The sequence below is a fragment of the Sorex araneus genome, chromosome 2 (genome assembly GCF_027595985.1).
Source record: "Sorex araneus isolate mSorAra2 chromosome 2, mSorAra2.pri, whole genome shotgun sequence".
Taxonomy (NCBI): Eukaryota; Metazoa; Chordata; class Mammalia; order Eulipotyphla; family Soricidae; genus Sorex; species Sorex araneus.
Genome location: NC_073303.1, coordinates 269,837,469 through 269,981,647, shown reverse-complemented (window position 1 = coordinate 269,981,647; position 144,179 = coordinate 269,837,469).

Here is a 144,179-nt window from a genome sequence, read left to right as displayed (position 1 = left end):
CAACGAAATGGTGTGTCAGATTTCAGAATGGAGGACATTGTGAACGACATATACATCCTTTGGAATTTGGTATGTGGGCAGGTGGACATGACTGTCAAAGAGATCCGAATAGAAGTCGTGAATAATCCTCTCCATTGCCTTTCTGGAAGATGTGATAGATCCATCAGGACATTGGAAGGCAGTCAGTCTTGTCTTGTAGTTGGCGAAGGATAGGCAAGCATTGGGAATACTTTTCCTGGCTTCTGCTGCACTGGCCAACAATGCTGCTCTTCTCTCTTTGAGGTCTTCCTTTATCACATCTCTGCACAGCTTTGTGAGCTCAGATGTTAGCTTGTGGTTGCCTAAAGCTTGCGCCAAACCACGTTGACGAATGAGCTCAAGAGTTTCCGAAGACAGGCGTCTGTTTGTGGGTTTCTCACTCTTGGCATTCTTCGCACAGTTATGGAGGTGCTGAATCAGTCGAGCGTTTTCCTGGTAGATGTTGTCAAAGACAGCATCTTCCCACATTGCTGCAATAGTGCCAGAGTTCCCAGTTTGTGGTCATTCTGGGAGTTGCCTTCTTAGACTTAAATTTTGCAGATATTTCTCCCCACTCTGTGAAGTAGAATTTTGCAGAAGAAGATGGTGGTCCGATCCCGTTTGGAATTTTGGGACAACAGTGACATTGGCAGGCAAAACCTCCGATTGAATATGATGTGGTCAATTTCATTGTGGAACTGTCCACTGGGAGACTCCCATGTCCAGCTTTTAGATTTGGCCTTCTGGAACTGTGAGTTACCATGGATGGTTTTGGTCAACATGATGAATTCAGACAGTCTCTCACCCTGATCATTCCATTCTAGGTCATGGCTCCCAATGTGGAGTTCTTCAGGCGACCTTCTCGGACCTATCTTGGCATTAAAATCACCAACAATGATCTTGTAGAAGGTGTGGTCTTCTTTATAGAACTTCTCCAGTTCCATGTAGAACTTCTCAATTTCTTCTTCATCATAGTTGGAAGTTGGTGCGTAGACGATGAAGATAGAAACTGCAGGCAGTGAGCCACATCTATTCAAACATAATTGTCCAATTCGGGTTGTTAGGCATTCGAATGAATCAGTGCTCATGGCCAAGTTTGTGTTGACAAGGACACCAACGCCACTGATGCCTCTGTTGTCACATGTTCCGAGGAACAGTTCTTCTCTAGTGTTGAAAATGGTGTGATGTGATTGATGTCTTCTCATTTTGGTCAGAGCAATGATGTTGTAATTGATCTTCTGTGCTTGCACCATCAAGTCCTCATTGGATGCTTCTGATGCCAGTGTACCTGCCACTGCCATGCTCTAGGCTGCTCTCCAGACACTTGGGCTGAACCTCAAGCATGAGTGAAGCCCCGCAAAACCAGGTTCAAGGAGACCTGGAAACTACAACCTCTGTCTGCCTCCTCTAATCTTAGGCATCTGAGGGAGGGGTCAAACCCAGATGCCCCACACTACCCAAGCCAGGTAAATACCTCACTATAGATATAGATATAGATATGGATATGGATAGATTAGATATAGATATAGATATGGATATGGATAGATTAGATATAGATATGGATATAGATATAGATATGGATATGGATATAGATATGGATATGGATAGATTAGATATGGATATGGATATGGATATAGATATAGATATAGATAATGTGTGGATAATACCCAAAGATAGTAGAAACAAGGACCAGGAGGATTGGTCCTTGGTAGGAAGCATGTCACCAAGGAGGCAGTAGATGCTGTTAGAACAGAGAAAGGAACCACTATGACAATGATAGTTGGGATAGTTGGAACTGACCAGCCTGGACACAAACTAAGTGATAAAAGGAGATAAAATGATGTATGATACCGTTTCAATAACAGTATAGGAAAACCAATGTGCCTGAGAGGAAAGTAAGAGACAGAGAAAGAAAGAAGAAAAGTGTTTGCTATGGGTGGGGGGAAGGGAGGGGACTTGAGAGGGAAACTGGAGACATTGGTGGTGGGTAATGTGCACTGGTGAAGGGACGGGTGTTGAAACATTGTATGACTTAAACTCAATCATGAACTTCGTAAAGGTATATCTCATAATGATGATTCAATTAAAAATACATATATACATACATATGTATATATGTATACAGAGAAAGGACTGGAATGATAACACAGCACATAGGGCATTTGTCTTGTATGTGGCTGACCCAGGTTTTATTCCTCCATCTCTCTTGGAGAGCCCGGCACGCTACCGAGAGTATCCTGCCCGCAAGGCAGAGCCTGACAAGCTCCCCGTGGCATATTGGATATGCCAGAAACAGTAACAACAAATCTTACAATGGAGACGTTACTGGTGCCTGCTCGAGCAAATCGATGAGCAAAGGTATGACAGTGAGAGTGATACAGAGAAAAAAAAAAACCTGAATTTTGGGTCACATAATGACCAAATATAATTGACTGTTCTCAGTTTTCACAATGGAAAAATTATCATTATGTAAAGCATACTGTGGTTAAGAGAAAGACAGGGCGAGGGTGTGAAACTTTTATTGTGACTTTATAGCTGTCATTATTTACTCTGTGAAGTGTGTTCTCTTTTATTAGTTTAAGCAAATGAACTGTGACACATTCGTAATTATCATAGCTAATTGACCCTCTTACACTTGTATAGTTCTGAGCATAAGCACAAATCTTGACTTACAAATGTCATTTCCATATTTTCGTTTGTGAAAAACAATACAGCTACCTTACACTTGCTATTTTCTGTCTTGACAAGACTGAGTTTGCTGTTCATATATTTTAACAGGAGTGTCTCTGTGATTTGTTATTGTGTACAGCTTCCCGCTCTAGAGTGTCAGTCTCTCTCTAAAAAAAAACATAAGATAGGATACTCTGAGCTTATCATTTTTTTTTGACCTGGGACTAATTGTGTTTCAGATCACCAGAACTCTCCACAGTACTTCACTATAAGGTCATGATAGAACTGATTTTATATTTACAGCTTATTTATGTGGTCATTTTGTTTGGGAGCCACAGTGAGCAATGCTTAGGGCTTACTCCTTGCTCTGAGCTAAGGTGTCGCTTCTGGAGACCATCTGTGGAGACTGTACCTGGGTCAGCTGTGTGCAAGCAAACACCCTAGCTGCTACACTGTCCCTTTGGTCTCTATATTTACCGTAGACAAGTGCCATATTGCCTTATTCTTCCCTATATTCATCTTGAAATTCTCTCTCACTTCCTCTTTCTCATTCTCTTGCTCACACATAATACTATTTCTTTCTCTCTGGCATGCACACACACATTGCATAAAACTAGTTTCTTTAATACAGTTAAAAATGTAGTCAGCCAGTTTCAGGTTTTGGGAAAATCTATCCTGTTTTTAATCATTTTGTGATTTTTTTTAGCAGATATTTCCCAAGTTCCACTGGCAAATGAGCTGAACTTTGTTAAGGTTTAAATCCAACTCACCTCCCTCAGTTCTAGGAAAAATAATATCAATTTATGTATCTGAACTACAGAACTGTACTTTAAAAAACTTGTTTCTGGAACACAGTGATAGAAAAGAAAATAGTTTAAAGTCTTATTTAACCCCATTGGTTAAGTCTAGACTTGCCTATTCTATTATGCTGCTAAATGAGATATATTTCCCTTCATATTCAATTTGCCAATCACACTTGTCTCAGTATGACAATGAAGATAAATGATAACTTTGGGTAATGAGTTAATTGGTAATTTGCTCATCCATCTCCATATTGTGTTCTTTTCCCATCTTGTTTATTCCTATTTTTCATGTCTCAAGATGGGGAAGTAAATTTAGAATAGATGTCACCCTTGAAATTCCCAAGGAGCTTATAAAAAAAAAACAGTTTCTACTGGTAATAGAACTGGATTTCAGTTAGAAGTGAGTGGGGAGAAGTAAGAAGACATGAAACAAAACCCATCAAAGTGATAGGTAATGCTCCAATACTGAAATAGTCTGAAATAAGAGTGGAGGCCATAGGAACAGAAATCATTTTGCAGAGAGGGAATTTCTCTCATTTTGAGCCTTCCACCCACTGTGGGAAGGCTCACACTGTTAGTTTTGTTCTCTAAATTTCACAGTACAGCTGAGAGTCTCAAATCCAAGCAAGGACCCCATGCTAGCCAATTAGAGAAGAAAACCTGGGAACTAAGAGATAATAGAGCAGGTAGACACCTGCTTTGCTTGCAACCAACCCTTATTCTTGGGGACCTCATAGGGCCTCTCAAGCCCTGTGATCTCAGCACAGAGTGAGGAATAAGCCCTGACCACAGTTGGATGTGCCCCCTGCCAAAAAAATGAATAAGAAGAAAAACCACTTTATTGAAGGGCATTACAGCATCAATTGACATGCAAAAGATCCAGATCGCCTATTCTGGTAATGTGGGCACAGCCAGATGCCACCCAGCCCCCTTCCTGTACTCAGAGCAGGGCTGTCTAACAGGATAATGGGGATATCAGGTGTGAGAGTCCACCCACAGAAGCTGTTTTTAGGCAGAGCCTCTTCCTTCTGATGCAGTTTTTTTCCAAACAAAGTTCTTTAGAAGTTCTGTTTCCTGGGCAGAGCCTAGATTGGGTGCCTGTTTCCTGGGTTCATCAAAGCTGAGAAAATGAGCTTCTAGCTCCTTCCTCAGGCACAGGAGACTTAGTAGCACTGTCATTCCATTGTTCATTGTTCATCAATTTGCTCGAGTGGGCACCAGTAACGTCTCCATTGTGAGACTCCATTGTTGTTACTGTTTTTGGCATATCGAATACACAGGAGCTTGCCAGGCTCTGCTGTGCGGGCGGGATACTGTTGGTAGCTTGCCAGGCTCTCCGAGAGGGGCAGAAGAATCGAACTCAGGTCGGCCCTACCTGTGGTGGACTGGAGTGATAGAAAGGACTAGACTGAATGGAACTTAGTATTATAAACATCTTAAATGTGGGGTGGAGAAGGGAACGCCAAGTAGAGGATGTTGGGAGGATCCATTCGGGTTGAAAGATGCGTGCCAAAAGTAGACTATAGGCTGAAAAGAATGGCCACTCAATACCTCCATTGCAACTACAACACCCAAAAGGAGAGAGAACAAAAGGGAATGCCCTGCCGCAGAGGCAGGGTGGGTTGGTGGGGGGTGGCTGGGGGTGGTGGGAGGGATACTGGGATCATTGGTGAAGGAGAATGGGCACTGGTGGGGGGATGGGTAAACAATCACTGTATGACTGAAATGCAAACACCAAAGTCCATAAATTTGTAGCTGTACCTCATGGTGATTCACTAATAAAAAAAAATTAAAAATGGGGTGGAGGTATATGGAAAAACTTCTAGGGCAACAAAGTTTGATATTGATATGGTTTTTTTTCTCATCTATCCTCAGTTGTCATTCATTAGTATTTTTGCTGTTTATTTGATTTTTTGGTTTATTGTAGTCAAGAGAATGTGTTTTAGAGTAATGTTGACTTGTTGACTCTTACCTCACATCATCAAGACCATCTTCCCAGGCCCCTGTGTCACCTCTAGTCCACCTACTTTCCCCCTAGTGTGCTTTTATGGAGAAAGGTGACCCCACAGAACTTGCTATTTCTCTTCTTTGAGTAAAAACAACCCACTCCAGGAATACACTGACTTCCTGTAAAGGCTGAAGCCTAAAGTCCAAATTTCTGTACTGCATCAAGTCCAAGATACTTAGGTAATGGCCCTCTCTGCCTCCCGAAGTCTGACCTTCGTACTCTTTCACAAAAGTGTTAGAAAATCTTCAAAGTTTTGCCTTGTCTAAAATCGTGCAGAAAATTTTAGGATAAGGAAAATGTGCTCAAGGGGCTGGAGCGATAGCACAGCGGGGAGGGCGTTTGTCTTGCACCCGGCTGACCCGGGTTCGATTCCCTGCATCCCATATGGTCCCCTGAGCACCACCAGGAGTAATTCCTGATTTCAGAGCCTGGAGTAACCCCTGTGCATTGCTAGGTGTGACCCAAAAAGAAAAAAATGCTCTCAAATATATAATAGATGAAGAGGCCACAGAATGAATAAACATGTTTAGATATTTGAGTTGTAATTTTTGCCCATTATCATAAGAGTGTAATGTCTGTAGAAAATGTTCTATGTCCTATCAGGGAGCAAAACATCTGCTCTCCCCAAATAAGTCTTTCACAAAAGGCCGTGTTCCCAGAAGGTGCCTGGGAGGTTGAGTAGAGATAGTCTTTGACAAACACATTTGCATAGAAATGTTTCTCACTGCATCCCAGTGATCACATCTGCTTATTTCTTTTCCTTGGAGATAGTAGGATCGGATCAGCCTTTGTTTTCTTGTTTATTCCCTGGTAATCTCCCTAACTGAGCTTTACCTCTCTCCAGGACACTTTTTGTTTTAATGAAGCATTTGAACTGAGCTTTGAGCCTTGTGGGCTTTCCTTGGTCTTCCTGGCCCTTTCTTTTCCAGGAGGTAGGAATGCCATTGAGAATTTTGCTGTTGACTTTTCATGGCATTCTCTCAAATGCTCCTTTGAGCAGACATTGAAGAACTCAGAGCGTTATGGGATGACTTTGTCGGCCCGGACATCTCCATTTACTTAACCTGAGACATCATTTCACCCAGAGCTTTTACCTGGGACCAGAATCCTAACACTAATCCCACATCAAATGAAACCTTAGTGGTCTTGCCCTTAGAAATAAATGTAATGTGTCAGTTTTGGCTTCTCGATGAAATTGGGGTTTTATCACACTGTTGATACTTTCATCTTCAAACCAAAGGGACCTCTCTGCTGTGGTGTTTGGGAGGGGGTCCGGGACCAATTTTGATCTGCTGAGGTGCTGAGGCTACTGGCCATGTTTGTTGGTGATGCTTGGAGGTCACTAAAACCACAGTTGTGGTATGTGGGAACCAAAAGGTATTGGGGATCAGACTCTAGCCCTTGGGAAATAGTTGTTCCCTCACTGCTAGCTTATGTGAGGTGGGGAAGAGAGAGGTGATCACTTTCTCCAGATCCACCTCTGCCACCCTGGGAAGGGCTGGGAAGGTTAGGAGTGATAGAGATTGCAATGAGGCCCTGTGTGGCATGGACCTTAAGTCCTTCCAGCCCCACTAGGTGACTGTCACGTGCGCCTGACATCTGCTTGGTCTCTCATCACGGAGTTGATCCCCACTACCCAATTTCTCGGATGGACTTAGGCTGGAGTGAGGAATAGCCCTTGGCAGGAAAGGAAAGTCAGTCCTAGGCCTTACCCAGGGTTTTCAGGGTCTTTGTCCTGTCTCACAGAAAAGAATTTCAGGAGTAGACAATTAGTGACATGACAACAGATTTTATTTGCAGGGTTTTGGAAGCCACAGGAGAGAAAATAAAGGGAGAGTGAATAAAATGCTCGAATGAGAACATGGACTTCTCCAGAGGCAGAGAAAGGACCGGTACCCATCTCAAGAGGGGAGATGCAGATGACACATGTGCTAGGGCACCGTATGTGCTCAGCCATGTGGACATAAGCAGCACACAGACTTGGGCAGCATATGTGCACCCTTCCTTCATTCAAGGTGGCTTTTATAGGTTTACTCCAACCTGCCCTCACGTGTGGCTTCTACCTATGTAAAAGTCCACTGCTAGGCTAGTTGCCAAGACGATGATGTTGGGAGGGGTCGGAGGTCTTTGAAATTTCTTTACTGGCCATGGTTTCTGCTGGACCTTCTCCTAGAGGGGCATTCAGCCTGTTCTGGATCTGTTGGCACCAGGTGAAGGTATTATTAGACCTTAGTTCCTGAGCAGAAAATGTGGGTTCTGATGCCTTAGGTAGTTTTACTACTTCCCAGGAATTCCATTGCCACATGGGCCTTTCCTATCTAACTGCCTACAACACTTGCACAGACAAGGCATGTGCTTTAATGCTTCCGCCATCTCCATAGCTCTGAGCTGTTCTTCACTTCTGTGGTCAATATCCTAATAGGTGTTGACAACTCACCTTCCTCTTTCATGGTCCAGAGGAAGCATTTTTCCCATCATTTTGGCAGTTTTGTTGGGAACGTATGACTTTTGTTTGGTTACTATAACAGGGGTAGAAGTAGCATTAGTTGTTTTCTGAAATGGCCCTTCAAAAGATCTAGTTCAAACCTGCAGCTTTCTCTCTGCCTCTGCTGTGGTGTAGTAGGGCAAATACTTTAGTTGCTGTTCATATCAGATGGGTAATACACCCTGATCTGCATTGTTTTGAAATGATTGGCTATATAATACATCATTTTTAGTATCCCTAAATATTTGACTTTTTCAAATTCTTGACTTTTTTAAACTTAAATAAATTTAAGCATAATTTCTTATCTTATTCTTTTTAATGGTACTAGTTCTTTTAATCCATCAGAGCACAGAAGCTAAAATAGGAAACAGAGGTTTTTAAAAAATAATTAATTAATTAATTAACGTTTATTGAATCATCATGAAATACACAGTTGCAAAGTGTTTTATGCTTGGTTTTCAAGTATAGAATGTTCCAGCACCCGTATCTTCCCCACTGTACATTTTCCACCACCAATGTCCACATTTTCCTTACCACCCACTTCTCCCCAGCCTGCCTCTGTAGCAGACACTTTTCCTCTCTCTCTCTCTCTCTCTCTCTCTCTCTCTCTCTCTCTCTCTCTCTCCCACTCTCTCTCTCTCTTTTGGAGCATTATGGTTTGCAATACAGGTACTGAAAGTTTATCTTGCTAACTACCACACCTATGTGTATTTGCTACCCCCAACCCCTGGTGATTGCTCCATCACTGATGCTGTGAGGCTGGAATGGGGACAGAGCTTGAAATAAACAGTGACTGATTACCAACCAGCCTGGGCCCTGTTTCCTCCTTCGTTTGCCCATGACTATTGAGTGGATGGGGTGGGGAGGCGGCTGTTGACCCCTGAATTCATGTGTTGAGCTTCCACACTTATTGAACTCACAAACCCTGGCTCTGTGAGTAATTTCGTGCCAGCTCTTTTTGTGAAAAATCATGAAACCAACATGTCAGAGTTTCTAGCACCTGTCATGTGACAAGTGTAGCTAATTTAGACTAATGTCAGAAAAAAAGAGTCTGAACAACATGTTTTGAAGGTTCTACTGGAATTAGTAAAGACACATGCAGTGAGGATTTGAAAATATCACAGATATTCTCCAATTAAAACATTTTCTCCCCAGTAGATTCTAAGGATAATGAATATTTCTAAACATCAGGGAGTTGGGTTTAAAAATAAACAGTCACTCTTCAGGTGAAGATTCCTTGAAATCAGTGTGTGTTCTCTTTCCCACCTGCCCTCCCTTGGCCACCTAATGCTTCAACTTGAAATTTCATTTTTAAAATGACATTGCCTTTCATCCGAAACTGTCATCATTTAATACCAGGTCATGCATCTTGGATCTGCCATCTAAGCTATACTTCCCTCCTATACCTGATGTAGAACAAGTGACATTCAACTAAGTTGCCTAATTGTGGTCAATTTGGACATACATATACATCCCTGAAGTCATTCCTGCAGTCAGGACAGTAAACATGTGTGGTGCTCAGGAGCTGCTCCTGGCTTTGTGCCCAGGAGACCAGATATTGCCAGCAATGGTACCTGGGCATTCAGCAAGCTAATGTCAGCCTGTTAAACCCTCTCTCTCTCCAGCCCAGGTAATGAAGGTATTGAACATTTCTATCACCATTCCAGACTTTTCCATGTTCCTAGTACTCAATTATTCCTTCTTTCCGTCTTCAGAAACTGCCCTTATGATGCTATGAAATTCTGTTTTCTAGAATGTTTTGTATCCATACCTTATATTAGTCCTTCACAAAGTGGTTGGTACCCTGGGGTGAGAGTGCTAGAACAATCCAGAGACAATAGTAGCCTCAGATGTAATAGGGGGACACTTTCAGTTTCTTTGTCCCAGAAAGATATGAGGGATGGGATGGTAGGCACTGAGCAATTTATTTCAGTGAAAGGGGAAGGTAGACCAAATAAATTTGAGCAGCTACTCTTTTTGTTTGCTTGCTAAACTTGATATGCCTATTTGGAGATACATGATCTGTTGCCTACTAATTTTGGGGGGTTTGGGGGTCATACCTGGAAGTGGTCAGGGTTGCCTCCTGGTTCTGAACTAATGGTGAATTCAGGGGATAAGATGGGGTACTGTTCAACTTGTCCCCAACTATTTGCTGTAAATGGCCTGCTCATTCTTCTTTCTCTCAATTTGAAAGATATTAAATTTGTTAATCTGTTCGTTTTCTGGATTGCTTCCAATGTGTGGTTATTATAACTAAAGCTGCCCTAAATATTTCTGTAGATGTGTTTATGTGGGTATTGTTTCGTTTCTTTTTGGTCATAACTGAGGAATAGGATACTGTCAGGGGACTCTTATTTTCTCCATGTTTTTTGTAAACATTGGATAAATCACACAGATGTGAGGCTTATGGGTTAATGATACAGAATATATTTTCTTTTCATTCATAAATCATCTTTTGCTAGTTTTGATCAATTTCTTTTACCGCCTTCAAATGGGATTGTTCATGGATCTGTGGGACACTCAGACTTCCTGAAAGAGTCTCTTGTCTAAGATAGTCAACAGCATGATAGAGGCAAGTGGGGTCGAATGTGCTTAGACACTTCAAATTTATTGAATAACAACTAAGTCCAATACACGTAAATATGCAAACCCAACTAAGAGCATTCATATAACTAATACAACATTCCAAATTGTATCCTCACCTCAGCTGACTGAAGCCACAGCCCAGGCTCTCTTAATGTGACGTGTCTTAGGTGAGCTCTAGAGTCCCAGCTCATAGTTGTCCAGCCCACCTGATGTGAAGTTGTCAACTGCTCCATCTCCTGGACAGGTTGGAGACAATTCGGACAGAATCCACCCCAGTCTCAGGCGTACTGGGGACGAGGAGGAGATTCAAAGTTTCATGCCAATTCCCAAGTACTTTGGAGACAGGGAGGAGATCCAGAGGTTCTGTCCGAGTCTGACTGGAGCTGTCCGAGGCCTGTCATTTAAGAGTCCGTTGTCTAATCATTTTGTAGTGCCAGTAATCAAATTAGCCAATCAGAGCTCAAGGCGGAAAGCATCTGCCCAAACATTGATTACCAGATGTCTCAGGTCCTGGTCCACTTCTGATCGTCAGTGGCCATGTATGTGGGTAACTGACTGACCTTGCAGGCACCATGATGCTTTTCTAAACACGCAGTTGCTCCTGCTCACTATATATATATATATATATATATATATATATATATATATATATGTTCATAACACATATCAACATGGCAAATACTCTTCACCAGTGTGCGGGCACAATAGACTCATAAGTCCAGACTTTGCTCTCATTCAGCTTCATTCTTAAAGTCTAAAAAAAGAGATGCATTTTAGGCAATGTGGTTCGAATAGTGTATAGATATTGATGTGCAAAATTACTGTACCCCAGCGCCATCAAAATGCTCATGACCCTTCACCACTGTCACCTCTGGTCTTCTCCTCATCCTCCTGCAACTGTTGGGAATCAGTGTTGTCATCCAAAGCCAAGGACTGGTCATTGCTTCATATTCTCTACTTCTTATTTTTTTCTATCTCTATTCCACAGATGAGTGAGATCATCCAGTATTTGTTTTTCTCCCTCTAATGCTGCTTATAGTCCTGCCTTTCCATCCATGCTTTAGCAAACTGGAAAATTTCATCTTTCCTTACAGCTGCACAATAATCCATTGTTTCTGGACACCACAGCTCCTTTGTCGTCTCCTTTGTGTTTGGACATTCAGGTTGTTTCTTCATCCTGACTATTGTACTAAGTGCTGCAATGTATCAATAATTTTAGCACATCTTCTTTAAGCATCAGAATGGCTTTCACTTTACATGGAGAATAAAATCCATCTCACCCACCTTCTCTGAAAGGCTTTCCTGAGTCTGAATTCTGTCATTATCCAGAGTCTCATTTCCCAACATGTTCTTCTCATTGTCTGTCTCTTTCACCCCTTTCTCCTGGCCATACCTGACATAGGTACATGACGTTCCTGCCATTGGAACACGCAACAGAGCTTCCCATGCACCTTCTACATGGTTGTAGCTTTTCTCTGATAGTTGTCCTTTGTTCCTCTGGATTACAGGCTTTGATCCTAGTGATACAGAGCAAGGCTCTGAGCTAGTGAAGGCTCCTGGGAGCTCATCTGTCTCACGGGCTTATCTGTGGCCTGTAGGTCTTTGTTCTTCTCGGGTCCCAGTTGAACACTGACTGCTTTATCTGCAGGTCAGTTTGCCTGTTGCTTAACAAAGGGATGAGGAGGGATCCATGGCCTGAATTTCAGAACTCAGCCACCCAATTGCCAGTCTCTTCTCTGCTTTTTGCTCACCATTCATTCTTGGATGGGAGAAAGAAAAACATAAAACTTGCTCCCACCTCCACGCAGATCCTGGCAAGCTCCCCGTGGCATATTCAATATGCCAAAAACAGTAACAACAAGTCTCACAATGGAGATATTACTGGTGCCTGCTCGAGCAAATCAGTGAGCAATGGGATGACAGTGACAGTAACAGTGCTCCCACCTCCAGCACAATTCTTTCTTCTGCATAATTTCAGCTGTGGGTTCTGATCATCTTTGTCTGCTGTCAGCCCGACAGTTTCTGAATTCTCTAATTTGTGAATCCTTCACAGTGATTAGTCAGGGCTTCACACTCCGAATTTGATGTACTTTTGAGATTGAAGTTTTTCTTTCAGAGGATGAAGGGCAGGAGAGAAGATGCAGCTTTCTGTATCATAGCTGTGTTACTTCATCTTGCAATTTAACAGTTTCAAAGGGGGAATGGATGAATTTAGCAATGACATGCACTAATATGTATTACATTGTTGGATTAATAAGAAGCTACCAGGCTCTCAGTGGACAGACTCTAGGTGTTTGGGTGCTTATATTTTATGATCGCTAATTTCTAGTTCTTCAATATGTGTAGATTGTGAAAAAGTCCACTGAAGCAAATCCAATTTAAATGCATTCGATACCTTTTTCCTTTCCTTCAAGCCTCTTTTTTTGTAGTAATGAAAATGGTGGATATAAACTTAAATCTCTTTGCTCTTTACCTGCCAATGACAAGGAGACGCAAGGAAAAAGTGATAAATCTATGCTTAGAGAACGGCAGTAAAATGAAACCATTCAGCCGTTTAGCTTATATTACCAAGTGTAAACTATGGTCCCTTCGTAAATATCGACCTAATGCATTTTAGTACACATGATGAATGTGTCTAATCATTCACTTTGATAGCACTGTTGACAAATATTTTTTATGAGGAATGCATTAAATTGAGTAAATTGAGTAAGAAACATCTTTTTTTTGGTTTAAGGTATGTGCATAATGATTAAATACATAAGTGAAATGGCTAGAGATGGTGAATCATATCAGTGGGATAAAGGTTGAAATGCCTTTCCAATGAAAATATAGAAAAGTGTATATATTAAATTTAATTGCAAGTAGCTCTATATGTATCTAGCTTATTATGGAATAATAGACATGAGATAGAGGGCAAGTCTAAAAAGCATTTATGCTAAAAGTACTATTTCAAGATATGACTTTTTAGAACTTTGCATTGAACAGTATTGGATTGCAAATTTATTATTTTTATCTATTTAATTTTTTGTTTATTAACTAGTTTTAGTAAAATCTGATGTTCATCAAGAGAAAACAGGAAAGAAAAGAATTTTAAAAGTACTCAAAGTTTCTCAATTGTTTAAACAACACAAATATTCGTATGTTTTATTTTGAGTTTCTTTTCTAGATACATGGTGTTTTTTGTCTCTCATTTTCTTCATTATTAATGGCATCGATTCAAAGCACTAAATTTTACACTGTAGCACTGTAGCACTGTCTTCCCATTGTTCATCGAATTGCTCAAGTGGGCACCAGTAACATCTCCATTGTGAGATTTGTTGTTATTGTTTTTGGCATATCAAATACGCCACGAGTAGCTTACAGTCTCTGCCACGTGGATGGGATACTCTTGGTATCTTGCCTTACTCTCTGAGATGGACAGAGGAATCGATTTTGGGTTGGCTGTGTGCAAGGCAAATGCCCTACCCACCGTGCTATTGCTCCAGTCCAAAAAAAGAAAAACATTACAATGAACTCTAATTGTGTAGTTTTAGTTTTTTATTTTTGAGTAATTGTGTGGGTCCTAAAAGTTATTCCTATAATGAAAGATGACACATATAATCAGACAGGTTACTTTTATAATTGTTTAGTCAATTAGTGGCTCAATTTCTCTTATAAGTAATAGTGTATCAAATTCCATCATGCACAATTTTTTAAGATGGTGATTCTTCTCAGGACTTTTAACCAGGCAACTGTTTTGAACGGAGCAAAATAAAAACATTTACTACGGCGAATTTCCTATTGTTGAGACTAATTTCTCATTAACTTGTAGATTATGAACTACTCTTTGTCTAACATCATGAATGTATCTTTTTGTATTCTCAAATGTAATTTTGATGGTACACAAATGAAACACCAACTACTAGTAATTTTTGACCACACACTATAAAAATATCATTTGAGATGCTGATGTTCAGAACGACAAAGTCAAAGTTTAGTTAGATAGGTGAGGCAACTCTGACAATTCTTGGTTTGGCATTGTGTCTGATGTTGAAAATTTTGTTCTTGTGTTTATTCTCAACATTAAAATGATACACTATGTACATAATAATGTTTAATTAACTTGATATTCATAATCCAGTCAGAGAGAGGCTGAGGCTTATGTTCAAATTTGTATCAGTTGACTTTATTTTCTTCTAATTTTATTTTCAATTTAAGACATCATGGCTTACAAAGTCATTCATAATAGAAATTGAGGTGTACACTGTTCCCATATGGATCTTACCATTGTGTGAGATCCGTCCACCAATGCCCCCAGGTTTTCCCCTACCCCACGCCAATCTCCTTTGTGAGCACATTTTATTTTTTTTTTGTTTTTTTTAATTTATTTTATTGAATCACCAAGTGGGAAGTTACAAAGTTCTCAGGCTTATATCTCAGTTATACAATGCTCAAACACCCATCTCTTCACCAGCGCCCATATTCCACCACCAATAAAAACAAAAACAAAAACAAAAACAAAACCAGTATACATCCCACCACTCACCCCCCAACAACCCCCCCAGGCGTGACTGATAATTTCACTTCCTTTTCTCTTTACCTTGATTACATTCCAGATTTCAACACACAACTCACTATTGTTGTTGGAGTTTCAAAACAGACTCACTATTTTTGTTGGAATTTATCCCCCAAGAATACAGCTCTATTAACAAGGAAATATTTGATAATAAGTTTTCCACTGATGAGAATGAAGAGATAAAAAGTGGCGCGGCTGCTACTGCGGCCGCGCGGTTTACAATTTCTGTATTATAGTAATTAAGTCCACGGAGATTTAAGTTGGAAAATGAATCATTTCCCTTCCTGGAACAGCATGTAGCAAAAGCTTAGTTCACAGTCTCCATACATGGTTGCAAGCACTTGCTGGAACCCCAAATCCTAAAGCTGTCTCTGGTTCCTGCTCGTTCCACATCCACCGGCTGTGCAAAGGCATGGCCACCTGAGTGAGCACATTTTAAAGATTTTAGGTCTACTACTTGGCGCTGTGGTTGACACATGTGTGTATATCTCATCTCTATACCACTGTAAGGTGCCCTTGACCCCTGTTCTGTTCTTCCATCTACCTCTTTTTTACACCCTAAATTTATTTTCTTCTCTGTTCCCATTTCTATAATCTAGGGATCAGGGTAATCTATGTATCCTCTCTTGGATACTTTGATTTTTTTGTACAAATATCCTATATATTTAATATAAGTAAGAGCGTCTGCTATTTTACCTTCTTCTGACTTACTTCACTTATCCTCGAGTTCCATCCAAGTGGCAACATGATTCTTAGCCACTGAACTCATGTGTCACACACGCTCCACTCATGAACTCACAACCAGCCTATGGTGTAGTCTTCCACATCTTATTTTTATTTTCCTTCCTGATCTTTGCCTCTATATGTTGACTTTCTTATACTATGCATGAGTTTTTCAGCTGTCTATGAGACTATTTAGCAAATTCTTATTTGCAGTAGATAAATAATAAATTGCATTGTTGTTTTAAACTTGTTTGATGACATACCTATAGGGGAAAAGTCTACAAAGTTAGCGTACTGTTTATTATAATAGAAAGGGTTTGTTAAAATAGACTGGTAAGGAAGGAAATTGTTTAGGAATATTGATTGTTTAGGGTCATATAACTTTATGCTTATAAAACCCCAAAATTCAAATATTCTCTGGCTTTGATTAAGCTTGATTGGTTACATTCAGTCCTTAAAATGACTTGGAATGTTGTTAATACTATAAATGAATCTTGAGAGGTTGATATATATCCCAAAGTGTACCTACATATGAAGGGATTGCGTTATTTTATACCAACATACATTTTATTCTAAAGCAAGATAATCTGAGTTTTAAAATCCTGTACCTTTAGCCCAATTTTAGTTCCATCCTTATCCTCACCGAATTTCAAACTTAAGAAGACTAGGTAGTATTCTATTTATTCAGCTTTGCTCTTGGGCAAATTCTCAATTTGAAAGGGCGTCTGTTATCTTTTCTATAAAACCTTGTACCTAGATGGGATGAGTTCAGATGGCACTTCCTTTTTTTAAAAGTTCTTCCTCCCTGAGAGATTACAAAAAAGATAAGGCACTTCCTGTCATGTGACTGCGTCCACCCAGTGATGGAATGGCAGCACCGTACGCGGACCTCCTCCCCCAAGTACCCTATGAGTGACTCCTGAGCTCAGAGACAGTACCTGGTGTGGGTCCCCCAAACAACAGCAACAACAACAAAAAGTTAAAGATCTTGTTTGTTTTCTCAGGGTTTAAAAATATTCCACCTGTGGAAGATAATGTTTTGGGTGTGGGATTCAGAGAGAGATGAAGCACTGGTCTTCCATATGGCTGCTTCAGTTGCAACGACCCAGTTTTATCCCTGGTACTATGTATGGTCCCTTGTGCATCACGAGGACTGACCCCTGAGCACTTATTTGGGAGTAATCCTTGAGTACCACTGGTGTGCCCCTCCCCAACCAAACAAATATTTCACATGTATTCAAAAATTATTGATATGTATTAATATAATAAATAAATATTTGCGTTTTCTCTTTTTTTTACTTGTCTTTTTTTTTTTTTTTAGTTTTTGGGTCAGACCCAGGGATGGATGAACAGGGGTTACTCCTGGCTTTGCACTCAGGAATTTCTCCTGGCAGTGCTGGGGACCATATGGGATGCTGGGAATTGAACCCGGGTGGGCCGCAAGCAAGGCTAACACCCTACCGGCTGTGCTATAGCTCCAGCCCCTTTATTTGTCTTCTTTGGTGATGATGATGCTAGCTATGGCAGGCACACCTGTCAGTACTCACAGGAAGCCTAGGTCCCTCCTGGTGGTGGGTTGGCACCATCTGGTGCTGGGGATTCAACCCAGAGCTTCACACTTGGAAATCATGAAAGGTATCAATGGAGCTACTTTATCCAATTTTTTTTAGGGGGGAGCTTTAGGGGTGAACTACGTGTAGCTCTGCTTAGGAGTCACTTCTGGGGGTGCTGAGAGAAGCAGCATTGGGGTTCAAATCAGGGCCAGCTGCTTATACCACTATAGTACACGGCCAACTCCTGTCCTATCTCTCCTGCACCACAGCATATTTTATAAGGTAGCTCTTTGCTGTTAATGTCGTTAAAATGAATGAGTGTTTAATTCTATCTTTATCTTACCCAGTTGTTGTTTTATAAAAGGAATATAAACATTAACATTTACGAATAAGATGGAATAAGTCACATCGCTAGGACACAAAGTTTTAAGAAGACCAAGTAGGGGCTGGAACGGTAGCACAGCAGGTAAGGCGTTTGCCTTGCAAGCGGCCTACCGGGTTCGATTCCCAGCATCCCATATGGTTCCCTGAGCACCGCCAGAGGTGATTCCTGAGTGCAGAGCCAGGAGTAACCCCTGTGCATCGCCAGGTGTGACCCAAAAAGCAAAAAAAAAAAAAAAAAAAAAGAAGAAGACAGAGTAGGTAAGGTGTGAACTTGAATCAATCTCTCTTTTACTCTATATAGGATTTTGTCTTCTGTTATGGTAAACATTTAAACATTAAACATTTAAACATGATAAACATATCAGTCACAAGCTATTTGGTTACACTGTATGATCCCCCTTGACATTGCAATTGTAAATATAAGCACACGCATGGGTATCACTTTTAAAAAGTACTTCTGCATTTGCTGACATTATGAAGAATTATTTTTCTTGTTTTAATTACAAATAGTACTTTTAATTTCTTCTAGTGATTTTAATTAGTCATATTGAATTGCTGTACTTAGGGACTAATGTAATATAGTGAGTCTGTGAATTTAGAATTTGCAGTCATGGATATAAATTTATTATATTGATTCAGCAAAATTACTTTCCAATGTCTCAGAACATTTTATAATACTACTGTAGTATGTCAGATGATTGTTATAGTGGAAATTTTTGGTTAGGTAAAATTTTGATGATATGAAAATTAAGGAATCGTGCCGCCATGTTATAATTGACATTGGAAGTTAGAACTAAGTATAAAAGACAAATCAAGACTGAATAATGTTTTATAGATAATTTTATAATTTTCTTAAGTAGCAATGTGCTTACTAGATAAAAGCTTAGATTTTCAAATTGGGCAGATATAGGTTGAATCCCATTTTAACTTTACTGTACATCTCTTATCCATACTGTTAATGCTTTTGAAATTACAAAAATGAAAAAATAATTTAAAGATGAACAAATAATTAAAACCAATAAAACATAGTTATGAAAAATTAAAAAAATGAAAAACTAATGAAGCACAATGAAATTAATTCTACCTCACCTCAAAACAAATTGCATTAGGTATATAGATTAAAGAATGCATGATAAATAGCAAATGATTAATATTTTATAGCTGTTATGAGATTACTGTTACTTCTAGTGTTTGGGTTCCTGAACACACAGAGGATTTAATTTATTCTACTCCTGCTGAATTTCCTTAAAACTTGAAGCTAATTTCTTCGCAGAGAGTTTACCAGAATAAAAACTCTTTACAAGGGCATTTTTATTAGAAATGGGGAGGAACAAAGGAGAATCACGATTCAATTGCTAAAATCTCTTCCAGCACATCCTAGACAGCATTCTGTTCAAAGGAAGAAACAAGTCACTGCAAAGGATGCTGATGATGTCTGGATCTTAAATTAGCTGCTAAGTCTTATCTTCTGGCAGAGCCTGGACTCACAGTTAACCCCCAAACATTCATTTTGCTGCTCTTACTAAGTGACCATTATGCATTATTTGTTATTAAATTGTCACACGATGAGATGATCTCCATTTATCAGCCATCGTCAACAAACATGACCATCTGCTAAACAGAGTATTTCTCTTCCTTTGGCAAGAGAATTTGTACGTGTGTTTAGATGTATCCTTACTTCGAAGATTATTAAGAAGAATTCATATCACAATAATCCCTCATGTCCATTTGTCCTTATTTTCCCTTGAGTGCAAGTTCCATATCTGAACTTCTAAAATTTCAATTTTATTTATGTCTTGAGACCCACCTAATTTTAAATGTGTTTCCAGTAAGAGAAATTGCAAGGCCTTCAAGAGGGCTCTGACTTCCTAAACGCTCATTTCTTAGTGACCAAACACCTACTATGCATAAGAATAACCAAAGGGGGGCTGGAGCAATAGTACAGCGGGGAGGGTGTTTGCCTTGCAGGTGGCCGACCTGGGTTTGATTCCCAGCATTCCATATAGTCCTCTAAGAACCACCATTGGTGATTCCTGAGTGCAGAGCCAGGAGTAACCCCTGTGCATTGACGGGTGTGATCCAAAAAGCAAAAAAGCAAAAAAAAAAAAAAAAAAAAAAAGAATAGCCTAAGAATTCAACAGGCTTTCTGTTAAAGCTCTAAACTTTTATAAGTTATTTTCCAATAGCACTTGTAATTATGGCTACTCCTGATACAGGGAACCTACAACTTAGAATTATGACCTACAGATTATTTGAGGTAGCCTCTATTAAAAGCCTTTGTGTTTTAGGTAATGTTATAATAGTGTTCATTTTTATGATTCTGTTATATAGAATGACTTCATCTTCACCAAAATGTTTAAGACCCTCCACCACTGTCCCTATGTCCCCTCTAGTCTTACTCTTTCTTTCTGCATTAGCTCCCTCCTTCCATTGCTTTGTAATGTGCTTTGTAATCAAAGCTCATGCATTTGTCAACATTCCCTTGTTTTATTTCTCTGTATGCACAGATGACTGAGACCATCCACTCTCTGTCCTCCTCCCTCTGCATTATTTCACTTAACATGATGCTCTTCAGTATCTTTCAAGTTATAATAAACTGAAAAATTTTACTCTTCTAGCTGCATAGTATTCTATTGTGTATACGTGCCATAGCTTCTGAATCTATGCAGCTCTCATTAGATGTTTTGGGTTATTTTTGCCATTTTTCATTCATTATTTTATAAGATGCTATGTTGTGTTGCAAAGCTTAGCTGCCTCTAACCAATTTGTATAGTTTAGAATAGCCTCAGCTGTTGTTTGAGAATTCTTTTATTATTCTATCAAATCTGACTAAAAACCTTTCAGGATAGAGGAGTTTTGATGGAGGGTTTTTCATTCAATACTTCCTATTTATTCCTGATTGCATTCCCTTTTATTCCTGATTTCAGAGGTTCGCTTAAATCTTATGGTCTTTCCCCCAATAGTGAGTCTGTTTTGATTTTGAAATATATGATGTTTATCTCTCTAGTTCTTTCCATTTTAAATACACTGTGTCTTCACTTTATTCTGTTTGGCTCATTCCCTGATCTCAAAGTCCTTGCTCTGTGTTTATATTGATGTGCCATGAATAAAACTGTTGCAAGGAGGGGCTGGAGCGATAGCACAGCGGGTAGGGCGTTTGTCTTGCACGCGGCCGACCCGGGTTCTAATCCCAGCATCCCATATGGTTCCCTGAGCACCGCCAGGGGTAATTCCTGAGTGAAGAGCCAGGAGTAACCCCTGTGCATCGCTGGGTATGACCAAAAACAAAACAAATACTGTAGCAAGGTAGTTTGAAAAGTTTGTCTGCAAATATAAATTAATAAAAATTAGAAAATTGATAAGTGTAAATGAAAAAATGTATATTAAAAAGTTAAAAACTTGTTCTACCACACTTAGAAGCTTAAAGAAGCAGAACTAAATGAAAACATATCATTCTAAATTAGATTTTTAATAGATATTTCTAACTTCTTTCAGAGTCACTTTGAGGAAAATTTACTGTAGTCTCTTCATGATACAATTGCTTCAACAATAGACTGCATAATTAAGATAACTATTTTACTGGATAGAATGCTATAAAGCCTGTAAAGAAATTAAAGTATTTCACACATGCTTAGCAGTATGTGTATGTTCTTATTATCATTATTTATGTTCAAATTATATATGTAGTGTAGTTTAACTTAGACCCACGGTTCATAAAAAATTGTTGTCCAAATAATTTGCACAATGATGAGTATACTGTAATATAGTTTGAAGCATCACAAGGATAAAATTACTTTGCGTTTATAAGTTTTCAAATACCATCCAATGTTTATTTCTGGTATATCCTAGGTTAACTTTTTAAATGAAAGTATTAGTTGTTTTATTATTTAAAAGGAAAATCAGATTTGAGGCTCGGGAGAGATAGTAAAATGCTTAAGGTGCTTTATTTGCACATATCTGACCTCACTTCAATTGCCAGCATTGCATGTGGTCCCTTGAGCATCAGTGGAGGTGATCCTTGAGCACAGACCCAGGAGTAAGACCTGGGCACAGCCAGATATGGTCTGAGCTTCCCAACTTCCCCAAATTCAATTCCTAGATTGGACCTCCCAAAACATAGATACTTGATGTTTGTAAACTTGATTCAAATTTTCTAAACTAAATCCATACCATCTAAATGGAATTTTCATTCACCACTGTAATATTTATTACAATTTTTTCTTAATATAAAATAACACCACAAATTATATCCAAGTTTTTTTAAAACCTTATCCAAGATGAAAAACAGAAGAGTTCAAACTCTAAAAATTTTCACTCACAATTACTTTATCCAAGTACGAAAGTTCTTCTTTAGCATATTATATATTTTTAAAAATGGAGTCCCTGTGCCTATTTTTTATACATGGAGTGTTGTTATATGCATATGTCTAGGATATATGTGAAATAATAATTTCATTTGATAGAAATAATTAATCTAGACAACATATTATTTTTATCATAGCCTCATATCCCAAGTATATTATATAATGAAATGTAGAATTTTATAGTTTCAAAAGGGTATCCAAATGCTGTGATTGTCCTCAAGGAAAGATTAAACAATGCTAAAAATAGGCCAGATTTGCAAAGTAAGCGTGGGAAAGATGTAGATAATTAAATCTTCAGCCTCGGGCATAAGAAAGCTACCTCCGGGGAAGAAGAAAAATAAGCCACGTCCTCCCTGCAGTTTTCACTCTATCATCAAAAATAAAATCCGCAGATGACTGGGGATATTGTTCAAGGGAGTGGAGCATAGTCTCTGCATGTTGGAGACCTGGGCTGGGTCGCAGGCAATGTATGGTCCCCGAAACACCTCCTCTGGGATGGCCCCCAAGGAACACTGAGTGTTACCTGCTCCCCAAATAACCAACACTAATTTTAGCAACAATATGGAAGAATATAGTTATATCCAAATATATATGCATATGCAAATAGTGTTTACACAAATGGTATGTTTAGAGGTATTTACAGTACCTTTCTAGTGTGTGTGTCCTTAAAATATGTAGTGTGAGTGTGTTTGCGTGTGTGTGTGTGTGTGTGTGTGTGAGTGTGAGTGTATTTAGCATAAGCTTTGTTCATGCTACAACAAACGGAAGTCTCCTTCCTCTTTCTAATCAAATAGCACAGCTGGTAGGGCATTTGCCTTGCACGGGTTTGGCCGACCCAGGTTCAATTCCTCCGCCCCTCTCGGAGAGCCCAGCAAGCTACCGAGAGTATCCCCCCACATGGCAGAGCCTGACAAGCTCCCCGTGGCATATTCGATATGCCAAAAACAGTAGCAACAAGCCTCACAATGGAGATGTTACTGGTGCGTGCTCGAGCAATTCGATGAACAACGGGATGACAGTGCTAGACGGTACCATCTGATATATGTATATGTATGTATGTATATATATATATATACATATAAATATACATATGTGTGTGAGAGAGAGAATACCGTATTGATTAGATAAAGAAAGGAGACTTCCTTTTATATATATGTGTGTGTGTCCATATTGAATAATTATTGAAAAGATATATAAAAAATCATCAGTAACTCTCAGGCAAACTCATTTGCCAGTCCTCATTGCTAGCGCCTCTCGCCTGCCTCAGTACCTGTTGTTGAGAGGGTGTGTCCTGTGTAAAAATAAAAAGAAAGAGAAGGGGCGCGCAGGCGGCGAGGCAGGCGAAGGAAGGAAGAAGGCCAAACTGGTTGCTCGATCGGTTTATTTCATGTCCATCTCCATTCTCCTCTGATTCTCCTCCTGCTTCTTTCTCCCCCATCCTACTTCATTCTCTCTCTCTCTGCCTCTCTTCCGGCTCTCTGTCTCTCTCTCGATCTGTGGATCTGGCCCCCATGGATCTGGCCCCGTGGATCTGGCCCGTGGATTTGGCTCCCATCGATCTGGCCCCCAACCCACTCTTACAGCCTAGTTAAATCTCCACAGCATGAGGGGGTTGGGGCATACACCTAGGTGTGGTCAACAATAGGGTAAGGTTCTTTTCCCTCAGGGGATGCTTCTCCTAGGACTTAATTCTCTATCAGCAGGAGGATCCACCCAAGGGCAGAGTCCCATGAATGTGTTTCTCTTCTCCTCAGCCAGCAAACATATAAGAATTCATAATATTAATTATTTTGTATGGACACAATAAGAGATGCATTAAAGCTTATAGAATTGCTCTCCTGGGGCCATCTCAATCTCAGACTACAGTGCTCAGGCCAGATCAGTCTTTCCTATCCCTGGCAGGGTCCCAGTCTCATAATTACTATTGGATCATGACAGCATTTGTCTATGATCAAGCTCTTAACTTATAGTTAAGAATTAGGCACTTTGGCCAGGCCCATCTCGATGCCAGGGTAGCACATAACTCACCGCTTGCCCTGGATCCTTCCCGTCCCACGTCGGGGACCCTACTTTGGGGTGCTAGGAACTGAGGGCAACTGAGGCTTAAGTGGAGAAAGCAGATGCCCAGGAGGGAATATCGAGGCCAATTAAGTCTGAAGTTATAAAAACATAATATTGTCTTCTTGTGTCTATACAAAAAAGACATAGCTTTAAAGTAAATTATTCAAAAGGCATAAAGAGGAGAGAAAGGCAATGTTATAATATTCAGTGTCCTAGGAAGTTCTGACCTTACCAATTAACAGAGTTTGATTAAGGGAAGAGCAGATAAACTGGTAGAATTGGTTACAGATAAACAAAAGAATGGGAGTGACTCGGGAGCACTTTGATGGGTGTGACTGATAAACCTAAGCTCCTAGTGGCAAGGGGGAAAGGACAAACCAATGATATCCAACAGTGTCCCAGCCTCAGTCCGTGGTTGGCCAGCTGTAAGCTCTGAGAGGATTTAGCTTGAGAGATCTTTTTCAAGTTGACCTTATCATAGCTGCTGTATTCTATTTTTGAAATTTTTTTACCTCTCAAATACTTCAGACTTTTTCAGAAAACAGAAAAAACAAGAAAATTCGATTTATACATCCAATGATCTTGATATCCAGGCCAGATAGACTTATCACAAGTAAAGCAAACAGCAGTTAGAATATTTGGAATAGAGCAAGAAAATCAGTATTAAAAGGCTGGAGAGATAGTACAGTGGGTAAGGCAAGCCAACATGGGTATACTTTCAGACACTACATTTAGCACCACCCACCCCCCTACTGTCTTGAGGAGTGATCCCAGAGAATAGAGCCAACAATCAGCCTTTAGCATGGTAGGTTGTGGCCAAACCTTCCTCTCACCCACAGACACCAGATCACCATTAAAGTTTTAGTATGCCCAATCAGCAGCACATAACTAGAATTACACATCATGACAGAATATATCCCTGGAACCTATTTAGTTTTGATTTGGGGGCCACAGTCTTGGTACTCATGGGTTACTCCTGTTTCTGTGCTCAGGGATCGGTCCTTTTGGGCTCAGGGAACCATCTGGAGTACTGGAGATCAAATCCAGGTTGGCTTCTTGTAAAGCAAATGTCCTACCTGCTCTACCAGTGCTCTTCCCCTCTGTGCTGCATCTTATTTTGAATTAATGTTTGAAAGTCAACCAGTTTCATAGAACAAAACTAAATATAGCATGGTATTTGTGGTATTTGTAATACAGAGAAGAAAATCTTTTGATAAAATTTAACATAAATTTTTGATAAAATTTCACAGTGAACTTTAAATAGGAAGAAACTTTACAAACCAGATAAAGTACTCCATGAAAATATTAATTATTAAATTGCATTTCATTCTTTAAGAAAACTTGTTTTCCTATTATAAGGAAAGAAATCAAGGGTACTGGATCTAGTCACTTCCATGAGAATCTGTTGTATTAGTATCCAGTTAGTTGTACTAGGAGAGGCACTAGCCAGTACAATTGAGCAAGCAAAGGGAATGAAATGTATTCTGTTTGGTATTTGAAAAAAAATGAATAAAATTAAAAAATTCCAGATGAATAGAGTTTGTACATTGTGTACATTCTTTAAGATTTGGGGAAAAATTATGTTTAGTGCATTAGCTACAGAAGAGAAAAAAAAACACAACACATATATTTGTACTCACCAGAGTAAGTCAAGATTAACATTTTGGCAGTGTAGTATTCTGCTGGGTTCTTTAACAAAATGCCATGGTTTATTGTCCCCCCCCCCAGTTTATTTGCTTTAGTTATTCCTATTCCACATAGGATTCAAACCATGCAATAATTTTCTGTTCACTTCCCAAATTATTTGACTTGGAGTAATCTCATACCTTCCACCCCCACCATCCCCACCCCTGCTCTGCTTCCAGCCTGCCCTCTTGACAGGCACCTTTCTAAGTCTGGTGGTTGAAGTTTGGGTCTCTTGACTTTGGTGTTACTGACCCCGTAGTTTGGATATTTGGCTCTGTCATTCTTTAACACCACCTTTGCTCCTTACTCCCCTGACCTAGCACCCATTGCTGCACATCCATCTCTTCTTCTCCTCAACTCCCCCCCAAGCCCTCCCCCCAACCCTCCCCACACACTCTGTTTCTTTCTCCTCTCCATACTCTGGGACTAAGGTTGATTTGGGCATCCTCCCCATCCCCCACTTAAAACTTTGCATTCCTTCATCTAGTTATTCCAGCTACCACATGTAAGTGATATCATTCTGTGTTTATTCTTCATATATATATACACACCGCATCCTTATGACCCACTTGTCTGTTGTTGGGCATATAGATTGATTCCAAATCTTAGCTGCAGTGAATAATTGTGTGCATGTATTCTTTTGAATTAATGTTTTTCTGTCCTGGGGTTATACAAAACCAAAAGCGGAATTTCTGGGTTATATCGGAGCTCAATTCTGAGTGCACTGAGTACTTTCTATACTGTTTTCCATAGGGGTTGAGCCAGAAAAATTCCCACAAGCAGTGGATAGAGTTCTTTCTTACCACATCCCTGCCATCAGAGATTAGTACCAGTATTTCTGATATGTGCCATTCTCACTGATGTAAGATGATATCTCATTGTTGTCTTGGGATAAAAATAAGTGATAATTCTTTTTTGAGGGAACTTCTTTTCATTTCTTCTCCCGATTTTTTTATGTGGTTGGAGGTTTTTTTCCTTATATAATTCTATTAGTGTCTTCTATATCCTGGATATTAATCCCTTATCAGATGGGTATTGGGTAAATATTCTTTCCCATTCTGTAGGCTCTTTCCATATTTTGGTCACTGTTTCTTTTGAATTGCAGAAGCTTCTTATTCCTCAAAAAAGTAATACAAATGGCCAAAAGGCACATGAAAAAATGCTCCACATTGCTAGTCAACAAGGAGATGAAAATTAAAACAAGAATGAGATATCATCTCACACCACAGAGACTGGCACCCATTCAAAAGAACAAAAGCAACCAGTGCTGGTGTGGATGTGGGCAAAATGGAGGCCCTTTCACTGTTGGTGGGAATGCCGACTAGTCCAGCCTTTCTGGAAAACAGTATGGACAGTCCTTCAAAAACTAGAAATTGAGCTTCCATATGACCCTCAATAGTACTTCTGAGAATATATCCCAAGAATGCGAAAAATCACAGTAGAAATTACATCTGTACCTATATGTTCATTGCAGCACTATTCACAATAGCCAAAATATGGAAACAACCCAAATGCCCTAGAAGAGATGACTGGTTAAAGAAACTTGGTACATCTACACAATGGAATATTATGCAGCTGTTAAAAGAGATGAAGTCATGAAATTTGTCTATAAATGGATAGACATGAAGAGTATCATGCTAAGTGAAATGAGTCAGAAAAAGAGGGACAGACATAGAAGGGCTGAACTCATTTGTGGAATATTGAATAATATCACACATGGCTGACACCCAAGGACAGTAGATACAAGGGCCAGGAGGATTGCCCCATAGCTGAAAGCCTGCTTCATGAGCGGAAAGGAGAAGGCAGATGGAATAGAGAAGGGATAGCTATGAAAATGATGGCTGGAGCAATCAGCAGGGATGGGAGATGTGTGCCGAAAGTAGGTAATTGACCAAACATGATGACTCCCTGTGTCTGTGTTGCAAGATATAATGCCCAAAAGTAGAGAGAGAGTATGGAGAATATTGTCTGCCATGGAGGCAGAGGGAGGGTGGGAAATGGGGGGTATCCTGGGGATATTGGTGGTGTGGAATGTGCACTGGTGGAGGGATAGGTGTTTGATCATTGTGTGATTGTAACCCAAATGTGAAAGCTTGTAATTATCTCACAATGATTCAATAAAATGCTTAAAAATTAAATAAAATAAAACAGAATTTAAAAAAAAGTGATAATGAGAAGTTTTAATGTGTCTTTGGACATTTGTTCATCTTTCTTAGAGAAGTTTCTGCTCATTTTCTCTCTCCATTTTTTCTGAGGTTTTTAGGATTTTTTTTGTTCTTTGTACTTTATGGATCGTGGTTATCAACCCTTTAATATTTTGAATGTAAATATTTTCTTTCACTGAGTTAGTTTGTGTTTAGTATCAGCTCGTGTTTCTTTTGCCATATAGAAACTTTTGAGTTTGCATTAATATACAAATCTTAGCTTCATTCCTATATACAAATAATGAGTCAGAGAAGAAAGAGGCCATAGAGTCTATCCCATTTAAACTAGTGACCAGGAACATCAAGACCTAGAAATTAACTTAATAAAAGATGTGAGAGGCCTATACTATGAAATCTTCAAAACACTCAAGAAAGAAATTGAATATCTTAGGAAATGGAAAAATATTCCATGCTCATGTATTGGAAGAATCAATACTGTCAATATGATGATCTTTTTACCTAAAGTACCATATAGATTCAATACAATATCTATTCAAATTCAGATGACATTCTTCAAGGACTTAGAATAGTCAATTATAATGTTTGTGTGGATTCTTAAAACCCTGCGTAGCCAAAACAATAATGAAAAACAAGAAAATGGGAGGCATCTCACTACCTAATATTGAATCTATACTATAAAAGTATAGTATAGTGTTTTATAGTATAGATTTAAAATTAGGTTTTATTGTATAGATTTAAAATTAGATTTTAGCATTATTAATCAAATCAGAATGGTACTGGAATAAAGAATGACTCTCTGACCAATAGTTCAAAACAGAATATCCAAGGATAAACCCCCATATATATGGTCAGGTCATCTTTGACAAAGGATCTGAGAGCATGAAATGGAATTGATAGTCTCTTCAACAGATGGTGTTCATAAAATTTCATGCAAGAAAATAAAGATGGATTCATATCTCAGACCTTATACAAAAGTCAACTCAAAGTGGATCAAAGACCTTGAGGTTCTACCTGAATCTCTAAAATGCATTGAGTAAAGTAAAACCGAATGCTCCAAAATCTAGACCTCAAAGGAGTCTTCAAGAATTGAATGACATTGACAAAGACTAAAGCCTCAAAACTAATATTTAGAAGAGATTTTTAGCACTTTAAGACTGATTTTCAGTGTCATTTCTATAAAATATATAATCAATTTCTATAGTTTTTGTCATTTTAGTCATTTCCAAAAATTTTTTAGAATGGGAATGATTAGAACTACACAAGACACTTGGATTGCCAAATTGTTATTCAGAAATATTTTATTATGTCAACCATTAGTGTTTTGTATTGCTAATGTGATCATACTATATCCAGCACTATAAGTCAATTCCTAATAAAGTAAATATATAAAATTATGTTTTTCCTATTTAGTTTTGATGTTATGAGACTATAGTGTAAAATGTGCTTGATACATGTACATTTTAATCTTTTTATGTGAAATAATAGATGTAGGAATAATTTGTAAAGTTAAAATATCATAAAGTTAATATTCACATAAGTAGCAGTCTGATGAATAAAGAGAAATCATAATTCTTCCCATAGAATCAACCATGATTCTTTCTTTATGACATAAAAACAAGCGAACTGGCAACTGTGTTAACTTTTTCTAATTTTCTATTTTTTAACTTTTTAATTTTGATATGCAAAAAACTTAATGTTTCATTTATTATACTTCGAATGGAACTCAAAAAACTGGGATTGTGGTATTAGTCTTTTATGCTTTCACTCCTTTAATAATTATTATGCTTGTGGAATTCATTTATGTCATATTACCTAAGTTTATTTGAATTTTCATGCATAATTCTATAATATACATATATCATATTCATTTCTACTTTTGATGGATATCTTCCACCAAGATACTTTGGTCTACATATTTATCATTTTTCTCCTATTAGTATGTTACCTTTTAGACATTCATTAGATATTAAGGGAATTACAATATTTTTCTGTAGTAAACATTGCATACACATGTATTAGCTACTTAGCAAACTTTGATCTTTAATGAAAACCAGGAAGTCATTTATCTATTTTTCTTGTTTATTACTAAAAACCTCTTGTATAAATTAAAATATGTATTTGTTGTATGTGACGCTAATATCTTCTTCTGTGTGACTTATATTTTCTATCTGATTTTTTTAGTATTAGATCAGCTATGTAAGATATTTTCTCTTAAATGCAACATTTACTATCTTCTCATAAAATATACTGCATCAAGAAGTTTTTTATATAAAATTGGAAAAGTCGAAGTTAAAAAACTCATATAAAATAACTTATTTAAGAAAGTTGTTTACATATTATATAGCAACTTAAAGCCCTAATTCATTGGCATAACTTTGGCATGCTTCATTTTTTTTTTCTAATTGGGAGTGGGAGACAAGGTTGCACTTATGAGCAGAAGAAGATGATTGGAGATTTTTCGTTGAAACTCTTTCTCAGGCAGTAGGACACACTGAGGTAAGCTGACTACCTCATTTGTGCTGCACTTCCATGGAAGAATAAACCGTTCAGTTATGTTGACACCCCTGCTGTATAATCAATGCAATCCATAATGAGCACCGACAGCAGTGTAAATATCACACTGCAACACACGTCAGGGAAAACAATTCTTTAAAAAAAACACCCATTTTCTCTAATGTGTTTCTATAGGAACTGAAATTGGATGTCAGCCTGATGCCTGTAAATAGATTATTTTTGAATCTGAAGGTCTATGCTAGAAGGAACCATTAGTTTCCAATTCTGAACAAATCATGCTGGATCATGAATAGTGGTTGGGTGATAAATGGATCTAGTTATAGTATTTTGGAGTCAAAAAGCTAGTGGAGCAGCAGTCATGATCAAGTTTGTAATTAAGCTTCTCTTTATTCACACACATGAGGTGAAGAAGTTATTTTTGTTGTCAGTCAAGAACATGGACCTGAATTGACTCATTTATTCATTCATGAGCAAACATTAATGAATGCCTGCTCTTTGAACTCTTCACAGTTTGGAAGAACTCCAAAAACACCTGTTATTGTCATTGAGTACCTCTGAGTTTATTCCAAACATACCTCTATGCCAGACAAATGTATAAGTGTTTGTACTTTCTGATGAGGATTTCTCTAAATGGATCTAGGAGAATGACAGGAATCGAATCAACCGTTTTAAGGTTTTGATGAATTTATAAAATGAAGTTTGGGGCTGGAGCGATAGCACAACAGATAGGGATAGGGCATTTTCCTTGCACGCGGCCGACCCGGGTTCGATCCCCATTATCCCATATGGTCCCCTGAGCACCGCCAGGAGTAATTCCTGAGTACAAAGGCAGGAGTAACCCCTGTGCATTGTCGGTTGTGACCCAAAAAGCCAAAAAAAAGGAGTTAATGTGGGCTTCATTCTGAAAAGTAAATATGCAACACTTTCATTCTAATAAAAGCTATCTACCTTAAAAATCGATCGGGAAAGATAGATGGAAGGACTGTCTTACACATTTTGAAGCAGACTAGTCAAGGGTTTAAAGCTTATCAAAAACACCCATTTCTTGAGTCAGAAAGAGAGAGACAGACATAGAAAGATTGCACTCATCTGTGATATGTAGAATAACAGAGTGGGAGACTAACACTCAAGAATTGTAGAAATAAGTACCAGGAGGTTGACTCCATGGTTTGGAGGCTGGCCTCACATTCTGGGGAAAGGGCAACTCAGAGAAGGGATCACCAACTATAATGTAGTCGAAGGCCATGCAGGGGAAGGGTGCTGCTGGCTGAATGAGGGCTAGAGACTGAGCACAGTGGCCACTCAACACCTTTATTGCAAACCACAACAGCTAATTAGAGAGAGAGAACAGAAGGGAATGTCCTGCCACAGTGGCAGGGTGGGGTAGGGGGAGATGGGTCTGGGGAGGGCAGGAGGGATGCTGGGTTTACTGGTGGTGGAGAATGGGCACTGGTGAAGGGATGGGTTCTCGAACCTTGTATGAGGGAAACATGAGCACAAAATTGTATAAATCTGTAACTATACCCTCACGGTGATTCACTAATTAAAAATAAAAAAAAATAAAAGCAAAATGAATAAATACAAAAAAATACATATTAGGCATTGAATAAATATTTTCAGTTGTTGAAAAAAAACAAAAACAAACAAAAAAAAACACCCATTTCTAGGGTGGGAAACTTGTTACTTAATATTTTCACAACATAACTATACTCCTGATCTGAAATATATTTTATATGAACCTTGCTGTAGCAGTACTACTAGCAACAAGAGTTCTAAAGGTCAGTCAGTAGCAAAAAGTAAAGCATATCAAAAGACCCTGGAAACAACCTGTGTTGTTTCCCTACAAATGTTAACCCTACAATTCCACTTCCTGGTAACTAGTCCCAAGACACAAAAACATTTATTCAGAAGGACATTTGCATGCCATTGTTCATCGCAGCACTTAGCACTGTAGCTAGAATATGGAATCAACCCAAGTGTGCAATGATGAATGTGTGTACAATGAAGGTGTGATCTACCTCTACATTCTATTCTATTCTACTCTATTCTATTCTATGTAAAGGAATACTGTGCAGTCACAGGAATGATGAAATCATACAACTTGCTGCAATTTGGATGGAACTGGAGGATCTCACATTTAGTGAAGAAGGCCAGAAGAAGGTGGTCAAATACTGGATGATTTCATTTATCTGCGGTTTATAAACTAACAGGAATGCAAGGCATCCAATGTGAGCAAATCCATGGCCCTAGATTATAGAAACAAAAAGGGTAGGGAAGGAGAGAAATGGTGGGCTGATGTTAAGATTGGCAGGAGATAACAGCAAGGGTCAGAAATCTTGGATACACACGTGGCGAGAGACACCTTCTAAGACTCCCAACTCAGAGGTATGATTTTTGCAGTTTTGTGGCTCATAAGAGATCATGGGAAGCAGGTGTTACCAGCACACCTCGGCCCAGATAAGATCTGGAGCTGCTGAATGCGAAACAGACCCTCTGCTCCTAAAGACTATGATCCAAGAGGTCTTCTAACCCATTTTGTCACCCAGAGCAGCTTCTTACAGAAATGCACCTAGACTGTGAACCGAGTTAACATATCAGAAATCCAAAACCGTGCGAGCTCATAGAGTCTTCATTCTCAGCAATGAAAAGAAATTATTAAATGATGCCTTTTCAGCAGGCCTGATTGTTGGGGGAAAATTCCAAACAATAATAGTGAGTTCTCTATTGAAATATTGAATGTATTCAAAGCATAGAGAGAATAAAGTGAAGATCATTAGCTACTTAGGTGGGGGCTGGGTGGGAGGGGGGTATTTTGGGGTTCTTGGTGGTGGAACATGTACACTGGTGAAGGGATGGGGGATCAATCATTATATGACTGAGACTTAAACCTGGAAGCTTTGTATTTTTTTTCACAGTGATTCAATAAAATAAAAACTTAAAAAAAGGAAATCTTGGATACATTAATATATATACATGTGTGTATAAATATAAATATATATGCATATATCAACATATATGTCACAGAGGGATTAATAATGAAGCATGGGTCCCATACTACAATAATTAATCTTAAAAATCTAAGTGTTAGGGGCTGGAGCAATAGCAGAGAAGGTAGGGCATTTGCCATGCATGTGGCCGACCGGGGTTCGATTCCTAGCATCCCATATGGTCCCCTGAGCACCGCCAGGGGTGTTTCCTGAGTGCAGAGCCAGGAGTAACCCCTGTGCATTGCCAGATGTGACCCAAAAAGCAAAAAAAAAAACCACACTTAAGTGTTAAAGAGGGGGTGAATGGAGGGATTTTGCCCCTGGTTGTGGGATAGGCGTTGACACACTCTATTACTGAAACTCTTTTGTGTACAATTATAAACCACAGTGTCTAAATAAAAAAAATACTTGACAAAAATAAATATGAAACTTGAAAAATAGTACAATAGGTAAGGTACTTGTCTTATACATGCCTGACCTGGATTTGATCCCTGGGTCCCTGGGTCCCATGATCCTGCCTGGATTAGCCCCTTGAAGGCAGTGCCAGGAGTCAGACATGAGAATTGCTGTATGCTTCCCCCATCTCTCCCCAAATTCAGTATTATCAGAATCCAATACATTAATTTCACATCAGGTAGTTACAATTGATTTAAATTTATTGCTAAGGTTGTTTATGTTAGGTATTAAGAGAATGGTTTTCAATCCTGATACTGCTATTATGTACCTTATCATATTACTGGTTTGCAAAGATTATTCTATAAAAGAATATATGAGAGGCAACCCTTGTGTTTGGCGAGCCTCAAGACAAAGATTAGGTATCATTACTTGTGAAATGCAAGACCTTGTAAAAGTCCCTCGCAATGGGGGCTCTGCAACATACTTATGATAAATCTATATTTTCAAACTTGTTTATAAGATCCTAAGACTGTAGAGACAGATTTGATTTGCACTAAAATTTCTAAATTTATGATATTAAATTAGTAAGGATTTGTTTCTTGTGCCTTAGCAAACCAATTGTTGGCCAACATTTAGTTACTTTTAAATTATCCAAAGTCTTTCTTTAAATTCTTACTTGACTAATGTGACTTGTTCTGACCCAGTGAGTCCCTAGTGAAATTCAGTAAAGTGCAATATTAATGAGAAGGTCAGGTGACATTGGAGATAAATTTTGAAGTCACTGCTTTACTCAGAGGTTAGGAATGGTCAGTTGAGCAATGCTGATAAATCCATTTATGAAGGCATCCTGTAAATTCTGCAATTACATATTTGTTGGTGGCAACTTATAACATTGTAAAATGTTGACCTATAGGTCGAGTAGTTGACAGCAATATCAACTCATTTAGAAAGCTATTTAAAATTAAGATGAACTCAACTCTAGCACTTTCCTTGAATGCAAATGATGAACAAAGGCCTAATGTATAAAAGTTGATTTGCTAAAAATGTTTGTCAACCACACAACTAAACTGTACTGCTTCCCCATCTTGGCTTCTATAGTTGACCAACCAACATATCTTGGTTGGATTGCTGAACTATTCCCCCAACTTTTTTATTATCATGTTTTTGTGCTTTTGTCTTGTATAGTAATTCATTTATTATTAGTCTCCTGTTCCCCCAGTAGACTACCAGCTTCACTGAAGTAGAAGACATTGCCTCATAGTGAAAAGTTGTGTGCCTAACATTTATAAAAATGCCTATTCATAGTAAGTAATTCATGATTTTGAATAAATGCGTTTCTGCCAATATTATTGAATGATTGAGTAAAATTTTTATGATTCTCTGAAGGCTGGTCTAGCAATGAAATGAACATCAGATAGAGGTGTTGGAGAAAACCAAAATTTAATTGTTTTATGTATGGATGGTCGACAGCCATGCATAGAATATAGATTCTTTTTTTAAAAATTGAATCACTGTGAGATGCAGTTACAAAGCTTTCATGATTGATTTTCAATCACACAATGATCGAACACCCACCCCTCCAAAAGTGTACATTTTCTACCACCAACGCACCAACGCACCCCTGCCTCTATGGCAGATAATTTCCTTCTCTCTCTCTCTCTCTCTCTCTCATTTTGGGAATTATTATTTGCAATCCAGATACTGAGAGGCCATCATATTTGGTCCTTTATCTAAAGAAAGAAGTAATGTTGAGGTCTTTAATCCATTTTGATCTGACTTTCGTGCATGGTGTCAGGTCGAGTTCTAAGCCCATTTTTTTGCATGTGGTTGTCCAGTTGTGCCAGCACCATTTGTTAAAGAGACTTTCCTTGCTCCACTTCACATCTCTTGCTCCCTTATCAAAGATTAGATGGTCATACATTTGGGGTTGTATGTAGGGATATTCCAACCTGTTCCATTGGTCTGAGGCTCTGCCTTTGTTCCAGTACCATGCTGTTTTGATTATTACCTCTTTGTAGTAAAGTTTTAGTTTGGGGAGGGTGATGCCTCCCATCATCTTTTTCCCAAGAATTGTTTTAGCAATCCATGGGTGTTTGTTGTTCCATATGAATTTCAGGATTGCTTGATCCATTTCTTTGAAGAATGTCATGGGTATCCTTATAGGGATCACGTTGAATCTGTACAATGCTTTTGGGAGTATTGCCATTTTGACAATGTTTATTCTCCCTATCCATGAACAGGGGATATGTTTCCATTTCCTCATGTCCTCTTTTATTTCATGGAGTGGCATCTTGTAGTTTTCTTTGTACAGGTCTTTTACTTCCTTAGTTAATCTGATTCTGAGGTACCATAAGGTACATTGAAGACAAGGTGGGCACAACCCTTCACGACATTGAAGCTAATGGTTTCTTCAAAGATTACATGCAACAGACCAACCAAGAGGAAACAGAGATTTAAAAAAATGGGACTATATTAAACTAAGAAGCTTCTGCACTGCAAAAGATACAGTGACCAGAATACAAATACAGTCTACAGAATGGGAAAGGATATTCACCCAATACCTATTTGATAAGGGGTTGATATCAAGGGTATATAAGGACTGGTTTAACTCCACAAGAAGAAAACATCCAACCCCATCAGAAAATGGGGCGAAGAAATGAACAGAAACTTTCCCCAGGAAGAAATACAAATGGCCAAAAGGCACATGAAAAAGTGCTCTACATCACTAATTATCAGGGAGATGCAGATCAAAGCAAACATGAGATACCACCTCACATCCAAAAGAACAAAAGCAACCGCTGTTGGCGTGGATGTGAGGTGAAAGGGACCCTCCTACACTGCTGGCGGGAATGCCGACTGGTTCAGCCCTTTTGGAAAACAATATGGACGCTTCTCAAAAAATTAGAAATTGAGCTCCTGTTTGACCCAGCAATATCACTACTGGGAATATACCCCGAAGAAGCAAAAAAGTATAGTCGAAATGACATCTGCAATTATATGTTCATCGCAGCACTGTTTACAGTAGCCAGAATCTGGAAAAAACCCAAGTGCCCGAGAACAGATGACTGGTTAAAGAAACTCTGGTACATCTATACAATGGAATACTTTGCAGCTGTTAGAAAAAATGAAGTCATGAACTTTGCATATAAGTGGATCAACATGGAAAGTATCATGCTAAGTGAAATGAGTCAGAGAGACAGACATAGAGAGATTGCACTCATCTGTGGAATATAAAATAACAGAATAGGAGGCTAATATCCAATAATAGTGGAAATAAGTACCAGTAGGTTGGCTCCATGGCTTGGAAGCCAGTCTCACATGCTGGGGAAAAAAACAGCTCAGATAGAGAAGGGAACACCAAGTAAAATGTGATTGGAGATCCCGCCCGGGGAAGGGAGATGCGTGCTGAAAGTAGACTAGAGACTGAACACAATGGACACTCGATACCCCTATTGCAAACCACAATACCCAATTGGAGAGAGAAAGAGATCAAAAGGGAATGCCCTGCCACAGAGGCAGGGTGGGGTGGGGGGGAGATGGGATGGGGGGGGAGGGATTCTGGGTTTATTGGTGGTAGAGAATGGGCACTGGTGGAGGGATGTGTTTGTGAACATTGTATGAGAGAAAAACAAGTTCTAAAGTGTGTGAATCTGTATCTATACACTCATAGTGATTCACTAATTAAAGAATAAAATAAATTTAAAAAGTAAAATAAAAAAATAAAGAAAGAAGTGAGAGAGGAGGTATAACATGATGAGAAGATAATTTATGTCACAGAAACGATCTAATCTGAAGCCAAATATGTGTCTCACCACACAGAAAGGATTCTTCTTCGATAGAAAAATTGCCTAATAGCCTTAATTCTGGGTAATGTCCACAATTCTAATTTTTCTAAGTAAAGGGAGTAATCAGAGATTTTTATGAGGCCCTTACATCTCACTTGACCTTAACTTAATATATCCCCGATGCCAATGTGACATGTCTCAGAAAAGCCCGACCCAGACATCCTAAGACATAGCCTTCATCTGACCTCTTGTTCTTGCATCAGCTCCGTCTGTACTCCCACTCCCAACCCCAGACTCACCCTCTCCTTTGATTCCTGACAGGCATCAGATTATCCTATCCTGCTAGACTTTCTGATTGGGATATAAACACCTTCTTCAAGAAAATAAAAAAGCATTTCCACCACAAGTTTTGGGTCCAAGTGCAAGAGATAACTGCCTAAATCACCAGCCAATCTAGTCCCTTCATCCCAGGTACAGAAAAAGGGAGCAACAGTGAATGTCTAGATAACAAGCTGGCCTTGACATCCCCTCTCAAGTTGAAGTTTGGGCTAATTTATCAGCTTATAAACTGGTTCCTATCACTTGAGGTTAAAGTACAAGTTTTAAAAAATGCTGGATTATTTCTATAGCTGTAACCTTCTGGTGGAAAGCAATCAGAAAGTAATCTGTAGCATCGAAGCCATGCTAATTCTCTGTTTTATTCCCTTCCTGATGGGGTACACGTTTGCAGCCCTCATTGTTGAGACTCAGCTGAGCTTGTTTTACCCAGAGGACTGTCCAGAACTTGGAATTGTTTATTCAAGGGAGGATTTCCCACATCTTGTTAATTTGTGTAGTAAGAAGCATGAAGGGTACAAGCTCTCTGGCAATTTGCCCAATGTTCTAAGGGAACAGACTCACTTTTATCGTATTATCTAGAAGGCAAATAAGAAGACTAAATAGAGAAGAATCTGAGGATAGTTTTCTTGCATATGCTAATCAAGGACCTATCTTAAGGGTTACTAAAATTTCTTGACATCTGCACACATGATTGTCTAAATAAAGGTGTTCTTTACAAGTTCTCCTTATAACTTGATGGGTATTCAAGATAATATTGCAAGAAACAAGGGACACATGTCAGTTGTAGTTCACTATAGATTGATGTGACTTTCCAAGTTATTACTCTTTGGGGTAACTTAAGGCAGCATAAAACTGTCTCAGTCCTTCACTGTCACTTTTATCTTAAAAAAGAAAACAATAGACTCAGTGATTTCTTGCTTAATTTCCTTGATACGGCCAGGCATTAATTACCTTTTCATAATTGCAGCAGAAATTACCTCTACTTTTACTAAGAAAGTTGTAATTTAAAGACAAAATTTTATCACGAAGAAGTATAATGTTTGCGGGGCTGGAACAATAGCACAGCGGATAGGGCATTTGCCTTGCACATGGTCGACCCGGGTTCGATTCCCAGCATCTCATATGGTCCCCTGAGCACCGCCAGGGGTAATTCCTGAGTGAAGATCCAGGAGTAACCCCTGTACATCACCCGGTGTGACCCAAAAAAGCAAAAAGGAGAAGAAGAGAAGAAGAAGAAGAAGAAGAAGAAGAAGAAGAAGAAGAAGAAGAAGAAGAAGAAGAAGAAGAAGAAGAAGAAGAAGAAGAAGAAGAAGAAGAAGAAGAAGAAGAAGAAGAAGAAGAAGAAGAAGAAAGAAGAAGAAGAAGAAGAAGAAGAAGAAGAAGGAGAAGGAGAAGGAGAAGGAGAAGGAGAAGGAGAAGGAGAAGGAGAAGAAGAGGAGAAGGAGAAGAAGAAGGAAGAAGAAGAAGAATGTTTGAAACCTAAGAAGTTTAGCTGTGAGAAGTTTAAGTAACGTGTCATTTTATAGTATTCTACTTGTATTGTAGTATTCTATAGTATTCTAATTATGATGAAATGTACTGAACAAATATCATAAATTACGTGTCTTCAGAAGATATGTTTTGTTCTGATCTACAGCTCAGCTTAACCTCAGAAGAGATTGAGAATTTGGATATACAATCTTTGAGACTGCTTAGTTACATTTGAATTTCGGAGAAATTTATTTTTAAGAATATATTCAGAATATGTTTTGGGCATAAATATATCCAACATTTTCTTTAATTTTCCATTACAGTTTCACCTGAAAACTCTACCGCACAGGTATATGTTCTTTTCAATTCCTAAACTCTTGAGTTTTTGTTCTGCAGTTAACTGAGTTTTATTAGCTTTCCTGTTACCTACCATTTAGATATTAACTTTATGTACTTAAAAATCATATAGGATTTGTTCCCACATTTTTAATTCTCCTAAAATATTGTTGATTCAATTCACCTGCTTTTCCCCCTCTTCTTGTCAATGTGCTCAAAAAGTGTGCACATTTTATTTTTTCTTTTTACTGTCCTTTTGTTGGAAATTTTAGATAAAGTAATGAGTAATGGTATATATACAAAAGATATATACCACATGACAGGTTTCACTTGATAGTGATTGTTTAAAATCTTTGAGAGTTTCCAAGTTATGTCCTCATCATAATATTTTGCATTTTAAAATATTAATTGTATAGAATGTATAAACAAAGTGACATGACATTACACTATGGTACAATATTTCTCTTCTTATGAACTGTAAAAGAAATAAATCTTGTTAAAATGAATTTTTGTTTTCACATCTGATCTAAAGAATGGTTAAATGTTTTGAATTATGAAATGGTTTTAATTGTACATGACTATATCATGTGCATATACAGAAAACAGAAATAATTTTAGTATTTAAGCTTCTTGTCACTGAAACAACAATACAATTAGTAGTTTCAAATCCTAGACAATAAAGTCTGGATTGATTTCACATTTCCAAAGAGATCTTTAACAGCTAAAATAGGTTTTTGTGTATTTACACCTAGTAAACTCAAATATACACAAGCATTTTTAGTAAATTAAATGAAAAGATTGTTTTATTTGCCATAAGGAGACATTACTGTAAATGTTCCAGAAGATAAATGAAGAGAATTGAAATAGAGAACAAGAGAGAGCATTTGTTAAATCAAAATTGAAGGCAGCAGGCAGCAAATTGGATTTTCTTTTACAATAACATGCAGTTCACCTCTATCGCTGTTACAAATATTATAATATATACCTTATGACATCATATATTTCATCTATTGGTGTTGTTGAAGTTTTAAGAATAGCATAGTCTTTGTTGTTGCTGTACCACAAATCACTGTTAAGTATGAAAACACCATTTCCTTAAGGACATGCTTTTCCACAGAGAAAATATACTCCATCAATTGCCATTATAGATAGAGAATGAATTACACTCTCAGTCCTCAACCCAGGTTCAAAATGGGCTTGGGATTGTGCTGTTGAACTTGCTAGAGGTTCTAATCACTCCTTAGGGCCTGGTGGTTCTCAGCAGCAAGAGAAGACTCAGTTTAGCTTCTTTATTGTATTTCTTCCCATTGCCAAGGAATAAAATAAATATAAAAATGAGGAAAAGGAATAAAAACGGTTTAGCAAATCACAGAAAGTATCTCGCATGTAATGTTGAATGATGCATCATAATTAAGAAATCACTTTCCCCTGGAATTGAATATGATTTTTCTCATAATTGATTTTTAATAGAGAGATGGTAACTCATTTCTGATCTGTGATTGAAAATAGATAATTTTCCATCTCCTTTGTAACAGAAAAAATGTTAGTTTCCCTAGTACCCAGGATCTTAGGCACATCGAGGTATTTTATAGCAAAAGTTGAGGCTAAAATCTAAAAGCACAAATGTGTAAGGGGTTATTTAACCTTAGAAAGAAGGAGCACGGTATGTTTGCTGAGTGTCTACTATCTCCAAAGTCTAACATGCTAGTATTTGATATTATTTTATGTAACTTTCACAACTCTAAATATTTTATTTTTGCTATTGTTTTCCAGAACATAAAAGTGAGTTTTAGAGAAGTGAGTTAGTTTTTATGAGGTATAACAGGAAGTGCTGCATAAGGCATTCTACCTCAGACAGACTGATTCAAAATCCATTTTGACCACTGTAATTCATGGTAGAGAACATGATTCAAACAATCACGTGCTCATTTTTCTTAAAAAAGACAAGTACCTTTATGTACTTAAATACTTATATGCTGGTAATTAATGTTGTTATCTTATACTTATCTGAATACATTTTATGATTACTTTCAATCATTATTAAATTAATATATTTTAAATGATAATATTTAGAGATTACACTTATTTATTGGGAAGCTAAATAATAATCTGGAGTAAATAGATGATAGGTAGATAAATAGGTAGGCATATGGAAAAGAGATATAGAAATAGATGATAAGGATAGAGCTAGAGATAGTGAGAAAGAAAGAAGAGCAAGAACAAGAGATACAGACATTTATGGTGATTGCTATAGGACTGAGAGGACAGATGTGTCCATGAAATGAAATGGTCCATATGGAGCCTTTTCCAGAGACTTCAGTAGTGATTTAAATTATGTTATAGCATTAATTACTTTTAGTATTGCTTTTGAGGAGGACTGCATTTTATGACTCAACATAAGGAGATGCAGATTTATGAGAGAAATGTTTAGAGTGCATTAGATCTAAGCGTGATTATGGATGTCAAGAACACAGGAATGGAATCATCAACCGGCCTTCATGAAGATTGCAATTTAGCCAGGCAGGGACAAAAGAAACAGTCCTGCAAGTAGTCCTTAAAGAGGCCTGTAGTTTTTTATCAGCTTACGGAAAAAGAAATATTATGTTCTAAGTGAAGATGATAAAAGTGAAGGTTAGTTTAGGTTAAGGACAAAAATAGTATATTGAGGGAATAACATATAAGCACAGATTTGAAAGAGTATCAAGAGCATTTAGAATGTTCTGGGAAGTAGAATTGGTATGTGAGAAATTCTCTGAGACCCAGTAGAAGGCAAGTAGAGGTGGATGGTAATAAATAAGGATGGTAATAAACAGGCAGTCAAAAACATATGGCTGCCTGTGTGGGTACCAACCAAAACCTAGAATTTATATATCCTCAGACCTTCCTCCTCCATCTATGTTGCGATGAGCTTCTCTGCATTCGAGAAAGATAACATTGAACACTCCTTGGCCTCTGGCCTCATAAAACAGCCAATAGTATGACTGCATACAGTAGCACAGAGCCAGTGAGATATGATGTGAAGACAAGGTATAGACAGAGATTGAGACTGAACCAAAGATAATCATGTCACAGAGGTGGGGCTCTGGTGAGAATGCAAATTAAGAATGTTTTTCTATTGAAAAAAATCTAGATGTGGTGCAGAGTTACTTTCTTTTGCTAGAGGAACAAAAGCAACACGACCACCAATAGTGGAGAGCCTTTAAATGGGTGACAACAGGAAGGCCATGGAATCACGTGAAGGTTTTAGGTGAATGATTATGTTGGAAAGAAACTCTGGAGAAAAGGTGGTACCATAAGGCTGGCTGTGAGGATACTCTGGATCAGGAGAATGTGATGACATGTTGGGATAGGGTAGAAGCAATGGAAGGAGGTAAGAGGTGAGAAATAATTGGGGGCAAGTATCTCAGTGTACTTGTTTCTTTTCATGTATGTAGGGCTGTATTAGACTGTGTATACAAATGTCTAATTAGGTCTTCCACATGTCAACTGTTGATTAAAGGTGGAACCGGAAAGAAAATGGGACGCACAAGGGTGTTGCTGTGAAGACATCCAGATGAACATGACACTTTGGGAGATGTACTCGTGGGCATTTTATTTCATTTGACTTGACTTGACTTTAGAGGAATTCTATTAAGCTTGTCTTGACAATTCGAAACAGAGAAAGGAAAGCATCCTTTGAATGACAGAGGGGATGTAATTCTAAGAGTTGACTTCTTCAGCATACAAGTCATTAAAAATTGAGGAGGTTTCTCTTAGTGGGGCAGTGGTTTAATTGTTTTCATTGACCAGAAGGAGGCATAAATGTGTGCGTGCTTATGACAAGAGAAACATGCAGAAGATAGTGTTGTTTTATTTCTGTGAATTCCTGAGCAGGGTCACTCATAAACTGAGTGGGGCACAAGTAGTATCTCTGGTAAAATTATGAGATAATAACTGCAAAATACATAGTTTGGAATGAGGGGGGATACATTTGCTAGTAGTGTAGAATTGGGGAGTACTATGCTGATGTCCTCATTAACGAACCTAAGCATACTGCAAATAAAGCCAGGGAAGTGACGGATCCTAGATTCAAAACTTGGCCTGTCTTCCTCCAAAGACTGCTCTTCAACTGTCTTATGTTGCACAATTACTTTCCATAAAGGCAAGAGTTAAACCTTTGTAGAAGGATTGGCTATGCCAATTCTTGAGGGCCCCCACCCATCAGGGAACTGGACCTTATTTGGAAGTCCTACTCTTGTCTGCATTATCTAATCCACCTTCATCCTCTGCTCTCCATTAAACAGGTGGGAAATACAAAGCTGGTTGTCAGAAGTGTCTTATGATACACAAGGAAGACAAACGAATAGCACAGAGGGCGGCGGGGTAAATTCTTAAAAAGACTGATCCCCCCTCGGGCCTGGACTTCCTCTGTGCCTGGGTCAGGAACTCAGACAACCCCCCACACTGAGTTCAAAACAACCATGCTTTGAAGCTGTGTATCTTGACGAACATTTCTTTCTTTTTTTCACAGGCTTACAGGGATGAAATCTGTTGGCTGACAGGCAACCTGCCCTTTCAAACCTCCTCAAGGACCCCTGGGATTTGGCAGCCATCTGGAATTTGCTGTCACACTGTGACTTCCCCAGGTTTGTTTAACTTTTCATCTCTTCAGTCACTTCTTTTATTATTTTCTCTCTGCATAATTTTTGCATTTCAGAGTCCCTTTATTTCAAACAGTGGACTGAAATTGCTCAAGTTAATCACAAAATAGGACTCTGGGAAAAACTCAAGGTCTTAAAAGTCCCTTCCTCACATTCAAAAACCTGTTTAGTTCTTTAGTTTTACTTGAGCAGAGTTGTTGCACACAAATCAAACCTTGCTGTCTACAAGAATGCGGTAGATATATAGAGGAGGGTTCAGAATTCATTGTCAGCAGCCAAATATTTTTAACTCGCTTAATTTCTGGATCCAAGATTTCAGTAGCTTTTGCAACAGGGAAACTTTTTTGGGGGGAAGTGGTGGCTATATCCTCAAACTACAACCTCAGAGCAGTCACTTCAGTTTTTCTGACCCCCAAAGAGTGCTAAGTTTTGGTGGGGAAAAGAGGAAGGGCAAAGTTATAAAAACCTTTGTCACCTTGCTGAGGACAATCAAAACAAAGACCTCCACTCAACTGTTCATCTGATTTAAGCCATTTGTTGTGTCTAGGAAATGTGTTTGTTCTTCTGTAAGATATGCCACTCTGTTCGCTCAATGTCCCATTCCTTCTCCAACTCCTTTGAATAACTTTCCTTTATCAGGACAGAGAACAACCCAACAGTGGCATGGGGCTTTATTACTCTCCTGTTCATGTGTTCCCAATGATTCCACTATCTGCTACATTTTCTTGTGTATCTACAATGCACTGAGCCACAAAGAGCCATGTATAAATATTAAAAAGTAAAAGCGGAAATTGGAGAGACAGTATAGTGGGCAGCACATGCACCTTGCATGTGCTTGACCCAGGTTTGATCCCAGGATCTTATATCACTACCCATCCTATAGCCTAGACCTCTACAAGAAGTAATTATTTAGTGCAGAACCAGGATTGACCCCTGAGCATCATCAGGTGTGGCCAAAGCACACACCCCCAACCCCAAAACACCTAAATAAGTAAATGAAAATAAGATTAAAAATAAGAGGGAATTGGATATATAACTTCCAATTCCCCTTCCAAGTAAATCAGTCCCCATGCCTAAAAGTGTATTAAAAGCTATAGCCAGGCAAGTAACAGAATCTAGGATCTCAAAGATTCTGGATCAAGTGACATAAATCAAATTGCTAACATCTTCATGACCTGTTCCTCTCTTTGACCTGGCAGAGGGTGTGACAGACACCCCTAAAAGGTCTTATGGTATTGACTACAGTTAACAATAACCAAATAAATGAATAAATAAATTAAGCCATGGCACCACCTCCTGGAAAAGAAAAAGAGGCAATTATTAATTACTAGGTTGCAAGTAAACAGTAGAACACAGTGAGCAGATTTTAGAATTTTTTTCAGCACCTTGAGATTTCAAGTCATGTTATAATACAAGGAGAGAATGTTTTCTCTCCAGAAAACCAGATGTAAAGGTATGGGAAAATGTGATGTAATTGTAATGTAAAAAATTCAAATTTGCTGCTACATGGGTGGATTTGGGGAATAACATGCTGGGTGAAGTTAGTCAGAAAGGAGAGGGATACACAGAATGATTTACTTTATATGTGGGATATAAAGAAACATAGCAAAGAAAGAAGAAATTCCCAAAGGCAACAGCAACTGACAACTGGTCTCGAGTAGGAATCCTATCCCTGTAGGGGATGGCGCCAGTCCACAGGGACAATGGTGGAGAGAAGTGGCAGAGTGTGGTCCTGGAATGCATAAAACCCTCCCATTTACATATGGTAATTTTTTAAAAAAAGGCAGAAAACAACTTCCACATGGTCAGAGTGATAGTACAGAGGTAGAGAGCTTACCTTGTATACAGCCCATCCGGGTTTGATCCCCAGCACGAAATAGGTCAGCTCCCATCATGAATGACACCTGAGTGCAGAGGCAGTCATAAGCCCTGAACACTACAGATGTGACTCCAAAACAAAACAAAAATACCTCCCACAAAGAAACTCAGAGAGACAAGAGAGTCTGAACTGTAATTCGCTGAGTCCAGTGATGATATTAATGATAAGGTATACTTTTCGAGGAGCTCATTATAGATAAGCAACTGATATATTCAGGATGTGAAGAATTTAATTAATAGGATCAAGAGTGTTACAGAAAGCACGGGAAGCAGATCAATTGGAGGAATAAATGAGAAAGTTCAAATAAAAATCCCACAAATAACCAGATGAAAGAAATACTAAAAGACAAATTGTTTACGAATCTGAGGAAACACTTTGAGAGTTATATGACTCCAGTAAGAAAGGTAAGATGAAGATAATTGAAGCAAAGTGAAGGAATTAAGAAGCGAAGGAATGAAGAGGAAATTGTGAGTTTAGTCAAAGAAAGAAAAACCAAAGACTTCCTTGGTCTGATGAAGGAACTGAATATACAGGTCAATGAAAGTAACAGAAGATCCCCTGGTCTACGTACAAAGACTGACATTAGTGTCATAAGAGAAACTCTGTTGGCCAGAAGAGAGTTGGAATGATACTCAAATATTGAAAAATAAAACTGGCCTATCAAGAATACCCTACCCACTAAGGCTAGACTTTACATATGAAGGGAAAAAATCAAAGATTTCCAGTGAAAACAAAAGTGAAGATATTGGCTATCACTTCATCTCCCTATCAGAAATGTTGAAAGCAGCTCTTCTAACTTAATTTATTTAAAGACTGTTCCAGGAGTGGAGAGATAATATTGGGGTTAAAGTACTTGCCTGGTAAATGCAGAAGATCCCAGTTTGATCCCCAGCATAATAGATGGTTCCCCCAGGCACTTCCAGAAGTGATCTTTGAGCACTGAGACTAGAATAATCCCTGAAAATGGCCAGGTTATGTCCCAAAATTTCAAAAATCAAGAATGCAGCAAAAACTTATGGAATCAGAATCAAAATATTGCAGCTCAAGCTCAGAATAGGACATCCAACAATAGGTTGTAGAAAAAAGTTTAATCGGAAAGAAACAATAAAATAAGGTAGACATCCCTAACTTGCCATACAGTATGAGGATATTTTATGATAAAATTATTAAAGGGAAAAATAGAAAAGATGGAAACTTGGCTGGAGAGATAATACAGTGGGTAGGGTGCTTAGCCTTGCATATCACAGAGCAAAGAGCCAGGAGGAAGCTTTGAGCACAGCTGTGTGTGGCCCCTGTGCCCTGCAAATAAACAAAAATATGATGGGAATTACATAGGCAAAGAAAGGTAGGATGGCATCACTTGTAGAGAGATTATTTGAAATATGACACATTCTTTTCAGAGAGCCTTGCAAGCTACCAAGAGTCTCTCACCCGCATGGCAGAGCCTGGCAAACTACTCATGGCACATTCAATATGCCAAAAACAGCAACAACAAGTTGGACAATGGAGATGTTACTGGTGCCCGCTCGAGCAAATAGATGAGCAGCGGGATGACAGTGACAGTGACAGTGATGACACATTCTATACATTCTTTGTTGGATTGCAAAACTGGTACAATAATTACTGCAAGCTGGATCTTTCTAAAAACAAGTCTAAGGGTAAGAATACATAGGATCTATGAATATGAAATATAAATACTCATTTCACTTCTAGGTGGCACTTGAAAATTCACAGGTGAATGGTTAAAAATGTGTGTTATATACACAATATCTTATTACTCTGCTAAAAATTAATAAAATCTTGCTATTTATGACAACATGGGTAGACTTTGTGTGGATTGTCTTATGTGAAATTAGAATGGAAGAAGGAAAGCACCGTATGATTTTAACTACATGTAGAAGACAGTAATTTAAAACAAAGAAACACAGCAAGCTAAAGCAATCTTACAATAAGAGTAAAATAGTGATTATCTGAAGGGAAGATTGAAAGGTAGGTAATCAACCCACCATAAACCCAGTTAGGATTGAAGTGGTCATTGCAGAGTGGAGGAGAGAAATGAGATTGTGGGTGATAATCACTATGCATTATAGGGATGTCAGCTTAGAATATTGTACACCTGAACCTGAATGTTATAAACCAATTCATCAAATATCTGTTGCTTGTCCATTATAGTTAGATCTGAATACATTTGAAGTACATCAATGGAAAAATACAATTTTATAGATGCTAGAACAGAGGCAAATACAGTACCATAGAACTGACACAGAAATCAAGTCATCCAGCTTGATTAATCAGAGGAGGCTTCTCTCCAGGATATACAGTCTTAGTAGAGATTCAAAGGATAAACGTAAATTTTATATAGTTTTATTCCTCTGTCCCTCTCGGAGAGCCCAGCAAGCCACTGAGTGTATCCCACCCGCATGGCAGAGCCTGGCAAGCTACCCGTGGAGTATTCAATATGCCAAAAACAGTAACAACAAGTCTCACAATGGAGACATTACTGGTGCCCGCTCGAGTAAATCAACGAACAACAGGACGACAGTGCTACAGTGCTAAGAAGGAGTTGGCAGAGGGGAAAAGGCCCAGAGACATGAGAGTATACGGACTCTGGGAATAAAATGCCAAAACCTTATGGAACTGCCGGAATGTGAGACTGAGCTAATAGGCAAAGACTGTTCTGCAAAGAAATGGTTTGCCATGCTAAGTAATTGACAGTCATTTTAAACAATCAGACCCATCAGAGGAATTCAGGGCGGAAGTGATATGAATCACATCTTCGCGATTTTCCATAATGAAATCAATTTAAGTGATTTAGCCTTTCCCCAGGCTGCCTGCTTAAGGACAGAGAAGTGAATGGGCTCCCCGGATCCCACCCGGCCCTGCATCTGAGGCCCTGCACCCGCTGTGATCCTGATCAACCCAGAAGGGGTGGACTTTTTCTCTCACTGCTCTTTATCCAGACAGGATAGAAACTTTCCCTAAGAAGAATTTCTTTGACTGTCAGAATTTCTCTTTTCTTTCTGCTTCAAGCATCAAAAGGATCAGGGCAATCACTTCCTCAAACATCTGACAACAGCTATTAAATGGCATTTCTAGTTCAGAGAAACAGACTCCGTTACTTTTGATTTTGTAATTTTTGTTTTGGAGTCACGACCTTCCTCCTGGCTCTGTGCTCAGGGACCACATCTGGCATGCACAGGGATCGTATGTGCTGTTGGGGCTCTACCACAGAGAGGACATGGTAGGTGCGATGTGTGAAAGGTTTGTGCTCAAAATCCAAATTTGTATGTTGAAACTCTGATCCCCAATCCTCTCTCTCTCTCTCTTTTGCTCTGTGTGTAGGGTGCTCCTAAACAGTGCTCATGGGCCCTGGGAACAACTGGAAGCAATATTTGGCCAAATAGGTCAATGATTCAGTGCAGGATGTAGGGCTGCTTGTGCCCTTCATCATCACCAGAGCGACCCTAGCCATGCGCAGGACCTTCTAAGGCCACCCTCAGTGATGCTCAGTGATGCTCAGGGCAGTCTAAGGCTCCACCTAGTGGTACCCAGGAGACTATATGATGCTCATGATCAATCTAGGTCATGCGCCATAACCCCTGCACTATCTTCCCGCTCTCTATGTGATTTCATTCTAGTGGACAAGGGACTCTCGGGAAGCGATTAGGTCCCAGTGAGGTATTGACTTTGCAAATATAAATTAAAGACAGATTATCTCTCCGCCATCTGAAGATAAAGCAAGAAGGTGGAGGTCTGTATACCAGGAAAGGGGGCAGTCTCCGGAATTCCTGACCAGATGCCAGTATTATGAGAAAGCGATCAGTTTTTGGTTTAATTTACATAGTCTAAGTACTTTGCTCCAGCACTCGTAATTGATGACGGCAGTGGGTAAGAGTCCAGCAGCATCTCCACGTCATATTATAACAGACAAAGGGGAGTTGTGATAGCGGAGTTAGGAAGACTGCCATTCAAACTAGGAAAATGGTCCTAAGTATTCTAAGTGCACCGAGTATAATCATAAGGTACAGGAAAAGGCAAGGGAAGCAGGGTGGTGCTATGTGAGGACTTACATTGCTCTTGGTGGAGTTCAGGCTCTAAGAACTGGGTCACCAACCAAGAGATGCCAACCACCTCTAGAAATCTAGAAAAGTCAAGGAGACAAAGAAAATGTGCCCCTAAAAATGTAAAAATGAGTGTTCTTGACTCATTCAAGTCAGTGAGGTAGGTGTGTATTGACTCTAAATATACTGTGCCACTGTAGCACTGTCACCAGGTTGTTCTTAGATTTGCTCAAGCGGGCACCAGTAACATCTCCATTGTGAGACTTGTTGTTACTGTTTTTGGCATATAGAATATGCCATGGGAAGCTTGCCAGGCTCTGCCGTGCAGGTAGGATACTCTCAGTAGTTTGCTGGGCTCTCCGAGAGGGATGGAGGAATAGAACCCAGGTTGGCCACGTGCAAGGCAAACGCCCTACCCACTGTGCTATAGCTCTTAATATACAGGACTATGAAAATGAAATTTTTGTTTTGTTTAGTAAATTTTAAACAAGAATTTGTTGTAACAAAAGAAAACTAACAAATATCACGCTCTCTATGCTAAGGGATCACTCCTGGTGGGTCTTGAGGGCACCATATGGGGTGTCAGGGATTGAACCCACCTTGGCCATGTGCAGGGCAAGCTCCCTACACGCTGTGCTATGGCCCCATCCTGAAAATTTATTTCTCTCTCATCTTCTGCAGGAGTGGAAAGCATCACTAGCATTTTGTTCTCTTTGGTCATTGTTAAGTTGGTTTTCTGCTTTGTTGTATTTAATAATGGGGGCAAAACATCCCTCCCTCCCCTTGCCCATGGCTTTTCTTTCACACTTGGCCATTTAGTTTTGACATCTTTGCCATATTTCTTTTACATTTAGTAAGAATTATGAGTTAAATCACTTCTAAAGGGAAAATTTTCCTGTTATCCAAGATGAATTTCTTCAGTCCCTTTTCTCCCCGGAATTGTCCACTTGTCCGAGCATTAGAATGGAAGGACTTTTGCACTTGTGGTAACAACTATATCCAAGGATTCATTCTATTGATCATGGTTCTGCCAAGACCCATGAAAGTATCTTTCATTTCTTATTCACTATATTATCATCTCCCTTAGCATGTGTTTTAAAATTGTACAGTGTGTATTTCTTCAAGACACAAGCATCTCTATAGTACTGTCTCATGTGGAACTCCCCTAATAATATTTTAATGCTTTTTTCTGATGTTTCTTTTATTTGCCCCTTTAATATGTGCATCTTTTATCTGTAACTACTTTGCAAATCTCACATAGTCTTTGAGGAAGTGTTCACCAGTGCTCTCATTAGGAACTCTGCATTAAGAACGAGATTCCAAATATGTTACTGGTTCTGGGGGCCTCTGGTGAGCCACCCCACCCTGACACCTGGGTCATAGTCATTTTCCTCTTGCTACTAATTACCCTCTTGACTCCAGTAACACTTAAGACATCTGTCTTTTGAAATCTTCTCATCAAAAGCAACTAGACTTCATTTCTTTCTCTCTTTCATATCTGTCTACTCTTGTTCTCTTAAGACCTCAGTCCTTCTCCTCAGCAATTTTCTCTCTTACATTTTAACAAGCTTGTTCTCCTTTATAATTAGCTCATGTCCACACCGCTTCACACTCCTGTTTTGAAGACCATATGAAAGAAGCATGTTTATCAGAGCAAATTTGATTATTCCTCAATTTCATAGGAAAATTTGATTTACAGAGAGCTGACCAGGCTCATATGTTTTCAGTACTCTGCATAGTTTTTGGCTGGAAATCATTTCAGAATGAGTTTTTTTTACTGTACCCAAGAAGATGCATGTCCCATCATAACCAGGATTTGTGATCTTTTCCTTTTTTTAAAAAAAAGTTGTGCCATTGTAGGTATGACTCATTAAAAGGTCTAAACAAAGTCTAAACAAAGTCTAAACAAAGGGTAGATTTATGTGACTATGCCATTAGTGCGTTTAAAGCCAAGCGAGATCCATACTGTAGATTCAGAATATCTAGCCATGAGTCAGCTGCATGAGCTTTATAGTTTAGTTCACACTTTACTTCCCTCACTTGGCCATAAGTAGAGTTAAAATAGAAGTAAGTAAGATATTAATGTGTATGTTTAATACACTGGAGCTATAGCACAGCAGGTAGGGATTTGTCTTGCGCATGGCCGACCTGGGTTCAATTCCTCTGTCCCTCTCGGAGAGCCCTGCAAGCTACTGAGATATCTCACCCACACGGCAGAGCCTGGAAAACTACCCCTGGTGTATTCGATATGCCAAAAATAGTAACAACAAATCTCACAATGGAGAGGTTAATGGTGCCCACGTAAGCAAATCGATGAACAATGGGACGACAGTGCTACAGTGCTACTTATCGAAACACTTTTATAGAGGAACAAATCTAGTAAATTCATATCACCTTCAATTTCAAGACTTAAATCAGATGGAATTAGGAACGGGTGCAGTCCTAATCCCCTGCCTGTCTGAGCCAGTTGGCAGTTGGACTGCAGAGATAGTACATCAGGCGAGGTGCTTGTCTTGCATGCAGCCAGTGTGGGTTAGATTTCTGGTACCACAGATGGTCCCTAATGATTATTTAAGAATAGGACACCTCTGAGAGAATCTTAGAACACTGAGGTGAAACTGAAACAGCCCCACACTCACCCTGGTGGCCAAGACATGTCACATTAGAAGGGTTAGAGATGTGGCTCTCTGATGAGTGCTTCACCCCTGCCCCAGATATTCAAGCAACCCGAGAGGTCTCCTCTGAATCACTGGTCTTCCCGTGGGAACAAGAAGACCAAAGAAACAACCAGCTTTCTGTTGTCAGCACTCTGGGTGGTTTGGCGGGGAACCCTCCGCTGAGTTTATACCATGTGTCTGCAGGAGAGGATGTAGGAACCCACCTTTGACAATCTATCTGTACAGCAGTGGGGAGGGGCTTGCAGCACCAGTGCATGGAGTCTCAGACTAAGATGCCTCAGCAAAAGCATCATGCTGCATGAAGATTACTAGTCCAAAATAAATGGGTCAGATACACGTAGCCATGGACCGGAAAGCTCACTGAAAACATGGCAGAGTCATCTGGGCAAGAGATGATGTGGGCCAGTTCTTAAAATAATATGGAACTCAGGGAGCGAATTTGGGAGTCATTAAGTAAACAGAATCCATAGAACCTAAGCAGCTGAGACATCTCATAGCATTGAGCCCTACTGTAATTGAATTCTTTCATGTCCTACGCCCCTCACCAGACCAGATGCTTTGTGATAGCAAGGGGGCAGATAGGTTCCAGAAGACAGTTTTGTCTGGATGAGATTTTAAAATGAGTCTATGTCTGTCAAATCAGCTTAAAAGGTAGAAAGAAGGCACCTGTGGCAAGAGTACTTAATGTTTGGGGATTGTATCTTTTTTCATGATAAGCTCCAAAATAGAATCCTTATTATCCTGATCACTAGTTGTCCGTTGTTGGAATTGGAAAGGAAATTATGGAAATCTATAATTTTTAAGATTATTTTGTAGAGCAAACATACTTTTCAGTGGGGCATTGTGTGTATGTGTGTGTGTGTATGTTTGTCTTTTGTAGTGGTTCCTGGAATTAAAGTGAGATAGAAAATTTAGTATCCATTACACTGTTCCTCAGTGAATGAACAGTAAAACTGAAAGACAGTAAGAGGGTATTAGTGAAGAATCCTTGGTCCGTAGAGTACTTGAAATACAGATTGACAGTACTAGAAAGAAGGTTATCAAAGAAATGGAAATTTCATCTAAAGTGGAAAAGGCAATCCTATGCAAGTAACACCCAATGTTATAGCATATTGCCGTAACATACGGTTTTGGAAGTAGAGTTAGAAGTTAGGTCATTTCCAAGGAAAGTTTCTCCTCTGTGTTCTACTATATATCTTTGTTCAGATAACATTCTAAAATAGCCACAGGCATTATTACCAATGATTGAAAGTCCATGAATAAACAAACATTTTGTTTCTAAGATTAGCAAAAATGGCTAGAGATAGTAAGAGTTGCAAGACATAGAAAAGTGAAGAAATGGAGAGACAATGGGGTTCACTTACCCAATTATTTTTGTCTCATATCTAATGATAGTCAGTGTCAAGCGTGTTTTAGCTCGGAGAGGCCCCATGACAGAGACGGAGTCTCTTTCAGCCAGCAAATGAATTGGCTTCATTGGGATGTGTCAAAATGTGCTTTTTCTAAATGCTTTTTAAAAACTGGTTCGTTAACTTGTTTTTGGAAATTGTATGCTGAGTGATGTGATATCAGTGACAGAACAGCTCACTTGGCACATTAGTGGATCATCTGGGAAAGCTGACTTGTCTGAAATGAGATGCTTTTCATTCAGTGATCTTCAGGGTTCAGTACTTGAGTGTGTGTGTGCGTGTGTGTGTGTCTATGTCTGTGTGTGTGCACCCACACATATTTGCACGCATATTGTTTTGAATTCTTCGAATATCTTGAGTCATTGATGCCCTTTCTTCTCATTCACGATATTTTGATACAGTATTATTGACAGTCTATAGGAGATGATGGAGCAAGGGTGATATCACTAACAGCACTTCCTTGGCTGTCAGGGCAGGCAGATGACTTGATGGTATCACCACCGTAACTAAGGATTCTTTATTACTTAACTCACAAGTGGCTCATCTAAATTGCATCAGAATAATTTGGGGGATGATTGAAAATTTGATTCAAAATTAGTCAAAAGAGTGCTGTCATCTGGATGTTTTTCCCTCCAAAGTTTCTTTGTTGATATCCCATGGCTACTTGTCCTGGAAGGGAGCATAACATAGGCCCCCAGAGACATGCCATCCGACTCTGTGACAGGCTGTTCCACTCCAATGCCCCAGAGGTGGGTGGGTGAGAGCCCTCCCCGGTCCAAGGGACCAGGCCACAGCAGCCAAAAAACTCTACAAGTCAACCGCTGCCACACTCAAGGCAGCTCCCCACACACTCAGGCCGAGTCTCACATATGAGTGAACATATTCCTGGACCATGTGGCCGCTTTCACTGCCGCATGACACATCATAAAACACTCCCTACACATTCTACATAATTAAAACACCACATTTGGTGGAGTTCAAATAGTAGGCAACAAATCATAGAGATAAATATATCTATATATGCATATATACATATTTTCATATATATATATATATATATATATATATATATATATATATATACACCAAGGCTCACATCACTCAAACTTTAACAACATGTTAGTGATATCCGGTAGGATGTCTTAATAGTTCCTGCCAAAATAGAACAATCAATCTTCACACAGTTTCCTATATGAACACTGTTTTGTAAGCATGTTCAGCAGTTCTTCATAAGAGACAATACAAAATATATTATTTTTTTGTGTTTTGGGACAGGGATTGGGGCTTGGGATGGAAACATCCCGAATTTGGTGGTGGAAAGGTGAAATGTCGGTGGGATGGGTGTTTGAGTATTAAATGTAATCAAATATTATGGACTAATTTATACAAAAAAAAATTAAAAATTCTTTGTTGAAATCCTGAGCCCCAAAGTGGTAGGGTCGAGATGAAGGGCTTTGGGTAGGCAATGAGGTGGGGAGGGCAAAGTGAGAAGAGTCGCTTTGTGCCCCTGACCGAGTCTCTCAGGAGACACAGTGAGGACGCAATGGCTAACCGGGAGTTCTGCAGCCACTGACTGTGAGCCTTGGCTTCTAGTCTCTGGGGATTTGTAAAATAATCTGCACTCATCTGTGGAGTATAAAATAACATCACGTGAGGCTGACACCCAAGGACAATAGATACAAGGGCCGGGGGATTGCCCCAAAGCTGGCAGCCTGCTTCATGAGCGGAGGGGAGAAGGCAGATGGAATAGAGAAGGGATCACTAAGAAAACGATGGCTGGAGGAAACAGTTGGGATGGGAGATGTGTGCCGAAACTAGATAATGGACCAAACATGATGACCTCTCAGTGTTTGTTTTGCAAGCTATAATGCCCAAAAGTAGAGAGAGAGTATGGGGAATATTTTCTGCCATAGAGGCAGGGGGAGGGTGGGAAAGGGGGGTATACTGGGGGTATTGGTGGTGGGGAATGTGCACTGGTAGAGAGATGGGTGTTTGATCATTGTGAGATTGTAACCCGAACATGAAAGTTTATAACTATCTCACAGTGATCCAATAAATTTTTTTTAAAAATAGGGCTGGAGCGATAGTACAGAGGGTAGGGCGTTTGCCTTGCACACGGCCAACCCAGGTTCGATTCCCAGGATCCCATTTGGTCCCCTGAGCACCACTAGGAGTTAATTCCTGAGTGCATGAGCGAGGAGTAACCCCTGTGCATTGCCAGGTGTGACCCAAAAAGCCAATCATCATCATCATCATCATCATCATCATCATCATCATCATCATCATCATCATCATCATCATCATCATCATCTGTTTCTGAAAACACTCCTGTACTTGCTGTAATCCTTTTTGAATATGTCACTCAACTCTACCTAAACAGCTACTCCAAGTAAATTCAGTCCTTAATACACTATGTATTATACAGATGACATAATAGGGACTTAGCAAATAGTGTGTGCAGGATAATTAGCTTTGAATAAAATTATGCTGCGTGTGACTTCTACTGGGAAGACCTTTTCCATTGGTAAAAGCTCAGCAGAATTTAGCGGCATTCTGCTTCTGTCTGGTGTCCTCACAGGCCCCCATCCTGTGTCACAGGAATTCATTCTGTCCCACCACCACCCTCACTTTGTAAGTCGCCACTCCTAGGATCTGGGAGTTCAGTCAACTTTGTACTTCAGTCAGTGACAGGCTGGCTCTGAGTTGAATTTTTCAGCTTTTCTTTCTCGCGGCAATGGGAGATAAAATGTGTCTCATTGGGCTCACACAGATCTGAGGTCATTAATGTGGAGGGTGACTGGGAGTCCAAATGCTCACGCTCAAGTTTACTTGCATCCTGTCATCATATACTAGTTTACTCAAAGGCATTTGAAAACTATCACATACACAACCAACTCTCTCCTTGCTTGTCACAGTGACTAACACAAAGCAGCCAATATGGATCTTTTTGATTTCTACTGACAGAAAATGCCCTGCATTAACAATTCGCCCATTATTAATAGAAGATAGAGAAATATCTAAGTATATGTTTAAAATAATCAGAAGAGACCGTGAAGTGCATAAATCCAGAACAAATTCAGAAAACTCCCCTGAAACTCCAGCAACAGGAATATTGTTGGCAACCAAAATTAGTATAAATAGTAGTTCTCTAGAGAAAGCTAAACAGTAGAACTCATAAGAGACACAGTATGGATATTAGACATTATCAATAGAAATACAAAATATAGACGGCTGTAGAGTTTTGCATTCCACTTGTAGTTCTATAACACATATAGACTACGTATACATGTGAGTCCATGTATATAAATCAAATAAGAACTGGCTCTCACACACATCATTCTGGAAAGCCAGCCCTTCCACAGCCTGCCATCTGCAAGCAGGAGCCGCAGGGGAGGTCACTGGTGAGTCCTGCCTGGGTCTGAAAGCCAGGGAGCAGATGGTCCCAATCCAAGGACAAGAAAGGAGCAAAGTCCCAGTTCAATCAAGCCAGCAACCTTCCCCTGTCTTTCTGTTCTAATTAGATCTGTAATTATTGGCTGATTCCCATTCATCCTGGGAGAAGTAAGCAGTGAATGCCCAGGTATAAAAGCAAATCTCATTCATCCATACTCAGACACACACAGAGAAAAGGTTTTAGCTGGGCACCCCAGGGTAAAGAGAGGGGATCGGCAGGGTGATACCATTTTACAAAAACTCTTCAGTGCCACCCTCAAGAACATCATGCAGCGACTAGGATGGGAAGGAATTGGAAGGAATGGGAGTGAAGATAGACGGTCAGCAACTACACCACCTCCGCTTCGCTGATGACATTGTTCTAATAACACCAAACATTAGCCAAGTGGTACAAATGCTGGCCGACTTCGACCGAGAGTGTGGAAAGTTTGAATTGCAGCTGAATCTCAGCAAAACAATGTTCATAAAAAATGAACCAATCCCTGATGTTCCATTTGCTCTCAACAGAATGAACATCTCTGAATGCAGTAGCTATGTGTACCTGGGTCGAAAACTCAACATGAGGAATGACTTGGCACCAGAACTGCGCAGGAGGAAGAGAGCAGCGTGGAACGCCTTCAAGAGCATTGAAGAAATGGTTAAGAGGATGAAGAACCTCCAGCTCTTGGCACATCTTTTTTGACTCCACCATTCTTCCTGCACTAACATACGCCTCAGAGACCTAGGCCCTATGCAAACAGGATGAGAACACTATTCAGGTATCCCAAAAAGGAATTGAAAGAGCTGTGCTTGGAGTATCATGTTTCACTCAAGTGAGAGAAGTAATCTGGAGTTCTGACCTCTGTCAAAGGTGTGCCCCACAGCTTGGAAACTGGCCTCACACTCTGGGGGAAAAGGTAGCTGAGATAGAGAAGGGAACACCTAGTAGAGGATGTTGGGAGGACCCATTTGGGTTGGAAGATGCGAACTGAAAGTAGACTATAGATCGCACATGAAGGCCACTCAATACCTCTATTGCAAATTACAACACCCAAAAGGAGAGAGAACAAAAGGGAATGCCCTGCTGCAGAGACAGGGTGGGGTGATGGGGGATGGGGCGGGGGTGGTGAGAGGGATACTGGGATCATTGGTGGAGGAGAATGGGCACTGGTGGAGGGATGGGTAAATGATCACTGTATGACTGAAATGTAAACACAAAAGTTCATAAGTTTGTAACTGTATATCACAGTGATTCTCTTATAAGAAATTTAAAAAAAAATCAGGGACACTGTCTCGTTTGCCAAGCTGTCAAAAATCAGATGGGCCGGACACATAATGCAATTCAGAGACGACCGCTGGACTAGAGGTGTAATCGACTGGATTCCACGGGATGTTAAAAGACCGCGTGGCCGCCCACCAACGAGATGGTCAGACTTCTTCTTCAAAACCCGGAATGAATGGTTTGAGGCTCTTTCTGTCTCTGGAGCCAGCAGATATCATTCGGCTACACTAGCACGTGACAGGGACAAATGGAGATGGTACTGGTGCCCGCTCAAGCAAATCGAAGATCAACGGGATAACAAGGGATACAAGTGAAGTGATACCCCAGGGTGTATATGATTAACCAGCAGAACAGTTTTATTTTATTGGGAGGCTGGGGAGTGTTAGGTCATAGTTGATGGTGCTCAAGTTCTATGTCTGGTTCTGTGTTCAGGACTATCCAGGGAATCTTGTTTTGTGGGGGATCGAATCTGGACCTCCAGCTTGCAAAAGGCAAAGGATGGGTTTGCCCTGCAGTGCCTTCTCTCTGCCCCGCCTCCCCCAGACAGTGTATTTCATTCAAGATCAATATGCATAACTTCTGTCTGCATTTTAGAATGTAGTTTTTAACATTGTGAAAAATTTTGCCATCTTGTTTAAGGCTTTTTATTTTTTTCGGTTTGAATCTACCTTCGTATCAAATCTGAACACTCTGTTTGCTTTTTCGTGTGGTTAATCTTTATGCAATCAGTCATTTTCCAGCCCATTTGAATCCCAGCATTTTAAGTGTGACTCTTACATGTAGTATAGACTGGGATTTTGTTTTATGAGTCAATTTAAACCTTTTTTTGAACTAAGCAGGTTAAAAATTCATTCCTGTTTGTGACTATGAATGTTCTGTCTGACCTAAGTTCTGTCACATTCGCATTTAATATGTGTTCTATTCATATTATTTATATTTCAGTGTTTCATTTTTCTGTTTGCTTAGCATTTTTCTCTCTTAGAAGATTTTTCTTTCTGTTTTCTTATACAATATTAATTATGTTGCTTGTTTATTCTTTGGGACCTGACAGTACTTGGTAGCTACTCCCAGTTCAGTGCTCAGGAGTCACTCCCAGTGTTGTTCACGACTGTGTTAGAACCCAGGGCTCACAAAAGCAGAGCCTGTGCTCCAGACCTTTGTGCCGTCTTCCGGGGTATCCTATGTCCATGTTTACTTTTATACTGATGCTGTTTGTTGACCATTAAACCACAGGTTTTCTTTTCTTTTGCTTGTTTTGGAGCCACACCCAGCAAGTGCTCAGGGATTACTCCTGGCTCTGTGCTCCAGGATCCCTCCTGAAGATGCTTTCACACTCAGTGCCACGGACTGAACAGGGGTTGGCTACTTGTAAGGCAACTTACCCACTGTTCTATCTCTCCTGCCTCAAACCACAATTTTTTCTTAACCTTTACTTTCTAAAGGCTTTGAAAGGTAGCCATTCATGATGCACTAGAGCCAATTCATCTTTCACTTTCTCCTCTTATGCTTTCTTGCCCCATTTTATTAGGTACACTATTTCCTCTATCAAAATTAAGTTTTGAGTATTATCAATGTGGTAAAATCACTTCTTAATATTTTGGTGTGTGTGAGTGTGTGTATGAATCTCACAGTGAGACACTACTAGCTTTGGTGCTGGGCTAGAGCTTGGGGTCTCAGACATGCCAACATTTGCTCCTGTATTTTTAACAGTATTCCAATTTTTTATGAAACAAAATTAAACATAAAAATATCTTTTTTTTTTGCATTGTTTCTTGCCTTCTTTGGCTTTGGGGAGTTTTGCCCCGCAGTAGACTTTTTGGAGACTTTTTTGAACCCTTTTGTAATTTAATTAATTAATTTAAAAATTTATTTATTTTTGCTTTTTGGATCATACCTGGCAATGCACAGTGGTTACTCCTGCTTTGCACTCAGGCATTACTCCTGGCAGTGCTCAGGGGACCATAAAGGATGCTGGGGATTGAACCTGGGTCAGCTGCATGCAAGGCAAATGCCCTACCTGCTGTACTATTGCTACAGCCCCTATTTATTAATTTTTTTATTGAATCACTGTCAGATACAGTTACAAAGTTTTCATGTTTGCATTTCAGTCATACAGTGATTGAACACCCATCCCCCCACCAGTGCACATTCTCCACCACCAATGTCCCCAGTATCCCACCCCCATCACAAACCTCCCCCTCCCTCTATGGGGCAGATAATTTCCCCCATAATCTCTCCCTATTTGGGGGCATTATGGTTTGCATAATAGATACTGAGAGGCCATCACATTTGGTCTTTTATCTACTTTCAGCACACGTCTACCATCCCGAACGATCCCTCCAACCATCATTGACTTAGTGATCCCTTCCCCATCCCAGCTGCCTTCTCCCCCAGCTCATGAGGCAGGCTTCCAACTGTAGCACTGTAGCACTGTGGCATTTTGCTATCACTCCATTCCAGGCTATGGAGCAATTTTCCTGGCCCAGTCTCTACTGTCCTTGGGTATCAGTCTCATGTTACGTGACTTCATATTCCACAAATGAGTGCAGTCATTCAATGTCTGTCCCGCTCTTTCTGACTCATTTCACTTAGCATGATACTCTCCAGGACCATCCACATAATAGCAAATTTCATGACTCTGGCACAATAACAGCTGTTTGACAGTGCCCTGCAAAGGTGAGGGTGGCTGCTCAGCCTGCACTCTGTTTTTTAAGTTTTACTGTGTTTTTTTAACTTTTATGTAAAGTTTGCACCACATGACTTTAGAGCACATGTTTTTCAAGGTGTAATCTGGTCTCTGATTCTTCTGTATTTGTCACTTATACTTTATCTCTTTGCCTGAAGTTGATTCAATTTCTTCTTTCCTATCAAAATAATTTTTACACTAATGTTTAACTCAGAGTCACTTACTTTTGCTCAGTCTCCCCTGAGAACCAATGAGCTCATCCAAAATGGAGATCCATAAGTGTCTTTGACTTAGAGAAATTTTTCTGTTATTAGTCTTCTGGTTATTGTTTCTATGGCATTATTTTGACTTTATGAGTCACCACATTGCCTTCCTTTCCAGCTCTTTCCTTTTAAATCTCCAGTATTTTATTGTCATTTCCCAGTGCTTCTTATCCCTTTATTAAGTGTTTATCCAAATCTACTCTTCTTCAGAGTCTTGTGATTGTGTATTTGGGCCTGATATGATTTTGTTACTCTGTAAATATTACTTGCCAAAGTTTACTCAACTTTTGCTGTGATTTGTCCCAATTGTTGCCCATTGATTTTTTTACTTCTAAATTAAATCTTTTTATTAATATCTCAAATTCTCAAATGTCAACAAATCAGTAGTGTGAAAAATTTAGTTTTCATAAAAATTCAACCAAGATATTCCTTCTAGATGCCTGTGAGCAAAATGATGTAAATGGTTCAGACGTATCAGTGTGTTGCTGAAGTGGAGAATAAAGTAAGTAGGATTGCTCAGGTGCAAAGAATGTTTCTGTGTCAATTGGACAATGTGACCAAATTGTAGGAAGTTGCTGACCAGCCTGTATTCTCCTCATCCATCTTTTTTTTTTTTTAAATTATAGTCTTGCAAACACTGGCATTCCTCATATTAGAAAAATGTATGGATATGATGGGTGATATAGAACTATTCATTATGTATAATTTTATCTCCCATATAATTACTTATGTTTTTTCCATTAAAAAATAATTTTTATTTTCACTCTTTTCACCTTGCTATCATGTGTTTACATCCTTTTAAATCTTATCGTTTTAAAATGCCTTTTTATGGTTGGAAGAAATTTCTTAGAAATTCATAATAATCCTCTGTTGTGCCAGTTGACAGATTCCCTCATTCTATATGTCTTTTGCTTTTACTTTACTTGTATTTTTGTGATAAATGAATTTGAAATATGCAAATTTTAAAAAAGGTTTCCATATCTGATATTTATTTGATTGTTTGTATGTTTGGGTGCAAGACTGCACAAAGACTTAACTGTGGGTCATAAGCATAGAATTCTACTTTTTGTTTGTCTGTTTGGGGACCTCAAGGTAACCCAATTGTCTTAGGGGCACTGTGAAGCCAGTGATTTAACCCGTCCTCTGTCTGCAAAGCAAGTGCTCAGTCCTCTGAACTATCACTCCAGAATTCTAAAAAAAAAAAAAAGAAAGAAAGAAAAAGAAAAAAATTCTTATTTTGCTTTTCTTTTTTTTTTAAGAAGTAAAAATTTTATTTATTTTTTTAATTTTAATTAATTAATTTATTTTTAATTCGTGAATCACACTGAGGGCACATTTACAGATTTATACACTTTTGTGCTTATGCTTCCCTCATACAAAGTTCGGGAACCCATCCCTTCACCAGTGCCGATTCTCCACCACCAGTAAACCCAGCATCCCTCCCACCCTCCCCGATCCCATCTCCCCCCACCCCACCCTGCCACTGTGGCAGGGCATTCCCTTCTGTTCTCTCTCTCTAATTAGCTGTTGTGGTTTGCAATAAAGGTGTTGAGTGGCCACTGTGCTCAGTCTCTAGCCCTCATTCAGCCCGCAACTCCCTTCCCCCATATGGCCTTCGACTACATTATAGTTGGTGATCCCTTCTCTGAGTTGCCCTTTCCCGAGAATGTGAGGCCAGCCTCCAAGCCATGGAGTCAACCTCCTAGTACTTATTTCTACAATTCTTGGGTGTTAGTCTCCCACTCTGTTATTCTATATACCCTAGATGAGTGCAATCTTTCTATGTCTGTCTCTCTATTTCTGACTCATTTCACTCAGCATGAAACTTTTCATGCCCATCCACTTAAATACAAAATTCGTGACCTCCTTTTTTCTGACAGCTGCATAGTATTCCATTGTATAGATGTACCAAAGTTTCCTCAGCCAGTCATCCGTTCTAGAGCATTCGGGTTTTTTCCAGATTCTGGCTATTGTAAATAGTGCTGCGATGAACATACATGTGCAGATGTTGTTTCGATTATACTTTTTTGCCTCTCTGGGATATATTCCCAGCAGTGGTATTGCTGGTTCAAATGGGAGCTCAACCTCTAATTTTTTGAGAGTCGTCCATATTGTTTTCCAGAAGGGCTGAACCAGTCGGCATTCCCACCAGCAGTGTAGAAGGGTCCCTTTCTCCCCACATCCTCTCCAACAGTGGTTGCTTTTGTTCTTTTGGATGTGTGCTAGTCTCTGTGGTGTGAGGTGGTATCTCGTGGTTGTTTTGATCTGCATCTCTCTGATGATTAGTGATGTAGAGCACTTTTTCATGTGCCTTTTGGCCATTCGATTTCTTCCTTGGTAAAGTTTCTGTTCATTTCTTTGCCCCAAATTTTGCTTTTCTTATAGAAGTATTTAGTCAAGTAAATAAAGTGCCCATGTTAAAAAAGAGTGGTCTAAGCTTTCCTATTTTCTTCTTTTAATTTCTAAATAGATACAAAAATTCTCCAAAACTCTTCACAGAGCCTTGATCAGAAAGTTCCTATAAAATCTGCCACTTTTTCTGAACCCTCCCTTTGCTTCTCTGATTAATTAATAACATTTGAAACACGCTGAGAGCTTCCATTAGATTCTGTTTATAATTTGGGTGCCAAATTATCTTCTATCTTTGCCAATATAATTTTAATACCCTCGTTCCTTTACTGAATAAATAACAGATGTTTCAATACTGAGCTTGCTGAGATTTGGATTAAGTCACACTTATTGAATACTCACCTATTTTTGAATTATTTTTTTATTACAGCTTAGGTATTTACAATGGTGTTGACGTTTATGGTACTGATATATGAAATCATCATCCCCCCCCCCCGACCACCGCTGAAGTGCCCAAGACCCTCCATTACTCTTCCTACATCCCTTTTAGACTGTTTCCTTTCCTCATTGTCACTCCCTATACTACTCAGTAACTGGTTTTCTAATTCAAGGGTCTGTCATTCTCTTTTATTATTCTACTGTCTTTTGCTTTGCATCTGAAAATCTTCAGTCCTGGTAAACAAAGCCCCCTTGTTCTGAAAAACAAGACTTGTTTTCCCCTTCTTTTAGTTTCTAACTAATAGTGTGATGCTTGAGTGATAGACGATATTTTCAGAAAATCTCACACAGTTCTACAGCTTGGGAATGCAGACTTATTTCCCATCAGCAAATCAAATTAGTGTCATTAAGTACTTGAAAATTTCTGGGAAAAGGAGTGACAAATGAAATTTATGATGGCCAGGCAATATATGGAAAGATGACTAGTGGAGTTCAACCGTATTATCCATTATATTTAAAGTGACATAGTGCATGTATCAAGCTAAATGCTGCATTTGTGTGGCAGGAAAGATGACAAAATAGTCATTAAAGCTCTGAATAAAATTTCCTTAGTTAAGGAGCATATATGTCTGGTTCTGCCCTAAATTTAGAATATTAATATTTTTAAGATGTGTCAATTTTCCATCTTGAGAAAGTAAGTTACTGTCAAATTAACTCAAAGATATTCCTTTATTGAAATGAGAAGTTGCAATTTTGGCCACATTTATTGATATATGAGAATCTTCAAATTAGGGGGATGTAATTTATTACCAATAAGACATTGATTAAATCATATATTCATATGTAGTTTATGTTGCCTATCACTTATTAAAAAATGACAAACTAGCCTATGCAAAACTATGTTCTTTATGACACAGTTCACCGTGGATGTCTGACTTTCATTATGACAAATAGTTCACAGTTAATATTTTATGTGTGTACAATGAACTACCAATTACAGATAAATATTTTTCTTGTTATTGCCCTAGATATTTTATTGGTACAGGATGGCTAACAACCACTGATATTAGTGGCTTTTAAGACACATTTTATTGAGAAGCTGGAGAGGTAGTTCAGCGGGGGAATGCACTCGATTTTCACATACTGGTTTCAAGTCCAACACCACATGTGACCCTGGAGCCCCACCTGGGATGACCCCGCGCACAGAGCTAGGAGTTAGTCTGGGTAGAGATCTTTTTTGTGGGGTGAGGCCTCCCAAACCAAACCAAACGGAAACATTTAATTGAAACATAATATAAGCTAACATGAAATACTACGTTTTCACTATATTTCTATTTATTCTGTTTATTCTATAATCTATTATCTATTTATTATATTTCTGTTTATTATACAAATCCTGATTTTCTTCAAGGTAACCTACTGGTGTGTCCAAAAAATCCCAGACTTTGTGAAAATGGAAAAGAACCCGTAGAGTGAAATGTTCTCAGGATACATTTTGCAGCTAAGAAGCATCAAGGGGAGAGTGAAAGATGATGCTTAATACCACTAGTATCTCAGATTCTGCTGCTGCTTCTGCCCGTGCTCATTTTCAACACTTTCTCTTTTCCATTAACTGATTAGGCCCTATCTGTTCTTACCCTGTTTGACAAATTCCCAATTTTCCCCTCTTTATGCTTTTCTTTGCCCTAAATTATTTTGTCTACTGTACAGTATATGTCATTATTTAATTTCTCACATTTGATGCCCATAGGTGCCTCTTATTTTTAACTGCCCTCTTGATTGAACTAAAAATGATTTCCTCTTAAATCAGTTAGCCATTGAAAACATTTTCTATTCATCCCACCTCCAGCCCCCACCACAAAGTTCTATCATTTGCATTTGTTGAATGCTATCTATGTTAAATGTTTTAGATTTATATTAATTTCTCTTTGCTTTTTAAAAATTAATCTTGGTGGGTGGCTCACAAGGCAGTGTGCAGAATTTACTCCTGGCTCTGGGCTCAGGGATCACTCCTTGTGGTACCTGGGCAACCATAGGGGGTGTCAGGGATTGGACTGGGGTTATCTGTATCCAAAAAAAGCCCCTTCACATCTGCTCTGTCCCTCCAGCCTCTCTTTGCTCTATTTTATTACAGGTTACTAGTAATCAAGTCTTATGAAATAATTCAGTAGAGTAAGTGAACTAATATAAAATATGCCAAGTACTTGCTGAGAAGTATTAAAAAATCCTCATTGTTGTGGCCCTGATTATAACTTTGATTCTAATGCTGATTCATTTGCTTTATACTTTATTCCTGTGTTTATAAGGTGCTGCTTATCAAATAACCTTCCAGAGGCAAGACAGTTGTGCATTTTCAGCTTCTAAACACTCTGATTCTCATCACTGAAAACCTCAGGGCTCAGATCTCATTTGTCTTTAGTGAATAATTAAAACTCCTGGAAACTTCTAGATTGCATAATCAATCTCAGTAGACTCCCTGCCAATTTATTTCAGAGAAAAAATTTAATTGCAATTATTTTTCAATCCAGTGGCAATAAAATATACAACCATTTAAAAATTCTGCCTTTCTGAGTGAAATTTACTTACACATATTCAAGAGCACAATTTGATGGATTTTGAGATCCAGTTTTGCGCCCTCACCCTAATCAAGATATAGGGCATACATATCATTTCAGGATTCCTTTTGATAATTTAGCATTGGACTTTTCTGCCGTCCCTCCTTAGCTCTACAGCCTCTAACCTGCTCTCTCTCACTACAAGTGTGTTTGGAATTTCATAAAACAGAACCATATTTTAGGCAGTCTTTTGTCTCGAGTTCCCTTTGCTCAAATTGAAGCAGTTAAAATATTTGTGGTGGCGTGAGTCTATCACTGGTTCCTTCCAATCACTAAGTAGCATCATGAGTGTTCTGTAGTGTGTGTCTCCAAATCGTTACTGGTCAGCTGGACTGTGTCCACTGTTTGGTCATGAAGAATCAGGTTGTAAGGCTAAACAGGTGGTTCAGAGGAACAGGGTACCTGCTTTGTGTTGGACTCCAATTTTGAGCCCGGTACCACCTGGTACCCAAAGCACCAATGCACAAGATGCCCCCATTTCATTTATAATATTACTGGCCTCCAGAAACACCTCATACAATTGGGTGTGGCCCCAATGGCACCAATCATGGGACTGTCAGGCGTGGGCCTTGCTGGAGAGAGGTAAACGAAGAGGAGAGGCCAAAGGAGCAGAAGGAGGACTAGGGTCATTCTTGCATCTTTCTATTTCTAATTGTCTTTTGCTGACTTTTTCCACTTCTAGTTCTACTATTTTTCCTGTTGTTGATACAGGACAGTGTGCTTTTGGAAAGAGAAGTTCTTTTGTTACTGTTCTTGCTTTCTACTTCTCCTCAAACTGGTACCATGGTTTGATTCCAGCACAGTACAAACTTGCTTCTCTCATCACTAACATTTTTGCATCTTTCATTCCTCCTCCATTTGTTGATAGGCATTAATCTAGAAGGAAATGTGCCATTTTAACTTCCATTGATGCCTTCGGTCATTGAAGTCGTAATGTCAGAATGGACTCATATTAATTTGAGTTTTGTTTCTGTTCCACAATTACCATTTTTTTCACTCAAGTTGTTTCAGTTCTGGTACCTGATCCTGTTTTTCCTGTCCAATTTTTCAAGAAATTTATTTTTTCTTCCTGGTAATAATATACATTGCAATTGTACCATGTATTTTCTCTGCTCGAATCAGCACTTTCGCCCTAAGAGTCCTGTTATTTACTGGCATTTGAACTTAGTACTTATTACTGCTGAACTGTTATAGCCTTCTCAACAGAAGTATGATATTTTTGCTTGTAATCTAACCTATGCATTATCACTCAATTTTATGATCATCTATCTACCTTACCTACCTTTCACTTTTTGTAAAAACTTTGAGATGAGCTGAGTTGCCCAATTATAACAATATCATAGATTTACTCCAACTTCTATTTTGTATACAATGCTTCTTCACCAAGAAAACTTAAGTGTATTATTTCCAACATGCCAATATGTCAATTTACACATATTCATAATATAGAAGTAGACTGCTCACTCTTGTCTTTGTGAGAAACAGATTTACAAATGTGATAATATGGATTTCAACCTTATTTCATTTAGACCAATTAATTCAAATATTACATTATTTCCCTGATTCTCCATCTTTGTAAATCTTTAATTGATGGTATATATCTAATTTTGGTTTCTTTTATATTTTGGTAATTTTAATTAGTTATTTGTACTTGAACTGGAGTGATAGCACAGCGGGTAGGGTCTTTGCCTTGCACACGGCCAACCCGGATTTGATTCCTCCATCCCTCTTGGAGAGCCTGGCAAGCTACCGAGAGTATCCCGCCCACACAGCAGAGCTTGGCAAGCTACCCGTGGCACATTTGATATGCCAAAAACAGTAACAAGTCTCACAATGAAGACGTTACTGGTGCTCACTCAAGTAAATCGATGAACAACAGTGCTACAGTGCTATTTGTACTTGGGGATATGTGAGAACTATTTGGTGGTTCAAAGCCAAGTGATACAAAACAATACGCTCATAGAAAATATTGCTTTTTTTCTAACTTTACCACCATACCTCCCCTATCCACTATTTTCACATCTTGTAGGTAAGTAGCCTTTGACTTACATACATGCTCTCTGTAATTCCTTTATAGATTTTGCATCTCCATTTCCATCTATTCCATTTATTTATAAATTACATAGATAATAAAATGCCCTGATCTCTTAATAATAGAACAACTAACCATTTGTCTTCCTTACCTTAAATTGTACATAGATGGCTCAGATGGCTAAGCTCTCCAAAATGGTTGATTAATTTTTTTTTCAATTTACCAAATGTATAAAAAAAGCAGAGAGAAATTGGAGCTTTCTTTTGCTTCTGTTATTAATAAATTAATTACCCCCTAAAATATAAGCTTTATTACATACATTTCTTAAATGTGTATATGTATTATATTCAATTTTAAGTATACAGATTTAATATATGCAAAACAATATCCATCTTATTTCTTCTTGATTCCCAAGGGAAGACAATAAGCTAGACAAATTCTTGAAATATGTTCACTGTATTTTCAGGTACAAGGATATCTGCAAAACAGGACAAGCATGAAGAGAAAAGAGGTGTCTGGTTGAACAGATGAAATTGCTATGCATCATTAAAAACACATGAAGCATAAAGTATAGTAACATTTTGTCAGGAGGATTCAGTGAGCCTCAAAAATGTCTATTGGTTTAGAAGATCCCATCGATTTCTAAGTTCCCATAAATTACTATGTTTCAAATTTTTCTTTAAAAAAGCCAACCTGATATCAAAATTTTGTTGCTTTACACATCCTCTACGTTCATGAACCTAAAGACAAACAAAAACAACAATAAGAATTGGCAAAATGACCATGGCAGTATTTATTCTGGGTCTGAGAAGGTGGTAGTCATGTGGTTATTGCTCTCAATTATTCATCGCTTCCTTTCAAACAGGTATACCCATAAGAAATATTTTTGCAAATTAAGTGATGACTCAGAAAATATACTACATCAGCTTGTTTCTCTCACCATCTGGGATGTACTTGTTGAAATAATGAGATGACACTTTCTTGTCTTCTCTCATTCTGGACTCTTGTCATGCAAACATTGTAAACGAGTGACGTGATACACAATTATGGCAGTGCAAATGCTGCAATAATGCAAACAAATGCTGTACTGCAAGCATTGCAAACAAATGGCCTGATGCTCTAGTCCTTGTTCTCCCCACCCCCAAAACATACATACTTGCCCAACTGCTTCATGCACACCAACATACTCATTAATCGTTACCTACACTGACTTTCTATTGGGGGGTGCCGGGCTGCGGTGATATTCAGGTTTCAGGTATTACTAGTGGTTCTGCGCTCAGGGGTCACTTCTGGTGGTTTCAGGGGACCAGCTGGGGTGCTGGAGGTTAAATCTGCAATCTCTGACAGCCGCACCGAGAGCGGGAGCCTTATTCCTCTCTTATCGCTCCTGCCCCAATATTTTGTTTTTCCTTGTTTGTTTTGGGGTCAGTGGTTCTCCGGACTCACTCCTGGCTCTGTGCTCAGAGATCCCTCCTGGTGGTGCTCAGGGTACCTTAGGATGGGGTGCTGAGGATCAAACCAGGCTCGGTCATGTGCAAGGCCAGCGCCTACCCACTGTAATAACTCGTACCTTGATTTTCTAGGTATGAGTTCACAATCTTGGGCAGCTTTATTTGTTTATTTGGGGCCCCCAGAGCAGTGCTCAGGAGACTCACTGGCCCAGCCCAGAGATTCTCAAGCTGACCTGCTAACTTCAGGGACGGTGTGAAGCCAGAAGTAGAACCAGGTCTTCTGCATGCACGGTGGGTACCCCTGTGCCGTCTCTGTGACCCTCCAGCCCCTGGCTTTATTTTAGGTCCAGAGAGGTTGTGCTAGCATGTTGTTATACCTGCCATGTCTCTCGTCTTTCTTTCTCAAACCAAAAATAAAATCTTTTGAATTAATACAAATATGTGAAATTTTAATAAAATCAGGGGCAATGCTAATGATTGAACTTCTTAAGTTCTAAATCACCACACATCTAATGAGGATTCCTGATTTAACACCTTCCTAAACTCAGACAGGCAGCTGTGACCTATTTTCCATTCTTTTACTCCTATAAAATTTCTAATGAACATTTATCATGCTCAATAAGAGACAAAAATTTTTCAGAATTTTCAAAATATTGGTGCACAAAATGACACACTGTTAATAAATACACCAGGGATAAAAATAAATCAGCAAAGAAAAATTAAGAAGCATTTTCCATATTTATTAATTTAAAAAAAGTTTCAGCACCATGACTTATGATGCTGTCAGTGGTAGGGTGGTTTTTTTTTTTCCTTTTTCGGTCACAACCGGTGATGCACAGGGGTTACTCCTGGCTTTGCATCCCTGGCGGTGCTCGGGGGATCATATGGGATGCTGGGAATAGAACCCAGATTGGCCACATGCAAGGCAAACGCCCTACCCGCTGTGCTATTGCTCCAGCCCCTGTCAGTGGTAAGGTTTTATGGGTACGAGCCAGATCTCCCAGCAGTGTGCCCCTTTCCTCTCCCACCCTGGGGTCACTTTGTTCTCTTCATCCTATCTCTCACCCCAAGCTCAGTTCTGCATCCAGTGCTCAGGTCCTGCTGCATTTGTTATCTCCTTACTCCATCCCCTTCTATCCCACACATGAGAGAGACCTTCCTGTGTCTGTCGCTCTCTTTCTGGCTTACTACACTCAGGCTCAGCTTGATATTCTGCTACTCCATCCACAGCGACACATCCCATGACTTTGTCCTCACTTCGAGTGGAACAGCAGGAGGGATCAAAGTTTCCCGCAGTATTGGAGTCACGTTTGCTCCTTGCAGGCTTGACACACCTATTCCTCCCTCTATACTTCAGGATCCCTGCACCAGGGTTCCATGTCTCTTTCCCTTCTCACCTCCCCTAACTGCCTCAGTTTCCAGCTCTACAGACCATAGTTCAGAATCTGTTTCCACTGGGGCCAGTCTAATCCTTTGTTTTGCTTCATTTTTTACTCCACATATACATGAGATCGAGTGTGTATCTTTGATTTTCTGACTCACTTCACTTAGCATGACATCCAAGTTGCAGCATACTTCAAAATCCCGTCTTCTCATGCAGTGGGGCAGTACTCCATGGTGTATATAGTCCACTGTTTCTTTATTCACTCAACTGTTTGGGGGCACTTGGACTGTTTCCAGTTTTGAGCTAATGACAGTAATGCAGCGATGAGAGTAAGTGTGCACATGTTATTTTGCATCATTTTTGTGTTCTTTGTTTGGATTGAGGCCTAGGAATAAAATTGCTGTATCATATGGAAATAGCATGTGTGATGATATGAGAAGTCTCCGAAATATTTTCCAAACAGGTTGAATTATGTAACGTTTCTACCAACAATTAATGAGCTCATTTTTAATCGTATCCTTGCTAACGCTTACAGTCTCTGGTCTTTTTGATGTAGACCATTCTTGCTGATGTGAGGTGTTATCACAGAGTCTCAGATCAGTGGAATAGAATTGAGATCCCAGAACTAAACCCTCATTTGTATGGACAATTACTATATAACACAGTGGTTCAATATATGTAGTGAGTCAAGTAGACTCTCTTCAAAAAAGGTGCTGGGAAAATTAGGTAGCCTCATGAAAGGGGAAAAAATGAATTAGACCCCCTATATTACATCATATACAAAGGTTAATTAAAAATAATTTTATTGCAAATCTTAAAAAAAATTTAGAAAAATAGAACTCTCCAAGAATATGTTTTGTTTTTTTTTGCCACACCCAGCTGTTCTCAGGATTTATTCCTGATTCTTCCCTCAGGAATCAATTCTGGCAGAACTTGGGGGTCCAGATGGGGTACATGGGATTGAATCTGGGATGACCATGTGCAGGGTGAACCCCCTACAAACTGTTCTATTGATCTGGCTCCTCTCCAAGATTTTTACAGAATAAGAATTTAAATACAAGGGCTATAAATGTGGCTCAAGTAGTATAACACATGTTTTGCATGTTTGAGGGACTTGGTACCCATATGACCTCTGTAACTGGGAATTAACCTCATAATAATTGAAAAAAATAAAAAGAAATATTACATGTGGATGATGTCTTTGGAGCAGTCTGTAGAGAGAATTTTGATAAATTAAAGCTTCTTCTAAGAAGATATCAAATCATTGGTGTCAGTGCCAACATTAGCAAGTGGAAGGAAAAATCAATTTAAGTAGAGAGAAAGCAACAATATTTGATTGAACAGAAGGCAGTAAAAGAGAAAACAGGAAAATCTACAGCAGAAAAACCCATGACTCTCCAAGTTATTTCCTTAACACAACAGATGAAATCAATAAAGCTCCAACGAGACTGATTGTAAGAAAGAGAAGTGACACTCTAGGTCCTGATCAGAAATCAGAGTAAACAACTTACGAAGACTTTACATGTACGTTAAAGACAACAGTGCAACGGAACATCTTTATGCCAACAAATGTGCCAATTTTCCTGAAATGAGCCAAGCTCCAAACTCCTGAAGTTCAAGAAAAAACTATAAACATATGAGCAGTGTCATATATTAAAGGTGATTTGTATTTAAATACTTCCCATATGATGGTTGGAGAGATAGTTCAGGGATCAAGGCAGGTACCCCTCAGACAGCCAATTCCAGTTCAACCACTAATAACTCAAATGACCTTTGAGCACCCCTTGAGCACAGAATCTGGAGTCAACCCTGAGCACCACTGTTCATGGACCAACTTCCCAAAAATAAACAAAAGCGGGCATTATAAAAATTTAAAATATATTATCAATTTGTATATCTTCCAATATTTATTTTGCCGTATTCCTAATAACTTTTCATGCTTTCTGCGTTTTGTTGACAATTTTCCCAGCATTTCTTAATATTTTATAAGTACTAGGGTTAATTTTATTCATCTCAGTTTCATCAATCTGTAATTGCAATGTACCTCTGCATTCAATAAAAAATATGTATATTTATACATAGTGCTAAATATCATTTCTCATAAAATGTGGTATTTATCTTCTTTCTTGCAATTTCTCATACAGTTTACTCCCATTAACACCAAAAAGCAATTTTAGCAAAGGCACTTCTCTATAATACTAATTCAAGTAACATTTAAAATGATTCTCTCCATTCTATCTCATCTTTGTAATTTGCAAAGATGTATATACATTGTCATTGAAAAATGTGTGATTTATATCTCTGTACATTCTTAGTTTTCCAGTTCATTAACAATTTTTTATTACACAATTTTCAACAGCACTTCTTTTTTGCTGGCCAATGAATAATATTTATGTCTTTACATTGAGAGAGAGACAGAGAGAGAGAAAGAAAGGAGAGGGCAGAGAGAGACACAGAGAGAGAGAGAGAGAGAGAGAGAGAGAGAGAGAACATGCATAGACAACACTACTTTTAGTTTCATGTTGAAATGTTTTGGAAAGAAATTAATAAAAAATTTTTCTCAGCTTATTTTTTATTTTTTGGGGCCACTCACAGCAATACTCAGGTGTTACCCCACTCCTGGTTCTACAGTCAGGAATTACTCTTGGCACTGCTCAGCTGACCGTATGGGATGCTGGGGATTGAACCCCCATGTCAGGCACGTGCCAGCAAGTATCCTACATATTGTACTATTGCTCTGGCCTCTGAAATTTTCTTATTCTGTGCTTAATCACAATCAATAACAATCACAATATCCTGTTAATCACAAATTTCTCGGGCGGGCTCAGTAACATCTCATTTCATCCTTTCCCTGAGATCTTAGAAGTCTATCTCGACTCGGCCTCCCAACGATGTCGCACTGGGGGCTCTTCAGGGTCAGGGGAATGAGATCCAGCTTGTTACTGGATTTTGCATATGAATTCACCATGGGAAGCTTGCAAGGCTATACTATGTGGGCAGGAAACTCTCAGAAGCTTGCCAGTTTCTCCCAGAGGGAGAAGCAGGCTACATGATCTCAAGCGGCCTCCTGCTTCTGAGAGCTTGCTTTTAAGTCTCTCTGGATGTTGGCCGTTGATGGGATTACACACACCTGGGTTCCTCTGCCGGTACATTCATGCATGGGGCCTGTCCAAACATATAGAGAGGAGCCTCCAGCATGGCTGTAGCTAGGTTCCGGTGGTCTTTGGCCGCCTGGAGCTCTGCTCAGTGTGGGGAGGGAAGCTGGAGCCCAACCCCTCTGAGGGGCCCCGGGGAAGACAGTCAGGCGTGCAGGCAAGAGACTCTCAGAATACATAATAAAAAAGCACAGGATACATAAATTTATTTAAAAAATTTTAAATCCATTTAAAATCATGCATTTTAGATATTTAAATTTCACTGTCACTGTCACGTCATCCTGTTGTTCATCAATTTACTTGAGTGGGCACCAGTGACATCTCTATTCCTCCCAGCCCTGAGATTGTAGCAGACTCTCCTTACTCGTCTTTCCCAAAGATTGGAGGCCCTTTCACAGTCAGGGGAATGAGGCCTATTGTTACTGTTTCTGGCATATCAAATACGCCACTGGTAGCTTGCCAGCCTCTGCCTGTGCAGGCGGGATACTCTCGGTAGCTTGTGAGACTCTCCGAGAGGTATGTGTGTGTGTGTGTGTGTGTGTGTGTGTGTGTGTATACATATATATACAAATATATGAATATATATGTATTACTCTCTATGATTTGTAAATTTCTATTATATATTTATATATAAATCATATATATATTTGATTATGAGCCACATCCAAATATGCACAGGACTTATTTCTAACTGTGATCAGTGATCACTCCTGGTAGTACTAGAGGACCTAAGTGGTGTGTCAAATCAAATTCAAGTTGGCAATACTAAAGCAGGCACATTACTACTACTGCACTTCTCTGGTTCTATTTCTTTATATCATAAAAGACAAAACATTATATATATGTATCACTATATCCCTGTATCACTGCCATCCCGTTCCTCATCAATTTGCTCGAGTGGGCACCAGTAATGTCTCCATTACTGGTCCAAGTCCATTGTGAGACCTATTGTTACTGTTTATGGTGTATAGAATATGCCACGAGTAACTTGCCAGGCTCTGCCATGCGGGCAGGATACTCTTGATAGCTTTCCAGGCTCTCCAAGAGGGCCAGAGGAATCGAACCCGGGTCGTCCACGTGCAAGGCAAATGCTCTACCTGCTGTACTATTGCTCCAGCCCTTATATAAAAATATAGATATATATAAAATATAAAAAACTATTATATATAGTATTTATATATAAAATACTATACACATACATACATATAATTACATTAGGGAATTACTAGTGCTTCGCTATTTTGAAATTATATTAGCTTTTGAGTATTTTATATCTGAATAGCTTATATAATATGTAATCATCCTGAGATAAATATTCTTAAATCTGTTGCCTAGGCACAGACTAAATTTATTACTGTTGTAAATAAATCTGAAGGGTCAAACTCTTCACTTGGCCACTAGTCCTAGAACGTATATGCCCTTATAAAAATAAAATTAAATAAGGAAATATAGTATTTTTCAGATAATCCTGGTATTACATATATGTATGTAAACGATTTAAATCTACAAATTGCAAGAAATGTGAAGAAGCAGGAGATAGAATGCACAATACGTAGATGGAATGGAGAAGTGAATTCCTCAAAAATTCCCAATGTTGGGCTAGCATAAAAGAACATTTAAAGATGTATATATTCTTGGGGATGGAGTGATAGTGTCACGGGCAGGGCGCTTGCCTTGCATGTGGCTAGCCAGGGTTCGATCTCTACCACTCTTTGTGGTCTCCCAAGACCACTAGGGCAGTCTTTGAGCACAGACTCAGGAGCAATCCCTGAGCACTGCCAGGTGTGATCCCCAAACAAACAATAAAAAGAATTCTATATTCAAAATTTTAATGGGAAAGATGAAAAAAATGAAATAAAAATAGGAAATTATCAGCAATAAAATGAGTTTTAAGAACAAAATATATTCTATAATTGAAAATAATTTTCCATACAAAATTAAATAATTGAATAACAAAAACCACTGAGCTAGAAATAGATCACTTGAAATTGACAACATGAAAGAAATAAATTATTTATTTATTATAACCAATTTATTAAGAAATAAAATAATATTAACTAATAAAAATAATATAAAATAAGTTGAAGAAGTAGCATTGAGTCTTAGATGAAAATAAAACTTGGGTAACATGTTACATAAAAAAAATGAATAAGTGTGGCTGGAGAGAAAGCACAGAGGTCAGACTCTTGCCTTGCAGGTGACCAGCCCAGCCAGGGTAGATTGGACATCCCATGTGCTCTTTTGAGCACAGAGGCAAGATTAAAGCCTGAGAACCTCTGGGTATGACCCCAAAAACAAGAAAGAAAAAGAAGGAAGGAGGAAGAGAGAGAAAGTACCTAATATAGAATTTACTCTAAGGTTCCATTTGTTTGAAGTGCATAGGCAGGAATAGATTCGTTTTGGTGATATAAATTAGAATAGAATTTTTCTTGTCGAGTGAGGAATGATTGAAACGGAACAGAAGGAAGTGTGGGGAAGAGCCGGGTCCTAGCGCTACTGGAGAATACTGATGTCCCAGGGGTGCCCTGAAAGTTGTTGGGTCAGCTCCAAGATGTGCATATTTCACCACAGTTAATGAATAAATTGGAGAACCCTGTCTGGCACGAACAGGGGGACAGAGACGATTCAAGTGAAGGGAATGGCAGATGTTTACGGGGGTGCACTCCCGGACCCAACTCTATGAACCTCTGATGAGGCTGGGGTAGTAGGGTGCCCTGGGAGAGGCTGAGCGGGCTTTTAAGTTGTCTAGGGCTGCACAGGGGAGGAGGGGACAAAGGCCAGTTGGACCTGTTGTGTGCTTGGCCTGGCCTGTGATCCGGAGAGGGTAGGAGTGAGGAAGCATGGAACGCAACCTGGGGCTCCTGTCACCAGGTGGGTCAAAAGTCCTGTCTTCCAGCACGCCAGGGGACGCTCCTCTCTGATTCCGGGAGTGTCACTATTGCATCCACTGGCCGCCATTCTGCCCTGAGCAGACCTCACAGTAATGACATCTCTCTACAAAGAGTTTCAGCCATTCTTATATATTTAAGTCACTTGCTTACTATTACGGGACTCGAATCTTGTTTCTAATATCATGTATATACACCTGTGTACACATATTCATAAAAATATACCCATGCCTATAGCCTTTTCCCCAAATTAAAAAATTCCTGTTTAGTACCCCTGGCTTAGAGCAGTTGAGACTTCTGTCAGTGAGAAGTAGCTGTTTGTTGTATTTCTTGATAATGTTCTTGAGAATGAATGAAATTTTCAAGTGAGTTAAATATAGATAAAGAAGTTAGAAAGTAGAGTCTGTAGGGGTTAAGCATAAAGAGGATGGAGACCAAGAGCAGAGATTATTCATGAGCGATTAAATATGCATGAGGTACCAGAGGTATTAAATAACAGGATACATTAAATATACATGAGACATATGAAGCACTCATTATTTATGAGGTCTTAATTCAGCCACCCATTGGTGACACCCATTTTGGTCTGACAGTTCTATGCCTCAGGAAATCTCTGCCTGTTCCGTGAGTTAATTAGGGAGCCCGAGCTATTAGCCTGCAAGCCTGTCCCTGTATCTCTGATAAAGCAAGAGAGAATCATTTGCCCTGGGCGGTTCCCTCACCAGGCTCCCTCACTTGAATTTCAGTTGAGTAACCAGACGTGCTGGGGAAAGGCAGAGCGACAGCAACTCAGCATTCCGCACCAGCGATCACGCTTGCTCTTCATTATTCTGAGTGTGTCAACACACCGCATTTTATTGTGCTGGCTTCTTGTGATGTGTATTAAATGTGTTAAATCACCCTGGCACTGGAGAGGTAGGGGGGGCTGGGTGGGTTGGGTGCTTACCTGGCACATAATGACCAGGGAGTCAGCCCACATATGCTTCTACCAGGACCCCCCATAGTGATTCCTGAGCACAGAGCAGGAAATAAATGGCCAGGAGTGGCCCCCAAACCAGAAATAAATACGCACATAAATACATAAATATAATAACTAATCATTGTGGATCAAAAATTTTTATTTGACCTGTACCCCTCCTCTAACTTACTTTAATTTGATGCTGTCCACCGTGCAGAAATGCTTCCCTGTTAGTTTACTAGGATTATGGCATCAAGGTTTTTCCCCCTCCAGCAGGAGGCCAGACCCAGATAGTCTGTTCAGCTACTGTTGACTTGGTGGGTAGGTAATGGAACCAACTCTGCTTTGCAGTGAATTGTATATCACAAGTTTCGCATCTTCACAGCATTTGGTCAGCCTATGTAGATAGGTATATAAATGTTTCCAGGAAATGTGGGAAATGTACACCGGTGAAGGCATGAGTGTTGGAGCACTGTATGCCTGAAACCCAATTAAGGACAACTTTGCAACTGTGTATCTCATGGTAATTCAATTTAAAAAGCAAACAAAAAAACAAAGGATTAAACGCCAAATACACATTGAAAACAAACATTAGTTGCTAAGGAACGTGTCTAAAAGTGGTATGTGTGTGTGCATGCATATGTATGTTGTATGTGTATGTCTGTGTCTTTGTGTGTATGTATATGCACGCATGTGTGTACATGTGTGTCTATTTGTGTCTGTGTGTGTCTGTGTGTCTGTGTGTCTGTGTGTATGTGTGTGCTTGTGTGTGTATGTGTGTGTTTCTGAGTGTGTGTCCTGTGTGTATATGTGTCTGTTTGAGTGTGCAAGTGTGTATATGTGTATGCTTGTGTATGTGTGTGTCTATTTGTGTCTGTGTGTATGCATGTATGTGTGTGTATGTGTCTGTGTGTGTATGTGTGTCTGTGTGTGTGTGTGTGTATAGTGCTTCTTACTGGGTCTTGCTTGTCCGGGTCCACAATGTTCCCATGATGTTAAAGTCACACGCGGAGATGTTTTCGTAGGCTCTGGAACAAGGCCATGTTCCTGAGAAGTAGTGAGATGCTCCTGAGTGTGTCAGAGCTGGCCCCACCCAATCCGTTTCCCCCGTTGCTGCTGAGCTCATGCTGAGAGCTGGAGGCCCCTGGGCATCTCTCCAAGGGGCCAATCATTAGGGGCTAAACTAGCCATCAGCATCGGTGGCCAGTCCACGACCTTGGCCTCCTGAGGAGCATGGAGAACACAGATTTCTGTAAATTTCAGAAGCCGGGTCAAAGCAGGATGGGATGCAGTTTCATTTCCCCATCTGGGGGTTGTTGGAATAACCGGAAGTCCCCCGTGGACAGCTGAGTCAGGGTCTGCTACCTGATCTTCTGGGAGCGTTGTGGAGGGTTCGAGCGAGCTCTCTGATGCTCAGCCTCTCCCCGCCCTTCTGCGTGTCTGATGTTACTCGACAGACGCCCTTTCCAGTCCCCTCCTCCATCTCCACCGCAGATTTGGTAACTGCTTGCCTGAAGCAAGACTTTCTGTTTCCCATCTTATTCTTCATAATCTTCCCTGGGAATGTAAATATTTCCTGTTAGTAATGCAAACTGCAAACAAATATGAATGTAAGAAAATAGCAATTGAACAGTGGAATGACAACTGCTATCTAGGGATGATCTCAGGAAAAATGTTTTTTACGTTAAAAATTTATTTTATGTGTTTTTGGTTTGGGGGCCACGCCAGCACTGCTAAGGGGATACTCCTGAATCTGTGCTCAGAGATCACGTCTGTTGGGGCTCAGGGAACCACCTATGCCAGGAATCACACTCGGGGCAGCCGTGTGCAAGGTGGGCACCCTACCTGCTATATGATCCCACTGGATACCACCATAACAATTTGGACCTGACCTCATCCATTTACAAAGAAAAATACTTTGCCCCATATTTTGAGTTTTTCGAATCTTTTTTTTTCAAATTTGGTTTTAATTTTATTAAACTTACACATTTATGTATTATTTTGGAAATATATACTATATCTATCTATAAAACACTGTCATATTAAAGATAAATATGATGAATAATTTGTTATTATAACAATTTATACTATTCATTCATCACTGTATCACTGTATCACACAACAATTTATACTGTATCATTCATCACTGTATCACTGTATCACTGTCATCCCGTTGCTCATCGATTTGCTCGAGCGGGCACCAGTAACGTCTCCATTGTGAGTCTTGTTGTTACTATTTTCGGCATATAGAATACACCATGGGTAGCTTGCTGGGCTCTCCGAGAGGGGCGGAGGAATCAAACTCAGGTCATCTGCGTGCAAGGCAAACCCCCTACCCACTGTGCTTTTGCTGCAACCCATATCAATCGTAGTGTGATTTATTTTATAATACATATTTACTTAAACTAATTCAGTGATATATTTTACTTTAAGCATAAATTTCCTCTCTGTAATATGTAAATGACTCAAATTATTTTACTTAGCTTTCCCATAATATTTTACTTTATTATCAATTCTAAGACTGATAAACTCTGGTTTGTCAGCAATAAATTATTTCATTAATTTTGTCTCAATTTTAAAGTTAATGTTTATTAAAAAATGTAATAGAGATGCAAGCAGTCCTCATTATATATATTTTTAATATATATATATATATATATTTTGCTTTTGGGGTCACACCTGGTGATGCACAGGAGTTAATCCTGGCTCTGCACTCAGGAATTTCTCCTGGGGGTGCTCAGGGGACTATATGGGATGCTGGGATTCGAACCTGGGTTGGCCATGTGCAAGGCAAATGCCCCAACCACTATGCTATTGCTCCAGCCCCAATTTTTAAAATATCTTGTCTGGCTTTGGGTCCATACATTGCTTAGAACTTATTCCTGGTTCTGAGATCAAAGGTCACTCCTGGTGGTGCTCAGGGACCATATAAGGTGCCAGGGATTAAATAGGGATCACTTGTGTGCAAGACAAACACCCTTTACATCTCTCAGGAACTCATCATGCATTTTTTCAGGAGGTTATTTTGAAAATTTATCTTTGCAGAATTCTGTTCTGAATATATAAAGACAAATATTTAATATGCTTCATAGATATGTGTGGTCATATGTACTTTGGAGAGATGAATATGCACAATCAAGTACTGCGTGCCACTGAATTATTCACTTTAAATGCTGCATTTTAATGTTGTGTGAAATTCAATTAAATCATAGGAATAAAGCGCATTAGTACACAGACAAAAATAGAGAGGGATTACATCAGAACTACCAGTTGTTCAGGAAGGATCCTCTGACCTCACGCCAAGGTACTCGACTTTGAATATGGAAAATAAGACTTGGGTTTCCAAAAAAAGAACTAGAAATGCATCAGAGCCTCAGAGGCTGAAAAGGGGGGTCTTCTCATCCCCAGGTGACAGAAGAGCTCCAAGGGCTTAACCCTGGGGGCTTAGTGTCTTCCATGACATGGCAGTTACGTGCACCTGTCACGTTGTTGTTTTGATTCATCAGGGATGTCCGGGGTTTCCTTTTTTGATTCTGCCCATTCAACATGCTGGAAACTCCTCTGCCTGACCTCTCCGACACTGCAGCTCCGCGTTTCAGTGCAGACACAGCGCCGTGCATAGAGCACGGGTGGTTTCTTCTTCATGATGCCCTCTAAGAAAATGGTATTTACCCCCTTCAAAAGCCCTGAAGACCCACGTTCAGATCTTATGGGTCAGAACTGTACAACATATTTTTTTTTCGCTTTTTGGGTCACACCCGGCGATGCACAGGGGTTACTCCTGGCTCTGCACTCAGGAATTACCCCTGGCTGTGCTCAGGGGACCATATGGGATACTGGGATTTGAACCCGGGTCGGCCGTGTGCAAGGCAAACGCCCTACCCGCTGTGCTATCTCTCCAGCCCCAACATATTTTTGAACTAATCCCCATGATCGTTTAGACCAGAAGTGATAGATCAGAAAGACCCAGGGACACTGAGATGGTAACAGGATGCTTTTGCTGGGCATGGGGAGTAATTGGGATTAATGAAAGAAATTATTTTAGTTTAGTTAGTGGAGAATTGCTATAAGGGTGCTGTCTAGGATAACATAAAATACATATATGGTATATGCAATATAGATGAATGAAACAGCAGTTGTCTTCACATGATAATGTTCTTATATATCCATGTCTGCAGTATACTATAGTGAAATGATTAATTAAAATTCATGCAAATCTGGGGGCTAGATGTTGCTATAAAAACAGGTTTCATTTCATTGGTACATTTCTAAAAAGAGTCCGTCCCCACGGCCAGAATTCTTCACCTCTTTAGCCTCCCTCTTTCTAGCATGCAGAAAATGAGATTGTATTCCCAGTTACTTTTAAAGATACTAAAGCATCCGTGCTTCCTATCAATAAAATTACCTATGACAACTCAGCATCTTCATCACATTTTCACTTTTTATTGTTTTTTGCCTTATAGTGTTAGGCTTCTAGTATACAGACTAAATGAAATGAATTATTATGAATTTCAATGTATGATGATATCAATTTATCTTTACTATTAAGCATGAACGAAGTACTGTAAGAAAATGGAAAGACAGAGAGAGAAAGATGGGGGGACGGTGAGAGGGAGAGGGAGAGAGAGAGGAGAGAGATTTCAGGGGTTAAGAAACCTACCAATCCAGGTTTGAATCGCAGTACCATCCAAGATGCCCTGGGCAGCACCAAGAGTCATTCATGCACAGAGCAGGGCCTAAGTACTGGGCACGTACTGGTTGTAGCAAAACCCTCCCAACCCTCCAACCCCCCACCAAAAAAAAAAAGTCCTGAAACAAACACAGAATCAATATAAATAAGCCCAATGGTAACATTTATTATTCCCCATATTAGGGAATTTATTTAGTTGCATTAGTTAGTCAACTAGAAAAATGCCCAGTTTAAGTGATAAAGCAAATTATACATTTAACTTTAACTCATACAAAGAAAATCAATACAACGAGTAATTAACTGCAATTATTTTCCTTTAATAGAAATTTTGCTAATTAATATGTGGACAAAGCATTACGTTTTTCTGTAATTTTCCTCTGCCATCTGTCTTTTCTCTCCCCTTATTTAGCAGCGTGTAGCAGTGGGTGATCCACACAGAAAAATGGCCTGCCTCTCGCTCCATTAATCTGCATGACTTTGTATACCCAGAAGCAAATTAATTTTATTTGGTAGTTATAAAGTTTCCATGAAAACAGGCTTGGCTTTGTGATGAGGTCCTTGTGAGAATTTGTCACAGCACAGCACCCCAAAAAGAAGAGGGTACTCGTGGGTACTTAAAAATCCAACTTTGCAAATAACATGTGACACAGCTCCTGTGCTGATGTGCAGTTTCCTGTCCTCAAAGGAAACTGCATAAACGATCCACATTAGGACCTACATGACACAGCAACACCGGTGAGATGCTCAATGTTTCTGAAAGGACGCTCAGGGCATGTTCCTCTTTGGTGGGAAAAATAGAGAAAACCTTTTTATTGGAAGGTGTGTGGGGGGAGAGTGTCCTTCAAAGCTGTGATGGGAGTCTACTCCCAGCAGCGTTTGGATTCCTGATCACGACAACTGTTCAGTAATCAGACTGGACAAGGGGACCACCAGGGCCATACTCGGGGCCAAACTCTTGAATTTAACCCCTGGGACCGCACAGTTCAATCCCTGAACTCTGAGTGATCCCGGTGTGGCCCCAGAAAAAGTTGTCAAGAAAGAGAAATGGACTAAACGTCTTACAAAGGATTGACTGTGATAGGAAGTCAGGGCTTCTCACTCATCCTTGCCACCGGATGCCCAATTATAGTCCTTGATAGGTGAAACAGCTGCCCTAGGATTAAAGATTAATTAAGTTTGATAACTGTCAGAGCTGACACTCTTGAACAATGGGAAGCTCCCTCCTTTTTCCAAAGAATCTTTCAAAGAATCAGGGTCCCTCCTTAATATCCGCTGTGTTTTTATCTACTGACATATGATTTATCTATATTTCATATATAATTTATCTCCATGATTAAACCGCAAGAATCTGTCCATTCCTCTAGCTATCTAGCTGCCCATCTGTTCATCCCTCTTCCTTCTCACTTATCTATTTCAAGAACAATATTGATTGCATTCTGGGCCATACTGCCACATGAAGACTAAAAAGTAATATTTAAATGACAATATCTTGTTATTGAGCTTGCACAATATGAAGGAAGCTAAAGAAATTATCTTCTGCTCTCTCATGGAAAAAAAAACTGTTATAAAATGAAATGATGGGTCACTGTGAAATGGTATATTTTCATCATTGCCCACCTTTATCAGGGTCTTGATTTCTTTTAAGTCAAAACAAAAATACCTTTGGATTATTTAGGAACTTTGAGAAAATGAACATTTCTGAGAGCTACACTGCACGTCAAGAGTTTGGAAAGTACTCTGTGTATTTGACTTCTTTAAATACAGACCAAAGTGCTCTGGGAACTTGGCGCCAAGATAAACCGTGCCTTGGCCTGGCTAGATGGGTCCCGCCAGTGGTGTTATTCCACTTGGGCCACCGCTGGCAGCACCAGAATCAAACTTAGCTATGAGCACTTGAGCTATGTACTTGCCCATGTCTCGGTTTCCAAAATAAGGAAAATTCTTTTGACCACTGGGCACCGGGGCTGGGTCACACGTGGCTGTGCTCCTGGTGAGTGCTCAGGGCTCACTTCTGGCAGGGCACAGGCTAACCACACCCCTACACAGGTGTGGGAGCGGTGCACGGGACTTCACCCTCAGACTCATCCCTGGAAGAGGCTCTTCCTGTGGCTCAGACACTCCCTGCATCCTGCTGATGAGTCTTTTCTGAGTTGCAGTAGGTGAGGGTGGGTCATGTCAGAGCGCTGAAACCTGTTCACGAGTCCTGAGGGGTGTGGGTGGAGACAAATCCGGGTGGGGTATGCACTCATCTCCCCGTTTTGGAAATGTTCCTATCACCACCGCTTTTGTCTTCCCACCAGGACAGTTCTAGCCAGTTGGGCTGTCCAAGCTCTACTGGAGACAAATTGTGTGGAGAGACAGAAATGTAGCAGATGCTCGGGTCCAAAGAGGGACAGAAACTTAGCAGATGCTCAGGTCCAAGCAGAGACATTTCCAGATGACGCAGGCCTGCCGCTGTGCTCCAGACACCACTCACTGAGCCGGTGGTGTTTGTGTCTGGATTCCTTAACGAGGCTTTGATTTGGTTTCACTGCAGAGGAGAGCAAGTGCATGTTTGGGGACTAGCAGGGGATGTGGGGATAGACATCGAGGCACCCAGTCCTCCCTCTGTTTGTTCACGTCTCCTGGTATTCTCCAGGGAGACACGAGGGCTGGTGCTGCAGAAACAGATGCCAGGCAGAGTGGCACAACTATATTTTTTCCCCATTTTGAAATGATTGAATGCTATTTGGGAGTAGCTGTCTTGAGTCTCTCGAAGCCCAAGGCTCAAGAAATCTACCTGCAACTGAATTCCTGCACCCACCATAGGGAGCAGCTAGACTGCCTGTGTCAAACTGCTGACGGCATGGGGCTGTTCACACAGCAGGACAAACCTGCTTGGTCTCCCTGATGCAAGCAACTTTCACTGAAAAATAAAAAATACAATTTCAAATAAATTACAATGCAGGCCCCCTTTCCTTGGGGCAGTGAATCACAAACCGGCCTTGGACAGGCAGAAAGAAAGAGACAAAATTCAAATTTCAGAAAATATTTTAAACTTGAGCTTAAAGATCAAGGGACAAAACATAATATGCAAATGAAGCTTAATGAAGGACTAAGTGATAACTTAATATTGAGTGTATCAGATGCAGAACAGATCGAAGGAAAAGTAGAAGGATTCTTATTTTGGGGGAGTCCACACCAAGCTACACTCAGGGCTTCTGGGGAAACATATGGGCTGCCAGCGACTGATATTTAATATGATATTTAATCTTAGTTGGAGTCCTGGAGATGGTAATTAGTAAACCAATGTCATATTTTACATTTTTTGTTAGCAAAAATTACAAATATTTTCAGTGTTGGTAAGAGGATGTAGATATTCAATTAATATTCATCGAGATTACCATATGCCTGGCACACAGGATATAGCTATAAAGAACACAAAAATCCCTATCCTCATTAAGTTAATGCAATTATAATTACATTAGATAGTTTTTAGAAGGTGAAAAGAGTTATGAAGAAAAGTAACATGAGAGGAAGTGAAGGAACTACCCTGGGCAAAATGACAAGATAGATTTTCATGAGGCCAAGGTGATGGGCCAATAATACATTGCTTTGCTATTCAGAAAAGTTGCTGTTTACTAAGGAAACTTATATCAAGAGCTGAAGGTACTTTTCTTGGTCAAATGTTAACCTTTGTTTTATTTAGGAACTCCACTTGAGAGGTGAAGTCAGATGGAGAGATAAGGAAAAATTTGGCTACAAGCATTGAATTCCAAACTTTAAGATCTGACTTGATCATGTCAACTTTCTGACTTAATGGTTATCTTTAAAAAGATCAAATAAGAGTTTTGAATTTATGAAACAGAATCAGAGATGTGGCTCAAAAGACCGTCATTCCTGATTTATATCCAGATACCCTGGATTTGATCCCAAACACCCATGATCACCGGAACCCTGCCAAGAGTGACTGTCACTACGAAACCCCCTGCCCATCTTTAGGAAAGAATTCAATGTACACAAAGAATGTCACATCGCTAAAGTACTGTGGTATCTAAACATGGTTATACAAATTAAAATTATAGCTGTCACAGATACACAGACAGAAACACACAAGGGCATATTTACATGGTACAGCGTGTTTCAGAATAAACTTTATACAAGATAGACATATTTTCATATATCATTTCTTGCAAAATGTATTCAAAGCTGACAACCATAACTGACTTAGGGATTTAGACTTTAAAAGGCAATTAAAACTGGATTTTTTATTGTAACTGTTCCACATTTTACTTTATATCAGGCATATTCGGTTACAATATTGTTCAAGATAGGATTACATAAACTCAGTGTTCCAACTCACCATCCATCAAGGGTGCCCCCAACCTATATCCCCTCTTCTCCCCAGGCCCCCCGCCATGGTAGGCTCAGTTCTATAGACCAATTTTGAGGCTCTGATGCCTCGGGCCATTTCTTATGCCATCACTGTATCTCTTGATATTCCACACATGAGGGGGGTCATTGTATGCATGTTCTACACTGAGGTACTTCACTCAACATAATACCCTCCATTCCATCCTTGCAGCAGCAAATTGGATGTTTTCATTTTCTCATCACTAACTAGTAGTTCACTGTGTATTTATCCCGCCATTTCTGCAACCAGTCATCTCTTCTGGGTTGTTTCTCTGTTTGAATATTTCTATATTCAACTTGGGTTGTTTCTCTATTCTGGCTACTGGAAATAGTGCCACAGTGGCATAGGAGCACAAAGGTCTTATTTTTAAGAGCACTTTTGGTCCCTTGTGGGTCAATGTCAAGATGTGGAATTGCTGGATATATGGAAGCTCAATTGTCTGGGTTATTGTTTATTTTGCACTGCAGAAGCTTCCTCCTTTGTAATCCTATTTGTTTATCTTTGCTCCTGTTTGCAAGGTCAATGGCATTGTATCATTAAAGATGCCTATAGATATATTTCTATTTGCAAACATAATTTTTTAAATTCCCATTCATAATTGATTCATAAAAGTCAAATACTTGGGAATAATCCTAGAAAAGACGTGGAAGACATATAATGAAATAATGTATCACTATACAAGACTGATAGAAGACACAAGGAGATGAAAACGCATCCACTGCTCATGTATTGGAAGGATTATTATTGTCAAAACCACAAACCTACTGAAGCCCTATGCAAATTATATAGACATTTCATATAAAAAATGCCTTGACTTTTTTGAAAACATAGACTAAATATTTCATATATTATGTGTATATATATGAATTTACAATATGGGTATTCACATGCACCCACACAAACAAATGCCACCTGAATATTCCAAGCAATCTTCAGAATAAAAGAAAATTGGAAGCTTCCCTTTCTCAATTTTAAAAGGCAATTCTAAATTTTTAACAAATTTATTCTTAGAATTTTTTCAACTTTGAGGAAAATGTAATGATTCAGGTAATACTTTTAATATTCCAAATAAAAAATTATGATGGCTACATTAAATATGATCTCTTGTATTATGGGAGAAAAGTTGAATTAAGAAAATCTAGCTTTAGAGGCTGGAGCAATAGCACAGCCAGTAGGGCGTTTGCTTGCATGTGGCCGACCCAGGTTCGATTCCCAGCATCCCATATGGTCCCCTGAGCAACACCAGGAGTAATTCCTGAGTGCAGAGCCAGGTGTAACCCCTGTACATCGCCAAGTGTGACCCAAAAAGAAAAAAAAGAAAGAAAATCTAGCTTTAAAAAAACAAATCAGTAAATATGTTTTTCATATTGTGTTACTGTAACCTCATAGAACAGCAAGAAAGGTAGAAGTGGCTGGGCATAAATTTGTCACAAAGTGGCTGCTTTTGTCCCCTGTCAACTTCACTTGGTTCCTGGTTGCTTTGTTTTCAACCCAGGTAGCGTTCCATGGCTCATCAGACACAGTGAACATCTGTTCCTCAAGGGGAGAGAATCCTACCGAGATTGCACTACAGTTTGCTGACAAATACTTCATGCAATACATCTTAGGTACTGTCTCCGCTGTGACACGAGTTATTTTTCAGGACCCTTCTGAGTTTTTCTATTTTTTTTTCATTCTATAACCCTCATTAACCTTTAAGGGTCCAATAGGTGAGATGCAAATGGAAATTTGGAAAACAATATAGATAATTTGATCTTTCTAAGACAGATTCTGGTCTTTTCAGTTGAAATTGCTATTACTATTTATTTGCTTTTGTTTTGAAGAATTTGACATGTTTGTTTAAATTTATAGATGTATTGATATGTTGACCTTTAATATATAAATGACATATAAATTCTAAATGGACACTGATACCTACTGCAAAGTTCTTTAGATCACATAACCTTTATGTGCACTAAATTACTTTTCTTCTCTACAAAGTAGACACAAATGTCAAGCAAGAAGCGAACCTCTCTTTAAAACCATCTAGAACTTAACTGATAAGGAAATTTAGAAAAATTAGAGATTAGGTGTATACTTAAGGAAATTGATGATCTTCAAGTTTGTGAGTTTGCTGGTAATTGCCCAGCAAGTTTTCAGCAGTGGAACATTTCAGACTACCTAAACTTGCGTGTCCTAATTTTTTCTCTAGTCTGTTGAGCAGAAAGTAATCTCATCTTACGAGCTAACGCTGATATGTGACTTAAATGAAAGGTAGAATTTCTTCTCAAGCAGGTTAGTTGGAAATGCTGTTTGTCAAAAATTGTGGTTATCGGGGGCTGGAGCGATAGTACAGCGGGTAGGGCGTTTGCCTTGCACGCGGCCGACCCAGGTTCGAATCCCAGCATCCCATATGGTCCCCTGAGCACCGCCAGGAGTAATTCCTGAGTGTAGAACCAGGAGTAACCCCTGTGCATCGCCAGGTGTGACCTAAAAAGCAAAAAAAAAAAAAAAATTGTGGTTATTTATCCTGTGGTCCTGTTTTTATGTTTTAGATTGTTGTGTGGGCTAGAGGTTAAAGGTCCATCCCAAGGGTGCCGAGGACAGGAGGACGTGCCACAGCAGAGACTCAACCCAGGGTCTGGCCTGTCCTCTGCCCCTTGAGCTGCATCCAAGTCTCTCCTTTATCCTTCTAGACCAGGGTGCCTGTCATGGTTCCTTACTGTAGCTGTGACCGCCACAGGTGATGGTGTGTGATTTGTATCCATCTGACTCTCCATGTAGAGTGTGCGCATGGGTTTCTGCATCACTCCTGCCTGCCTCAGCTAGCATGGATGCCAAAGAGAGAGTCTGTGTGAAGTCAGGTCCCCAGTCTGCCCACAAATCATATTTTTCCTTTTAAGGATTAATGTTGATTTTGTTAGGCCCTGTAGAAGTGGGGATGATTTTAGCCTATTCCAACCTCTCCTGAGCATAAAAAAAGTTTTCTCCCTTCACATATCTGCACTGGATGAACAATAAAGTGACCATTTTTGGCACCAGTCTCATCTAACATGCATGGCAATCCTACAGGTGTGAGAGTTTGTTCATGCAGCTTGTATTACTTGTATCACTTGTCCTCCCATTGATCTTCGATTTGCTCGAGCGGGCGCCAATAATGTCACCATTTTTCCCTGTCACATTAGTGCAGCCCAATGATGTCTGCTTTCTCCAGGAAAAGGAAGAGCCTCAAATCCTTTATTCAGGGATATGATGAAGAAATCTGACCAAATAGCTAGTGGGTGGCAACGCGGTCTTCTGAAGTCCCGTGGAATACAGTCAGTAACAGCTCTAGTCAAGCAGTCATCTCTGAATCACATTACATGACCGGCCCATCTGATTTTTGGTGCCTTGGCAAACTAGACAGCATCCCTGATTCTTGACCATTGACGGAGGTCAGAACTCCAGATTCCTTCTCTCACTTGAGTGAGATGTGATACTCCTAGTATAGCTCTTTCGATTCCTCTTTGGGATACCCGAATAACATTCACATCCTGTTTGTGTAGGGCCCAGGTCTCTGAGGCATATGTTAGTGCAAGAAGAATGGTGGAATCGAAAAGATGTGCCTGGAGTTCGGAGTCATGTAGATATCAATGACTATCTACATCGATAGTCAGATGGATACAAATGGTTCTTCATACTCTTAACCACTTCCTTGACACTCGTGAAGGCATTCCATGCTATTCTCTTCCTCCTGCACAGTTCTGGCACCAACTCATTCCTCATGTTGATTTCTCGACCCAGGTACACATAGCTGCTGCATTCAGAGATGTTCATTCCATTGAGAGCAAATGGAGCTTCAGGGACTAGTTCATTTTTCATGAGCATCATCTTGTTGAGATTCAGCTGCATTGCAACCTTTCCATACTTGTGGTCGAAGTTGGCCAGCATTTGTGCTGCTTGGCCAATGTTTGGTGTTATGACAACGATGTCATCAGCGAAGCGGATGTGTAATTGCCGACTGTCTATCTTCACTCCCATTCCTTTCCATTCCAGTTGTCGCATGATGTTCTCAAGGGTGGCACTTAAGAGTTTCGGTGAATTGTATCACCCTGCCACACCCCTCTCTTTACATAAATGTTCACTTCCTTGTAGAATGGTGAGATTCTGGTGATGAATCCATAATACAGGATTTTGATATACTGAGTTTGAATGCCCTATTTGGCTAGGGCTTTGATGACCACTTCAGTGTCAATAGAATCGAAGGCATTCTTTAAGGGCATGAACATTAGACAGTGTGGCATTTTGAACTCTCGTGAAACTTCAATGAGTTTGGTCACTGTTGTGGATATGGTCTATCGTGCTGAATCCCCGTTGGAACCTGGCTTGCTCTCACAGTTGTCCTTCATCTAGTGTTCTGCCTATTCTATTCAGGATGAAACTAGTGAACAACTTGTAGACGACAGACAGCAGGCAGATTGGGTGATAGTTGCCTGTAGGATAACATAGCCTCAGGTAGTTTAGGTTTATTGGGTTACTCCCGTTACAGTGCTCCCATTCCTCTGTGTTTATTTGTAGCTTCTTTCTTAGTGTTCTGTTGACTTGTAAATAATGTTTTTCTCTTCCCCTTGAGTCCTTTGCATAGTTTATTCAGATCTAGTCCTTTTTGTATGGACACAGGAAGACTTAACAAATGTTATGCTTTTGTAACCTGGGAGTCATTTGACTCTACATAATATTTTCCTCCAGGGCATCTGTTCTCTTGACCTAAGCCTCAGCTGCCCTTACTTCCTAGCATCCCCAAAGCAGGGTCCCGACGTGGGACGAGAAGGACCCAGGGCAAGCAGTGAGTTGTGTGCTACCCTGGCATCGAGATGGGCCTGGCCAAAGTGCCTAATGCTTAACTATAAGTTAAGAGCTTGGTCATGGACAAATGCTGTCATGATCCAAAGAGTGATAACTAGATTCGGACGCTGCTAGGGTGAGGAATGATTAATCTGGCCTGAGTGCTGTAGTCTGAGCCTGTGGCAAGATGTTCCCAGGAGAGCTGCCTTGCAAGCCTCAATGTATCCCTTGCTATGTCCATACAAAAATAACTAGTATTAAGATGTTAATAAGTGTCTGGACTAAGGAAAAGAAAAAAACCTTAAGAGTCAGGAAGGGCTTTGGAATGCCCTGCCTTCAGGAAGGGCTTTCTTATGTTGCTTTTGCTACCTGGCTGGGTGTAGCCTAGAGGGTAAGGTGGGAGAGACAAGGAGAAGGAGAGACTAGAGAAAGAAGCAGCAGTTGATCCAGAGAGAGGCCCGAGCGGAGCTGGGAGTGCGGGAGATGAGAAAGATGGAAGATTGAATAAATGGTAACTAGTCAGCAACTAGCTTGGTCCTCGTTCTTCCTTCGCTTTTCCTTGACCACCGGCCGTCCCGATCCAGTCCACACGCTGTGGTTCCAGGGCACCGAACTCAGGCAGTGAGGCAGAGCTGCCCGGAGAGCCGGAGAGTGCACTTGCCCTTCGACGAGCTTTAGTTTTTTACAGTTGCCGATGTCGTGGATGTCTCCCTTCTTGTATAACAGAACGGTCCTACTGGTTTTCCAATGAGATGGAACCTTGCATTCAGAGAGGTAGTGTCTAAAGAGCTGAGTCAGTGTACTGATGAGTACTGGAGGCAGATTCTTCAGGTGTTCGGGTCTGACCTTGTCTGGACCAGGTGTTGTTCATGTCTTTACCAACGAAATGGTGTGTCGGATTTCAGAATGGAGGACATTGTGAACGACATATCCATCCTGTGGAATTTGGTATGTGGGCAGGTGGATGTGGCTGTCAAAGAGATCCGAGTAGAAGTCATGGGGAATCCTCTCCATTGCCTTTCTGGAAGATGTGATAGACCCACTGGGACGTCGGAGGGCAGTCATCTTGGTCTTGTTTTTGGCGAAGGACAGGCGAGTGTTGCGAATACTTTCCCAGCTTCTTTTGCACTGGCCAACACTGCTGCTCTTCTCTCTTTGAGGTCTTCCTTTAACACCTCTCTGCACAGCTTTGCGAGTTTGGATGTTAGCTTGTGGTTGCCTGAGGCTCGCACCAAACCACGTTTGTGAATGAGCTCGAGAGTTTTCGAAGACACATTTCTTTTTTGTGGCTTTCTCACTCTTGGTGTTCTTTGTAGAGTCATGGAGGTGCTGAACCAATCAATTGTATTCCTTGTTGATGTTGTCAAGGATGGCATCTTCACACTTTGCTGCAATAGTGCCAAAGAGCTCCCAGTTTGTGGTCATTCTGGGAGTTGCCTTCTTAGACTTAAATTTTGCAGACCTTTCTCCCCGCTCTGTGAAGTAGAATGTTGCATGAAGGAGACGGTGGTCTGATCCTGTTTGGAACTTTGGGACAACAGAGACATTGGTCAGGCAAAACGTTCAGTTGAATATAATGTGGTCAATTTCATTGTGGAACTATCCACCGGGAGACTCCCATGTCCAGTGTTTATATTTGGCCTTCTGGACTGTGAGTTACCATGGATGGTCTTGGTCAACATGATGAATTCAGACAGTCTCTCACCCTGTTCATTTCATTCTAGGCCATGGGTCCCAATGTGGAGTTCTTCAGGTGACCTTCTTGGACTTATCTTGGCATTAACATCACAAATAATGATCTTGTAGAAGGTGTGGTCTTCTTTATAGAACTTCTCCAGTTCCATGTAGAACCTCTCAATTTCTTTTTCATCGTAGTTGGATGTCGGTGCGTAGACGATGAAAATAGAATCTGTAGGCAGTGAGCCACATCTATTCAAGCTTAATTGTCCGATTCAGGTTGTTAGGCATTCAAATGAATCAGTGCTCATGGCCAAGTTCCTGTTGAGAAGGACACCAACAGCACTGATGCCTCTGTTGTCACATGTTCCGAGGAAAAATTCTTCTGCAGTGTCGAAGATGGCGTGATGTGATTGATGTCTTCTCATTTCGGTCAGAGCAATGATGTTGTAATTGATCTTCTGCGCTTGCACCATCAAGTCCTCGATGGATGCTTCTGATGCCAGCATGTGTGCATTGAAAGTACAGACAATCATTTTACTCTTTCTTCATTTTGGCAGTCTAGATCGTCCCTGAGATTTTTTTCAGCCTCTCCTTGCTCATCTTTCTTAACGCTGCCATATTGGGGGCTCTTTCGGTGTCAGGTGAATGAGGCCCATTGTTGTTACTGTTGTTGGCATATCAAATACGCCACCAGTAGCTTGCTAAGCTGTGCCATGTGGGCAGGATACTCTTAGTACCTTGCCCAGCTCTCTGAGAGGGATGGAGGCTTTTAGGGCGGCCTCCAATCGCCTAAGAGGTGTTATCATGGTTCATACCATATTTGAACCCCATCAAATATGGTGTGGGAATAATGGGTATTAAGTGTCTTATGGTGTGTCACGCAGTCGCAAAGCGGAGAGCAGCCTGGAGCGTCGGTGGCTGGGTAGTGGATGTAGTGGGGGTCGGCTGTTAAGGTATTTATCTGGCTTGGGTAAGGTGGGACGCCTGGGTTTAACCCCTCCCTCAGATGCCGGAGATTGGAGGAGGCAGACAGAGGATCTTGTTTCTGGGTCTCGTTGAACGTAGAGTTCAAGGTTGCAAAGTTCTGCTTACCTGCTTTTGTGGGGCTTCACTCATGAGTGAGGTTCCGCCCAAGTGTCTGGAGAGTGGCCTGGAGCGTGGCAGTGGCTGGGTAGTATGGTTTAATTTTCAAAGTAACTTAAACTGCGGGTCCTTCACGGGGACACTCTAATCCAAAGATTTCCCTCTCCGTTGCACTTTAGGGTTATAATGAGATCACTCCTTATTTCATATATATAAAGATATATCCATATATATTTGTGCTTTTCACACAACTGAATGTCTGATAAGATATATTTGATGAAAAACATACATTTTGGCTTTGTAGTTGATAGGTCTGTGAGCCTTGCTAGCGGATGGCATGCAGAAATAGGTGACTTGATAAAAATCGAGTTAAAATTGAATGAAAAAAGAAATTTTTAAAATTCCATTATATTGATGGGAAAATTGAAGTTTCTATAGAAAGATTATGAGGAAGAAAAGTTTTGATATTATTATTGACATAGTAATGATTTTGCTTTCCCCTCAAAGATTTTTTTTTCTGTTTTGTCATATTCTTGATTTTAGGTTGGATGATAGTAAAAAGCATAAACAAAAGACATGCTAACTTGTCAGAAAATTCCACCAAATGTGATTAAAGAGAGAGCAGAGGTAGTTTTATTCTTGCCAATTCAGAGGTTAATTTATTACTAAATGTATTTTGTTTTTCAAAATTTTTGTGAGTAATTATCAGAATACAGCTAGATACATTTGCATTTGGAAATGATTTTCTGCCCAATATTGTTAGACTGTCTAGAATTACCTGCAATTGGGCATAATTTCAACTGCTGTTTACTGTCCTAAATTCTATTTTTTTTCTGTTAACATTCCTATGTGTGGATGTCATAATGTTTGGCTCTGTAATTTATATGTATATATCTAATCTCTCCGCTGCATTTTTTTCTCTTACTAAATTTTCTAGAAGATATCTTAATCTAAAATTGCAGGGCACTTATGTGTGCATTCTCTTGTCTAGATAGTTCATTGAAATTTGAATTCATAATTATGGCTTGTTTTCTGATTGCTTTCAATTCAGAGGAATTAGTTTATTTTTTTTTCTCAATAGGGATTCCCTTGATTCTTGCTAATATATTGACTGCATAAAGTTATGTTTTTCTTCTAATACATATATTAGTGTTTGACTACATCAGCTGTTCTCATTGATCACAGTCAATTTTTCTTTAATTTTGTTTACATTTCCAAGATCATTGTCTCTCGTGCATTTATATATGTGAAGCAATTCTAGAAGTAGTATTTTCCCTTGTAGTTATGCTAATCTATTTGTTCTAATGAATTAGATGATTCTAGGCTTTCTCTGAGCTATGATGCCCCTAAGTATAAAGACCAGAGTCTCTTGTTTTATTTTGTATTAATTTGATGGATATTCATTTCTCACTTTATCTTTGGTGATTCAGAGTCTGACAACCCAAATTTATAATGATGTTCAGAAAATATATGTTGATAATTAAAGTAAAATTCTTTATAAAATGATATTTTAAAGATATAAATTTTATTCTATTTTTAAAATAAGTTTATGATTCATTATCAGTTAATGTTGGGTTTGTATGTCTTTTTTAAAGATTTTATTATTGAATCACTGTGAGATAGATCTTTACAAAGCTGTTCATGATTAAGTTTCAGTCATACAGTGTTCCAACATCAGTGTATATTTCCCAGAAGTGTTCCTATTTTCCTTCACATTACCTCCCTCCTCATATTCTGCCTCTGTGGTAGGCATTCTCTCTCTCACTCTCTCTCTTTCTCTCTCTCTCTCTCCTCTTTTGGGCATTGTGGTTTACAGTACACATATTAAAAAGTTACATGGTTTATCCCTTTACCTACTATTAATCCTCAGTTTTTGTCTAGCCTGATCATTTACAGCTATTATTGTCATCCTGCTTCCTTTTCTACCAAGTTCGATCAAGTACCTACCCTCCATCCCCCATACACCCACCCCCATACACTTTTGGTTGCAACAATGATTCCAACCATTGACCAGTTCTTTTAGACACTATTTTTTCTGGCTGTGGATATGTCTATCACTATCTATCTATCTATCTATCTATCTATCTATCTATCTATCTATCTATCTATCTATCTATCTATCTATCCATCTATCCCTGTCTTTAGGACTCATTTCACTCAGCACTAAACTCTCCAAGTCCATTCATTTATTGGCAAATTTTGTGACTTAATTTCTCCTAACAGCTGAGTAGTATTCTATTGGGTAGATGTGCCATAGTTTCTTTATCCATTCATCGTTTTTGGGCACTCAAGCTGTTTTCAGATTCTGGCTACTGTGAATACTGCTGCAATGGACATGGAAGTGCAGACAGTGTTTATACTGTGTGTTGTGGGGCCCCTACAGTATATTCCCAGGTATTGCTGGGTCAAATGGGAGCTCAATTTGTAATTTTTTGATGAATATCCATATTGTTTTCCAAAATGGCTAGACCAGTCAGCATTCCCACCAACAATGGAGAGTCCCTTTCTTACCACATCTGTGCCAGCACTGGTTGCTCTTATTCTTTTGGACATGTGCTAGTCTCTGTGGTAGGAGATGATATCTCATTGTCATCTTGATTTGAATCTCCATGATGGTTAGTGATTAAGAGCATTTTTTCATGTTTCTCTTGGCCATTTGAATATCTTCTTCAGAAAGTTTCTCTTCATCTCATCTTCACATTTTTAGATGGGGTTGTTTTTTTCTTGTTTAGTTCAACCAGAGCGTTGTATATTTTAATATTTACCTCTTCTCAGAAAGATTTGGGGAAAATCACTGTTCCATTCCATAGGCTGTCTTTGTATCTTGGTCACTGTTTCTTTTGAGGTGTAGAAGCTTCTTAGTTTAATGTAGTCTCATTTGTTTATCTTTGCTTCCACTTGCTTGGTCAGTGGTATTTTATCTTTGAAGAGATTTTTTGCTTCAGTATTGTGGTGGGTTTTGTTTATCTTTTCTTCCATGTGTCTTATGGATTAGAGTCTGATGTTGAAATCTTTAATCCATTTTTATCTGACTTTTGTGCATAGTGTTAGTGAGAGGTCTAATTCCATGTTTTTTTGCATGTAGGTGTGTAGTTTTGCCAGTACCACCAGTTAAAGAGTATTTCCTTGCTCCACTTCACATTTCTTGCTCCATTTTTGAAGGTTAAATGATCATATACTCAATGTTGTGTGTCATAATATTCAACCGTATTCCATTGGTCTGTTAGTCTGCTTTTATTTCAATACCATGTTGTTTGTAATTACTCCTGCTTTGTAGTACAGTTTGAATTTGGAGGAGGTGATGCCTCCCATCTTCTTTTTGCCAAGGATTGCTTTAGCTATTAGTGGGGAGTTATTGTTCCACATGAATTTCAGGGGTGTTTGATCATTTTCTTTGAAAAAATGTCATGGTGTCCTTATAGGGACTGTGCTGAATCTATATAATGCTTTGGGGAGTATTGCCATTTTGACAATGTTAATTCTCCCAACCCATGAGCAGGGGATGTGTCTCCATTTCTTTATGTCTTTTTTTATTTCATGAAGCAGCATTTTGTAGCATTTTTGGTATAGCTCCTTTACCCCCTTAGTTAAGCTGATTCCAAGGACTTGATTTTCTGAGGCACAATTGTAAACAGGATATTTTTTAACATCACTTTTTCTTTTTCATTATTTGTATATAGGAATGCCATGGGTTTTTGTGTATTGATTTTATGACTTGCAACTCTACTATACAAATATACCCTTTCTAGTATTTTGCTAGTGGCTTTAGGGTTCTTCAAGTATAGTATAATGTTACCTGCAAACAATGAGAGCTTGAATTCTTCCTTTTATATCTGGATGCCTTAAATATCTTTTTCTTTCCTAACTGATATGGCAATTACTTCTAGTAGTATATTGAATAGAAGTTGTGAGAGTGGGCATCCTTGTCTTATCCCTGAGGGAAGGCTTTTAGTTTTTTCTCCATTGAGAATAATCTTGCTTTGGGCTTGTGGTAAATGGCTTTGATGATATTGAGGAAAGTTCTTTCTATTCTCATTTTGTAGAGAGTTTTCATCATAAACAGGCGCTAGATCTTGACAAATGCTTTTTCTGCATCTAGTGATCTGATCATATGGTTTATGTCTTTTATTGATATGATGAATTATGTTGGTGGACTTGCAGATATTAAACCATTCTTGGATCCCCAGTTGAATCCCACTTGGTCATGGTGCATGGTTCTTTTGATGAAACGTTGGATTCTATTAGTTAATATTTTGTGGGGGATCTTTGTATCTATGTTAATCAGGGATATCAGCCTGTAATTTTCTTCCTTTCTTTTTTTGTGAAGTCTGTTTGCTTTTGGTATCAGAGTGATGTGTACCTCATAGAAACTGTTTAGTAGTGTTTCTTTTCTCCAAACTAAGAATATCATGATAAAAATATGAATGTTTTAAATATTTGACAATATAAGCTGGAGTGATAGCACAGCGGGTATGGCATTTACCTTGCATGTGGCTGACCTGGGTTTGATTTCTTCATCTCTCTTGGAGAGTCTGGCAAGCTACTGAGAATATCCGGCACGCATGGTAGAGCCTGGCAAGCTACTCGTGGCATATTCTATATGCTAAAAACAGTAACAACAAGTCCCACAATAGAGATGTTACTGGTGCCCGCTAGGGCAAATCGATGAACAGTGGTACAGTGCTACTCTGTGTCGCTTAATTGGTGCATTTAGACCATTGACATTGAGAGAGATTATTGTCATGGGGTTTTGTGCCATCTTCCTGTAGAAGTTGATTGTGTGTGTGGGGATTGTCTTATCTTACAGTAGCACCTTCAGTTCTTCTTTTAAGGTTGGTTTTGAGTCTATGAAGTTCCTAAGCTGTTATTTATCCATGAAATAGTGTATTGTTCCTTCAAGTCTGAGTGAGAGTTGAGCTGGATAAAGTGTTCTTGAGGCATCCATTTCACTGAGTTTTTTTTTCATCAAAAGATATCAATCTTACAGACTAATAAATTCACCAATTTAAAGCCCTACATTCCCTAAAACATTAAGCAATAATGTTATGCTAGTTATTAAACCTTTAAAGTTATATATTAGGACCCATAACAGTTATACAAAGTCCTAAAGTTTTGTAACAAAGAAATATTTTGGGGTACATTGTGATTGTGTTGTATGCAGGGAACCCTGGTTTGATCCCTAACAACATATACTGTCCCCTGAGCACTGCCAGGGCTAGCTCTGAACAAAGAGCCAGGAGTAATCACTGAGTACCACCAGATATACCTCTCCCCACCAAAGGAAAATGCATAAAGTTTGATTATTTAATCTAGCACCAATTTTCAGTTATAGGAATCTGTAACAAGTCAATTTATTTAAAAGTTCTGTGTGTATAACCCCTTTTTGGAACAATAAAATGTTTCCATTGCCTTAACAACTTTTCAGAATGTCCTCAAGATTTCTTCTGCTGCTGTAGCTGACTTTATCTCAAAACTTTCAGATTTAGGTCAATATCTTTAATGTCTGTATTTCATCTTGTCCTTTTATTAAAATGAAAACATGATATGTTTATAGCACGTGGCAAATTGCTTCAAGATTCAAATAATAATCAAATAACATGTAAAAACGGTATTGGTTAAATGAAAATCTGTCCACAATTATAACTCGTATAACATATTGACTGCAGTTTTATTCAGAAGAGCAAGAATCAATAAAACAAAATGTCTTTATTCAACAAAATGCACCCAACTACTGAGAAATAACCAGTAGGCCAATTAGTAATCAACCTGGCCACTGAGTAACCCCACAAAACATGCTAAGTGAAAGAAGGCAGACATAATACTCTCCTGCTATTTAATGAAATGTTTTTAAGTCCAAGAAACATTTCTTTTTTTGAGGGGGGGGTCACGCTAGGCGATGCACAGGGGTCACTTCTGGCTCATGCACTCAGGAATTACTCCTGGCGGTGCTCAGGGGACCATATGGGATGCTGGGACCCGAACCCGGGTCGGCCACATGCAAGGCATACGCCTTACCTGCTGTGCTATTGCTCCAGCCCCCTAGAAACATTTCTAACAAGAGGAATGACAAAGCTTGGCATCCAGGACTAGGTTGTCTAAAGGGGACTTGGTACAAAAGAACCCAGAAAGCAGATGGATGAAACTTCCATAAAATATAGTGAAGTAGAAACTCAAATCCAAACTATGAAGGTTGCTGCAGGTGAAGAACTGCTGTCCCAACAGTCTGAGCTCAGAATGAGCACTTACAAAAGGAGCACTGGTCAGCTTTTAGTTTATAGATAAAGCCAAGAGGACAGAGGCATGTGACCACCTCCAGTCACTTCTCAGAGGTAACATGTAAGGGCTTAGACTAAACCTAGAAAGACAATGAGAAAAGAAATGTGCCAATAACATTTTAGATTATTTCTAGGCATTATTTACTAACAACTGAATAACAGAAGTTGATGATTTGCAAACTGTGATCCAGGAATTGCATTCGTAATAATTCAAATTCAGTATCACCATTTTCTGTTCACTCTGCTCTCTTGAAATGTATACTTGACATTTTAGAGACTATATAGAAAATGACAGCATTGCTGTGAAAGCTACGGAAATGTGTATTTGTGTATTCTCGGGTTTCATACATTTCAGGGATGGAACTGTTAGCATGGTGAATGTCAGAAGAAATGATTCATAGGAATAAAGGTCTATAAATGAGCCCTGTGATGAAAGAGTTAGAGAATTGGTTAAGTAACTTTCTAGATACCAAGAGGAGGACTGGAACCTCTCCTTTATTACAGATGAAAGTCAATAATCCCCCCCAGATTCGAGTTGTGAGAATGCTCTCTAACCACAGCAAAATATTTGCACGGACCAAGTTTAGATGGCTCAAAAGTAGGACATTGCCAATCAGTGAAGATCTTTACTTTAGAGAACATGAACAGCAAAGAAAAAAACATGAGCATCCCTTCTTTCACCTCGGTCTATAAGATGTCAGAGCATAGACCTGGCGGGTTTCTTTGGGTTGGTTGGTTACATCTCAGACCTCCTCAGAGGAAGCCCAAGGTCCCCTAATCCCAATGAATAAACAGACTTGCACAATATCCTACTTCTCATGCTGCTTCTCTCAATACACAACAGCAGGACACAAAGATTTGAGAAACATATTTAATTTCTTCCTGATAAATGTTCACTTTTCTCCTATCTTTATATTAGTATATTCAGAAACGTTTGTGGAATTCAAACTAGAGCTAGCTGTGCAATTTCATTCAACAATACTATCCATTGCATGGACCCGTTTATTCTGTGGCTAAAAGTATAATAGCTTATGCCTATGATTAAAATATCATTCAGAATCTTTTCTCTGTCCTAGAAACACTTTGTACTCTGCTATTCATTCCTTATCACCCTCTCCTCCCTGAATCATTCCATGGTCTAAGTAGTTTAGCTTTTTCTGGAATGTCATGAAGGTAAAAGAGAGGTAGGTGGCCTTTTTAGATGAACTACTTTCACTCAATAATATGCATTAAAGTATTATTTTTTTATTATTTGATGGTGCAGTGACTACATGAGTTTTGTTACCAAAACTTGGTGTATTCAGAAAGATGCATAGCAGAGAGTGAGCCCACCTGTGGCATATCGACATAGCTTACTCTTCTAAAGGTTCACTTAAAAACCAATGTTAGCAGCATTTGAATACTGTATTTATATCCCCTCAAAACTTGTGAAGCTTATTTTTTATGAATTTTATCTTAAAGGCTTCACAGGTTTAGATATGCTGACTAAAGTATGATTACCACCACAACCTGACATAACAGTGACTGGCAGTCTGGTCTGGCTCTAAACTCTTTTCTTCTGGTCTCTCCCTTCAGGTCACCAGGAGTTTCTAGCTCAGAGATGATTGTTTCTTCTCTTCCTCAGTCGGAAGACATGCTGAGGTAAAGCCATATGTATAAATTTTCTGCCTTTGAAGAAAAATTAAATGTTGTGTTTCCTTCCTTCCTTCCTTCCTTCCTTCCTTCCTTCCTTCCTTCCTTCCTTCCTTCCTTCCTTCCTTCCTTCCTTCCTTCCTTCCTTCCTTCCTTCCTTCCTTCCTTCTTTCCTTCCTTCCCTCCTTCCTTCATTCCCTCCTCCCTTCCTCCCCTCCTCCCCTCCTTCCCTCCTTCCTTCCTTCCTTCTTTCCTTCCTTCCCTCCTTCCTTCATTCCCTCCTCCCTTCCTCCCCTCCTCCCCTCCTTCCCTCCTTCCCTTCTTCCTTCCTTCTTCCTTCCTTCCTTCCTTCCTTCCTTCCTTCCTTCCTTCCTTCCTTCCTTCCTTCCTTCCTTCCTTCCTTCCCTCCTTCCCTCTTTCCTTCCTTCCCTCCTTCCTTCATTCCCTCCTCCCTTCCTCCCCTCCTCCCCTCCTTCCCTCCTTCCTTCCTTCCTTCCTTCCTTCCTTCCTTCCTTCCTTCCTTCCTTCCTTCCTTCCTTCCTTCCTTCCTTCCTTCCTTCCTTCCTTCTTTCCCTCCTTCCTTCCTTCCTTCCTTCCTTCCTTCCTTCCTTCCTTCCTTCCTTCCTTCCTTCCTTCCTTCCTTCCTTCCTTCCTCCTTCCCTCCTTCCCTCCTTCCCTCCTTCCTTCCTTCCTTCCTTCCTTCCTTCCTTCCTTCCTTCCTTCCTTCCTTCCTTCCTTCCTTCCTTCCTTCCTTCCTTCCTTCCTTCCTTCCTTCCTTCCTTCCTTCTTCCTTCAAAATCCCTTCCTCCATTCCTTGATTTTATTCCCTCTTCCATTATCCCTACTTCCTTCCCTTCTTTCCCCTGCTTCCTTTTCAACTGCTTCTCTTTTTCTATCTTTGTCGAACTTGAACTATTCAGTTTATTCAACTTGAACAATGCTGATAATTAAGTATTTTGTATTTACTCCCACAATGTATTTTTTCATTTTCACCATGGGCATAGGACGTACTGATGTCTGGGCACTTTAGCAAATTTATATATAAGGACCAAGGGGATTTTAAAGCACACTTGGAAGAAAAGTGGTAAATATAATCATTCTGATAAATGTTATTCTACAGCATCTGTGTTTTAGAAGCTACTAAACCTAGTTGGAAATATAATACATGGCTCAGGCATTTGCCTTGTATAAAGTGGTCTTGGTGTCCTGCTTTGATTCCTGCTTTGATCAGGTCCCCAGAGAGCTGTTAGGAATGATCCCTTGCCACAGAGCCAGGAATAAAGCCAGAGAGAGCTGATGTAATACACACACACACACACACATACACACACACCCCCCAAATAAACACACACAAATGAATGGCAAGAAAACCAAAAATACTTTTAAACCAATTTATATTTTTATATTTTAGAACTTATATCTGTTGGCTTGGACAACAAAATCATTTTTTAATTTCTTAGTTGGAGAAAACTAGACACTGTTTAAAAGTTTCAGCTCAAAATGGAGACCAGCCTTCAGAGTGTAATTTGAGTTAAATTGTGGGGAAAGAACAATCTAGAGGCATCTCGGTGCCTCCATTCTGATGGATGTGATTTGAATGGAATGAATGTCTAGCGACGGACTCTCCTGCCTAGCACATGTGTGATGTGATGGGGCTTTCCTTGCTGCCACAGGCCCCGTTTGTCTTTATCATGTCAGGGAGGGCCAATGGGGAGATCTAGCATGGATCTTTTATTCTCGTTTTCTCTTGACTATTAAAATCCAAAAAATAGATGGCCATGTATTCCACAGTGCTGTGTGTGGTGCAGCCAGCATGCAATACATATTTTCTAACAAATGTTGCAAAAATTATCTTTGTTAATTGACTTCCTTTGCCTGTAAGAACTTTACAGTGTCACCTAAATGGTGTTTTTTTCCCTGTATGCTCCTTGTAGTGAACCAAATTGATCTAGTCCATCCTGCTCCTAGATTTGAGAATGACTGTTCTGTAGAAGAAAACACAGTGAAAGTATTTTTCTCAGGTTGCTGAGAACCAAGTTAAAATCAAGCTTATGATAATTGGCTATCCTTCCTGTTTCTTCATATATAGCATATTCACCATCTCCTTAATTTATTATGTTAATAATTGTAATTAAAAATCACAGTTGCATTTTTGCCCATATTAAAACTATTGATATTGATGCAATAAAGCATAGCTCAGTTTAGAAGTCAGTATCTCTATTAAATTATTTCATCATTGAGTTGAAAATTTTAGTTTATTTTCTTTTCATAGAAGAGTTATTTATTTATTTATTTATTTATTTCTGTTTGGGTCACACCTGGCAATGCACAGGGGTTAATCCTGGCTCTGCAATCAGGAATTACCCCTAGAGGTGCTCAGGGGACCATATGGGATGCTGGGAATCGAACCCGGGTCAGCCGAGTGCAAGGCAAACGCCCTACCCGCTGTGCTATTGCTCCAGCCCCAGAAGAGTTATTTATTAATGAACTTGAGTGATGGAAGCTGAAGGTTTAGGGATATCAAACTAGTGTTAATAAGCTTGTTAGTTTTTAAGAAACATATATTTTTCATCATTTGTATGAGAGTGAGTGGGGTTTTAAAGAATATAAGTAGGCTAAAAGTGACCACGGTCAGTGGTGGAGGGTCTTTTGCTGGTAGTAGAGTCCAGTAATATTTTAACATGACCATTATATTCTTCTTTTCCCAACTGAAAAATTTGTAAGAAAACCATTATTTAGGGAAGAAATAGTCATTTGGGGATCTGAAGACATAACGTAAAGAAAGTAAGAATTTCTGATATTCATAGCCTGCAGTTCATAAGGATTCATATCAGATGGTGTCTTAAAAGAACAATAAAATGGCCAAACCAAAACAATAAAATCCTGACGCTAGACCTAGGATTTGCTCTCAATAACAAATAAAGTGTACAATAGATACAAGAATGTTTTATTTATGAGAGGAAAATGAATGGCACCAGAGAAAAGTTATTTGCTGAGGTAAACATCAAAAGGGCAAGACTTACAATTTGATATGTATCTCAAGGAGTGAGAAACTCGGATAAAAGACGAGTCAAAAATTGGAGAAGTACATGCTTAATATTAATAGAAGTCTCTGTATCCAGACCTTGAAGCAATATATCTATCTTCCACCTCTGCCTTAGCATGGCTATTTCATTTATTCGAAGCCACCACTGCCAGGTTTTAAAAAGCTTGGTTTGTTTATTGCAGGGGTACACGATGCATGTGAGACTGTGAAACAAAAGAAACAGCAGGGAAAACAACTTTCCGAAATATTATCTGAGAATAAAATGGCAATAGTTACCTTCAGTATAATCTTTCGAAGAACAAAGTCTAAAGCACTGGAATTCCCTTCAAAAATATATTGTTTACTTAGCTTAAACCATTAATCTTTTTTACAAAAATGACTCTTGATGAATATTGCATGTTTATTTTGATAAACATTGCCAGGTACCTTTCTAATCACTTACGTTCTTCAAGTCCTTTTTCCCTTAGTTCTGGCATTACTATATAAGGACTTCATCATTGGTATATAAAATAAATCTGAGATCATTACAGTCTTTAAATAAAATCTCAAATATGAGGTTAGTTAGAGTTCACACTAGTTATCTATTCCTGTGAAAGTACCTGAGAAGGTAATTAAGAAATCAGGAATATATATATGATATATTTTATATATAGTATCTATATATATCGATCCAAATATATTTAGATATGCATAAATTTATGCTTGCATATAGATATATAGATATATCTATGTGTGGGTATGTAGATTATATGGACATATGTACTTAGGTAAGCTATATGAAAATTTTGCCACATATATCTGAATTAGTCCACATATATGGATATACTCTAGCATGTGTAGATATTTTTTAATTCCCACCTTTGGAACAGACCAGAAAGTGCACCAGGAACTTCTGCCTTTTGAGGTTTCTGTCTTTGTCAGTCAAGGCTGCCGTTATCTGGAGGTTTTCTAGGGCTGGAAGACCCCCTTGCCAATGTGACTCTGACATTAGGTAGCATAAGCATCTCTCTTCCCTCCATCCTAGAGTGTTCTCACTCCAGGACGGCTGGTTTCCTTCAAAGTGAATGATTCCCAGAGATAAAGGCCAAGTCTGCCCCCAGAAATGATTTACCGTCACGCCACGATTTCCTACTGACCCAGGAGTTCTTTCTTAGTCTCTGTGAGAGGGGAGCTTATGAAAGCATGAACAGGAGGAAGCAAGGAACAGTTGGGGCCAGATTCAAACAAGAAAATCCTTTGAAGTATTCAAACAGATCTGAGTGAAATATCCAATTGAGAGCAGTTAATATCTCCAGCGCCTTAGTGGGGGTTCTAGACAACCACCTTGCGTGATGCCGACCCCAGTCTAGTACCAGGCACAGAATATGTTCCCAGGAATATCACCAAGATGGCCCCCGAGCACAGAGGCAGGAGTAATCCCTGAGCACTCTGGGTGTGAGCACTCACTCCCCTAGTGAGATACCCAAACAGGGCCAGAGATGAGGCTCAGGTGACAGAGGTCTTGCTGTGCCAAGCCCTTATGGACAGGGCAGGGACCCCCACTGTGGCACCACCAGCTGTGGCCTTGCTCTCCCCAAACTCCCCACAGTAGCACCAAACACTAAAACAGAACCAAAATATACCTTTGTTTTCTGGTGAGGTTTCATACTACTTAAACCTATAGTACTAGCTTAGAAATGACTGTTCTGTTACCGACAAGGTGTTTCTTTGTGTTTTCCTGCATATAAGAATAGAGAATGGTGACAGTGGTAGCCCTCGCCTAAATGAAGAGTTTATAGCAGAGGATCTCAAACGATTTGGCCTGCCATCCTATATTAAAAAATAAACCACGCAGCAAACCTTTGACTTAGTTCCCTTCTTTAAGTGAGCAAGGGAAGCACCTCATTGATTGCACCCCCAGCTCAACTGCTCCCAAATCTCTGGCTTTCTCCCCTGCCCCCACCCCCACCCACACTTTGGCAAACACAAGAAATGTCTTTTTTTTTTTTAATTTTATTGGGATTTTTTTTTAATGAGTATAGCAATACACATCCTAGAAACAATCAATTTTGCAGCCAATTATGCAGAAACTATAGAGTTTGTTGGCATGTGGCTTGGCTTCCTGGTGACTGGCCTGCTGATGTTTTGCTACACCCTAAGGTGCATCATTAGGTCTAACTTTCTCCTTGTTTGTTCTATAAAACTCTGGTGGATAAAAGTGATTTTTATGACATAACTCCTCTTTCTGATCCCACTTTCCTCCAAGAGTTTGTAGAGAATAATATCATAGGGGACTGGGAGATAAAGCGTTCCCTGGAATCAGCCTACTTGTGCCTAAAGTATCTCCAGCCATTTGTCATCTCCAGCCCGAGTTCCTGGTGTGTATTCATCCTGCATGCAAATGAGATGAATTCGAAGCCTCTCCCAAGGTCTAATCTGAAATATGGCAGCAATCTTGAGGTGCAGGATGTAAGGATTTAAATCAAGTCTAAGAACACATCCCAGAACATGCAGCTGTAAAGGATTTGCCTTGTTTGAAAGAACACTGGGTAGGGAGAGAAGAGACAGGCTGGTTCTATGAGAAGTAGCGGGTTCTGGACGCAGTGGTTGCTCCATGGAACTCGGAAATACTCCAAGGCAAATACGGGGGTTCTTGTATTCCTGGAAGAAAGTGTTCCTTCCTTCATTTTCTGGTTCTGTCCATGACAGCCCCTCTGCGGACATTGTTTTCCGTTTGTCCGTCTGGGTTTCCGGCACAATCACCCAGTATGAAGCCAAGTAGTCTTTCATAGTCTTTTTTGTTTTGTACATCAGGAAATCTGTAACCTTAAAAACATTTCTGAGCTCCTTAAAAATCCTTTTGTGAAATTAAAAATATCTGCGATGTAATGATTTAACCTCCTCCAGGCCTGGCATTGATTCTGACTTAATATTTAACCTGGGGCTATTTATTTTCTAGCTTTGTTTGAGATGTAAGTGGTATTTAATCCTAAACAATGAATATACGAAATATCATTTGAATTCTGTATAGATGATGAATTTCCACAATATGAGATTAATCGCCTCACAGATTATTTTTCTTGGAATGAGAACATTTGAGGACTTCCTAATATTTCATATGATACTATTAACAGGACTGGAGCAAAAGCACAGTGGGTAGGGCGTTTGCCTTGCACGAAGCAGACCCTGGTTTGATTCTTCTGTCCCTCTCAGAGAGCCTGGCAAGCTACGTAGAGTGTCCTGCCTATACGGCAGAGCCTGGCAAGCTCCCCGTGGCATATTCGATATGCCAAAAACAGTAGCAAGTCTCACAATAGAGACATTACTGGTGCCCACTCGAGCAAATCCATGAACAATGGGATGACAGTGCTACAGTGCTGCTATTAACTAGTGTCTCCAGCTGGCCCGTTTATCCACAAAATGTTCTGAATTAAGAGACATTTATGCTTTTGGCCATCTTCACCACATTTTCCCTACCCCAAGCCCTCTGGACCCTTCAAAGTTCTTTCTTAAATCCTGATCCTTTTTTGCCAGAAGAGAAAAATATGAAAAACCATTGATTTAACAAGTTTGAGTACATTGTGTGTATGTTCTAACAAACTCTCCAGGACACTTTTTTAATTTCCTCTACATTCTGGTTTAGTATAGCTGTTTTTTCTTTTTCTTTTTTTATCAGGGGCTTCTATAAACAAAAGAAAGAAACTCAGCCATTCTTTGTAAGGAAGATTTCCCAGTTAGATACAAGTTTAAGAAGCTTCTCGATTGTATGTAAATCAAAGTGCATCCCTGCTATGGAGATATAGATAAGCGTGCAAGGTGGGCCCCGGGGAGAGAACAGACCACAGCCTCCCATGCAGGGAGTGGGGTGTGCTTTCCTCTTGTAAAAAAAGTTCAAAAGATAAAATTGGCTCCTTGGCTGTAGAATGGGATCTTGTTTTGCTTTGGAGCCACATTCAGCTGTGCTCAGGGCTTACTCCTGGTTCTGTAGTCAGGGATCACTCTTGGTGATGCTTAGAGTTTCGTATGGGGATGCTGAGGATTGAACCTGGGTCAGCCGCATGCATGGTAAGTGCCCTATCCACTGTAATATTTCTCTGACCCAACTTTAAAGATTATTTGATCAGATACTATAAATTTAGGATTCATGAGATCTTTAGAAGCCCTACCTTTTATTTTTCAATTTTTCAAAATGAAAAAACTCCGTGAAGCATCTTAATTGGGTATCATGCTGTATTGGGTTTGATAAATGCACACAATAGCTGAAAAATTCAAAAAAAAAGTATTGATTTTAACATAGTTAAATGCCTGGTTGATGACACATCAATTCATGGAAACCAGGGCATTGCTATTCCCAACACTTTCATAGTTGATCAAATTAGAGATTTGGCTTCAAGCATGAGTTGACACTATTTTCTTTTAATCAGAATTGCAAACATGCTTTACAAAGAGAAGAATTTACAGATAAGAGCTGGACTTGTTTGTGTGTCATTGTTGGATATCTGTACCTCCTGATCTCAAGGAATATCTTTTTTATAGGTATGCTTATAAAAAACTCTTATGATATTCAAGAAGTAAAACTACCAATTTGAATCTCAGTGTGTGTACTGGAACAATTGTATTTTTTATTCGCATTGATTAAAACTCCTGTTGCCTTAACACAAATCAAGCCAGTGGCATCAAAATGTACATTATTTTTTTTCTTACTGTTCACCCATTCAGAAAATACAAGTTTCTCTGGAGAGTTTCTTTCAGCCATCAGTAATACGTTAACTTTTGAATGCTTGATCTTAACTCAATTCAGAAATACTTGTCTGACAAAGCCAGAAATTCAGAAAAACACCCCATTATTAACAGAAAATTTGTCTGAAAGCACATATGCAATTATTTTGACTTGAGAGTGAAAGTCACATCCTCTCCAAGGAACTTTATTTTTATTTGAAGGAATAGGCGACACATTATTCTTATCCAGATGAGCACTGACAAGTATTTTCCTGAAAGTGTATTAAGTATTTGTACTCAATAATAAAACTCAAGCTTTAAGTAAAAATCAAAATTTTGGAAAATGTATTTCTGCTTGTCAGCTTCTTAATTATTAAACTTCTGTTAAAGTTTGAGAGTGTTATTATTCTATAATGTCAATCACATATATGTTCTAAGAATTTTATGTATCATAGCAAGCTTGCTGACTATACTAATGTTGCATAAAATGCATTAATATTAGGAAGAATTTAATTTAAGTATTTGGAAGTCAACTAAAAATTATTGCAGTAATGTAAAATAGCTTTTAAATAGTTATTTTTGTGTCCAGAGTATTTCTAAAATAAAAGGATATATCAGAAAGCTAAAAAAAGAATAAACAAACTAGATGCAGGTTAGAATATATAAGACGATGACATTTTTTTAAAATACAAAAAATTTAAAACCTAGAGTATAAAAGGTTAGAAAGGAATCTGCTACACCAAATTGCCATTAACCCGGCATGTATAATAAAATCTTATCACTTAAATATCACTGAAAAACCCTAAATCACTGTGAGAATCCTGTATTATTAATGGAAAATTTGAATTATAGCACAATATACTATTTCAAGAATGTCTTGTTCTTGACATCTGCTTGCTTAAGTCTAAACAAGAATCAAAAGAATCAAAAGAGAAAAAAAGGGAGTTATCTTTCTTTTTGATGATGTTGTATTACTGACTATCTACTCAGTTTTATGGAGCACTGCTCTAATTTTCCTGGGAACCTCAATGTCATGAACTCTGCAAGTCTTGGGATATAATTGAGACATGTGTTTCCTGCACTGGATTTGCTCGAGCGGGCACCAGTAATGTCTCCATTGTGAGAATTATTGTTACTGTTTTTGGCATATCGAATATGCCACGTGTAGCTTGCCGGGCTCTGCTATGCAGGCAGGACACTCTCAGTAGCTTGCTGGGTTCTAAGAGAGGGATGGCAGAATCAAACCCTGGTGGGCCGTGTACAAGGCAAACGCCCTACCCACTGTGCTATCGCTCCAGTCCTACAAAATAGTGCCCTGGGAAAAAGTTATGGCCTTTACCCTGTAAGAGTCCACCACCAGACTCAAAACCGCTGACCACCAGGCAGAACTGAGAGCATAAGCAAGGACGGGCAGTGCTGGGACAGAAGCCAGACCCAGACCCAGAATGGAAGGAACCAGCCTGCGCTTAACACAGAACTACGAGGATAATATTTGGAGGGATTAGGGAAGAATGCACTGGCTATACCCAGCAATGTTTAGGGACTTCCCTGGCCGAGTTTGGAGGTATCCTGGCGGTGTTTGAAGGACCATGTGATATTGGAGATCAAACCAACAAAGCATGTGCTCCAACCCTTTGAGCCACCTCCCCAGCCCAGATCCAGGAGGATTCTGTGCCTCCAAAAAGGAGACGAGTTTTAGTCAACCAAGGTACAAACAACATTCCACACTCTTTCCAGCAGAGAAGCTTTTCAGAATGTGTTTCCTAAGTGAAGAAAAGTAGATAATGGCTATCTAGTAACTTTTCTTTCCATACTCACAATAGATCCACATTAAAAACAAAAATGTTAACCAAGAAAGGTTTGTGACTGCCAGCATAGCTAATACAGAGGAGATCTGCAATGGTTCTGTTGTTGATTTATAATAACAATCTACACAAATAAACCAACTATAGTAAGAGGGCCATTATTCTAGTAGATCGCCTCTCTTGGTGGATTCTAGGGGTCACTGTTTCACTGGTTCCAACCCATGGTGGGTTACACAATGACAAATAGTACCCTGCACTATACTTAGAAAACCATAGACATACTGAATACCCAGGAGGAACAGACAAAGAATTTCTTCTCATTTTTCATTTAAATGTGACTGGATATTAGAGGATGGGGAATTATCAAATTCACAAATGGCTTCAAGGTGAATTCAGAAGCAATTTACTTATGCTAATGTCAGTAACTTGTACATGAGCAATTTCAAATAACTGTCATCTCTGTATTATCATAAATCTTTCCTAAGGCACTGAATTTTCTAAAACGTATTTAAACTTAGTACATTAACTTTACTTGGTTAATAAGAGATCCTCATTTCAATATTTAATGAAACTAATATTTATATATTGTTTTAAGTAAAACAACTACATTTAGTATCAGTTTTATCATTCTAGTTTGGTTCCATCCCTAAATCTTTACTATGTTCATGTACATAGAATTAAGGCAATGATATATAAGAAATATTTTTCCTAAAATTGAGAAACTACAAAAGCATTGCTATAAAGACATCTCACTTATATATCTTTAATTCAATTATTATTTTCTACACTTTGACTAAAAAATGCCTAATATTTAAGTCAATTTCTATTTCTCTTCATCTCCAGTTTCTTCTTAACTGGAATTAGCAGATTGCATGGATTAATATATTGAAAATATGCAAAGAGGAGCTATGTAAATATAAATAATATATATAATTGATTTTTGTTTGTTTTTAGGTCATACCCAACTTTACTCAGGGATAATTTGTGGCTCAGAGAGTGCGACTCTGGGGATAGAGGTCAGGTTGACCATGTGCAGGGCAAATGCTATACTATTACTTGGCCCCTCCATTTAACTACCTTTAAAATATGTTCTTCTGGCCTATGCTTGTATGGGCTAATCATAAGTCTACAAAGTAAGGAATTAAAAGTACACAATGAGATAGGTTGTGGGTCAGAGGTTATAGATGCTGGTAAGAATTTATTCGAATACATATTATAATGACCAGACACAGAACCAGTCAGAACTTTGTATGTGGGCTAACAGACCCTCAGGAGTTACCAAGTGTTATCATAGGTAATTCCTGAAATAAATGACTTCTTAGGAACAGTCAGTACACCTACTACACTTATCTTGGTTTCTAAATACTTTTCCCTAAAAGTCAGGGCTGCTTGGTGAAATCACAGAAACTAGTCTTGGAAAAATGAAATGCACGTTGATCTAGGAACATGTTATGGTTCAAGAAATGAAAGTGCTGGAAAAGTAAATGGATGGTAGCACAAAGGGCAAAGGAGCCATTTTTTTTTTCTTTTTGGGTCACACTCAGTGATGCTCAGGGGATACTTCTGGCTCTGCTCTCAGGAATTCTTCCTGGCAATGCTTGGGGGACCATATGGGATGCTGGGAATCGAACCCAGGTCGGCCACATGCAAGGCAAATGCCCTACCCGCTGTGTTCTTGCTCCAACCCCACAGGAGTCAAATTTAATGTGCTTTCCTGACGCAAACTGGAAAACTATACAATCAAAAAATAAGAATACAAATATATTCTTATAACTAAAGTCGTAAATTAAGTGCCTACCAGCCTATTCAGAGCTAAAAAGAATAATTCACATAAGTAAATCATGGGAAAGAAACAAATCTTTCTTACAAATTTTCAAATGACAGAAAGAAACAAAGAGAGACACACCTCATGTCTCAGAGGTAAGCTAGACTTGCTGGTTTATTAGAAGATAATAGGCAAAGAAAGAGGAAAGCAATCACTTCATAAAAATTGCCAAACATTACCATAAGCAAATTGAGTTAAAAAATAGTGATGACATGTGCTTATCATTTTATCTTTGATACTAAGTGATGTTAAATACATTTTATACTGTTGTAGTTTAGGGAAAATGCATAACTAATCATAAGGAAAAGCACCAGATAAATAACAACAGAAAAACACACATTCTATGATGCCAAATATCTGCCTTATATGTTCCAGAAGTGTCACAGAACTAATACTGAGACTCTTTATCAAAGGTACATGAGGAATGACAGAGAAACTTTTACAAATCAGAGAAGACTAAGAGCAAAGAAGAAATTTTTTTTGAAGGTTGTGGTTTTGAGCCACACCCAGTGATGCCCAGGGCTTACTCCTAACTCTGTGCTCATTGAAAATTGCTAGCAGGGCTCAGGGGACACTATAGGGATGGAACCCGGGTCACCCATGTGCCAGGCAAACAATTAACCCTCTGTAGTGTCTCTCTGGGCCTCAATTAGGACCAATAGTTAAAGTAGAACTTAATATCCTGGATGGAAACTGGAAACAGAATATAGATGGAGCAAGTGGGGGATTCCAAAGAAAGTTGAGAAGTTAGCTAAGAGTCATCCACCAATATTTAATTACTTAATTTTGATATTACCTTAGTTAAGGGTGCATGGAGAATCTCAATTTTACTGTCTTTGCTAACTTCTCTGTAATCCTAAAATTACACCCTCCCAAAAAGTATTTAATAAAAAAGATAGATGATAAACATTGTATAGTCAGTTGCAAAAATCTTTCTGAGTGGAATTACAGCCATGCTTGATGATCACAGATCATTGCTGAAGGATTGTTACTACCGAGCCCTCCTCACATACACACCCACACTCACTGACATGTGGATGAACAATTACAAGGAGTAGGATGTTCTAATAATTAGTGGATTACAATGCAGATAAACACTGCAAAAGGTCCAGATGCTCTTTTCTCATAGAAGAAAATATGTTTTTGGACTAATATCTCACAAACATTTCAATGAATAAAATTTCAACAACTAAGCATGATTAGCATAAATGATAGTTATCTAATACCCTGAAACATAATGGAAAATTTGTCATAATGTTGTCATGATAGGTTACTAACCCTTTATTTCTGACCTGAGCAAAAGTATAGTGTGTAGGGTGCCTGCCTTGCAGGCGGCTGACCTGGATTCAATCCTAGTCACCAAATATGACCAGGAATGGTCCCTGATTATAGAGCCAGGAGTAGGCCCTGAGCACCACTGGTGTGCCTCGCCCCCCCCCCCCCTCCGGAGTGCAATAAACAAAAAAAGGAAGAATAAAGATTACAAACATTTGTCAATCAGTTCCTTAAACTCTCATTGCCTTGAAGGATACTCCAATTATTTGTATCAATAAAGGACAGACAGATTTCTTCAAGATGTTCTGATAATTCAATCCAAGCTGCTCTGAGCATATTTTTCTAATAAAAATTGTCTTTGTTATGTAGATATTTTTTTTAGCTAAGGTCAGTTGAAGTTCTGCTAGTGCACAAAAACATTTTCCATTCCATTAATTACCTGGATGAATACAGATTATGGGTAATAGCCAGAATTAGGATGTTGACCATAAATAACTCTTCGATTAGATTAATCAGGCTAAAAAGGGTGAGACAAACATCTAATTCAAAGCACATGGTCTTCATCAAATAAATCCTCTTTCTCCTTCTCAATCCTCAGGGTCCCATTCTTTAACTCAGTATATATTTCTCTTTATTTTCCCCCACTTATTTTAGAATTGGAGGAAATACTGTAGTATTTTCTCTGTCCCTCTTGGAGAGCCCAGCAAGCTACCAAGAGTATCCCACCCGCATGGCAGAGCCTGACAGGCTACCCATGGCATACTCGATATGCCAAAAACAGTAACAAATGACGTTCCTCATTCCCCTGACCCTGAAAGAGCCCCCAGTATGCTATCGGGCTGCACTAGCACACGACAGAGACAAATGGAGACATTACTGGTGCCTGCTCAAGCAAATCGATGAACAATGAGATGACAGTGATATACAGTGATACTTTAGAATCTATATACATTTTCAGTGTACATATAATTATTGTTTTCTCCCATACTAAGTTCATGATGTTAATGTGATTGGCAGAGCAGAAACATAATTCAGAAGGACAGTTTCTTTGCTGCTCCTAAAGCATATTCAAAGTTATAGATTTTCTCTTTTGTTGTTTTTTGGGGGGCCACATCCTGCAGTGCTCATGGCTTAGTCCTGGCTCTGATTTCAGGGGTAACTCCTTGAAATACTCAAGTACTCAGCAGACCATATGTGGTGCCAGGAATTGAACAATGGTCAGCAAAATGGAAAGGAAGGACCTTACATGCCATATTGTCTCTCTGCCCCTCAAAGATACAGATTTTTTTGTGCAACTTATACAACAAATAGTTGCTTTTGTGTCATAAAATAATGCTTAGTAACAGGATTTAAATCTTCCATTTAGTGAAAATTTGTGTGGGGAAGTTTCCCCTAAATCATGAAAAAATAATTCAAAATATGAATCACTGTAAAACATTTTGAATAAAAATTGTATTCCACAAATATAGATTCTTATTTATATATCTACACATTATATTTAGCTGATAGTCTAATTATAAATAATTTTATTAAGCTTAAAAATGAAAATAAAACAAAATTAATTTATTTCAAATTTATAAAATTTAAGTGTCTTATGTTTTATGGTTATTTTCTCATGTATTTCAAAGATATTTATTCTTTTATCTTTTGTTCAAAATATAGTTTATTTTAGAGAAACGTTATATGTTTCCCAGGCACTTATAACTAAGTCTCATTTTTAAAACCCTCCTGACAATTCATGCTTTCTTTCATCTCAAACTTACTGCTGCTTAAACTTTAAGGCAAAAACTAAAACTTTATGAGTGAATTTCTTGTATAATTCCTTTGGCATTAAAATATTTGTTTTTATGGTACTTCAGATGTTTATATCTGTTGGATTTAACTTTGTTTTGTGAATATTTAAATATTTAGATATTTTTATGCTTAAGTCATATCTCTCCTGGGTCCCATAAAGAGTAGATTAGAAAGTTTAAAGAAGTCACTTGGAGAAAAATCAATAAATCTAGTTTTAATTAAATCTGAAGCTTTTGCGAATTCATTGTATTCTTGCTTTTAATTCTTCTCATTTGCAGTTAAGTAGGGTATATCATCCTCCCTTATACTTTTGAAGTAATCACAGACATCCTGAATCTTTAAATCAGGAATTGCTAAGTTACTTTTTGTGGAATTTTTTTTTTTGAACAACTGATTTACTCTAGCTGTTCATAGAGAAGTTGCAAGTTCCCTTTAAATCTCTCCAAACAACTTGTCCCAGTGATTTCCCACATGGCTATAAGCTTTACAGATTTATAACACTCTACTCACTTATACTCTGTAATTCCTTTTAGGAGTTTTAAATTTCTTATAAGTCATTAACATTATGTGTCCCTTTGCTCTTGTATTATGGAGTCAGATGAAGGTACAGGATCAGAGGTGTTTTCAAACCTATTCATTATTTACCATGCTACTGAAATGGAGTATTTGGTATATTGACCTAATTTCAGCTCTGTTTAGTTACTCCCAAGTCAAAGAAAAAAAAAACTTTGAGTTGGTCTCACAACTGTCCATAATAAGTTAGGATAATGCATTCCAATTTTCTTAGGGAAAAAAAAAAACCTGTGAAAACCTGATAACATCTAACAAGACATACATCTAAATGTTAATACCAACCTATTTTTTCATGCTATTTTCCTCAAAAACATTGGGATTGAACCTATACAATTCCAGAACTTCAGTATTAGACTCGATTCACAGTATCAGGGTGGGACAGCTTGCTGCAGATTGCTCAGGGTCTCCTAGTCAAAGCTCACAAACGTGTAGTTCTTTTCAGAGGTACTTAGCAGGAACTGGGAAAACAATTCAAGAATACACATTTTTAAAATACGTTTTCCCAAGTTAAGTTTCTCTACAATCAAACTAATGTTTTGGAGGCTTCCTAGATATATACCTGAAAATTCAGATTACAATGTAACCTCAGATAAAAATATTCAGGAAATTGAGGACAAGAAAGGTAATTTCGGTACTGGAGCAATAGCACAGCAGGTAGGGTGTTTGCCTTGCATGCAGTTGACCCAGGTTCGATTCCCAGCATCCCATATGGTCCCCCGAGCATGCATGAGCCAGGAATAACCCCTGTGCATTGCAGGGTGTGACCCAAAATGAAGAAAAAAAAGGAGTGTAATTTCTCTAAAGCTAAATGGTTAATTTACCAGTGTTAGACAAGGGCTTGGAAATGTGGTTTATATCTCAACATGTTAATTCCTGCAAGGCGGAGAGGTGTCCTTTACCTATCAAGTCAATTATACATGCACAAATCATCTTGGCAAAAGTTGGTTCAAATGGTAATTCTGAAAATTTTGAACATTTTTCTCAGATGCTTGAGCTATAGCACAGCAGGTAGGGTGTTTGCTTCGCATTCAGATAACCCAGTTCGATTCCTCTGCCCCTCTTGAAGAGCCTGGCAAGCTACTGATAGTATCTAACCCCCAAAGATGAGCCTGACAAGCTACCCATGGCATACTCAGTATGCCAAAAAACAGTAACAACAAGTCTCACAGTGGGGATGTTACTGGTGCCCACTCGAGCAAATCAATGAACAACAGGATGAGAGTTGACAGTGATACTCTCAGATGCTTTAGTTTCCTCTGAAAATAACGGACGATTTTGGTTAGATATTACTTCCCTCCACTTATTTTTCACCCAGAGGTGACCTTATTTATCTGGTTGCAATGAAAACTGAATTAGGAAGAACACATTCTAAAAATGGAAACAGATAAGCAGAAATAATGTATGATAAATATTTTTTTTGAATTTATAAATGCAAGCAAACAACTTTCTCATAAAAGCTGGGCTGCCCTTACTAGTATCGGATAACACAGACTTCAGATTGAAAAAGATTAGAAGGGATAGGGAAGGCCATTTTTTATTAATCAAAGGATATATAAAGCGGGAAGAAATCACACTCCTAAACATGTACGCACCCAATGAGGAACCAGCTAAATACCTACAACAACTGCTAACAGACCTTAAGAAGACCATTGTAAGCAACACAATAGTTGTTGGAGACTTCAACACTGCCCTATCACCTCTGGATAGATCAAGAAGATTAAAACTCACCAAGGAAATACTGGCTTTGAAGGAAGAAATAGAAGAGAGAGGGCTAATAGATCTATTCAGGGCTTTATATCCCCCAAAAAAGAAATACACATTCCTTTCCAGTGCACATGGAACATTTTTCAGAATAGACCATGCGCTGAGCCACACAACATACTTCAATAGAATCAGCAAGATAGACATTGTATCAGCTATCTTTTCAGACCATGATGCACTGAAGATAGAAGTTAATCATGTACAGATGCATAAAATCAAATGAAACACCTGGAAATTAAACAACTTGATGTTAAACAATGAGTGGGTCCTAAAGGAAATCAAGGAAGAAATCAAAAGGTACCTGGAACAAATAAAAATAAAGACACGAGCTACTAGAACCTGTGGGATGCAGCTAAAGCTGTATTAAGGGGAAAATTTATAGCTCTGCAAGCATTTCTCAGGAAGGAAGAAAGGGCCCACATAAATAACTTGACTTTACAGCTCAAGACCTTAGAAAAGGACCAACAAAATGAGCCCAAACCAGGCAGAAGGAAAGAGATAATAAACTTAGAGCAGAAATCAACGACATGGAAACCCAAAAGACAATCCAAAAGATCAATGAAACCAAGAGCTGGTTCTTCAAGAAAATAAACAAGATTGATAAACCACTAGCAGGACTCACAAATAAAGAGAGAGAAAGAACCCTTATAAGCCGAATCATAAATGAAAAGGGGGACATCACAACAGAAACCAAAGAAATTCAAAAGATCATCAGAGACTACTTTGAAAATCTGTATGCCACAAAACAAGAGAACTTAGAAGAAATGGATAAATTCCTGGATTCCTATAATCTCCCAAGCCTGAACCAAGAAGACCTGGAATACCTGAATAGTCCTATTAATATCAAGGAAATTGAAACTATAATCAAAAGTCTTCACAAAAACAAAATCCCAGATCCAGATGGATTCACTAACTAATTCTTCCAAACATTTAATCAAAGTAAAGTGAAAGTAAAGTAAAATTTATCAGCTACACAGGCGGGGTTGGGGGGCTGGGGTTGTAGGGGGGTGGGGGTAGGTATACTGTGATTCTTGGTGGTGGAATATGTGCACTGGTGAAGGGATGGGTGTTTTAGCATTGTATAACTAAGACTTAAGCCTGAAAGCTTTGTAACTTTCCACATGGTGATTCAATAAAAAAGTTAAAAAATAAATAAATAAATTTATAAATGCATGCTTAATACATAATAAAATGTATTCTCATATCCCCATTAGGATCAGGAGTCCTCTATAAGAAAGTAAAGAATTCAGGACAGAGACAGAGAGGAAGAGAGAGAGAGAGAGAGAGAGAGAGAGAGAGAGAGAGAGAGAGAGAGAGAGAGGTGAGCAAGAGAACAAAGAATTTTTTTAAGAGCTAGAATAACAAACTCATTCCTGCTAGCCACATACAGTGACAGTGAAATGTCTCATCTTTCCGGTGTCTCCAGTAGTGACCAGGCTCTTTCACAATTTTGGAAACAAGCATATGGTCACCATAAATACTTACTGTAACTATATTGTGCTCATCATGAAATCATAAAGTAAAGGTGAACTTCCTCTGATTTTCTTTGTACTCCATAATTGGAACTTAATCAAAATTAAATATTTAAAAACCATTTTTATAAACACAGAGCTTACTTTCCTATCAACATTTCTCCCTACTCCCAATTTTTTTTTATTTTCATATATCTTGACCAACTTTGTCTTCCTTTGGAACAGTTCTGAAAAAATAAAAGTGCTATGGGTTCTGGAGAAACACTATAGCAGGTATGGTCCTAGCCAGCTGTTGACCTAGGTCCAATCTCCTAGCATCCCGTATAGTTCCCCAAGCCCACTGGGAGTGATCCCTGAGTCCAGAGCCAGGAGTGAGGAGGACAGCCAAGTGTGCTCCCCCCGCCCCTCACCAATCACTATATCACTGTCATCCCATTGTTCATTGATTTGCTTGAGGGGGCACAAGTAATGTCTTCATTCATTCCTCTTGCGAGCTAGTGTAGCCCGATGGCATATTGGGGTCTCTTTCAGGGTCAGGGGAATGAGGGCTGTTGTTGTTACTGTTTTTTGCTTATTGACTATGCCACAGGTAGCTTGCCAGGCTATGCTGTGGGGGCAGGATACTCTCGGTAGCTTGCTGGACTCTCCAAGAGAGACGGAGGCTTTTGGGGCAACCTTTAATCACCTTTACAGGTGTTCCCAGTCTACCGAATGTAATATTTTGGTTGACTGGCATGTTGTAACAATCTGCATACTGACAAACACACCTGCCTGCATCTCTGGGCAGCACTTGGAACATCTATGGCCTCAGGTTGATATCCTTGAGGTTGGTGGGTGCTCCTGGAGGTCGTTGAGCGGCTGGCAGAGCAGGACCCTATCACGGAGGGTCTGTGTCAAGTCGAACACCTGCACCAGGTCCCAGGTCACCTGGTAGTTAGCTGACAGCACCCCACAGTGAATGAGCCACTGAGCACACTGCCGCCACAGGTCTATGTCCGGAGGTTCTGTGACTCGGCCTGGCCAATGTTGCCCCCGCCAATATCCCAAATAATGTAAAAGCAGTAATACTAAAAATAACATCTGAAACAAAGACACCACTAACAAGGAGAACTACAGGCCAATATCCCTGATCAACACGGAGGCGAAGATCCTCAAAAAAACATTAGCAAATAGAATCCAACAACTCATCAAAAAGATCATACACCATGACCAATTGGGATTCATCCCAGGGATGCAAGGATGGTTTAACATTTGGAAATCAATCGACACAATCCATCGTATCAACAAAAGCAAAGATAAAAACCATATTATCATTTCAATAGATGCAGAGAAAGCATTTGACAAGATCCAAAACCCATTTATGATGAAAACTCTCATCAAAATGGTTTAGAAGGAGCTTTCCTCAAGATATTCAAAGCCATCTACCACAAGTCCCTGGCAAGCATTATCTTCAATGGAGAAAAACTAAGGCCCTTCCCTCTAAGATCAGGAACAATACGAGGATGCCCACTCTCACCACTTCTGTTCAATATAGTACTGTAAGTATTGCAATAGAAGTTAGGCAAGAAAAAGACATTAAAGGCATCCACATAGGAAAGGAAGAAATCAAGCTCTCACTATTCAAAGATGATATGATTTTAGAATCCTAAAACCTCTACCAAGAAACTCATAGAAACAATATACTTGTACAGTAAAGTCACAGGCTATAAAATCAATACCCAAAAATCAATGGCTGTCCTATTTGCAAATAACGGGACAGAGGAAACTTACTTAAAAAAAAATCCCATTCGCAATTGTGCCTCAGAAAATCAAGTACCTTGGAATCAGCCTAACTAAGAAAGTAAAGGATCTCTACAAAGAAAACTACAACACTCTACTCCACGAATTAAAAGAGGACACGAGGAAATCGAAACATATCCCCTGCTCATGGATTGGAAGAATTAATGTTGTCAAAATGTCAATACTCCCCAAAGCACTATACAGATTCAATGCAATCCCTCTATGAATACCCATGAAATTCTTCAAAGAAATGGATCAGCAGTCCTGAAATTCATATGGAACAATAAACGCCCATGAATAGCTAAAACAATTCTTGGGAAAAAAGACGATGGGAGACATCATCCTTCGCAACTTCAAACTCTACTACAAAGCGGTAACAATTAAAACAGCATGGTACTGGAACAAAGGCAGACCCGCAGACCAATGGAACAGGGTGGAATATCCCTACACACAACCCCAAATGTAAGAACACCTAATATTTGATAAGGAAGCAAGGAATATGAAGTGGAGCAAAGAAAGCCTCTTTAACAAATGGTGCTGGCATAACTGGATAACCACATGTAAAAAAATGGTTTAGACCTCCACCTAACATCATGCACAAAAATTAGATCAAAATGGATTAAAGACCTCAACATCACACCAGAATCCATAAGGTACATTGAAGACAAGGTCCGTAAAACCCTCCACGACATTGAAGCTAATGGTATCTTCAAAGATGACACGCCACTTACCAAGCAAGCGGAAAGAGACTGTTACTATATTAAACTAAGAATCTTCTGCACCACAAAAAATACAGTGACCAAAATACAAAGACAATCTATGGAATCGGAAAGAATATTTACCCAATACCCATCTGATAAGGGGTTGATATCAAGGGATTATTAAGCACTGGCTGGAATCTGCAAGAAGAAAACATCCAACCCCATAAAAATTGGGGTGATTAAATGAACAGAAACTTTCTTGAGAAATTTATATGAATGACAAAAAGGTACATGAAACAATGCTCTTCATCACTAATCATCTGAGAGATGCAGATCAAAACAACTATGAGATACTACCTCACACCACAGAGACTGGCACACATCCAAAAGAACAAAAGCAACCACTGTTGGCGTGGATGTGAGGTGAAAGGGACCCTCCTACACTGCTGGTGGGAATGCTGATTGGTTCAGCCCTTTTGGAAAACAGTATGGACGCTTCTCAAAAAATTAGAAATTGAGCTCCCATTTGACCCAGCAACACCACTCCTGGGAATATATCCCGGAGAGGCAAAAAAGTATAGTTGAAATAACATTAGCACTCGAATGTTCATTGCAGCACTGTTTACAATAGCCAAAATCTGGAAAAAAACCAAGTGCCTGAGAACAGATGACTGGTTAAAGAACCTTTGGTACATCTACACAATGGAATACTATGCAGCTGTTAGAAAAGATAAAGTCATTACCTTTGCATATAAGTGGATCAACAAGGGAAATATCATGCTAAGTGAAATGAGTCAAAAAGAGAGAGATAGACATAGAAAGACTGCACTTATCTGTGGAATATAATGTAACAGGATGGGAGACTAGCACCCAAGAATAGTAGAGATAAGTACCAGGAGGTTGGCTCCACGGCTTGGAAGCAAGCCTCACATGCTGGAGGAAAAGGCAGCTCAGATAAGGAAGGGAACACCAGGTTAAGTGTGATTCGAGGACCCACTGGGGATGGGAGATGCACGCTGAAAGTAGACTATGGATCAAACATGATGGCCACTCAATTCATCTATTGCAAACCACAATACCCAAAAGGAGATAGAGAGAACAAAAGTGAATGCCCTGTCAGAGAAGTGGGTTGGGGTGGGATTGGGATGGGAGGGGTGGGGGGATACTGGGATCATCGGTGATGGAGAATGGGCACTGGTGGAGGGATGGGTACTCGAGCATTATATGACTGAAACATAAGCAAGGTAAGTTGTAAGTCTGTAACTGTACCTCATGGTAACTCACTAAAAAAATACATTATAGGAGAAAAATAAATAAAATAAAGATAACATCTGAAATAAACTATTACAGAGTACCTTAAATATCAGGCAATGTACTCATTTACTTATCTGCATGCCTTCATCCACTATATGAGCAGATATTATAATTTCAAATGACTGCCATTACTTGAAATCAAATTGATAACACTTATAGAGTTGATTACATATTTAACATGTACCATAATAAAACTTTTAAAACTCTTCATGTTTTTCTAATAATTTAGACTCTATTTCTGCCCCCCCAGTGGAATCTTTCAAAAGCTGCTGCATTTGGCTCCTGAGTTAGCTACATCTAACCGCACAGAATTACTTAACTCTTACTCTCCTATTCTGCTTATGAGACTTAAATACCACTTTATTTAGGTACGTTAGGGGCAAACATTTGGGAATGAAAGATATGAGTGAATACACATTTCCTTAGAACTGTTGAGTATGTGAATATTCCCTGGCATGATGGTTCCCCAGAATGGAGAGTTATGGAATTATGGAATCGTGATTTTGGCATTATTGGCATTTTTGGCATTATGCATTATTATAATGCATATTGGAATTTTGCATTCTGTTATTGCCACTTCCATGAAAAAAATTTTTTAAAAAGCAGATCACTATTCTGGAGCCCAGCTGCCCTCATCACTCCCCTCTGGAGCTCTATGGGGTCCACTTTCTTTTGTTCCCACACAATGAGAAAGTTACTCCCAGGAAATGTAAGGAACCAAGACAAAGCAAAGTGCAAAGGGGCCTGGACTTCAACATTCCACTCCATAAGTAGAGACAGCAAGGGTAATAAAAGACTATTAATGAATGTTTTGTGTTTGCAGCCAAACTTTAATTGTCTCTGCTAATGAATGGTAACAGGGTGGTCTGAAGCGCGTCAGAAATCATTCCCATTTGGCGTTGGAATATCATTCCTTAAAGTCAGTTAGCAATTCTCACTACGTTTCACTAAGCACGTCTCAAGCATTAACCTCCAGTTGCTGAAGATGAAAATGCTGCTTATAAACTTGTTAGGAAGAGGCTGAAAAATCTCTTGAAGGACAAAAGTCCGTGATTACACTCCAAGATTTGCTTTTGTGTGATTCACATAAAGAGCAATATCGATTCCCAGGATGACCAAGAACAGGGTGTTTAAGTAGAGGGAACCTTATTTTATTCCCAAAAGCAATCTGCAGATTATTATTAAAATTTTCCTAAATACCAGTATTTTGGACTGGAGCGATAGCACAGTGGGTAGGGCGTTTGCCTTGCACACAGCCAACCTCGGTTTGATTCCTCTGTCCCTCTCGAAGAGCCCAGGAATCTACCGAGAGTATCCTGCCACACGGCAGAGCCTGGCAAGCTATCCATGGCATATTTGATATGCCAAAAGCAGTAACAACAATTCTCACAATGGAGATATTACTGGTTCCCCCCTCGAGCAAATCGATGAACAACGGGACAACAGTACAGAACAGTGCAATCAGGTGTTTAACCAAACATGAGGTATTGTCCTTGTTTCACCAGCGTCTTCTGCAACTTCTTATTTATTTATTTATTTATTTATTTATTTATTTATTTATTTATTTATTTTTGCTTTTTGGGTCACACCTGGCGATGCACAGGGGTTATTCCTGGCTCTACACTCAGGAATTATTCCTGGTGGTGCTCAGGGGACCATATGGGACACTGGGAATCGAACTCGGGTCAGCCGCATGCAAAGCAAACGCCCTACCCACTGTGCTATTGCTCCAGCCCTCTTCTGCAACTTTAAGTGGGGGCGATCTCATGATATAATCTTTCAATTTGATAAAGAATTCTAGTTACTATATTCACTAATTTTTCTTCAGGCTTATTGCTACCTTATTTTTTGGGTGAATAATTTTTGAAATAATTTTCTGTTTCATAAGTTTAAATCAATTATACATATGATTTTTATTGTTTTCTCCCTCTAGAAATTTGTTACTTAGTTATAACGGCTGCTATTTATAAAAATAGAGTATAAAGTAATTGATGGAAGCCATTTTTACTTCATCAATGTCAATGGAAATAATGTTATTATAAATCAGTCACTCAAATAGAAATTTAATTACACGACAGTCTGCACCCCAAGGTGCCAGATGGAAAAGTGCACAGTGAAGAAATTTGATGATGTGAATCTCTTCATACTCAGAACAGAATAATGAAGAGAACATTCCAGAAGTCCCTTCTTTTCAAGCATTATCGTTTCCCAAACATTTCGCATGGTAAGAATGATTAACGCTAACCTTATAGTTTAACAGAATATTATCTCTGAGTCCTGCAACTCCTTTCCCTACTTTAATTTTAATAACCTACTCTCATCTTATTGATGGACTTGTTCATTATTGATTTTTTCTTTTGAAATGTGCTTAAATTTAACATTTAATTTTAGAGTCATTTTTATAGCATGATTTATAAAATTATACCTTTTTCGAAACTGTTCATTAAAGAATGGCTTATTGTATACTGATCCAAAATAAACTTTTGAGTATCTTTGTCGCAAATATACCCTTTGTTACAGTTTTTCTCATATGATTAGAATGGGATTTCCTCAATGAAAGTCACAGAAACATCACAGCCAGTTTCAGGTTCTACATTTTGCTCCTTATTCACTTTAATTCCTTTACCATACTAGGACATTTCTAACTTAAGATATAATAAACTAAATGGATACTCCAAATGAATTCTGACATCATTAAGGAACAACTTGGGAATGTTATCTTGCTATTCTCCCAAACTCTACTCTAAACATCTCCCCTTCAAACATGAAAAAGCAAAGACAGGTACCTTCAAACACAGCAAGAATTATAAAATTACATGACTTTCTGCTTAAAGAATATCATGGTTTTCAGTTGCTAATAGAAAATCCTATTTATAAAGAGCCCAAACAATTTGACTCCAAACATTTCTATCTCTTGTCACCAAACCCTCTTCTATTTTACACTGGTATGCATAATTTTTAAAAAGCCAACCCTATTATTTTTTGAAAGAACTTTTCACTATTTGCATCTTTCCTAGAGAAATGACTTATTTTATTGTTGAGTCATTCTTTTAATAATAAATTTCAGTTTTTTCTTAAGTCATATTTAATGAGCTTATTATCACAGGAGCAGGCACTTTTTTCTTACATAACCAGATTTAAACTTGCTTTAGTTATTTCTTTGACTGCTTGGTTTCCAGAGTGTTTAAAACTAGAATATAATAATTAAAGTATCATCAGAGAAGTATTCAAATATTTGCATTTTATTCCAGAGTTATAGGCTGATTTATTGAATGGATATGTGGATAAAATGAATACATATAAATTTATTGGAATGTAACTTAATCAATTACTAGATTTTATTTACTTCCTTTTAGATGTTATTATTATTATTATTATTATTTGATTTTGGGGTCATACCTGGTAATTCACAGGGCTTACTCCTGGCTTTGCACTCAGGAATTACTCCTGGTGGTACTCAGGGTACCATATGGGATGCTGGGAATCAAACCCGGGTCAGCTGCATGCAAGACAAACGCCCTGCCCACTGTGCTATTCCTCCAGCACCTAGAACCCTATTATATTCAGGGTGATTTGAATGCAGGTCCTTTAGTATTTATTGCACATTCAACTTTCAGACCTTCTAAATAAACTCTGTTTTAGTAACCATTGTCAAGTCATTACTTCTGTAATCCATTTAATTTTTCTTATGTGGTCATTTTAAACATGTGTGGTTTTTGTCCAGATTTTAAAAACTTTAGCAACAGTTATATATGTTCTGTTTCTTGTTATTCATAACTGTTATATGTTTCCTTCCCCATCTGTTTCATTCCATTTTATCTCCCATTTGTATGTCTTTTGTCTTGTTACAATAATTTTGGCTCCATTATACTGAATTTATGTAAATGTCTAACTTTTTCTGTAGGGATTTTTTTCTGTGTCTCATTTTGTGGGATTTTCTTAAATGTCTCTTTTCAAAAGCAGGTCTTGATATTTTTTTCCATAGGTCATTATCTTAGAGATTGTTGTACACTCTGTGTAAGTGTTTGTGCTTTCTTGATGTTATTTGCATCTTCAGTGACTGTAATTAAATTGTCCACATATGTGGATAAAACCAGCTATTATATCCCTTTGACAGCAAGTGACCTTCTTTATATTTCCTTTCTTTTTGACTATGGATTTTATTTCTATTTTCCATTCCCTATTCTGTTTCAGTTGAGTTTGAATTTGAGGCCATGGAAGAGGTGTTGTGTTTGCATGCAGATTAGTCTGGACTGTCAAATAGGCCCCTTACAATAGTGTTTCTCAATCTATTTTCCAACTCTGACCCTCTTCTAGCCTTGTTGCCTCCTTGTGTTCCCGAACTCTACGGTCCCCCTGTTCTAGATATGCCACCCATCCTTTATATGATGTCACCTGTGACCCCCTTGGAATGCCTCAGCCAGGTAGCCCATTCATGAAATGCTGATCTAGACTATTAAAGTTGAGTCTAAATGTTGCAAGTGATTTTCCCCCAAATGTCCCATTTATAAAAGAGATGGGGTCTTTAACCAGGATGGAGTTCAAATAGAAGTAAATAAAACAGCCCTGGGCACTAAACAATCTGGCCATTGAGGTAGAGAAAACAGAAAGTAAAGTGACTTTAAGTAGAAAGATAGAATTTCAAAACAAGAGAGTAGGAGGGATGGGGAACGGAGAAGAAGAGAAACTGGCTGGAGAGATAGATGAAGAGATGAGGCACTTGCCTTCCATGGAACCAACCCTGTTTTCATCTTTGGCAGATGGTCCCCTCAAAACTGTAGTGGTCACTCACGAGCAAAAAGGCTGGAGAAAGTCCTGAGCATGACTAATGTGGTCAACAAACCTCTCACACCCCCAAAGCACAAGAAAGGATAAAAAGTCATAGAAATGGGGGCTGGAGGGGTAGTACATCGGGTTGGGTAGGGCACTTGCCTTCCACAAGGCCTTCTCCAGCTTATCAGCACTTCAGAGTCCCCTAAACACTGGCATGTGAGATTCCTGACCAGAGAGCCAGGAGTGAGACTGGAGCATCACTGGATGCAGCCCCACAACACAAAACAAAGCAAAACCAAAGGCCGGAAAAATAATACAGTGACTAGGGTGCTTGCCATAACTGTGACTGACCAACGTCCTTCCATTGCTGGCACTGTATACGTTATGATGGGAATATTGTTCGATTCAGTCTTCGTGGAAACCTGTATGAATATGGATCAGGAAAGTAACAATATATAGAACCAGACCCCCAGCAATTCCATTTCTTGGTATCAAACCCCAACACTGGATACTAGACATCTACCTTCGTCAAGTGAAAAAGCATGAAGTGTTCCTTAGTTGCATATAAGCTTTTGCTGCCCAACTGGATCATTCCAGAACCCCCTGTAGGATGGCATAACCCACTTCTGGAAATAATGATACACATGTACAAACACATAAACACACATACACTTACATACTCATGAAATTATACTGGTACAAATATCAGTAAAGTCTAATTCAGAAAATCAGACCATGTCGTAAAGGACAATGGAAACAAAAATATATAGTCCTGTATGAATCACTAAGAAATACCATATAAATGTTTCTGATTAAAGGTAGATACCAATTTGTTTTATAGTCACATTAGATTCTGATTGATATATAAATGCATATCTGATAGTCATTCTTACAATAAGTCTTTCAATGAGAGACGTTACTGGTGCCTGCTCAAACAAATCGATGAGTAACGGGATGACAGTGAGTGAATAGTCATTCTATTTCATATTCAATTTATGAAGCACTCTGAGTAACTGATAATCTATCTTTTGTTCAGTAGAAAAATAAATTCAATTATTTTATTGGGTTTTGAGTTAAATAGCAAATGCCCAGCTACTAAGACTTGTTTCTCGATGATTCATCAACTCTTCTTCAAATCTTTAAAAAAAAAATAAGTAACAAGAAAAAAGACACATGTTTAGGAAAAATGATTAGATTCACCATTACAGCTATGATTAGATTTGATTGGCTTAATGTAAATTATGACAGACATTAAATTACTTTACAAAATAAAAAAAGTAGGGCCAGAGAGAGAGTCCAGTGGGTTGGGTGCTTGCTTTGAGTATGACTGAATCAGGTTTGATCCCTGACACCGCATATAGTCCCCTGAGCTGCAGTGGGAGTGATCCCTGAATGCAGAGGCAGGAGTAAGCCCAGAGCACCACAGTGTACGGCCCCCAAACCAACCAACCAAATAAATAAATACATAGTAAAGGAAAACTTTATTACATATTTATATCTATGCTACTTTGATTTATTATGTACATGACAGGTTAGGAAAAGATGCACAGACATATTTAGAGAGAAGTTCTTGATATGCAAGCAAAAAAGAATTCAATTTATGTATTCTACTATTGGATAACTTACTTAGGGAACAAGTATTTATTTGACCAGTGTAAATTCTCTATTACATAAAATTAAATGATTCCTACCTAAATAATAAATAGGACACAGCAGATTATCAATAATTGTAATAATTATTAATCACTGTAATCACAATAAGTTTAGCCAACTTGTATTCCTTAGTGGATTTTATATGGGTATCATATAGTTAAATGTGTAAAAATTACAACCATGGGCATTAAATTTTTCATAAAAGCTGAGTAACTAGAACCTTTTTATTACAAATTAAAATGTTGATGTTTAAATTCATTCCACAGTGTTTCACTTTTACATGTTAGCACATTTTTACCTTATCTATGAGCTAGAGAAAGAAGAGAAATAGTGAATTGCTACAAATTACAGATTGCGGGGCTGGAGCGATAGCACAGTGGGTAGGGCATTTGCCTTGCACGCAGCCGACCCGGGTTTGATTCCCAGCATCCCATATGGTCCCCTGAGCACCGCCAGGAGTAATTCCTGACTGTAGAGCCAGGAGTAACCCCTGTGCATAGCCAGGTGTGACCCAAAAAAGCAAAAAAACAAAACAAAACAAAACAAATTACAGATCGCTATATGCTATATGTCATATGCTTTAAGTGGCTGCCATGTCATCGTTTGTGTCTAATGATGAGCTCCTATTACTATCCTTTTCACCACTGATGAGAAAATGGAAAAATGATGCTTAAAAGTATCCATAGTGCATGCAGTGATCCATTCCAAGAACACTAGAACACTAATCCACAAAGTTATATGCATGCTTACTTGCATTCGTTACAGCATGATTTGCAATAGCCAAGATCTAAAAACAACTCGACAACAGCCGAGTTGGAAGTGAAATTGTGATATATGAACATGATGAGATACCATTGAGCTGGGAGAAAGAATGAAGTTGAAGTTATGCTCTTCTCTCAAACCTGGATTGAAATAGAGGCTATCACCTAAAGTGAAATGAGTCAGAAGGGAAAAAGGCAACTGCTGATGGCCTTGCTCATATGGGGAGTATAATGGAACAGTGTCAGGGATTCAGTAAGCTCTGATGGAAACAACCCAGAGATATGTCCAACAAGACAGTGAAGGAGATTGCCAGGGTGGGTAGAGGGAAAAGCAAGGTTGGAACTGTGGTGGAGGGTTATTCAAAAACGGGTGATGAGCTGGTGAGGTAGCTCTGTGAGTTTAAAATACTAATAAATAACCTGTTGTAAATCTCATGACCTCAAAATAAATTATTAGCAAATCTCATTTCTTACCTATTGGAATTTCTCTTGATTCTGTGGATCTAGAGCTTCCCTATCACTGCATTTTCCTTAGATGTTTTATTTCATTTCTGTTTAGTTACAGTGTCACAAAATCTCCAAAGTCACAGTGGGTAGGACGTTTGCCTTGCATGAGGCCAACCTCGGTTCAATTTCTCTGTCTCTCTAGGAGAGCCCAGTAAGCTACTGAGAGTATCCTGCCCACACAGCAGAGTCTGGCAAGCTACCCGTGGTTTATTCGATATGCCAAAAACAGTAACCACAAGTCTCACAATGGAGATGTTACTGGTGCCTGCTTAAGCACATCGATGAGTAATGGAATGACAGTGATACAGTAATTAGGAATTTAAAACTTGACTATGTAGAAAATGACTTATTGTCCAGTAAACCCCTATCGGGCACTTCACACTTATTCTTAATCCTATATTGAATGCAGAAGCCACAGGCCTTATTTTCATAGACATCTTTTCATAAGGTGAATGTTTTATATTGGAAGATAGAAAAGGCAAGGATTTACGATGGATAGTAAATGCAGGAAGCAGCTACCTCCCTGTAGGGATATAGAATAATTGCTCAAGGACAAGTTAGTATGATGACAGCTGAATACAAAATAATTTTAAAATTGCTCAGGAGGAAGAATATAGAGTTTGGTATCAAACTGGCTGAGGGTATCACTTGTACGGATATGGTTGTGTTAATAAGGTTAGAATATTATTTGCACTGACATTGTAGCAACTAACCTGCTGATAAAAAGGTGGAAAGCGATTTGTTGGAGTGGCACCCAACTGGGGCAAAGAAGGAGGCAGTAGGAAGAGTGACTCAAGTTAGCTACATAAATAGGCATGCCAAAAGCAAGAACAGATGAAAGATGGACTGTGTAACTATCTCTCTTCATAAAAATTTGTAGGTGATCATGACACCACATTTATGAGTTATGGAAAAAAATTGAGTATCAAATCATGCCAGAAGTCTTCAAGATCCTGGTCTTGAAATCTCTGTGGGGATCTTAGAAACGTTTGTAAAGCAGGAGAAGGGGTGCCACCTTTCCTTCAGGATCACAATCACGATTACGAAATCCCATTAATCACCGATTTTTCGGGTGGGCTCAGTTAACATCTCATTTAGTCCTTTCCCTGAGATCTTAGAAGTTTATCTCGACTCAGCCCTCCTAACGATGTTGCACTGGGGGCTCTTCAGGGTCAGGGAATGAGATCCAGCTTATTACTGGGTTTAGCATATGAATACACCATGGGAAGCTTGCAAGGCTGTCCCATGTGGGCAGGAAACTCAGAAGATTGCCAGTTTCTCCCAGAGGGAGAAGTAGGCTCGAGATATCGCTGCTGGGAGCTTGCTTTTAAGTCTCTCTGGATGTTGGCCGTTGATGGGATTACACACACCTGGGTTCCTCTGCCTGTACCTTCATGCATGAGACCTGTTTGAACTTGTGGAGAGGGGCCTCGAGCATGGCTGTAGCTAGGTTCCGGTGGTCTTCGGCCGCCGGGAGCTCTACTCGGGGTGGGGAGGGAAGCTGGAGCCCATCCCCTCCGAGGGGCCCCGGGGAAGACAGCCAGGCATGTGGGCAGGATAGAGGCCCTCAAAGACAAGCCTTTCTCTACAGGGCCTATGTGCTAAACTGAAACCTACCATGTGAAGACGGACATTAGTACAGTTGGGGTCCAAACCTTATAATATGGGTGTGGGGTGAAGGATGGAGGGTAATGACAAAATAAAGCAAAACATGTTGACCTTTGGGATTCAGCAGTTGCTGTGAGGATGCGAAGGTCACTGAAGGAAGAGGGGTTTGTACCTGCTTTTGCATGAGATGAGAGGTGTTGAGCTTTGCCCCTCTGCCACGTTCTGCTCCTTCCTTTCTAGAACTCAGGCGGACTCTGAATAAAGTGGTGGTTGCAACATGCCATTCTGTAACCAGCCTAGTTTGAGTTTTCACTATTGGATTGTCATTGAAAAACTCCCTTTGTTAAATGCACGTATTATAATAAGGGGAGGGGAATGTCTAGATCACCCTGGACTCCAGTGCTCAGAGAGGAGAAGAAAGAGAAGGAAAGGAGTCAAGGGGCGGAAGAAGAGACAGGAAGTGATGGGTGAACAGGCACCAGGGCTCAGTTATGCTGGGGATGAAATGAGTGATACAGCCATAGATCCAAAGCACAAATCAAACAACTCTGAAAACGAGACCTAAACTGAAACCATTGGAGCTTCGTAATGTGCCTGCTGACAGGTTGGGATGGGGCAGGGGGTGAAGAGGGAACATGGAAACACTGGTAGACTGAAGTTGAACAGTGGCTTTGTTTGCTTGTGAGAAACTGTTGATTTTCAAAGAGTAACAGAGGGGCTGGAGCAATAGCACAGCGGGTAGGGCATTTGCCTTGCACGCAGCTGACCCAGGTTCAATTCCCAGCATCTTATATGGTCCCCTGAGCACCTCCAGGGGAAATTCCTGAGTGCAGAGCCAGGAGTAACACCTGTGCATTTGCTGAGTGTGACCCAAAAAGCAAAAAAAAAATAGAGTAATAGAAAAATGTCTGAAAGTTCGAGTGAACTTATTGTTATTCTTATTTTCTGAAAGAGTTGACATCCACTTAAGTTAGACTTAGGATGATTATTTCACTGAGAAATTTAGTTATGATTTTATTGTGAAATAAATTTATGGTTTCATTGAAATATGTGCTAGATTGTTTTTCTATTATAGAGAATAATGGGGTATGTTTTTTTATTCCTGTTATCAAAATATTAACCGCTTATCATTTGCTCATTGTAATCTGTTAGTTCTTATTAATGACAATTTTTCTAGATTTTTCAAATATTTTCTGTGAAATTCTGTAGAGTAAAATTTTAATCTAGGTGACTACACGTCTTTCTGTACCTTTTTCTATTTTTAATGTGTGCCTCATATAATCCAGATATACTTATATGCACATTAGTTTATTTTTTAAGAATGGTTGTAATTACTTACTTAGCATTATTAGATTTACAAGGAGATTTTTAGCATCTATGAGTCCTGTATGACAACAGTGAAAATAGAATTTCCACAGCAAATATAAACCTCCCCTATAAAGAGTCATGGAAACTGTATTGAAAGGGTTACTAAGTAAGAGAGGTTGAAATAAGATTTTTTTTTGAAGAGAGATGCTAGATCTGACATTACCTTAATTATATCCATTTTTTTCTAGTAAATCTTAGCTGTTAGACTCCCATTTCTGCTTTTGTGCCCACTTTACTTAATTAAACATAATGGCATGGTTTTCCAGGGTTTCAGGTATGATTATCCAATTGTGCAGAAAGGAACAGGAAAGCTAGCGGGGTGTAACTGAACCAAGCTCAAGCCATTTCAAGGGTACGTGGAACTTTTGTCCATTACTCTAGGCTCATTTTACAAACCCAGAGACAAATAAGCACTTTAAAATAGTTTGTACTACATTCTCTTGGAGCTTCAAATGAAGTGATAAGCTGCCATTTATAATAAATGAAAAATATTATGGTTTTGAAATATTGAAAGATTTAAAAATTAAAATATAAAACAGTTACCATTTCTCATGTTACCATTTTCTCTCTATTTAAGTGAACAGACATTAAATCAATGATGCATATGAAATAAGTATCTGACAATTCTGTAACACCTGTTAAAGCCTCACAATTTAATCCATGTTCCCTATTAATTTGCTTCCATAGTCTTACCCTGGGGTTTACATCTTTGGGTTTAAGAGATACCAAACAGGACCAGTTAGGTGACTCTGCACCAAGAAAACGGTCCTGAAACTCATCCTGCTTCAGAATAATGGAATTGGCTTGTTTGGTCTGAGATGGTTCAGCTTCATCTCCAGAATTTCTGGTTACAGAGATCTGGTGTGGGTCCAGAAAGTGTGCACTTTAACTATGTTCCCCTGTATTCTAATGGCAAGGTCCATAATAAGAATTCTGATACAATAAGAGTTAACAAAAGTTGCCATCGATCCATTCAACCTAAATGAAAACAGATACCTCACCAAGGATGTAAAGAGCAATTTTCATCATACCATGCATACCATGGTTATAAAAAAGAATATCGTCATCAGTGAGGACATGGTTATAGCTATTGATCTTATAATGGACTTAGAATAGAATATATTACATTGTCAGGGACATTCTTTTTAGGTCTACATGTATATATGAGTGTTAATAGGAGGATCTAAACCCACTGCCGAGAAGACCAAAACTTAGGGAAAGAAATAATTCAATCCTTACCTTGGAGACAGGATAATATCTAACAATATCTGTCCTGGACATCACCTACAAACTATAGCACTGTCATCTTGTTGTTAATCGATTTCTTGAGTGGACACCAGCAACATCTCCATCGCGAGACTTATTACTGTTTTTGGTATATCGAATACACCACGGGTAGTTTGCCAGGCTCTCTGAGAGGGATGGAGGAATCGAACCCAGGTCAGCTGCGTGCAAGGCAAATGCCCTACCCACTGTACTATGGCTCCAGTCCGTAGTACAAACTATAAACAGTCCACCTACAAACACTGACAAGGATTCATCTTGAGCTGCTTTTGCATGATCCCCATTTTGGCAAAAGTAGAGCTTATCATGAGAGTAAGTGGAAGCCAATATCTACTCCATTCTCTGTGCCCCACGTCATATGCTTGGACTAAGATGTGTTCAATCAAAAAAGGCGATACTGTTTTATATCCACTGGTGACTTCTGTTATCTTTGCAGATACTCAGCACTCTCTATTTGCACCTGTACCCCTGTGTTCTCTTTGTAGATGAATGACCTGAGTGGACCTGTGTCTGGCCACACTCTGGTCAAGAGGAAAATAGTTCCAGTGGCGTGGACAGGATATCTGAACACACCTGAGTAAGATTTTAGGTCTAGACATCTAACCCCCTGGAAGAGGAGTCATGAGAGTACTTTGAGTCTGCCTGAGAGATGACCCCGTTTACAGGTATGGCTTGGACTGACATTCTTTAGGGATGCAGCATGAGGAAATGCACCAATAATGTGAATTTAAATTCTGCTAATTGAGCAGAATGTATGTAAAGAGTGGACAGACTGAAGACATCTTCTCTCTCACTGAAGACTTTTCCCTGAGTTCCCCTGTGCACTTAGCCCCAGTGAGGCCAGAAATACCCTGTGTATCTGTGTATCTATCTAAAGTCTAATTATCTGGCTGATTTGGTTCATTGGTTGGACCTCCAAAGTGCTACTGAAGGGATGTGGAGGATACTTTGTTTACTTTCAAGATGCTCGTCAGCCAGACCAGGGATGGAGGGCAGGCCTGGGCTATGCACTGGGGTCCTGTGAGATCGGAGTTCCCCAGCACCATCCAGTGTTGCTTGCCAAACAAGATGGTGCTGGGCATAAAACCGAGTGGGGGGGGGATGTTGCTCTAAACGCCTGGCCCTTGGAGTTTATTTTTCCATAACGTTAAGCTTGATTATAAGCCAATGATGCTCCATCTCCTGCTCTTCTGAAGTCCTGCCTGTCTGTTGCAACAGTGAAAGAAAACCCACCAGGTTGGTTATACTAAAAAATCTTACAGTGTGTTTACCTCTTTCTGGTGCTATAACGAGACATGTCCGTCCTGCTCAACTTTGCATTTTCTTTGCTGGCTTTAAGCTACAGTTTTGATTTCCAAAACTTTCTTCTCTCTGTAGGTTGCCACTTGGAGGCATTACATTTGACTCTGTCACTTGTAATTCTCTAATGAAGTTTCGCCCAAGGCTTTCTTTTTCTATGCAGTTCACAGTTTCCAAGCAGGGAAGAAAAATCAAGTTAAAAGCAAATTTAATTCATTTCAAAGTATACATTTTTTTAAAGCAAAACTTAAAGTGGAGAATCTGGCATGCCAATGATTTATCTAAAATTACAATTTTCACTTTGGGCCAAAGAGAGAAAAACAAGGGCTTTAAATCAGATCAGTTCCATAATGATCTAAGGTTCTTTAGTCCTGTGAAATTATCCAACTTTTCAGTGAATGATTTATTGACTGTTATAAGTCCAGCCCAAATATATCATCTCACTGAAAGCTCAATGTAGGCATTTTTATAATTAGAGAATTAACCAATCTTTACCAGGTATTCTTTTGTTTTCTTATGAAGAAATTTTGAATTTATCCTGCTAAGTGCCTCAAATAGTTCAAAATTATAATAATATATACTGTTTATATTAAAATATTTAATGTAGTAAAATTTATTTTAGATATTTAAAATATTTATTACAAAATCACTGATGAAGTATAGTTACATTAGGAATACAACGAATTAGTTAAAGTTTTACAGTGACACAGAATTTGGCATATTTGCACAGTTTTGAGAGGGTATATTGAGTTGATTCTACATTATAATAGAATAAAACCTTAATTGTTATTTATATATGACATAAGTTCATATATTATTCCTTTTACTAAGACTCTTCAAGGTTGATTAGGAATGAAAAAATAGGAAAAGAATGATTTCTTTGAAAGTGAAATCTAGTAGATACCATCTAAAACTGAATATTTTTCAGACCACACAATCCTCATTTCTTTGCACATGTATATATATATGTATACATATATATGTATACAATGTATAAACATGTGTATGCATATATATGTATATATATAAATACACATATATATATATATATATATATTTATTTGGCCCCCTGTGAGTTGTTCTTTTTGGTAGACTGCCTTATTCCTGCTTTCATGCAAATTAAAATGTGTAGTGTATGTTGTTTCTCAGATACACGATTGGAATGAGCTCTTGGTGATTTTATTTGCTCCCTAGATTGATGGAGATAGTGCTTGTATTATCATTGTTCTTGTTCTTTTCAATACAGTTAATTAGCCCAATGTCATTAACCTGGAGGTAACCCTCATTTCAGACATTAGTGCTAATAAACACAAGTATGAATCAAGGTCTGTGCTGGATTCACTGTCCATAACTTGCACATAAATTTATTCTTGGTCACTGAGTTAATTCTGCTTTCCTTATTTACCTAAACCTTTACATACTTCTAGTTACTTGTCTCAATTTTGGAGTTTTTATTTGAAAAATTCAGAATAACAAAATTAGTTAACCTATCCTTCAGATATATTTCTGACTGGTACAGCTTGATCCAGGTAACAGTTAATTCTTGCATGGTGTTCACAGACAGGTGGTTTATGCTTTGCTCAGTCCAAGTTTATAAATGCTAATTTATTATGCCAATGAGTATGTTTCTTCTGCAGTGTTTAGATGATACTCCAGTTTCCCGTGGCCAGAGAATGATAGATAAGCGACGTTAGGATTTAGGCATTGTAAATCTACATTCTCTGCTAAAAGCTAATTAGAAGAGATAAGCAAGATTGTGGGATTTGTCAGATTACTTTCTTTCCAATAAACTACCTAGAATAACATTACGTAGGTCAGGGGAGAAAAGGGGAAAAGTTCAAGATTACTACAGAATATTACAAAGTCTGAACACTTAGTTCAATCATAGAAGACTTATAGAATTCAGTATTATGATATGGTTTGTTGAAACTTCTAAGGGAAATTTTGAAAGCAAATGAAAGGTAAAGACGTAGATGAAGGACATAAGGTAAGAATGTCACAATATTTTAGAGGCCACCACTAGTCATGCTAGGTTTGAGGGCCACTCCCAGAGATACTCCACTAGACAGTGACCCTAAGGGGACTTTGGGTTCAGCACTGCTGAAGAACAACAGGATCACACTGCATAGTGTCAAAAATAAAACTCAGGACTTGAACCTCCTATATATGTGCTCACTGCTTTGAGCCATATTCCTAGCCTGCAAAAGAATATTTTTAAGTTAAAATATCTAGGCAGTTATACTTTATCTCTTCCCTCTTACTATAGAATAAATGTAAACCAAGTCAAGTTGATAGCTATTTGGTAGATGCTGAATTTTAATGAATATATGAAGTTCATTAACTTTGGGTTTTATTGGAGTGGTGCATATATGACATGCGAATTTTGGTGATAGTCTTACAATTAGTTCAAACTGCACTAGTGACTAATAATCGTGGCATTATATGAATCGTGTGACAGCTTTGCCAAATGATTTATTTTTGTCAAGATTTTCTGCCCTTATTTTTATGTCGTAAATTCTGGCTGCTAATGCCATGTCATATGAATCATAGCTGAAATTTGTGTTATGCATGAAACACGGTGTTTTTATTAGTCATGTGCTATTAAATAGAAGACTGCCCTTTAGCTTATTTCATATATACATATATAATTTCTGGAGAAGATAAGTATATTCTGAATGTGATTTTATACATATAATATATTTTACTCTATAAAGATCTAAAGGGAAATATTTAATGTTTCTATTTCAAGCAATAAGTTTGATAGGTTGACAACCCACTTTGAGGATAAAATTACTTATAGGTATGCTATTACCAAATATGAAACACTGTATCAGGAAACATATTCTGAAAAATACAAATTGAACTTTCAAAATATTAAAAACATTAAGGTTTTTTTTCTTAAAGCAGATTAGATCATCTAATGCTGAACACAGATGTCTTAAGATGCTACTTGACATCTCATTAGGGTTTTATGTTGATGTCAGTTTAATTTTTATTGATGATTTCTGATTCTTGGTTTCTGTTGGATAACTATCTCCTAATGTTTGTCATTGCTTTCTGGCTTTACCTCTAGATTAATAAGACATGTTAAAGCTGCTTACAATGTAACCTTGTGCTTGTTTGTCTTGGAAAAAAAGAGCTATTGGCTCTTAAAGCTAATTGAAGTCAAGACTTAGATAAGAACATTCCAAGAGCCAATAAGTCACAAATGATTCTCCAGTTCTTATGAACTGAATGTCTGTGTCTCCCTCAATTCACTTCTTGCAGTTATGACCCCTGGGTAACTATATTTGGATATTATGCCTCCAAAGAAATAATGAAGGTTGTTGGGTGACCCTGACCCCTAACTGATAGATGAGAAGGATAGATCGGGTGACCTCTCCAAGCATGAAATGGTCATATGGATGCCTAGAAGAACAAATGAGGACATACATGCAAGCCAAGAAGAGAAGCCTCACCAGAAACTCAATAAGCTAGAGCTTTCAGCTTCCAGCTTCCAGAAATGTCAAAAGTACCTCCCTGTTGTTGGAAGAACACAGCCTATTGTTTTAAGAACATAGCCTTTGTCATATGGCTGGAGCAGACTAACATCAGCTCAGACTTCACTTCTGAACACTCATAAACTAGCATCTTTGCTTTTCAAACTGTGTTAGCGTGAGGCTTCTTCCATCATCATGTGTTCTTACTGCAGGAAATTATATGTGAATATTTGGGAGCCATAAACATGTGCCCAAATATGTATGTGCCCATATATATGTGATATATATGCATAAGAAGGGAATGTATCCTTCGGTGAAGGATATAGATCTTTCTCATTCTAATTAATCATCAGTTAGAATGTTTGACTCATAGGAGTAGTTTATAGTGTTTCTTTGCTGTCAGATGTTCTTGGAAAAGCTGGAATGTAAGCCCATATATTTGCAGTTTTACTCAAATGTGATGTGTGATATCACTGCATAGGTTGTGTTGCTGTTAAATCCCCTTAAAAGTTGAATAGGTCATTCTTTATAATCCTACTACAACCTTCTAGCTACATCAGAAAATGCTGATGTGTTTCAAAATACATACTTAGTAAATTCATTCTTCTCTAAGAGATATTGCCGTGCATAATGTCACCATTTAATGTGGCCCTTTCAGCTCTAATTCAAGTAATCTCATAGTAACAGTGAAGAGTTGTCATTAAGCTTATAATAATTAAATTAATATAATTATTTTTCCATTTAAACAAAGGGCAAAATATAATCTCTAAATGCTTTCAAGCACTGCCTCGAGTGCTGATGTAGTTTCTGTCACTATGAAAGTATCAGAATCCTGCGTACTTGGCTCTTGGCTGTAGACCAATGTTCTAACATCCGTCCCTCCACTAGTGTATACATTTCCCACTCCCAATGTCCCCACTATCCCTCCCGTCACCACCCCACAGCCTGCCTCTATGGCAGGCACTTTCTTTCTCTCTCTCTCCCGCCATCTTCCTCTCCCTCTCCCTCTCCCTCTGTCTCTCTGATGTATAGTCTGAGATTGTAAAAAGTAGGTTTACCATTTCCAACTTCCTGTGGGTTTTTCTCAGTGTGTTAAACTTGAGTTCAGATAAACTAGAGTACAACATAGCATCTCATTTATATTTCATTGCTTAGCCCCATTTTTCTTCCCATCATCTAGCTAATTTACCCCTTTTAAGAATCTGACCCTGACAAAAAAATTACACCGTTAGTTGAATATATTCTTTCATTTCTCTGCCTTTATTGTTGATATAATATTGTCTTATAACAAGATCTGTTGGTTTGTAATCTTTAAGATTAATACATGTAGATTGCACCTTATGTTCTTCACTGGAATTTC